The sequence below is a fragment of the Brachyhypopomus gauderio genome, chromosome 1 (genome assembly GCF_052324685.1).
Source record: "Brachyhypopomus gauderio isolate BG-103 chromosome 1, BGAUD_0.2, whole genome shotgun sequence".
NCBI classification, from domain to species: Eukaryota; Metazoa; Chordata; class Actinopteri; order Gymnotiformes; family Hypopomidae; genus Brachyhypopomus; species Brachyhypopomus gauderio.
This window is the reverse complement of record NC_135211.1, coordinates 8,941,990-9,063,885: the sequence shown is the minus strand read 5'-3', so window position 1 is coordinate 9,063,885 and position 121,896 is coordinate 8,941,990. Positions and strand designations below refer to the sequence as shown.

The 121,896-nt window shown below is 41.4% G+C and overlaps 3 protein-coding genes and 1 long non-coding RNA gene across 9 annotated transcripts in view; 2 read left to right on the top strand and 2 right to left on the bottom strand.

Moving 5' to 3' along the window:
• Positions 1-751: 751 nt before the first annotated feature.
• LOC143485148 (uncharacterized) lies at positions 752-55,930 on the bottom strand. The gene is made up of 4 exons (XR_013122800.1): positions 55,735-55,930; positions 3,356-3,633; positions 1,699-1,769; positions 752-872 (listed from the first exon to the last, which is right to left on the bottom strand). It is a non-coding gene; the product is annotated as an uncharacterized LOC143485148 (long non-coding RNA).
• On the top strand, positions 52,521-61,676 carry cdk4 (cyclin dependent kinase 4). 2 transcript variants are annotated; one of them, XM_076984322.1, is made up of 8 exons: positions 52,521-52,730; positions 54,200-54,420; positions 58,549-58,684; positions 58,997-59,164; positions 59,291-59,400; positions 60,000-60,050; positions 60,365-60,500; positions 60,738-61,676. In XM_076984322.1, exons 2-8 carry the CDS (start codon positions 54,203-54,205, stop codon positions 60,825-60,827), a joined length of 909 nt encoding a protein of 302 aa, XP_076840437.1. In that variant the 5' UTR covers positions 52,521-52,730; positions 54,200-54,202; the 3' UTR covers positions 60,828-61,676. The 2 variants fall into 2 exon arrangements, with proteins under 2 accessions (XP_076840437.1, XP_076840354.1); XM_076984239.1 differs by having other exon boundaries at positions 52,524-52,838.
• Positions 61,677-65,276: 3,600 nt separating this feature from the next.
• Positions 65,277-75,530, bottom strand: LOC143484929 (tetraspanin-31-like). Of its 2 annotated transcripts, XM_076984111.1 has the most exons (6): positions 75,319-75,530; positions 74,250-74,417; positions 72,539-72,619; positions 72,187-72,327; positions 71,214-71,324; positions 65,277-66,558 (listed from the first exon to the last, which is right to left on the bottom strand). In XM_076984111.1, exons 1-6 carry the CDS (start codon positions 75,379-75,381, stop codon positions 66,469-66,471), a joined length of 654 nt encoding a protein of 217 aa, XP_076840226.1. In that variant the 5' UTR covers positions 75,382-75,530; the 3' UTR covers positions 65,277-66,468. The 2 variants fall into 2 exon arrangements, with proteins under 2 accessions (XP_076840226.1, XP_076840152.1); XM_076984037.1 differs by lacking the exon at positions 65,277-66,558 and having other exon boundaries at positions 71,005-71,324.
• Positions 75,531-90,252: 14,722 nt separating this feature from the next.
• LOC143484732 (arf-GAP with GTPase, ANK repeat and PH domain-containing protein 1-like) overlaps positions 90,253-121,896 on the top strand; it is a 49,681-nt gene continuing 18,037 nt past the window's right edge. Inside the window, exons 1-12 of one of the 4 annotated variants that reach the window (XM_076983824.1) lie at positions 90,254-91,051; positions 91,303-92,509; positions 109,844-109,902; positions 115,607-115,694; positions 117,154-117,239; positions 117,385-117,526; positions 117,801-117,935; positions 118,067-118,188; positions 118,535-118,690; positions 118,964-119,044; positions 119,941-120,045; positions 120,269-120,428. In XM_076983824.1, the coding sequence (XP_076839939.1) occupies positions 91,321-92,509; positions 109,844-109,902; positions 115,607-115,694; positions 117,154-117,239; positions 117,385-117,526; positions 117,801-117,935; positions 118,067-118,188; positions 118,535-118,690; positions 118,964-119,044; positions 119,941-120,045; positions 120,269-120,428 (2,323 nt within the window). In that variant the 5' untranslated portion in view covers positions 90,254-91,051; positions 91,303-91,320. Of the gene's footprint in view, positions 92,510-109,843; positions 109,903-115,606; positions 115,695-117,153; positions 117,240-117,384; positions 117,527-117,800; positions 117,936-118,066; positions 118,189-118,534; positions 118,691-118,963; positions 119,045-119,940; positions 120,046-120,268; positions 120,429-121,896 lie in introns of all 4 variants that reach the window. The other 3 variants (XM_076983735.1, XM_076983912.1, XM_076983658.1) reach the window with 3 other exon arrangements.

The window sequence follows — 121,896 nt, the reverse complement described above, 5'->3', positions numbered from 1 at the left end:
GCTGAAAGATGACCACTCTTATCTACCTGGATATTCTCTGCTGCTAGACTGAAAGGCCACTGCCAGTGACTTCTGTCTCTGGGTCGAGGGTCTGGGTCTGTCGGGGCCAGGGAATGGGGGGGTGTCTCTCCTTTCCGTTTCTGCAGCTCTGCGTTTTCTGCTCCATGGCTTTTCATGTGCTTGTGGAGCTTTGTTGTGTTTCCACTGTATTTAACAGCCCTGTTGCAAACTATACAGCTAATTGTAGTTTCAGTTTCTGCAATAAAATAAAGCCAAATGGCGCTTCTCTTCCTCTCAGACATTTCAAAACTCATGTGGTGTCTCTCTCCGTACTGAGACATTTTGGCTTGAGGAGAGCGCTGAGTGGGCGGGCCAGGCTAAGTCTGCATGGCTGTTTGGCACTGCTGAGCCAAGTGACAGTGCAACAAAATGAATGAATGAATCAATGTTCGTTTTATATAGCGCCTATCCAAATGCCCAAGTGCCCAAGGCGCTTTACAATTTAACACAGGTACGAGTCACAGACAACCAATCACACACACACCGGCGAGAAGCGGCAGCCAATTGCACACAGCGTACTCTCTACCGGAAGCCACAGCCCCCTGGGGGACTGAATGGGGTGCAGGAAGGGGAGAGAGGACAGACCCTAGTGGCAGAGCACCATCCACCACTGGGCATACAAGCAAACACACACACACACACACTCAGACACTACTTTTTATTGAACATAGAGACACAGACACACACTCAGGGAGAATTTTGTCAGGGACTGCCAATTTACCTAACGTCCATGTTTTTGGACGAAAAAGATATTGACGAAAGATGAGATATTGGGGGGGGTCGCTGCTCCATGCTGTGACGTAGTGCTGCTCCTACAGACAGAGAAGAGACTTGGATGAATCCATGTGCACAGCAGTCAGTGCATGCGGGAGAGAAAAAAAAACATTGAGTAAAGCTTTTTACACAAGTATTGTTCCAATACCAATACCAGCGTTGGTATCGATATTATCAATATTTGGATCAATCCGCCCACCTCTACTAAGAAGACTTTTGGGAAACATTAGCAAAACTGGTGTTCTTAAAGTTGTTCGTAAATTTCTAAGATCGTTCATTATCAGGAAACAGACCCATGGACAGCATTGGCACCTGAACGCTATGTAAAATATCTCCTCGATATTTCTTATTACACAAAACAACTGTGATGGAAATTTGATGATTTCCATTTATGTCAGGCTTTCTTAGTATACATTAAACACATTAGATATAGGTGTTAGAGATCTATTTACATATACGTGTGTTTATCATGGCACTGAAGCCATCCTCGTGGCTTCAGTAGACCTCAGATGTGTTTGTGTTCTCTCTGGACGGCCTCGGCTCAGTCCTAATCTGATGTTCCTCTGCTGTTCCTAAACTGACCTCGTTGGAGACGCCTAATCTCCACTTGGAAGGGACTATGGCGACACCCAGTCTATCACGTGGATGCTGACCGTGGAGGGGGCATGCAGGGGGAGAGGCTAATATGCATCTGTCAAATCAGTGTTAATTATGTCATGTATTGTCCAATCACATTTAGTTGATCACCTCTTGTTCATCTCGTGGACACCGTGTGTATTGATGAGTAAAAGTATAAAAGATGTGAGTTCGGAGTGGGGAATTAGCTCCCTTACTTCTAATTCCTGGGGAATTAGAAGGCCTTACTTCAGTCAGCCAACGACAAATTCCGTTGAGCGGGACCCACAGGTGTCTGCCTCCTCGGCATCGGAGTTTTCCTGGAAACAGACGAACAGTTAAATTAACTAAACCCCGGTGATAAACTTATTGCAGAGGTTGTGACTTCTCTCCTGGTGCGTGTATACACGGTAGAGTCCTGCACGGGTCTGTTTTTTGAGACCCGCATCCACCCGTATCCGCAGAGTACAGCACCCACCCGCCCACGAACCCGTGGCTATTTCAAAGTTAAATCCGTACCCGCCCGAACCCGTTAATATTCTACCCGTTACCCACCCGTGCCCATGACAAATCACACAAATCTAAAGTATTGCTATAGAGCACTTTATTTTTCAATGCGTCTCTGAAAAAACGTCAGTACAACACAAAATAAAATATAAGGTTGCTGTGCAGTAACAGTATTTAGGGACTTGGACATTTTTTTCAAAATTATTTAATCACATTTAAAATAGTTGTATTATATGCAGCACAATATAACTAAAAAAAAGATGCCTCAATTGTCAAATTTAATCAAGCCAGTCCAAAGATATTCACATTTAAATCGGCCCTATTTTTTTAATGCAATTAACCTAAATCTTGTGATCAAGAAATGTGCGCTAGTTTTAGCATGTGGCCATAGTTGCCAGGTTCGCGGTTTTCACGCCAAATTGGGCTTGTTTGAAAATTCAGCCGCGGGTAAAAATTCTGGGGTGGCAGGGTGCGGTTTTTTGGGCTACTTTTGAGTTGGGCCACCGCGGGAGTTACAAGTCAACACAAAGAATCGATCGCGATATAATACTTAATGTGTCTCCATTTTAAACACTCGCCACCCCCCTCCCCCGTCAATAACTTTGGGCTTTGGGCTAGGCTGCTGAAGGGCGGGTTTTACACTGACTTTGTGCGGGATATTTTTGTAGGACCTGGCAACCCTGGCTAGTTTTAGCATGTGGCTAGTCCGTGCCCGCCGTTATCATGGTTCATCGGACCAACACGTTGCCTTGGGAGCCTTAAAACCTACCTTAAACTGTACAGACTGGGATAAAACTTAAGGAAACAATAAACAAGAATATAATGTAACGGTCCACGTATCTATTAATATCTTTTGAACAATCCCACAATGTTTTTGAACGGTCCAAACGCGAAGTTAAAATTCAACCAGGCTCAAAAAGAAACAGGAGCACGAAATGTGAATTCCTCTAACGGGATGAGAGAAAGCGAACATTCAGTTATGTCATATTACGAAAACTCTGGGAAGAAACCTCCTACAAACCGATGAAAACAGCGTTTTTTTTTACCGCGCGCTTGCGATGACTGATTTCGCTTAGACAGCGCGACCGGAGAAAAATGGCCGCGGCTCAACCATTGTCATGCGGAAATATCCAAGTCCCTGTATTCCTAACTAAAAGTAGCAACTGGTAAAACGCAAGAAAATTTATGTAGCCAACCGGTTCCATAACACAATGCAAAACGAGAGGGAACAAATATAACAGTATAACAACTAAATAAAATCACACATCATATAACAACTAAATAAAATCTATCCTAGGTTACTGTGCAGGAACAGTATGTCGTCCACAGTTCCAGGTTTGAGCTGCGTTCTGCGCTCTTGTATCACAAAACCAGCGGAGGAAAAATCTCTCTCACTCACAGCGCTGGATGCGGGGATTGAGAGGACACTTCGGGCAATTGTTGCCAGGTTGGGGAAATCGTCCTGGTGTTCTTTCCACCACAAAAGAACATCGAACGATTCGTCCTTAGGTGGCTTGAGTTCGATGTATGCTGAAACTTCATCGTTTGGCTCAGTGTCTTCACTGGAATCCTCAACATCGGACAAATGATCAGATGGGGCGAGACGAGGTCTCTTTGGTGCTTGGTTCAAAACCTCGGTGCTGGGGCCTGGTGAAGAGTCGCGTCTCTCGCGGAGTTCTGTTAAGAATAGAAATAAGAAATTAACGACATAAATAGATGCTAATAGAGCTGAAACGATTCTTCGAGTAACTCGAGTAATTCGATTACAAAAAATACTCGAGGCTTCGTTTAATTTATGTCACCATCTTTTTTATATGTTTAAAATCCTGCTTTGTACTACTGCACAGCTCCGGTATCATTGTTTTACACGGACTGACGCACAGGTTTAAGGCGGCGTGATTTGTTTTGATGGAAATGGCGCAAAATGAAGATAGCGGTGTCCGTAAAAGGGCAAAAATGTCAAAAGTGTGGGACCATTTTTTGCTGTGCAAGGTGGACAATGTAGTGCAGTGTATTCACTGTAAAACGGATTTGGCCTACCCAGGGCTTAATTTGAGCCGGATCCTGGCGGAACAAATAGTTATTGAACAAATAATTCTATAAAAGACATTTTTTAAACACAAGATCCACATTCAGACTTCCTAAATCACATAAGAGCTCTCCCTTTTAGCGATGCCTTTCTGCGTCTCCATTAAGCTAAAAGCTAGTTATACTTTCGCGAATGACCGTAGCGCGTAGCTCCGCGGAAGCGTTTAAACTTGACGCGTCACATTCTGTACAGCGTTGTGCGTAACGATATGTGGTATATAGCAGGGCTCTCAAGTCTCACGCATTGAGCGTGTGACACACGCATTTGACCGTCTTCACACGCTCACATGCCACACTTCCGATTTCACACGGCGAGAAAAAAAAATCTCGCCGCTCAACAACTTATGTTCGCACACCCCCACACGCCCCCCCCCCGCTAAACAACTCACGTCCGCCCCCCCCCCCCCCCCGCTCAACAATTAACGGTCGCCACCCCTCGTCAACAACTCTCACACTCTGACATGAATCCAAAACTTGAGAGCCCTGTATATAGAAACACCCCTCAAAAACAGGGGGATGAACATTTGACGAATGTCAAAACACTTAAAACACTTATAAAACACACGTAAATCATTTAAAAGTAATTTATGTAAACGGATTGGCTTGTTATTAACATTTGTGCGCCTAAGCGTTGCATTTTGTGTGCGATCCGGTGACATTGTTGGCCTCAGTGACCCCTTGTATCATGCCGCTGTTTGCGTTCCGGCATCGTTTGATTTACAAATTAAGCACTGGGCCTACCATAACAGTACTTCCTCAATGCTTCAGCACCTAAACCGAAAGCATCCACACGTGAACTGTGCTTCTCCAAGCGGAATAATAGCCAATTGCTTGCTCATTGTAAGAGAACTTTCATGTTGCATTACACACTATCAATATTATTGTGTTAAAAACACAAAAGTGTGATTTTATCAGATTACTCGATTAATCGATGAAAAAATCGACAGAATACTCGATTTCAAAAATATTCGATAGTTGCAGCCCTAGATGCTAATCAACAATTGCTAATCTCCAATTGCATTGGAAAGCAGCTTCAGGCTTTTCAATTTTGGGTGCAAAATCATTGCCAGCTTGTGCAGGAGGTGTAGCTGAAACTTCTCCTCCAGGACCTTGAGACATTTTTCCCTCAGGGATGACAATGTCATGCTGTCAGTCGAGCACGGCTGAAGGTGTCGTCTTAAGCGCTCCCTCCACACAGCTGTCAGGTGAATGGTGGGTGTTTTCGAAGCTTCCAAGACATTCCAGGGCAGTCATGGCCTAGTGGTTAGGGAACTGGTCTTGTGACCGGAGGGTCGCAGGTTCGATCCCCAGGCCATGACTGAGGTGCCCCTGAGCATGGCCCTTAACCCTCAATTGCTCACTTGTATAAAAAATGAGATGATAATGTAAGTCGCTCTGGATAAGGCCGTCTGCCAAATGCCATAAATGTAAATGTAAATGCATTGGTTGCGTCTTTGAATCGAGCCAAAAAAGCCACGATGTCCAGCAAAGTCTCCTTGCTTACAGCGGTCAAGCGGTCTTCCTCGCCTCACTCCTCTAGGAGAACATGGATGGCCTCGTATTGGCTGCTGATGGAGTCCAGCATTGTGTGAAGCGAGTTTCACCGCGTCTCCACCGACGCTTTCAGTGTTTTCTCCAGACGGCTCTGAAGGTGCGTTTGTTTAAAATAAGTCACTAGCGATTTTGGCAGTGGGATAAGCCCACTGATCTCTTCACCAAACACTTTTCCTTCTGTGTGTTTCCCCAGCGTGGTGTGCAGCACTGTGTTCAGGACATGAGCTGAGCAGTTCAATCTTGTTACTGTACAGAGAGCAGCGATGATGTTTGAGCCCTGGTCCGTAACATACACGAGTTTGGAGAAGAAGTCTTCCAGTCCGAACTTACGGAGTGCTTGTATCAAAGCTGGCTTTATATTGTCAGCTGTTTTCCGCAGTGAGCTGTCTCATTTGGCAGTGCAAAGCACTCTCTCCTTCAGCTTCCACTCCTGGTTGATGTAGTGCATGGTCACACAGAGATAGCCCACTTTTCGGAAGTCATCAGTCCAAAAATCGAGCGTGACAGCACCATTGCAGCCAGTCATCTGTGACCTTATCTCAGGAGCAATTTTCTGCCTAGTTTCCTCCGCGAACTTCTTAAGTCTGCGAGAGACAGTGGTAGGATCGGGCAAAAGTTGATGTGCATCTACTGCACCTGCCCGAGCTCCGACATTGATCAAGCCCTGGGCTAATTCCAAAAAACCAACACCACTAACGGTTTCAAAAGACCTGATGTCTCGACTGACAAAATTCACAGCCAGCTGTGCAATACTCTCCTTGTCCTCACGCCTTGGCGGTTTGAAGCTTTGGGGAAAAGGCATTGTTGACTATTTTATATAAACATTTGGCCAATCTTGCTTTGATCTGCTCCGAGTCCGACATGATGACTAATGCAGTGGCAGCTAACGTCAGTTTGCTAGGCCTATATGTAGGCCCTATGTACAGTAGCCTATTGTTGGGAAAGTAAGGGGTTAATTATGCAATAATACACGAGAGGCACTGCTGTGCTGCGGTCGTAGGCCGAGTGCCGTAGATCAGTGTATTGCGATTATACCACAGTTTCATTATCGCTGTTTATTGAAAGATTTTGAGTTAAAGAGGACGAGAAAATAAGACCTGTTTGGTTAAAAATACTCCAGTGTAACAGAGGTGAAATGAAACTTTTTAATGGTTTAAAATCCCACCAAATCCTGATTGGGTATATCAAGTACTTTTCAGCATTTTGTACATATTTGTGTTACTTGTGTGGGGGAGTTCTTTTATTTTGTTAAATGAGTTGTAATTATGTACCGTTTCTTTAAGAGACGCCATTTTGTGTGCGCGTTCTTGCGTCATTCTCAGTGTTTGAGAAGTGAGCTAAGAGAAGGTATGTAATTCATGGCTCCAAAGTTAACTTATTTTTTTCATTCATTAGAAATGTTATAAGTAAACAGTGTGTAGTAAAAAATATAATAAGTATGAGTGTAGACGTGTGTGTAAGCTGTAGTCTAGCTGTGAACTTTGTAAATGGTCATTTTTGTACATTTCACTCGATGTATGTTTCTCCGCTCTAAAGAGCTAGTTTCCCATGTGCTGAGGGAGAGCGCCACGCAGGCTACACATTCACTACAGTCGTCAGACTTTGTTTAATTTGTTTGCTCATACAGGTATGTGAATTCCCCAGTGTGTTTTTCATTTGTTATTCACTTTATTATTAAGTGGAGAACTGCATTCTGTATATTGAGTTAATTTTGGTGAATATTTATATTCTTTACTTTCGAAGGTAGCATGTTAATCTTGTGTGCGCGTTCTTGCGTCATTCTCAGTGTTTGAGAAGTGAGCTAAGAGAAGAGCTAGTTTCCCATGTGCTGAGGGAGAGCGCCACGCAGGCTACACATTCACTACAGTCGTCAGACTTTGTTTAATTTGTTTGCTCATACAGATCAGTCACCAACACAAATAAAAAGAACTGTTTGAATCGACCGGGATCCGAGTCTCCATTCAGCCAGAGTAACAACACAGAGACACAACGCAGGGTTACACCAGTCAAAATAGTAATTCATTTTGATAATGTTGCTGCTTGTTTGTAGTTGCGCTGTTTGGCTTGTAAACGCTGCTTCGTTGCTAGGTTACCTGTATGTGGCGGAGTAATACATGGAGAGCTTCGGTTACAGTGCTATAACGTGTAATATTGGCACTCCTAGATCGCCTCTCAGCCAATCACATTGTAGGGTCGGAACTAGCAACGCATTGTATTCTGGGAGTGACAGTGAGTGGTAGTACTTGCCAATCTGCTGTGGTGGGAGCAGCGCGCTAAGTTCTCTCTTGTCATTTTTCTTTGTTCTAGCACGGCCTCCCATTTAGCTTTGTAACCACCAAGCAAGCTACAAAAAATCATGCACAAGGTAACACTATGTTAATTACGTAGCAAATAAAAACCTACTAATGACCACTTATTTAACTTACCCGCCCGCATACCCACCCGTAAAATTGTGGTATGTGTAAAACCCACCCATTTCAGCATTTATTTACCCGTACCCGCGGGTACCCGACCCGGTGCAGGACTCTAATACACGGTGGTGGTTATTGGACGGGTTAACTGAGTGATTGAGTGTTTCACCCTCGGCTGGGAGTCGAGTACCAGAGTATCAGGGAGAGTGAGATTCAGGTTCTGTGTGAGTGTGTGTTGTGTGGGGAGTGTTATTTTTTTCTGCAGAAGCAGCAAAATGGGCGGATGTATTTGCCGACGTACTGACGGTGAAGTCAGTGAGGCACTGCGCGAACATCCTAGAATAAGGTACATGAAAGAACGGTATGGCGATACTGTAGATTACATCCACTTTGATCCTGTCCAGTGTTCGACTTTTAGATGTCTACTTTAAAATGTTACAAGACCTATGCTATGCGTTTTAGCTAGCTAGGGTAATGCTAGCTACACTAGCTAGGGTAATGCTAGCTACACAAATATTAGGGCTGCGAATCTTTGGGAATCCCACGATTCGATTCAGAATCGATTCTTGGGGTCACGATTCAATTTTTTCCAGATTCTAACAATTCAATTCAAAAACAATTATTTTCCGATTAAAAAGCTATTCTCAATTCAAAACGAGCTACTCCGGTCTGCTGGCATAAAAGCAGAGTACATTTATGGAACTGTGGAACCACCCTACAACCACGGACTTGTGTTAATGGGCCGCCCAATGGAGGATGGGTTCCCTTTTGAGTCTTGGTCCTCCCGAGGTTTCTTCCTAATCCCCACCCTATAGGGAGTTTTTCCTCGCCACTGTCGCCTTTGGCTTGCTCATTAGGGATCTGGACCCATACGATTGTAAAGCTGCTTTGTGACAACGTGTGTTGTGAAAAGCGCTATATAAATAAATTTGACTTTGACATTTATAAAGATATTATAATTGTAAAGGTTTTATCAACATATTGCAATAATGCAGTGGTTCTCAAACTTTTTCTATCATTCCCCACCTCAGAAGAAGCCCCACGAATGGATGGCGAACAGAATTTGTTGACCGGGGGGTGGCAAACATAATTTGTAGCCGGGGGGGTTGTGGTTATGGCAAACGTGATTTGTTGACGGGGGGGCGAACGTTTTAAACATCTGGGGCTTATGAGAACCGAACAGGCATTAAATCGACAGGCTTAAGCCTGGTTTAAGCCTGGTTTATACTTGATGGGTCGCGAGCGAAAATGATGTAAAAATCATAAATATAAATATATATACATAAGTATAAATATTTATACATATACTCAAAATGATTCGAAATAATTCGCTTTTTTATCACATTATTTAATGGTTGTTTATTTTCAAAATGCCTTAACGTCTTCACGTTCTCTCATGTTTCGTCCTGGAATTACAAGACGTAATACAAGAGAACTGTTCAGTCAGACAGATATTTGTTGTGAAACGAAGTAGTTACAATTTCAAGCATTTTCGAGTACTTTAGCCTAAATTTCAGCACTTTCAAACCTGAAACACAAAACAACATTAACATTCGTCATAAAGCTTCATTCCCCTGTTGTTGAGGGGTGTTTCTTTATACTACCACATATCGTTTCAGACAACACTGCACGCGGAAAGTATAAATGCTTCCACCGTTCACGCGAGGTGGGCGGAGTCACGTGCTACGGTCACTCGTGAAAGTATAAACCAGGCTTTAGAAAGGTTCATTTCTTCCAATTGCTTGCACCCCACCTGCAATACCCATGCGCGCCCCACACTTTGAGAAACGCTGCAATAATGTAAACACAAAATTACACGTTTTTCCTTAACAAATCACAAAAATTAAAAATATATGAAAGTGCTTGCAAAAATAAAAGTGTTGTTACATTAATAAAATGGGTAGGCTTACGTTAGCTGCTAGAATTTCCACTTCACAGATGAAAAAAAAAAATATATATACCGTATTTGATTAGAATATATGAGTTTCTTGAGTATTGTGGTTAAAATATACCTTAATATACCTTAGCATTCTTTTTCACATAAAAAGTTATTTTTATTTAACCTTTATTTTACCAGGAGTTATAATCACTGTAACTCCCAAATATCATCTGTAGTGTCTTTATGCGTGTGCAAACGATCAAGCCCATTCTTATCTGGACCGGGTTGACAGTCAAAAGTGTTTCCAAATGTTTGCTTTCAAAGACCTTGGAGCCGTGTGGTCTTCATACTTTAGCAGCGCAACAACAAATACCGTACACTACACAACCCGCTATAGCTTTACTAGCATGCTTGCACATAGTCAAAGCTGTTGCCTTGTTTTGCCTAGCACTACGGTGGCGGAGAAGGCACACATGCACCCAAAAAAAATTGATTTTTTGAAAATGGGAGAATTGATTCTGAATCGTTCAATGTTAGAAACACGATTCGAGCTCGAATCGATTTTTTCCTGCACCCCTAACAAATGTATCAACATAAGACATTGCTAAGCCCAACTATCAAGCTGATTATCAAGTGTAGCAAATACACTGGTTATTAATGAATTATGAACGGGGCATCATCCTCATTGCTCAGGAACCAATATTGTGATAACAGGAATAGGTGGAATATGGTCTAATCAGTCTCATTACCAAAGGGTTAAGTTCTGATTCCGTGCAGTGACCTAATACCATTGACCAAAATATGTATTTACCACTGTGACCAGATTAATGAATGTCCAAATTTATTGAATACTTGATATTACAATTGATGCATTATAAAGAATAGCATATGGAATAATTTGGCTCAAAATGAAACTAAACCTATATGTAAATCTACTAATCTAAATCAGAGATATAATAGTAAACAACAAAGAATAGAAAATTAAACAACAGCAAATAATAAGCAACTATCGACGGTCATGGGATTTAAATGGATTTAATCAGTGGTTCCCAAAGTGGGGGGCGCGCTCCCTAGGTGGGGCGCGGAGCTTGAAAGTAAAACGTGCACATGTGTCAATATTAGGGATGCACCGATTCCGATATTAATATCTGAAAAAATTCTAGATCGGGTATTGGGGACAATGTGACCGATCCATAAAAACAGATCTATTCAGTCTAATTCTATGCTTGTATTGCTTGCTTTTTGGAGTTAGTTCAACCTTAATACTCGCGCTGGTGGTATTCCACTTAGTCCGTTTATTTGCTGGTTGACCAAAATAAACCTGGGCTCCAGCAATACTTCACTGTTCATAGTTGAACTGGTGAGTTGTCCAAAGCTCATTTAATGCGTTACTTACAGAAATAATTTAAAGAGCAGTGGTCTGACTCGGTCTACGGCAGAAAGCTAAAAAAACAATATTCCATACGCGCGCTCAACTCGCTCCCTTAACGAGACAGTACACATATTTCTGGCCGTTACATGCTTTGTGCTCTGCGTGATGTCTGCGCTTGCAAACTAGCCGCATATGTATTGCTGTTTCTCTTATTTCATCTCCTTATTTATTTTAAATTATATTTAGAATTCTTGAACCATTTAAAAGGTTTCTTGCAGTTTATTTTTTTCATGTTTGACCAAAGTTGTGAACCTATTGTTTTTGTTTCAGGTTCTTTGGTACATTCAATGTTATATTCATAATTGCACTGACTGAACAAATGCAAGTTGTGTTGTTTTTACATGTTTTATGTGTGTTTAAGTGTGCTATACTGTGCAGAGTTTTCAATAAACTTGTAATTCAGTATGTCTGTGTTTTAAAAAAAATTGCTTTAAGTCGATTCAGCACAGTTTTACTCTATCAGATCGGTATCGGCAGAGGCGGTCTTTGCATAGAGGCGTGGCTAGGCAACTGCCTTGGGCCCCTCCCACTGCAGCCCTCTGTAGGGGCCCCCTGATTAGCTGACTTATTTCTCACATATTAATGTTGATGGGGCCCCTAGCTAATTTCGCCTTGAGCCTCCAAATTGCTAAGTCTGCCACTGGGTATCGGATCAGTATCGGCCGATACGAAGCCAGCTCTGTTGCACTGTCAAAGATCTGTTGAAATCTTTCCTCTGTTCTTTTCGCTTGCAGAGCTGTCTTGACATAATTTACTACAGCCTGCATGCCTGCAATTGTGATGGTTTGGCTTTGTAAGGATTTGTTGAGGCATTCCATTTCCTCAAGAACTTCCGATGCAAGATGGAGTCCCAGCACGGTGTTCCCTTTCTGGTATCTGTTAAGGAGACTGTTTCTGAGCCACCAGCTGAAGCCAACTCCTCCAAACTGAGTAACACTTCCTCATACTGTTTGAGGACTGAATGGACTGCTGTGACTTGCACAGTCCACCGTGTAGGACACAGTGGCTTAAGTGTGGTAAACAATCCATGTTTAGATGTGGCAATATTGCAGAAGATGGTCTTGAACTTCCCTGAAAGTCCAAACAGATGCCCCAATTCATGGACCCACTGTAGCACGTCACGCAGGATGGATGAGGCTACACAAGTTGCCTGTGTTATTAAATTAACACAGTGAGGACCACAGTGTACAAACAATGCCAGTGGTTGTGCTTGTGTAAGATAGGCCTGTGCACCAGCATATTTTACAGACATATTTGCTGCTCCATCATATGTTTGTCCCGTGAGCCATCTTTGGCTACATTTGCAAGGTTTTGTCCTGTTGTAAGTGGCACCTCATATAAACCAACAAATTCTAATAATAATACTTTATTTTTATATAGTGCTTTTCTGAAACCCAAAGACTCTTACAATACATAAGGAAACAGAAACATATAATACAAAACATACAAAACAGTACAAAGATTGTATGGAATTATGGAGCAGGGAGATCATAGACGAGAGAAAAGAGGTGAGTCTTAAGTTTAGATTTAAATGTGGAAAGAGAGGGAGACTGTTTGATCACAGTTGGAAGGGGGTTCCACAGTCGAGGAGTGAGTCTGGAAAAAGCCAGATCATCAAAGAGTTTAGATGATGGTACCTTTATAAGTCCAACAGTAGAAGATCTAAGAGATCTATAAGGTCTGTAGGGAAGTAGGAGGTCAGACAGATAAGGAGGAGCCATGTTGTTTAGAGCCTTATTGTCAGGGCAGGCCCCAGCACTGCCCCACCCATGACCACCAGAGGGCGCTTGCGATCTACGTCACGTAGACGTAATCAGCGAAGATGACATGCAGCTGCCTTGCTCCCAACTTAGGGAGGCTCGCTGCCGTGTCTCTTCGCTGAGTTGTTTGATTCTCTCGAGCAGTCAGCCGGTAACGTCTTGGTATACTCCTCGTTGTATTTTGCCTTCTCTTCTCTGTAGCTGTTTCTTCAAGTGTTTTCACTTCTGCGCCCTTTTGGGTCTCAAGTTTTCCTTCCGCTGTATTCTTCTCGTTTCTCTTCAGATCGTTTTGAGAAGTTTTTATTTTTCGCCGTCCAAATTGGTGAGCCAGTTCTTCCCCCCGAGGTTTTTGTTTCCCTTTTGTTATCCTAACTCGCGTTGATTTTATTCCGCGTTTCTTTTTGTTTCATGGTTTTGCATTTCTATTCTGTTCTTACGTACATCGCGTTGAGCACTTCTGCGTTTCTTTAGTTTTGCGCGCTGTGTTTTCATAGGCTTAACTCGCGTTGAGTTTATTTCTGCGTTATTATTTTGTTTCTCTTCTGTTTGGTGGTTTTCCTTCGTGCTTCCTTCACGAAGACGTTTTCCTTTGTATTTTTTCTTGTGAGTGTTTTGGCGGTGATCTCGGTTTTTCGTTTTATTTTGTGGTTTTGGCGTTTAGGGTTTACCCGGTGTATGTGCGGTCACGCACCGCTGCATAAGACCACGTGGTTTATGCGCATTCACGTGTCTATGCATAACACTTATAGGCCAGTAAGAGAATCTTGCATTGAATCCGGTATGTAACAGGGAGCCAGTGAAGATCCTGGAGAACAGGTGTAATGTGATCATGTATACGGGTGTAAGTGAAGAGACGAGTAGCAGAGTTTGGGACTATTTGAAGCCTATGAACAGAGGAAGAACTAATACCAGCCAACAGTGATTTGCAATAGTCTAGCCTGCTTGAACATGAAAGCATGAATGAGGCACTCAGCAGCAGACTGAGAGAGGCATCGCCGGATCTTTGCTATATTGCGCAGGTGGAAGAATGAAGTTTTTACAACAGAGTTTATGTGGGCAGTGAAACTAAGGGTAGGATCGAGAAGGACACCCAGATTCCGGACCAGGGTAACAGGTGAAATCTGTACACCGTCAATGTTGAGAGAATGGAGGAGTTTTACTCAGGACTGACTTGGTGCCAATCAGAAGAAGAAAAGGTCACAGTTATAGTTTTCAGGGGGGCTAGTGCATTTAACATTAATGCACGTGTTTCAGGAGATGGGGGAGCTGTAGCAAGTTTATCCTGTCAGAAGCAAGTTTGCAATCTTGCGTATTAACATGGATATTAAAGTCGCTGACCAGCAACAAGCGGTGAGAGACTGTGCAGGCCAAAGTAAGTAGTTCAGACAGTTCAAGAAGGAATGTTGGATTCAGTTTGGGTGGACGATACAGCAAGATCACAGTGACCGAGCCTGGTAGTTTAACAGTAACATGTTCAAAAGAAGTAGCAGATGTAATGCTCACTTCAGTAATATTAAAATTGCTATTAAAGATCACAGCTAGATCACCTCCTCTCCCAGAGGAATGAGGTTTACAAATGTATTTATAGTTTGGGGGGTGGCCTGATTCAAAGCATAAAAATCACCAGCTTGTTGCTAGGTTTCGGTTATAAAAAGCATGTCAATACAATTGTCCAGTATAAACTCGTGGAGTAGCATTCCCTTGTTAGACAGTGAGCGAACATTAAGTAGTGCCAAAACAGCTCCGGAGTTGGTAGAAGGGAAAGAGCGCAAGTTGCATAGATTGGCAGAACGAGACACAGTTTTTTGTACTGGGCGAAGGGTAGTCCAGAATGAGCAAATATTAGTTCCAGCAGAGTAATGGACAGTTCTGTTATGATGCCGTCTTGAGCCCCGATGGACATAGCAATGGTGAGATAGTAAGCCAGCTTTAAAAATTTAAATTATTTTAAAATCAGCTTTTAAAAATTATAATAATAACAACGCAATGATTTCCATGCATAAGGAACAGGACGAAAACAACTAATCATTCAGTAAGTAAGCAATAACTAATTCAAAATATTGGCTCAGCAACTGATCACGTGAACATGAAGTGTGCGTCATTTTGATACCAAAATGGCAGAGATTGTAGATGGGGGGTGGCGGCGAGTGTAAATTGTTAGTGGAGGGGAGGTATAAATGGTCACAAATTAAGTATTATATCGCGATCGATCGCAAAAAAGTATAAGAATAAACGCCTCTGCTCCTCTCCCCATTTTATGTGATCCCTCTGCTATACATAGGAGCTGCACGTACATTCCATAGTTCAACCTACAGCTGTCTCTTATTCTGGAAGCGAGGTCTTACTACCTGGCCTTACCACATAAGGTCACAGTGAGCCTTCTCTCACACATCCCATTTTTAGCCTAATGCAAATACATAAAGTATTGGAAAGAACATGCAAGCACTTTCCCAGTCATTGTTGATATTAAGCAATTTGATTAATAGTATAATGTAAACAAAACATATAGTGATTAATATTAGAAATTTGATTAATACTTTAAGGCTAGTCAAATTATATATAGATTATGATAAGCTGTTTGATCAATACTGTAAAGTAAACAATATATGAAGGGATTAAAATGTAAATCTCAAACAGTAGTAACTGCAAACTTATGAGGCTTGCTTTTTGTATGATCTGTAAATTTCTCCACAGCCTTTTTCCAATTTCTGAACCCAGCAGAGATAAATGCTGTATCACTGTTTTTCGCCAGTGAAGACTTGTCAGGTTGATATGCTTTTAGACCGTAAAAGCAGAGAACTCCATTTACACTACACTCTGACTGTAATGAATCCAATGGAATTCTTGAAATAATTTCTCCTGGAAATGTAGGGTTTTGTTTGCAAGTGTTTGAACTACTATTTCTTTTGGATTGGGCTGATATGGCTCAGTTATCTGATCTGGCTCTGCTCTTCCATCTTGTGCTCCTTTACTGCCTGAGAATTCACTGATCCCTGGCTGCTGTTGATACAGTTAAAATAAACAACAAAAGGTGTAATAAGGGCACAAGAGGGAAAAGGGGGTTTGGGAGAAACATAGGGACAGACAAACAAACAGGCACAGGCAGCCACGAAATCATCCTGGCTGCCTGCCAGAGCGCTAGCAGTGGCGCGACCCCTCCTGAGGTCGCAGGCGTGACAGGTGGCAGAGTTCCCCCGGTCTTCGGGACCGACTTCCGTGCGTGCGTTGTGCTGCTCGGGGCTCCCGCGGAATGAACGCCCGGTCTCTTTTCTCGCAGCGCCTCTGAGGGCACTCCAAACCTCCACGTTGGGCCACGGACTGTGCCACCGCCCACACGCGCTTCTGGGGATAGCGCCGCCTCACCCCCTGACGTCTCCATCTCTTCCTCTCCCTCGGAGTCACCCCAACCCAGCGACATCGGCTCCACTGAGGTCGGGTAGCAGGAATAACTCATGTTGCTCCCTTCCAAGGGGACACGAGGACCTTACACTCCTCTCGGGCACCCCTTCTCAGATCGCATGGTCACCTCCGAGTAAACAGAAGCGCTGTCTCGCTTTCGCTGTTGTGCTCGGAGGGGGATGAACAAACAGACGGAGGTGGGCTGACATTCTCTTCCTCCCATAATACACCGTAGATTCAGAGTAAATGGATGGAGGGGGACTAACCTCCTCCTCTTCCGCTCGTTGGGGTTTGAGTGGACTGACAGAGTGGGGCTGATTTCCACCTCACCTTCCCCATAATACACCGTTGGGGCAGAGTACAACGACGACGGGGGGCTGACCCTCTCCTCTTCCAACGTCCGGGGAGCTGCAGACACGGGGGGGATGCAGCTGGCCTCACCCTCACTCTCCTCGTCCGAGTACACGGAGGGGGGGGGGGGGGGGGGGGTTACAGAGCCAAGGCACCTACACCCACCACTATAGGCACACTGGACTCCTCGGGGTACACCAAGGGGATGTCCTCTGTCATAAGAGTGTGGTACGCCTCTCTCCACACCGCTTCAAAGAACGACTCTGCGTTCTTCTCCCTCACAAACACGAGGGCAGAGGAAGATGTGTGACGGCGCTTGGCCTTCTTCTTCCCCTTCTTACCACGAGTCGTGTATCCTGGCATTTTGCGGCTCGTCTTTCTATGACGTGTGGAAGAGGCAGGCACGATGACTGAAGGAACGGTGCAACATACAACTTTAATGACACAAAAACACGTGAAGCTCAGTGCAGAGCGCAAGCACATACATCCAACGCTTACACAGGCACGAAACTTTAGACAAAGACGAGCACTTGTAAGTTTTGCACCTTTTTGTGTGAAAGAAGAGGGCAGATACTTAGACATTATAGATTAAAACATGGTGGTTACACAAGATTATCACCAATACCATGTCTTCATCAAGAGTGCCTCTGCACATTTAAGTCATTTAATACTCTGAAGGTACATCTTTCCAAAGTGCATTCTCAGATCAATGACAGTACAAGTGATGCTTCAAAAAATGTGTTTCACTGTCAACTTTGTGACTTTGAAGAGCCATGCACAGAAAAATACTTTTTTTCACATATCCGTACGCATATTCGGATGCGGCAAAACGTACTGTGCCCATACAAAGATTGTCATTTTGAAACCAGTGTCTATACCACTTTTAATGCTCACAAAAGCAGGAGCCATGGTGGCATGGTGTCAGAGACATGCACTGCAAGTTGCAGTTTAAACCAGGAATCTTAACACGTACTGAAAATGTGGTGGAAGTTGTTCAGACTGAAAACGAAAGCGATCCAGAAGACACGGATAATTTAAAAGATGAAGATTTTAGTGATACCAATCTAAATTATTTGCAGTGCCAGCTTACACATAATTTGGCAGCACTTTTCTTTAGAATGCAGACAATACTCAACATATCTGAGGATGCATTGCAAGATGTAATACAGCAAATTAACCAGATAATGGATCTTTCAAAACCTATGTTTTTTTCTGCTGTTCAGAGAATACTCCTAAACCACTATCCTGATGCTGACATGTCTATAGCTACAGAAATAGTAAATGCAGCTTCAGAGAGCAACGTAATTTTGAAACACACTCAGAAAGGAGGCTCCCTCTCCACTTCATGCAAAAGAGCCTCTTACATGGTACATGAATTTAAAATTGTGCAACCTGTTGAGTTCATGACCGCTAAGACGCAGTCTGTTGTCAATGTACCTGTCCTTAAAATGCTTCAGGCTTTGTTAATTAAAGATGACATCTTGAACAAGGCTCTCAGTTTTTACAGTAGTGATTTGCAAGGATACAGAAGTTTCAGGGATGGTTCCCGTTTTAAGAACAATACCATACTTATGGAAGAAAGCTTCAGAATTGCCTTGTGTCTTTACATCGATGACTTTGAAGTTGCAAACCCACTGGGCACCTCAAAAAAGAAGCATAAAATTTGTCACTCTGAAACGCTACATTTTGTGCTGATTTCATTTTTTTATTTCCATTTTTACAGAACAATGGACCAGTCCTGGCCAGTGAGGGTGATAGTTGGTGAAAATGATATTCGAAAAGTCATTTTGCATGATAGACCTCATACAGTGGAAGAACTTATAAGTGAGCTGAAGAATAAACTGAATCTGCAGTTTGAATTCTTGCTTCACTACGAGGATCCAGATTTTAACAATGCTTTTTGCAACCTCACAGACATAAGTGACTTGCCTAATAGAGCGACTGTGAAGATAGTCTCTGTGGAAAATGTAGTTCTAACTTTGTCTACTAGTACATTGTCTTCAAGTACACTGTCTTCATCTGACACAGAAGTTCTGTCTTCCACTGAGTTGGACTTATGTGAACAGTGGCCTTCTACATTTGAGGTGCTAAATTTCTCAGTGGATATTGAATACAGACTGAGAGAAGGAAACCTAATTTATATGAGAGATGGAAAACGCATGTCAGTTTCACGAGACATGAAACATAACATCCTGCAGAAGCTTGCTGAGGAGATGTACAAGTACTCTGCTTATCCAGAAGATGATCATTTCACCAAAGTTTCTAAGGCACTCATTTCTAAGCACCCTTGCTTTACTGAGCCAGGGTCAAGCACAGGATGCGATGGGTGGAAGAATAGCTTGAAATTTAAAATGGGTAACCTTCGTTCTAAGCTTAGGAGATGTGGAATGGCGGATGTGTTAGTCAATAGTAACACGAGAAAAGGATGGAATCCAGATGGGGAAGCACCTGCAAAAACTCTGAAGAAACCGAGAAGAAGTGAGACAAACTTCCTGCCAGATTTTCCACAGGGTCAGGATGCATCAGCACTGGAAAGATCCAGACAGTTGCTTGAAAATGAAATGAAAAAAAGGTCACCAAATGCAACATTTGTGAGTGAGCTGATGAACCAGACTTTCTCACTGAGACGGAAAGAAATTGTGGAAGATCAGCCTCCAGTGAAGCTCTTGTTGGAACGCTGGCCAGCGCTTTTTATTAAACAGCAGGTATGGTAACAAATGTATTCATATAATATAAAACATACATATAAAAAACATTCACATTTTCTTTATAACAAAACATTTTACCTCAATGTGTTGCAAAGCAAATCATGAGTGTATTTAAGGTTTTTGCAGAATTTACAAGGGTGGCAAGTAAAGATCTTGAACAAGACTTTTTTGAATCCTTGGACCGTCACATGCCACGATTCATTGAGATCTTTAAATCCAAGAAAGGAATTGTTGGCAGTACACGTACAAACATCCTTGCCCAGGTTGAAACAAAGGTGAGTGGTTTTTGGACTTTTTAATAAAGTTGTGGCACTGCTCGTGAATGAAAAATGGTATAATCCTGGACATATTACAGTAAAGGAGCGTATCTGTACCCCAGATATCGAACTGTTAGCAGTAAGTTTTCGTCCTTGTTATCTGCCGGATCATCAGGAAATGGTCACAGCAATCAAGTGAAACACTTCAGGGGTGCTTTGAGTCTACTGACTGGGATGTACTATGCAATACACATGGTGATGACAGACTCCATGACAGGGTGTGTAACTGATTACATTAACTTCTGTGTGGACAACATTATCCCCTCCAAGTCAGTTCAATGCTTCCCCAACAACAAGCCGTGGATCACTAGTGACTTGGAGGAGATGCTGAACAAGAAGAAGAGAGCCTTCAGAGATGGAGACAGGGACATGTTGAAGAGTGTGCAGAAGGAGCTGAAAGTGAAGCTAAGAGAGAGCAAGGACGCTTATAGGAAGAAGCTGGAGAATAAACTGAAGCAGAATAACGTACGTGATGTGAGGGCAGGAATGAGAATGATCACAGGCTTCAAGGTGAAAGGGGAACATGCGGACGGAAGCTTAGACAGAGCCAATGAGCTAAATACTTTTTTCAACAGGTTTAGCACAGGACTGTCAAATGCTCATCCCACACCCATCCACACGGACCATACAGCCTACATGCCCCCGGAGCTACCTTCACCCATCACCTCCCAAGTGCTAACGATTGCGAATCAGGACTCCAGACAGCTTCCGACCTCCACAAAGGATCTTCACACACCTCAATCAACATCTTCCTCTTGGTAACATTATCCACTCCTTTGACATCAACTATCACTTTTATGCGTATGACACACAGCTGTATCTGGATCTCCACCCTTCTGACTCTTTCCCTCCTACCACACTGCTGTCCTGCATCCAGGAGATAACTCACTGGTTAAACAATAACTTCCTCAAACTAAATCCTACTAAAACTGAGTTCATGATCATCGGCACCAAGTCAGCCATCTCTGCCCTCTCCAACTGTAGTCTATCTGTTGATAATATCCCAGTTACTCAGTCTTCTGTTGTGCGAAACCTTGGCGTTTCATTTGACTCCTCTCTCACTTTCATCCCACACATAAATTCTGTCCGTAAATCTGCTTTTTTCCAGCTCCGCAAAATTGCAAGGCTCCGCCCCAAACTTTCACTAAAAGATGCTGAAACCCTGGTACATGCATTCATTACTTCCAAACTAGATTACTGTAACTCCCTGCTTTATGGTCTACCTGCTAAATCACTTTGCCCCCTAAAACAAATACAAAATTCTGCAGCCAGAGTTCTAATGTCCACAAAAAATCTGATCACATCACTCCTATCCTCCATCAGTTACACTGGCTTCCTATCTCTGAACGCATCCACTATAAAATCCTACTCCTAACATTTGTAACATGGCTTGCGCCACGGAGCGAGGAGACGGACACAATCGCTGAGAAGAGCGAGATTTATTGAAGGGAATACCATAATCGTCGTCGCTTAGCCAGGCAGGGTCAATCACAGGAGGGCAGTCCGTAAAACAGGCAAAGACAGGCATCACAAGACAGGGAGCACGGGAAACAGGAGAAACATGAAAACGGTCAGGCACAGAGAACAGCGATGGGACAGACACGATCACAAATAAATTCAAAATACCGGACGAAGGACAAGGGAGACTCAGGGGCTTATATGCACAGACTTTAAACAAGGGGCAGGTGATGACAATGACACAGGGGTGTGGTAACAAACGAGGAATCAAAACCAAGGAGCAGGGCGGGACAAACAGGCAGGGAACACGGACATGAGGGAACCCAGATTGACAGCTACGAGAGGGGGCGTTGCCCTACGTGACAACATTCAAATCTCTGCATGGTCTTGCACCCTCCTATCTCTCCAACTTTCTCCAACTTCATATCTCATCACGTCAGCTCAGGTCCTCTAACCTAGGTTTGCTCTCCGTCCCACGACACAAACTCTCTACTATGGGTGGCAGATCATTCAGTGTCGCTGACCCCACCCTCTGGAATTCGTTACCTCCCCCTATTCGCTCCTCTGACTCTCTCTCTACTTTCAAAACTCAACTCAAGACTTTCCTCTTTTCTCAATATTTCTGCTCTCTCTAAGCCAGTGGTTCCCAAACTTTTTCTGCCGTGCCCCCCTTTAGTAGATGAGAATATTTTTGCGCCCCCCCCCATATTGACTAGGGATGTGTTGAAAACTTACAAAAACAGTAGGTTCACAACTTTGGTCAAACATGAAAATAACAAACTGCAAGAAACCTTTTAAATGGTCCAAGAATTCTAAATATAATTTAAAATAAATTAGGAGATGAAATAAGAGAAACAGCAATACATATGCGGCTAGTTTGCAAGCGCAGACATCACGCAGAACACAAAGCATTTCAACAAGCCAGAAATATGTGTACTGTCTCTTTAAGGGAGTGAGTTGAGCGCGCGTATGGAATATTGTTGTTTTTTAGCTTTCTGCCGTAGACTGACTCAGACCACTGCTCTTTATTTTATTTCTGTAAGTAACGCATTCAATGAGCTTTGGACAACTCACCAGTTCATGTATGAACAGTCAAGTAATGCTGGAGCCCAGATTTATTTTGGTCAACCAGCAAATAAACGGACTAAGTGGAATACCACCAGCGTGAGTACGAGTCAGCGATCCACCTCTCCTCTGTGTGCTTTGTGTTTCACTCGCCTGTTAACTGTCCAAGTTCACTTCTATCCAGGACAGAGTGGATATTTAAGGTTGAACTAACTCCGAAAAGCTTTACAAGCATAGAATTAGTGTAACACAGCTTGCGCTGCGGAGCGAGAGGACGGACACAAGTGCTGAGAAGAGCGAGATTTATTCAAGGGCATACCATCTTCGTTGTCAGATAACCAGTCCGGGTTCATTACGGGAGGGCAGTCGGAATAACAGAGGTACACAGGCATACTAAAAACGACGGGGAAACACAACGATGAAACAGCGAACAGGAAGGCACAAATCAATAGCATGAACAAAGTACAAAGCACAAAACCACAGATAACCAGACTGGGGAATCACCGGGACTTATAACACTGAACTGAAACAAGGGACAGGTGAGAACAATGACACAGGGGCGTGGTAACAAATGAGGAATCACGGAGACAAACAAGCAGGGCGGGATAAACAGGCAAGGAACACAGACACGAGGGAACCCGGAGTGACAGCTAGGAGAGGGGGCGTTGCCATACGTGACAGTACCCCCCCTCAAAGCGTGCCACTCCGGGGCATGCAAGGGCAGACAGGACAGGGAAACGGACTAGAACAGGACAGGGAACCACGGTACACGGCAAGGGACAGGGACAGCAGACACAGGACGGACCAGAGGGATGGGACCTGGGGCATGGCAGGGACAAAGACAGGAGACGTGGAGACTGGCCTAGAGCTGGACTGGGACACGGCACGACACGGGACACAGGGAGACTGGACAGGGCCAGGGCAAGGTACAGGAGCAGGACAGGACAGGACTGGGAACAGACACAGGAGTGGGGCCAGGGGACAGGTAAACACGGAGGCAAAGACAGCATCGACAACATCGAGACAGGCATGGGCACGAGGTGGGTGACAATCTGGGGAACAGACACGGGGACAGACACGGGGACAGGGACAGAGAGGACACCACTGGACACAGACATAGGAACAGGAACACAGATCAGAACAGACACAACTACAGGGACAGGAACCAACACAAAACCAGGGACAGGACATGGGAGCAAAAGGAACATGGGCAACGAAACAGGACCACAGGGCAGAGAAGACAAAACATTGAGTCCAGGCCCACATGTGGGCAGCACAGTCTCTGGGGTAACAGGCGCGGATTGCCGACGGGTAGCGGGGACAGGAACCGGCGTGGACGACCCCTCCTGGGTCGCGGGGACAGGAACCGGCGTGGACGACCCCTCCTGGGTCACGGGGACAGGAACCAGCGTGGACTGCCGAAGGGCAGTGGGGACAGGAACCGGCGTGGACTGCCGACGGGCAGTGGGGACAGGAACCGGCATGGACGAGACGTCCTCGGGGGGCGGAACCACCGGGCCAACGTCCTTGGGGGTCGAAACTACCAGGCCGTTGTCCTCGGGGGGCAGAACCACTGGGCCGATGTCCTCGGGGGGCGGGACCACCATACTGACATCCTCGGGAGGCGGGACCTCCATACTGACATCACCGGGGGGCGGGACCGCCATACTGACATCACCGGGGGGCGGGACCGCCATACTGACGTGGCCACTACTCCCCCCAAAAAATTCTTGGGGAGCCTTCGGGGAGTGGCTTCCGTGGTCAGCGGAGGGAGGTCCTCTTCCTCGGGGTCCTGGGCGAGCCTGGAAGAACACACAGACACAGAAGCCTCTCGGTTGCTCTCTCTGCGACGGCTCCGCCTCCCTCGAGGCGTCGGCAGCTCGCAGTGGTCATAGAGACCAAACCAAGGGTTAAGCCAACGCTCGTCTGTGCGCTCATTCCGTCTGCCCGCGACTTGCACTACAGGTTGCTCCTGCCTGTAGTGTTCGCCAAGCCAGGCAGACACAGAGCACTCGATAGGAGTCTTGTCGTGAAAGCCAGTCGAAACCGAAAGTGATTGCGCTTTCCTCTGCTTGCGACGAGACGTCCTTGTTCCCACAGCGCCAGGGGTATTCCTGTCTCCGGTTCGTTCGCGCTGTAACACACGAGAGATAAACTGCACGGAAGCAGCCAACAACTCATTACAGCGACTAAACTCACCGGAGTCTCGCTCTCTCACTGTGTCCTCGTAAGATCTGTGGTTATGTAACGCAGCTCGCGCTGCGGAGCGAGAGGACGGACACAAGTGCTGAGAAGAGCGAGATTTATTCAAGGGCATACCATCTTCGTTGTCAGATAACCAGTCCGGGTTCATTACGGGAGGGCAGTCGGAATAACAGAGGTACACAGGCATACTAAACACGACGGGGAAACACAACGATGAAACAGCGAACAGGAAGGCACAAATCAATAGCATGAACAAAGTACAAAGCACAAAACCACAGATAACCAGACTGGGGAACCACTGGGACTTATAACACTGAACTGAAACAAGGGACAGGTGATAATGACACAGGGGCGTGGTAACAAATGAGGGATCACGGAGACAAACGAGCAGGGTGGGATAAACAGGCAAGGAACACAGACACGAGGGAACCCGGAGTGACAGCTAGGAGAGGGGGCGTTGCCATACGTGACAATTAGACTGAATAGATCTGTTTTTATGGATCGGTCACATTGTCACCGATACCCAATCTAGAATTTTTTCAGATATTAATATCGGAATTGGTGCATCCCTAATATTGACACATGTGCACATGTTTTACTTCCAAGCTCCACGCCCCCCCTGCAATAGCTCCGCGCCCCACACTTTGGGAACCACTGGGTTAAGCTTTAGGTGGTGAGCTTCCATCCAAGAGGCATTGTCTTTTAGACATGCAGAGATTCGAGCTGAAACCTGTGTGTCAGAAGGTGGGAAGGAGAAGAAGAGCTGGGTGTCATCTGCATAACAGTGATAAGAGAAGCCATGTGCAGAAATTGTCTCACCCAGTGAGCGGGTATAAAGGGAAAAAAGAAGTGGACCCAGCACTGAGCCTTGTGGAACACCGTGGAGAGTTTGCATGGCGTGGATGTTGTTCCTCCCCATGTTACTTGGTAGGAACGTCCCTCCAGGTAGGATGCAAACCACATCCATGCATTGCCAGTGATACCAAGGCCTGAAAGGATGGACAGGAGGATCTCGTGATTGACTGTGTCAAAGGCCGCCGAAAGGTCAAGCAGAATCAGAACTGGTGATAGTCCAGTTGCTCTAGCCGCATGGAGTTTCTCAGTTACTGCAATGAGTGCAGTTTCCGTAAAATGTGCCGGCTTGAAGCCAGATTGGTTGGGGTCCTGAAGCTGGTTCTGTGAGAGAAAGGAGGATAACTGGTTGTGTACAGCCCGTTCAAGGATCTTAGAAAGGAATGAGAGGAGAGATACCGGTCTGTAGTTGCTGATGTTGGTGGCGTCAAGGTTGGGTTTCTTTAGGATTGGCACCACCCTAGCCGCCTTGAATGATGATGGCACAATTCCTGAATATAAGGAGTTGTTAATGATGGTCGAGATGAAAGGGAGGAGTTCGTGGGAGATTGTCTGGAGCAGTGTGGATGGGATGGGGTCCAGAGGGCATGTGGTGGGACTGCTGGATGTCAGCAGCTGAAGCACCATCTCAGCTGAGAGAAGGAGGTTAGAGAAAAGAGAGGGGTAGGAGGGGACACAGTGGGCACAGGGACTAGGGAAAAGGTGCTACGAATCGTATTGACTTTCTCTTCAAAGAAGGTGACAAAATCATCTGCAGTAAGAGAAGTGGGAGTTGGAGGGGGGGAGGGTTTGAGGAGAGAAGAGAAGGTACTTATGCCAATCATTCTGGGAGACACAATATTGGCTGAGAAACCTCCCTATTTCTTGGTTATAGAGTTTCATTGGATTGGGGGTGGTAAGCAGAAATCAGGCCGTAATACCTAGCTAAGGTCAATGAGGAACGGGCAGTGGGAGGATTGCCTGCAGGGGAAGTGTGGGATTGGGCACACACAGCACACGCAAGTACATAATCCTGAATGTCATTTTCCCAGGAAAACTACCAGTATCATTGTGAAACGAGATGTTTTGTGTGTGTAATACCTGGGTGGCCAGTGCCTGCCTTTTTGTGGGCGAGATGAAGGATGCACCCTCTGATACACGGATACGTACTGCTTTCCTTTGGGGCAGTTATCAGGTCCTGGATCGGTTCGGAGCGCTTCATCCAACTCCTCTTGAACCTTCCATCTGGCAATCGCGAGGAAATAGGAGTCGCGCAGTATACGTTCCGGCACTCTCTCTCCCAGGTCCTTCTTGTAGATGCAAGAGAGAGCATCAGCCTTAGTGTTCTTCCAACCCAGCCTGTAAGATGCAGAGAAGCGAAACTGGGAGAAGAATAGAGCCCATCTGGCCTGTCGCGGGTTAAGGAGTCTGGCCGACTTCAAATACTAAGTTCTTGCGATCTGTGTAAACCACATAGGGGTGTTAAAGAGTGAGCTAAATGGCTAGGAGCTCCCGGTTCCCCACATAATAATTCCTTTCAGCGAGTTGTAGTTTCCTAGAAAAGTAAGCACAAGGGAACAATTTTGGTGGGTCTCCCTGTTGTTGTGCAAGGATTGCACCTACTCCCACCTCCGAGGCATCGACCTCTACAATGAATGTGAGTTGGGGATCAAGAAGATGCAATACGGGAGCGGATGTGAAAGCCTTTTTGAGAAGGGAGAATGCTCGCTTCTCCACAGCAGTCCATTTGAAGTCCTGCTTCTTTCCCCCTCTGAGGAGGTTAGTAAGAGGGGCTGCTAACTCACCAAAACCTCAGATGAAACACTGACAGAAGTTGGCAAAACCCAGGAAACATGGCAAGTCTTTCATAGATTGAGGGGTCGGGCAGTTCTTGACAGCCTCTACCTGGTCAGCATTCATGGACATCTATCCAGGAGAGAGCGTGCAGCCCAGAAACGTAACGGTGTAGCTGTTTAATTCGCATTTCTCGGCTTTAACATAGAGGTTGTGTTCGCGCAGGCGCTGTAAAACTGCAGAGATGTGTTCGACATGCTCAGTAACAGAGGGTGAATAAATCAGGATGTCATAAATATAGACAAATACAAACTTATCTATCATATCAAGAAAAATCTCATCCATAAAGGGCTGGAATATGGAGGAACTGTTAGCCAACCATCATAAGGTATTGGTAATGTCCTCTTGCAGTAACGAATACAGTCTTCCATTCATCGCCCTCCATTCCATTCAATGCAGACTGTTATACGCACTCCTCAGATCAAACCTAATGAAGATATTTGCCCCCATTAGGCATTACTGAGAGGCGGAAATGAAAGGAAGAGGGTAAGCATATTTTGACGTGACTGCGTTCAGTGTGCGGTAATCTATACAGGGATATAATCCTTTCTATCAGGGCTTTCTATCGAGGAGGACCTGAGAGGTAAGTCCATACAATTTCTTAGGCAACTGGATCTCCATTGTGTAAGCTTTCTCACTTTCCAGGAGATTTCAGGGTCATGAGCAGACAACCAGGGAAAACCGAGTATAACGGGATCTCTGGGAGTGGACATGAGGAAAAATTATCATCTTCCTCTGGAGTAAATGTAACCCGGGCAGACTGAAAATAAATATATTTCAAATCCAATTTGGTGGAGAAATTATTTTACTTTGTGGCTCTGGGTAACAATATATTACCCTAAGCTCAGAATTAGATTTCTGGGCAAGAACGTGCTCCACTACACATTATACAACCAACTGAGAGAATACACTTTGCAGCTTACATGTAACGTTGCTCGCGCTGTGGAGCGAGGAGGCGGACACAAATGCTGAGGAGAGCGAGATTTATTCAGGGGAATACCAAAACCGTGGTCAAATGGACAGGCGTGGGTCACACCAGGAGGGCAGCCAGAACATGTAAGGTACATGGGCATTATCAGACAGGGAACTTAAACATGACGGGGAAAACACAGAACAGGCAGGAAACACGGAAAACTGAAAACATCAAGCGTAAACTCATGACAGGACCAAATAGTGAACAGGGATGAACAATGCACAAACCGACTGATTAGACAAAACCACCGATACGGACATGGGTGAAACAAGGACTGATATACAAGGAACATAACAAGGCACAGGTGAAGACGATAATGACACGGGCGTGGCAGACAGACAGAAACCAGGCAGACAAACAAGCAGGGCGGGGCTAACGGGCAAGGAACAACAGACACGAGGGAACCCAGAGTGACAGCTAGGAGAGGGGGCGTAGCCATACGTGACATTACAAAAGAAATTGTCAGCATGTAAATGTCCATGCAGTCCTAATATTACCCTGCTAAAAAAACTGTTCCTCAATAATATTAAAAAAGGGGTACCCAAAAAAAAAATGTTATGCAAGACCTCTGTGAAGTAAAAGAAAATTGGTGGAGTAAGAGGTCCTACTCCACGTGCAGGATGGCAATCGACGAACTCAGATCTTGTGTAGAAACCCAGATGATGTCTCATCAGTCCGGTACAATCCTGTCATAAACATGGAAAGACTCACACTGGAGACACTCTTTGCTTATAGGGCGATAGTACGCAACCAGTACAATACTCAAGGCACAGAACGTGCTTTCCCGTGCTTCATCTGCGATAGTAGACAGTGAGGCAAGTACATACATACCATGCAGTCGTAATTAAGTATTAACTAACACTCATGAAATAGTCAAACAACATTTCTACATCACTTATAACAATATGCTTAATAAACCATTTAAACCATTAGCACATAATGTAGAATGCTCCCCTTTGTAACTTATGGCTAATCCCATACATTAACCACCACAACTAGCACGCTACACTATATCTAGTATCTACACTTCTAAATTAAACATTTCTACATGGTAATAAACAGTAATAAATGAAACAAAAAATGTACCTGTCATAAACATGGAAAGACTCACACTGGAGACACTCTTTGCTTATAGGGCGATAGTACACAACCAGTACAATACTCGAGGCACAGAACGTGCTTTCCCGTGCTTCATCTGCGATAGCAGACGGTGAGGCAAGTACATACATACCACGCAGTCGTAATTAAGTGCCAAAAAAAAAAACCCTTTTACGACCTGCCTCTCAACATACGGCTGCACTACACTTAAAGAGACAGGCTACCATCTTTGAATGTAGTAGAATTAAAATAAAAATAATTTAAAAAATAAACACCTGGTTACATAAACAGACTCAAAGTACAATGGGGTTAGTGTGAAGTGTAACTACGCCCTCTCCTATGGGCTGACTATTTAGTGAGTTTATTCTCATGGGAGGATCTACGGGCAAGGTAGGAATACGTAAGTGGTGGGCTAATTCAAGACCTAGGAAATCGCCAGCTGCTCCCGAGTCTACCAGAGCCGACAGGTTGGTATCGATACCCCCCCAAGAAATTTGAACCTGTAGGTTGAATTGATTTCTTCCCCCGATAGAATGTAATGGTTTGGTTACTGGGTCCTGCGAGCGTTCTTCTCCTCCAGAACATGACCGACACATAGGACATATATCACGGAAGTGGCCCTCCTCACCACAGTACATGAATAATCCATCACAGAACAATCTGGACTAGTGTTGTCACGATACTAAGAATTACAACTACGATACGATACTTTAAAAAGTATTGAAATTCGATACGATTTTCGATACAAAAGTCAGATACTGTGCTCATTTCCGTTTTAAAGGCTTTTTATTTATTTTTTATAAACAAACAAATGAATATTGTATTTTGTTTCACAAATGTCAAATAAATAAAAGGTGTAGTCCCTACCACATTAAAACAGAAAAATAAATAATTGCACATTAATATAAATTAATATAAATAATAGTAGTGCACTCTGGAATTCACATTTAGAAGTTAAAAAAGGCTAGTGCAAAAAGTGTATTTTAAGTATACTTTAAACAACTTTAACTCCTTAAGTAACTAAAACTTCAGTATTAGAGTTCAGTATTCATAGATGATTGATCCATTGTAGTACGATCACTCTTTTTTTCTCCCTGTATGCTGTCGCACTTACGGCTCTTAAACCAAGAATATGACATTTGCTAGGATACCATAATCGGACACATAATTTTGTATGCTATAATACTAGAAATGGGAATAATCACCAACCTCTTGGAATGTTTTGTACAAATATGCGTGCCTTCAGGTGTTTGGCCAGATTCGTTGTGTTAAGCTAGGTTTAAACTTTCGCGAGTGACCGTAGCGCGCGAGTCCGCACACCTTATTCGCGTGCTTGAAAATGCTTGAAACAAATAGCTGTCTGACTGAACCGTTCTCTTGTATTACGTTAACAAATACGAGCCTCTTGTAATTCCAAGACGAAACATGAGAGAACGTGAAGACGTTAAAATTGGGCGTTTTGAAAATAAACAACCATTAAATAATGTGATAAAAAAGCGAATAATTTCGAGTATATGTATAAATATTTAACTAAAGTTTAACGTGCTGGGAAATATTGAAATGGAACTTGAAAGTGACGTACAAGTGCTTTAATTCCACCTTGTTGGTGTATGAACCCTACAAACATGACTGTTCATTGCGCTGCGGCGCGCGCTAAGTTACAAAATTCTAGAGGTGCACGACCTCGCGAATTGACAGCGTGCGAGGCTACCGCGATTACACCATTTTCACCACGCGGACCCTCGCGCTGCTCGCGGCGCGTCAAGTATAAACCAGGCTTTAGCGCCCTTCGTTGAAATGTTCCGAAAGCACCGCCTGCAAACTGGCTTGTTCATGTCCTTCGGTTTTCCATCTGTATCTGCTTCGAATCCAAAGTATTTCCACACAGCACTTCTGCTGCTTTCCTTGTTTAATTAAGACGAGCTGCGAACACACTGCGTTTGTTTTAGCTGCCATTTCAGCATTACCAACTGTTCTGTGCATTACGGCACCTTGGGTGGGTCAAACAAAAGCGCATTTTATGTAAAAAGAATCGATTGGCTCCTTTGGTTGGTACAGCTTTAAAGCACCGTTTGCAGACCGGTTTTGATGTGTCCACGGGGTTGCCATGACTGTCTGAAATGTATGCAAATAATTCCATATTTCGCTTCGTACGTGTAGTTTTTCAACAAGCTGAGGACGGTCCGCAATATTGCTTGTATTATCAGCCATCGTACACGGTTTCTTCTTATTCTGCAGAGAGGAGGTAAGCGCTGCACTGCTGTACGCGCACACTGCCCCCGTGTGGCACTCTTTGGAAATACTGCTCTTAAAAAAAAAAACGCACTTAGTCCTATAGCACCGATACTAAGCAAACTGGGTATAGTACCGTTTTTAATGACGAAGTATCGCGATACTACTCTAGTATCGGTACTGTATACCGTGCAACACTAATCTGGACCTCTCCTGGGGAGTCAGCAGTGCTCTGCCCAACTGCATGGGTTCTGGTGCCTTGTGTAGATTCTCAAAGGGAGGACGGGGAAGCCATGTGCGAGTCATAATGACAGGATTCCTTCCGGAACTAGGACGGTGAGTCACTAACACTTAGTCAAAATTTACTGCAGCATGATGTCACGCTTGGCTCCACCCCCTCCCTGTCTGTCTAGCCCGGCTCCTCCTCCCCTGGTCTTCTGTTTAGTTCCACCTATCGTTTTGTCATTGGTTTCAGCTGTTGCTTGTTTGAGTGTTCGTTTGGGTTTGTATTTATTCCTTGTGTTCCGGGTATTCAGTGTGGGTCAATGTTTCATTTCATATTTTGATGTTGAAGTCCGAGTCCTGTACTTCAGTTCTGTATGTTTTAATCTGAGTCCTGCTTGTGCTTCTGTTTGAAAGTGTGTAGATTAGGTCTTGCGTGTGCTTCCGTGTTTATGTTGGAAGTTAAGTCTTACTTCAGTTCGTATGTTTATAGTTAGGTCTTTCTTGTGTTACGGTCTTTCTCTATGTTAGTTTGCTGTATGTTGCTTTGTTCAGCTTTCTGTGTCAATTTCTTAAGCTTTCTGTGTTGAGGTTAGTTTCTGGTTTGTCACGTTTCTCTTCGTTGTGTTATGTTATATATTGCCCAATGTTGTATATAGTTCGTGTCAGTTTTGTCTCGGTTACTTATGTCATATTCCAGCTGTACTATGTCCTGTGAATTTGAGTTTAGTTTGAATAGCCTATGTGTTCAGTGTTTCCTGTTTCAGAGTGTATTGTAGTATTCTTATGGTCTTCGTGTCTGTTTGTTCTGGTTATGTTTCGTGTTTGATTCCGGTGTCTTTGTAGTGCCTTGTGTCATATGTTTTGGTTCCTTGTGTATGTTCATTGTCTTGATGTGCCTCTTGTAAATATAGTTGTGTTGAGTTCACTCAGTTCTGTGTTATGGTCTTATGTGAGTAGTCTGGGTATCGGTGCTAGAGTTAAGAATGCCACGTAAGAATAGAGTGATCCATGTAGGCACTTTACGGCTAGCCAGTATGGCTACGTCTAGTAACCTTGAATCCCGCTCTCCAGCACCAGTGCGTCCGCCCCATGATCATGGTACCACCCAACCGTTACACCTGAATTAAATCAGTTAACGACAGAGTCTCACTCCGATAAGCAAGTTCAACCTGAGTTGCTCCAGCTGATTCCTGCAGCAAGCGTGTGGAATTCCCTGGCATAATCCGCAGCACTATGCAGGGTGACCCTTGCTGAATCTCACAGAGCTGGTTTCCCACATCACAATCAGTGGCGGGGTGATCAAAGACTGCTCGAAACAGCATTGAGAACTGACTCTTGGATTGGAGGACTGGATCTTTACAGCCCACAGCACTATGCCCCAAAACTGTTCTTTGAAATTTGTCCTCTGCTTTTTTTCCATCTGTGCAGTTAGAACACACACTCACACACACTAGTGATTACTAGGGGGCTGTGGTGCACATGTGCCCAGACCGGTGGGCAGCCCTAGCCCGGTGCCCGGGGAGCAGTTGGGGTTAGGTTCCTTGTTCAAGGGCACCTCAGTCATGGACTTAGTCCTGGAATCGAACCCACGACCCTCCAGGCACAAGACCAGTTCCCTACCACCAGACCATGACTGCCCCTGCAGTGATGTATGTGAAGTACATCAAGCACTGCATGAGGAAGTTTCTGCAGCGTTCAGGTGATCCGTCGTAGCACTCTGATACTGCTACTAGGACACTCACGAGTAGGGAAGCAGCAGCAGCTGCCACAGCAGCAGTGGCAGCAGCAGCATCCTGGTGCAAATAGTACTTGTAAGGGAATTTGTGGTTTACTGTCTGTGACCCTCAGACAGTACACTCTTGACATTTTATTCACTCCCTTATCTGTGTGTCTGCTCCTCAGTTAGAACCTCTCTCTCTCTCCCTCTCTCTCCCTACCCCTCACTCCTCCTGTACTTTTCCACTACCCCTAGATCCAGTTTATTGTGCCTCCTCTCCTGATAAGGAGAACATCAATCATACATATGATTTGTTATTCTTACCCAATTGTGTTAAGACACATCTTCTTTGTCCTGTATTTAACTACATGTATTATCTATTACTACAGGGGTGGCCAACCCGTCATAGACCAAGAGCCACTTTTCTTACTGTGTTATGGCAAAGAGCCACATCATACATGGGCGAGTATAGATTGACTAGCGGGGGGCGCGGCAAGTGTAATTTGTTGAGCGGGGGGGGGGGGGGGGGGGGTGGCGACTGTAAATTATTAGCTGTGAAGACAGTCAAATGCGTGTTTTCCACTACGCCGGTTTTAAAAGTATTAGTGGCTCGCTAGGCTTTGCAGGTGAGCCGGCCGGCGGACCGGCCGGGGAGCCGCATGAAACCAGGCAAAGAGCCGCATGCGGATGCAGGCAGGTTGGCCACTCCTGTATTACTATAACTTTGGAGCTCTTTCTTTCGTGAATCTGTTCTCCTCAGCCCAGCTACGGAACTCTGAGGGCTGTACAAATTTATAATCCAAATTATGAACACTGAAGTTTTGGTCTATGTCTGAAAGATTACTCCAAAAGAAAATAATAAGCTTTTCGTTTGTCTATGAAGGATCGTTTTGCACTTTTGACATTCTGGAATGGGCTGTTTCCCGCTCCTCTACCACTGAGAGTAAGTAATGGCGCATTTCCACTAGGGCCTACTTGGCGCGGTACGGTTCGATTCGCGACGGTTTGTGAGTGTTTCCATTAGTACCAGGTCCCAGTTAGCCGGCCCCTTCGGGTACTATTTTCGTACCGACTCGCTCGAGGTTCTAAACGTTCCGAAGCGGTACAGTTCTGTGACGTGGAGGAACAGCATGACACTGATTGGCCAGGGAGTGTCGTCACAGGTTGCGTCAGGAGAGCGACTCCTCCGCTATGGACTCCTCAGCCATTTTTAAAACCCAAGGAGCGAAGTCTGTTCCCTGGTCAAACGCCGAGGTACAAACCTTTCTGTTAATAATCAGCGATCAAAAAATCCAGGGCGAACTGGACGGGGCCACTAGAAATGTAAAGGTTTTTAGCGAGGTTTCCGCGCTAATGGCCACTCATGGCTACCAGCGGTCCGTTCAGCAGTGCCGGTCGGTCCAAGCTAAAAAAGCTTAACGCGATTACCGGGCGGTGAAGGACCATAATGGACGCAGCGGAGCAAACCGCAATGACTGGAAATGGTTCCAGCAAATGGATGTCATATACGGTCACCGGCCAGCCAGTAACGGAAGAGAAAACGTGCTGGATAGACATGGCAATGTCGGTGCTGGAGGCCACGGAAAATGGTGAGTGTATTGTGATTTCAGTTTTACTAGGCTCGTAAAAGACGTAATATGAATGTAATATGAACGCATCTATTGTAAACGCAGGAATTTAGAGCTGTGTTTGTAGTTAATGTTACCACCACAGTCACTACTGTACAATAGCTAGCTCTTAGCCTTGCTAGTTAGCTGTAGCCATAAACAAAGCATGAGCAGCGATGATGTGCTACACATTTTGTGCAGTTATGCTATATTGTTGTTGCTTTCACGGGAATGCTTGTGTTTAATATTTGTTATTTTTTACGTTCAAGATTCCCCTTCCCCTGACGAGGCGAGCGGAGTTGGCAAAAAATGTTTCCTTCAACCGGGCTTTCCTCGGGGTGCTTGGCGAACTTGTGAACACCATGCGAGACAGACGCCAGTAAAAGCACACAAAATGTTGCTTGTAGTACTATAAATATTTATTTCATATAAAGCTATACGTTATTTTTAGGTAATTTGCTTTTTGCACTTTTTTAAACTATAACTATATTATTTACATATGTTGTACTTTAAATATCTATATTTCATAATAAAGTTTGATTTCATTTGATTGTATGACTGATGCTTTTTATGCAGGGTGTGTTCAGCCTGTTTGAGTAATACCAAATTATTATCAATAATTAGAGCAACCACATACAATAATGAAGATAAAGATAAATAAGATACAATAATGCTATGTGTTAAGGGGCATCGACCGGTGTTGTGGTCGCATACAAATGATGTCATGACACTACAACCCGCGCGCCAACAGCGACTCCACCCACATTGTGGTGGTCCACCATTGTAATGGAAACACAACGCGACCGTTCCGTTGCGAATCGATCCGTATCGAACCGTACCGCGCCAAGCAGGCCCTAGTGGAAATGTGCCATATGTGGTGGAGAGAGTGATGTATCTGTTTCCGCTCCTCTACTGCCACGAGTAAGTTAAATCTTATAGTAGTGGCATGTGCGTGATTCATGTAACGAGTGAATACACCCTGCTTATTGATAGAGTGATGTTCCTGTTTCCGATGCTCTACCGCTGCGAGTAAGTTAAGTCTTATCATAGTGGCGTGTGGTGTTTCATGTAACGAGTGAATACACACTGCTGATCAAGAGAGTGATGTATCTTTGTGCGCACTATTTTGGTTCGATTTGCCCGGAATGTCGATAGTTGATAATCGAACGTCGATTAAAATAGGATATTTGAGTCCTCCGCATTCCATGCTTCTTTGTATTTGTTTGACTGTTTGTCTGTTTGTCTTTTTATTCTAGTATTGGGTGCGCCCTTAAGACATGGGGTCTAATTTTAGTTATTTTAGCTATGAAATTATGAGCTTGTTTATGATTATATGCACAAATTATTTGATGTTTTGAATCAAGCAAAGGTTAACTTTTGAACATTTTAAACCGTACAGCAGTAGCTGCAAAGGGGACTCTGAGGCCATCAAAGCCTCTTCTTCCTATTGTACGGGCAGATAAGGTAAATAGCCATGCCGAGCATGCTGACTCCTCTAGTCCTCCAGCGCTCCAGTAATGGAATGAAGTAGGAAGTTCAGAAGGGTACTGAAAAGGGAGGAGCTGTAGGAACAGGGCGATGGAACTTTACTCTCCATCGCCCTGTACCTGCTTTTACCCGCTACTGACACATCTCCTATCTGGAGCTGGTTAACTACTGTCACCATTGGATACTGGACTGTTCAGATTATGACAAAATGTGAGACAATGCTGCTCTAAAGATCATCTTGAGTAGATATCCTGCACTGATGCATGCCTTTCCGATCCCTCAAGGGGGCCCTGAGCTCACCTCTGGCCCTAGACCAAATTATGAACTGCCATTTCATCTGTATGTTTCTGATAAAGGGGTCACTGCTGTGGGGGTCCTGACCCAAGAGCATAGTGGTCAATATAGGTCTGTTACATATCTTTCAAAATCTCTTTATTGTGTTTTACAGGGCATGCCTGCCTGCTTGAGGACCATTGCTGCCTCTGCACTACTGCTGAGAAACTGGTTCTCTCTCATCCACTCATGCCACACACTGCATCAGGTTGTTAATAGCCACACCTGATTGATCACACTGGTCACCTGAGTCATGTACTGCAAATGACTATTCTGATCCGATTCCCAGACGGTAGGAAACACTTTCCAAGTCTTGTCTACCATTTTTTGTGTGATATGTTCATGGCATTACACATATCGCCCAAAGGGGGGGGGTCGTTAATATAATTAGTGATTCAATTTCTTTAAGAAATTGTTAAACAAACAACAACAAAAAACTATGCTCATGTGCTGAAACTATGCTCACTATGCTCAAAACTATGCTGAGCATGTTTTGGGCAAGTATTTACACCCCATGGGTTAAGAGCTCTCCTGGTGTTTCATTTGTCAGGTTAAGGTCACTCATGTTGTTTCTTTTTCAGGCAGTAGCGAACCGTAACCATTAAACCTGCCCCCAACCCCCCCCCCCCCCCCCCCCCCCCCCCCCCGAAAAAAATGGTTTCCTTTCCTGCAATTGTTTCCTATTAACTGCAATAAATAAAATTTTAAAAAACTGAGACGACAGTACAGCTTTAGAAATGCAATAAATAATAATATCTGTACTAGATAAGCAAAATATTACTGTCATTTGAAACTGGTATTGCGCTGAATTGTAACTGCCAGGCCCTCTGTAAATGAACAGCGGGAGGAGACACAGGCTCACAGGCTTCCACTTAACTTAACCCCTCACCTTCCAACACAGATTGTATAGACATGGTTGAATAATTTATTTGCTTTTATTTCTGTAATTGTTTAGATGCCGATTGTCAAACTGTAAGTAGATTTAAAAAATGGATAAATTATATATATATTTATATTTTAAGAATATTTTAGGCCCTCTGAGAGGGCGTAGAGGGCCCTGATGGTTCCCCACTGTTTTCAGGTGACCTGGATGTGTTAGTCGGAGAACACACATCGCTCCTCATATAAACAAAATGGTTTTCATATTAACATGTCTTGTTCTTAGCCTCTGCCTGTCTCAGGGATCCCTCATGCAGTGGCGGATCTAGGATTTTTCTGAGTAAGGAGCCATCAAGGGGCCACAATATTCATAGAGGGGCCAAGTATTTGTCCAACATCCTTGCACACAATAGCACACAGTCAATTGTTAATATCCCCCAACTTTTAACTTTCATGGCATTCAGCAACAGTAAGTGAATGAGTGCATAATTCACTGAAATTTAAAGACTATTTACAGAATGAAAAGCATACCATCAGGTCCTACTGGAGCATAACAATCATTTGACGTCTGCACAGAATTCTGTGCACCACACTGGAAGAAGTAGAATAGGGAGTTAAGTCAGCAACTTCACTCTGCTTGTCCTTATCAGAGAGAGTCCTGTCCCAGTTTGTGGCTAAAATCAAATATATGTCACAAACTATTCAGCAGAAACAATGTTGTCTACAAGACCACATTATTTATTTAAAACTGAAGGAAAGACTTGAAAGCTTAAAATATAAAGTGATGTGGTGATATATGAATCAACAAAAATGTAAGCCATTACATTAAAGTTATGGTAAATCATCACTATGAGGTGTACGAATTCAGTGAACTTATGTGCCATTTCACAAGTTACAATATCATACATTACAGCATTATCATACATTACAGCATCCTGACCAGGCTCTGGTCTATAGTCTTCTGCTGCTCTCTGCCCTCTCTCTGCTCTGTTTCAGCGTCTGGCTGGCTCAATCTTTTGGCCAAAAACTGCTGACACTGACCCTTTCTTTTAATACTCTCCATCATTGCCAAACGTTATATTTAATGTTAAAGTTACAATGAAGAACGTGAATTCGCATTACATTTATTAGTGAAATGCTAACGTTCATTAGTTAACACTACTGTTAACGTTTCCAGTATCGTTGGAGAACATTCAACAACGAACGGTTCCAAGTTAAATAGAGGCTACAAATTGTTTGTAGAATAATTTATTCACTTATACCAGGGTAAGCTAACACCAGCTAGCACTAGCTAGGTAACTAACTATTATTTAACGTATAGCTGGGTCCATTAGTCATCCTACGGAGTGGTAAAACAGTCTATATTATTATGATATACATTATAATATTACAAATGATATTGACAGCTTTAGTTAACAATATCTAGCTAGGTTAAGCTGGGCGTACACTGTGCGATTTTTGGCCCATTTTCAGCCGATTTTTCACTCGTGCTACTATTTTTGCGATCGGGCCGAGTTTCGGCTCAAGCGCGTGTCGTGCATCGTACAGGGTTGCCAACTCTCACGCATTGAGCGTGAGACACACGCATTTGACCGTTTTCACACGCTCTCACGCCACACTTCCGATATCTCACGCCGAAAAAAAATATCCAGTTTATTTACCTCAGATCCACATATATGATTCAATACGTTACTAGTTCGCTAGCTCTGGCGCCAATCTATGTCCATTTTACGTACACCCCCCCCCCCCCCCCCCCCCCCCGCCAACAACTTTTGTTTTCCTTGCCCCTGTTGCCCCTGTTGCCTTTGGCTTGCTCACTGGGTGCTGGGACTTGTACTTGGACATATGTAAAGCTGCTTTGTGACACCTGTTGTAGCGCTATACAAGTAACTTTAGAATGACTCTGAGGACATTCTCCACCTCTGTGAACTCTTTTGCTAGCTTAGTGATTATTGTTATCATATTTTTCTGTTATCAATATGATAAAATAGGGGACTATAAGAGAATTTGTGATTTACTGTCTGTGACCCTCAGACAGTACACTCTGACATTCAATTCACTCCCTTATCTGTGTGTCTGCTCCTCAGTTAGAGCCTCTCTCTCTCTCTCTCTCTCCTCTCTCTCTCTCTCTCTCTCTCTCTATCTATCTCTCTCTCTCTCCCTTCCTGTACTTTTCCACTACCCCGAGATCCAGTCTATTGTGCCTCCTCTCCTGATAAGGAGAACACCAATCATGCATATGTTTTGTTATTCTTACCCAATTGTGTTAAGGGGTGGGCATAGATTTTTTTAATCTAGATAAATCTCACTGAAATCTTGAAATTAATCTATATTAAAATGGCTCATTCAGAATATGCATGCTACCCAAGTAATGACTGAAAGTCAGTCTTTGAGATAGGGTTTTGAATCGTGCTTATGGGCCGGCAGCTAGTGCTAATCCACTGAGCGAAGAGATTGGTCAACTTGTCTGATAGAGCTGCGCTGACCTTTCCTCGGTTGCACTCAGAGTAGTTTGGCGGCGACTCTTGCCCTGGGCTGCATCAGTGATTGACCCAGCATCAGCAGCATTAGCAAACAGGTGTTTTGTGTTTAAATGGTACTTCAGACTGGTAGAACTCAGTCTATATTGTAGTCTACCACTACAATATACTAATTCCACATTGCATAAGGTGCAAACAACTTTAGTCTTGTCAATGTCTCCATTAGGAAGCTTCTTAAAAATGAATTTTCCATGAAGCAAACCTGGCGACTTCGTGGCTGCAGCCATGTAAGCACATGTGCGATTTGTTGTGGTAGTCTTTGTAATTCACAGGTTTGAAAACTCGTTCTCGCCCCCTACTGTGCAATTTGGTTAGGAATATACCCGAGCTAAACTATCAAGGTGAAAATCATCATAGATTGCTTATCTATTTTGACCCAGTTCTCAACCCAACTTTAAGAATAGATTAATGGCAATATTTTTTATATTGCCCGATAAGAGTATCACATTATCAAACGCCGTTAACACATAACGGTCCACCACTAGTTAAGACACATCTTCGTTCTGTATTTAACTATATGTTTTACTATTAAACTTTGGAACTCTTTCTTGACACCGTGTGTTGTGAATCTGTTCTCCTGGGCCCAGCTACGGAACTCTGAGGGCTGTACAAATTATGAACCCTGATGGTTTTGGTCTATGTCTGAAAGATGACTCCAAAAGAAAATTCTTAACAGTACTTTTTTCAAAATATGAAATTTTTGCTAAGGAGCATTCACTAATGCCTTATGGACAAAATAAAAAGACATGTTTGTTAAGAAAGAAATTAGTGATTAAGAACTCTAAGTGTGACAGTGAAATGTATTAATGTGGTTACTAAAATTTGAGGTATTTTAGTATTTAGTTACCCAATAGCCCTTATGCATCACCGCAGGAGTTATTTAGTTCTTGCATGTGTGTGTTTTTGCTTGCGTGTTAATGCAATACTGTGACGGGCAGGGTGAGCGAAATAAAATGGAAGCGATCATGCCAAGTCTCAGGGAAAAAGGATGGTTTAATAGAAAAGTGAGCAAACCAAAAACCCGTGACGTAGATCCAAATGAAGGATATAATGACCAGCGGTCAACTGGTACAAAGACAAGACATATATAGACAAACAAACGACCCACAGGTGAGATGGATCACGGGCACTGCCCACCTGAGGGACAAACACAACGCCCACAACAGGACAGCTGCTGCTGTATACGGGGGCGACCAGTAGGGGGCCCGCCATACCATGACAGATCCCCCCTCCAAGCCGCACTCCCCTCCACCGGCTGTGCGGCACACAGCGGCAGCACACAAAACAAAGGGGCAGGAAGGCAGGGACACACCCCCTGCAGTCCAGGAGCTGTAACACAGAACACAAAACATACATCAGCTCACCCCCCTGGACCGACTGGGCCGTTAACAACACAAAACCATGCCCCGGTCGGTCATAGGGCCCTCACGCCCTAACTGGCACTCAGCCGCTTAGCCACAAGGTGCGAGGACGAGGAGCTATGGCTCCTTATTCGTCCGAGGTGTGTGTGTGCGCAGGTTACCTCTTCGGGGCGTGGCTACATCACCCCCCGGACCCCGTGAAAGGATCTCCATCTTCAGCAGGAGCTCTTCAGACCGGAGCCCCATGGTCCCCAAACATCCGGGGGCCCCAGCCCTCTAGGGAGGGGCTCTTTAAGACTGGGCTCCAGTCACCCCACAACATAAGGGGGCTCCTGCCAGGTGGAGATCCCCACAAGGCCCAGGAACACTACGATCCACCGCCAGCGAGAAGCACCTGCACAGAAAACAAACGCACACACACCCACACAAAACACACACGCGCACTACCCTGATCCCCCCTCCATGGGGGAGGGGTCTCCATCCTAACTCAGGAGAACCCCCCACTTACCTGGTCAGGGCCTCCCTCGGGAGCTACGCCCTCTGTGCCACACCCCGTGGCACGTGACCACAGCCGGTCCCCCCCCAAAACACACATTTAAGGGGAGGAGCATACGTGGAATTACACTCAACAATTCACAAGCACGCTAGGACAAAAACAGGCAATGACAAGACAAACAAATAATTGTGTGCCAATACTGAATGGACGCAACCCATACGTGCGCGCTCGCTTACACCCAAGAGTGACGCGCCGCTCAAGTACACAGTCACTCCCCACATAAACACAAGACAAACGGGGAGCGAGGCAACCGTGACGAGCGGCACCCACGTCACACACAGAACATTTAACATAAACTCAAGTGAGCAACGCACACAGATCCACACGACCATTCACACCAACACCACAAACAACACTTAAACAAGAAGAGCCTTCCCAGGGAAGACGCCCTGGTCCTCGCCGTGCCACACACACAAAACACATAAGCACAGCGGAACTCTTCACAAAACACCACGCAGACAAAGACTTACCACGAGACATGACCACAAACAAAGGAGAAAGAAAAGGAGACTGGCGGCTTCCGAAAGCAGCTGGTCATTCTGTGACGGGCAGGGTGAGCGAAATAAAATGGAAGCGATCACGCCAAGTCTCAGGGAAAAAGGATGGTTTAATAGAAAAGGGCGCAAACCAAAAACCCGTGACGTAGATCCAAATGAAGGATATAATGACCAGCGGTCAACTGGTACAAAGATAAGACATATATAGACAAACAAACGACCCTCAGATGAGACGGATCACGGGCTCCGCCCACCTGAGGGACGAACACAACGCCCACAACAACAGGACAGCTGCCGCTGTATACGGGGGCGACCATAGGGGGCCCGCCGTACCGTGACAAATACCTATAGCTTTATACAGTAAAGCCAGCCAGCCTCCCATCAAACATTTTTCGAAATTCTTTGCACAGCAATGAAGACAACTATATCAAAAACAATGAATCAATGAGTTTTGTTATTTTAGGCTGAAATCTGCAAGTGCTGTAGTCCACATTTTAGCCTATTACCTGTTAAATACTTACTTCAGCATGATCCATGTCATCACTAATAAGCAGGGATCTTTTCCCAAGTCCAGCTTCAATTAACTTAAACTCATCATTTCTGTCACGCTACGGTCCCCGAACCCTCCCTTTGGGGCGTGTCTGCGTCTGCGTCAGTGTATCTCCGTGGGTGCGGGTGCGTATTGTGACCCGTCTCACCTGTGTCTCGTCTCGTAATCACGTGGGGTTTATGTGGTCTGTCTATTTAATGTGCGTTCGCGCAGTGTCTTGTGCTCGTCGTTGTCTGAGTCTTACACGTGTGTGTTTTGCTGTGTTCTGTGTGCGCTGTCTGCGCTATTTGTAAATTAAAACGTCACGTTTGTTGAACGTCAAGAAGGATTTCTGTCTCGTTCTTTGCTACGCCTCGACCGTGACAATTTCCCTTTGGTGTTTTTGTGGCATTTTTGGGCAAAAGGTAAAAAGACACAGCAGTTGTCCTAGCTATTTTCCCCTTCTAAGGAGCAAACTTTGCTTTGCCCCTTGTACCTTTTTTATACAAGCTTGGAAATGACCTGAACATATAAATGTAAATGTGAAAAACATTCTTGTTTACACAGTATTTGTAAAAACTTTTAGAAGTATCAAGACCCATTACAATGACCGAGCCATTGGTAGCCTGGTATAGCCTACAGAAGGCTGTTGAGTGGGTTGCTGTGATGTGGTAGCTTCCTGTCCCTGTCTCTGACCCTGATTACCCTGACTTACTCTTTCTGGAGTCACCAGAGTACTGTTTATTGCTATGAGTAAATATTGTTTATTGGGCTGTGTTTATTATATCACTCATATTAACCTAGCAAAATAACAAAAGCACTGTTAATAATAATAAATAATAATACATTTTATTTAACACTAGAAGTCCCTGAAATTTCAACCACCCCCCTGAAGTCCCAAAAGAGGGTCCAAAGAACCTTAGTCCAAACTGACACCTCTGGTGGCTCCAATTAACATCCATTCATTTGCAAAAGTGCCCACTGCCTGAGGAATCAGCAGGGGGGAGAAGAGCTGAACTTGCCTCCAGTGTTATGTAAATGAGGCGTGTGTCAGGTATGGGTGGTTCCTGCTGAAAGCTTGCACCTCCTTGGCTGCCATATGAGACTGTGCAAGATCTCTTGCAAGAAGTCTCCTCATCTACAGAACCATATGTTTGAGATTTGATTTGTGAAAGGTTGAAATAATGTGAAATTGACACAAACATAATATTTGAATTATAATGGCATATAGGTGGCATATTGATTAGTCAAAATGGCTCTGATATTTTTAACCTTATTTTAAGTAGTTTTGTCTTTTGAAAAACTGCTAATAGGTAAAAATGTTTTTACATAAATGTATACAAAAAACTCTCAGCTACTTGAAATAGAATAATATTATTGAGCAATTTTAACTTATCAAGATCAAGATTTTGCAGTGTGTCTCTTCCAAATACAGCCATAACCAGCAAACAAAAATAGGAAATTTAGGAAATCTTACCAAAAGAGATATCACTACTACAGATTTTCACTACTCTCTGAAAACTAACAATGTGTTGTGTGTGACGTTTGTGACCCTAGGCTTGAAAATTGCTTCATATGGGCTTTTCAAACTTTTTTTTTGGCCCACCTCCACCCTTTCACCTTGGGAGGACTACTTTGTTTTCATGTAAGGATCAAAAGAAAACAATTCTGTATAATACAGTACAATAGTGATAAAAACAATTGGAGTTAGGTGAACCATACAGGACAGGAGAGAAAAGAGGGGGAGAGAAAGTAAAAAGGGAAAAGACAGAAGAGCAGAAAAAACAGCTCAAATGATTCACCAACTGCTGCTACTAAATGAAGAGCAGAAAGTAAGACATACAGCACAAATGACTGATGTATGTGTGTGTGAGTGTGTGTGTTTATGTAAGTGCAACATAGGATAAATGTACAGAATGTACTTATTAGCAAGGCCCCAGAGGCCAGAGGCAGGCAGAGAAAGACCAGGGAACCCCACCCGCCCACGGCCCCTCCAGGATCATGTCCAAAGCCTGCTGTGTACTGGAAACCTTTGCTATCCTTGCTTCTCAGTCAACAGAGTAAGTGAAATGTGTGGTGACATGGATTTTCATCCACATGTAGGTGGCTACAGTCATCTTTCTCTTTATTATAAAACTGACACAGACATTATTTGAACTATAATTCCAAAACATCTCAAGTCTGCCTCCTTTGTACTAATTTTGGATTTTTTTCTCACTGCAAAAGGTGACATGATTATTGGTCAAAATAGCTAAAGTTCAGATTTCTCTGAAAGGGTATTTTCTTCTCCGTCTGAGTCAATGGATCAACATAGCTCACACTATCACCCATCCCCCCCGTCTACCTAGAAGTGGCTGCATGACAAAGGATGGCCTCATGGCCTCATGATCCAAAATACCTCAGCACTGGCTTTTGGCAGGCTCAGGTAGAAATGTAGTAATGTTAGTAATGTTTTTCTTCTAAAAAAGATAAGTGGGTTCAAAATAACAATTTTTGAAAAAAATTACCAAATTAATTGTGTTGATCCACCTCAAAAAAGGTCATGCAAAAGTCTGTAAGCTGGTCCTGAGTGTGTCTGCCCATCCCCCAGCTGCATTGTTGTGCAGGGGACATGCATAAGGTGAGAGAGGCAGTCAGAGGGCCTGGCTGTGAGCAGCAGCTACAGAGGACATGATGTAAGTTTAGAAATATATACAATAAAGTTGAAATGTTCTCAACAGAGCACTCACATACAATTATCCACTCAGTCTGCCACTCCCTCATTTGGGGAGAAAGCTACACTATTGTGGCTATGCCCCAGACAATTTTTTAATCATGGATGGGTCTGAAATTTTTGTCTTAGGTGCATGTCCTCACTGTATTGGAATATTTTATTGTCTGAGTGAAAGAGAAACAAAATGGGGTCACTAAAGTGGGAATAGCCACAGTACTGTAGCTTTCTCCCCAAATGAGGGACTGGCAGACTGGGTAGATAGTTGTATGTGAATGCTCTGATGAGAACACTCATGAACAATTGTGCAAATGTGAGATGTGTCGACTGCTACAGATACACGTGTGGCAAATGTACCAGGGAGATACCCTGGCAGTGCCAGGCATGTTCTGACAGACTGCTGAAGTGCTAGTCACACAAGAAGGACATACCACACACACACACACACACACACACAAACACACACACACACACACACAGCCCTGCACTGCAGCTATTGTAAATATGTGTGGAATTGTTTTATTCCTTGTATTTTTTGTATAATTTTATGGCAATAATAAAAAGCATGGAACATAAAAAAGCATGGAAACATAACAGTTGTTCTTTTGTATGTTTCTCATGCTGAAATTTCAGTCCTCCTGACTTAGACACAAATGCTTCTGGTCATTACTCACATGTACCTGGCTATAAAATTTCTAATTTTCTATTTAAAATATTAAAAAATAATTTATTGTTTGTGCTTTGTTGCTCAGATAAAACTAAACTATATACAATATATATAACCTTTATATTATAAAATACAATAAACTGAATAGAACTAACTAAATGGCTAAACTCAATGAAAAACAACAATTAGTTGTGAGCTGAAGCATGCCCCCTCCTGTGGTGCGCCAGTAATTGCCTTATTTACAGAACAAAAGTGCCTGCTCGCAGCTGATAATAGGGTGTTATCTAAAATCCTTCAGTTCTCTCGACCCTTCTCTGGGTTCCGATGGTAGAAGTGTTGAAAGACCCTTCTCTGGGACTTCTAGTGTTAAAGCACCTTTCATAAACACCCAAGGACACTGTACAGATAAAATGAGAGAAAGGTCAGGTACAGCAGTAAATAATATAAAACAATTAAGAAATGTTAAAAGCATTCCGAAACAGAAGTGTTTTCAGTTCAGATTTGAAGGTCTTGAGTGAAGTGCAGGAACGCAGGGAAATGGGGAGCGAGTTCCAAAGCTTTGGGCCAACAACGCTGAAGGCTCGTTCACCTAAACCCTGTAGCCGAACTGGAGGAACAACCAAGAGGTGAGCATCAGCGGAACGGAAAGAACGTGCAGGACAGTAGCGAGAAATTAGCGAGGACAGGTAAGGAGGGGCCAGGTTCTGTAGTGAACGAAAGACCAAGAGTAATGTCTTATACTGAATGCGGTATTGAATGGGTAGCCAATGAAGCGATATCAGTTTTGGGGTGATGTGCTCAGATGATTTAGACCGAGTCAGGACCCTGGCACATGCTGGAGCCTCTTGATTTTACTGGCCGGCAGTCCAGCCAACAGAGCATTGCAGTAGTCCAGACGACTCGTAACAAAGGCATGAACAAGAGTTTCAGCCGCAGAGTCAGTGAGTGAAAGGCGGAGTTTAGCAATGTTTCTTAGATGGAAGAAAGCAGTTTTAGTAATGTTATTGATATGGGCTTCCTTTTTTTTTTTTTTGGCCCACCTCCACCCCCCCATCTTTGGAGGACAACTTTGTTTTTATGTACAGATTTAAATGGCAATTATAACAATTCTGTATAATATATAGTATAGTGATAACAATATATAGTGATAACAATATGCAAAGTGATAATTATTGGGGTTAGGTGGACCAAGAAAAGAGGGGGAGAGAAATAATAAAAAGGGAAAAGACAAAGAGGTAGGAGAAGAAAGAAGAAGAAAAAGAAAAGAAGAAAAAATAATAATAAAATAATAATAATAATAATAATAAAATAAAACACGCAACCAGCTCAAATGACCACTGCAAAGAAGTACAGAAAGTAAACCAAATACATATAGTACAGATGAGTGCGATGTATGGGTGTGTGTTTATGTGCAACCTAGAAGTGCAACATAGGATAGATGTATGGAATGTACTTACCAGCAAGGGTGGGTAGCTGCGACAACATTCCCCCAGAGGCCAGAGATGGGCGGAGAGAGACCCGGGAATCCCACCCGCCCACGGCCCCCCACGGAGCGGTGGAGTACCAGAGCCGCACTTCCCAGAAACCTTCACCCGCCCGCCCCCGCAGGCGGGAGAGAGAGACCCCGGGCAGCGCCCCACCAGTCAAGGAGCGCAGGTCTAGGGGAACCAGAGGGAACAGAGCGCCTCCCCCCAGGATGCCCCCCCCCAGGGGCCAGCGGCAAAGCCACAGCGCCACGCGCCCGGAAAGCCACCCACCACCCGGCAGGGCCCACCTCCCGCCGAGGAGCACCCGGCCGCCCCATACCACCACCGCCCAGGGAAGCGGGCCAACCGCCCCTACGCCGGGGGGCCAAGCCGGACTCCGGAGCCCCAAGGCGCCCCCCCCCTCTGGAGTGGTGCAGTAGTCTCAGGGGAGCGTCCGGGAGTGAACCGGGCACGACCAGCCCCGACCCAGAACCAGCTGTCCTCACCCACACACCCAAACCCACACTACATTCGCCCCTATACACCCCCACCATGCACACACCCACCCCCACACACACACACATACACTCAAATTCACCCTCACACCTCCAAACCTGGCCATATGTCCCCTCCCTCCAACACACACTCATTCATCCACCCATTCAGAAACAAGAAGAAAACAAGGACAGAGACACACACTTATCCAGACTAGCACCCCCTCTGCGGCAGGGGCAAATGGCTGGACCAGCAAGGACCGGTAGCGGTCCTAGGAAGCCACCAGCCCAGTCCCGTGCCAGCGACCCTCCCCCCGCCCCGGCAGGGAGCAGGAAGCGGGTGAAGGAAGGCCTTCCCACCCCTCCACCCCCAGTGTTGTGTGTAGGTGTTGGTGTATATGCATGTGTAGTAGTGTGTGATACTATGGTGCAGTTAAAATTGAGGGGACAGGTGCTAGGCCAAACGTGAGTGCATGTCCACACCGTCCCCTCAAAGGCCCTCAATGTCCAAAGTGCAGTAAAAACTGAGGGACAGACAGTGGTGAGGAGACGGGTGAACCATGGCAGCAGGCCCACCTCGTCAATCCTAAATGAGCAAGGATGTTTGTGTGTGTGTGTGTGTGTGTGGGGGGGGGGGGGGGGGGGGGGGGGGAATGCTTAGGTCCAGAGGAAAGGGTCCTCTGGCTCATTGAGCACCGAACTTCACTGCCCCCCCAGCTCAAGGCAGGGAGCGGTCGACCCGGGGAGACCAGGGCGGCAACCCCCCCCACCACCACATCCAAGCCCGGATCCACACCACCCCCACCACAGAGAGCAGCCGGTCCGCACATCCACATACACCTAGACACACATTTCCTTCATACACGTATGCACTCACACACATTTAACCCATAAATATATACATATATACACATATACATACATACATCCATGCATATATATAAATATATACATACACATACATACATATACACCCACACACGCTTGTCCCATATACACCACACCCCTGTGTATGCACCCACAACCATACCAATCGCACAGTGAACAAACGATATGGGCTTCCAATGTGAGGGCTGAGTCCAAGATAACACCCAAAGTACGGACAGTAGGTGATGTGGATGTAACGAATCCAGGAATTGAGATGGATGGTTGAACAAGTTTCCGAAGAGTGGGTGAGGATTCTCTGTTAACTGACATGCTGAACATGAATCCAAATTCAGCTTATTTACCAACCAAGCTAACCATACATTTATCTTAGATTTAAAATTGGCATACATTATTTCTTTTTCACTGTGACAACAGTAACAGTTCAATCACAACTCACACATTTAAACTATTTACTATAAGGCAGTCAGAGGTGGCAATTTCAGGTTCAGAAAGTAAAAATCCTCAACAGGATTTTGCTCAAGCTTGCTAGATTTTCTAATTAGTGCAATCCAGGTAAAATTAGTGGAATGAACACAATCCAGGAAGCCTGAGCAAAATCCTGGTGAGGACTTTCTGAACCTGGAATTGACACCTCTGAAGGCAGTGACTGTTGGTGCAAAGTGGGTACTCCTAGTAAAGTGGCATGTGCTTTACGTTCCTTTTTTTGCAATAATACATAAAACAAACAACAATTAAACAGTGAAAAAGAGATGCCTTAATCATGGTCTTCAGAACGTGGTTGAACAGTTTGTCATGAGTAAGAAATTCACCAAGTGGAAACTCATTTCTACAGTTAACTACAGAATGTAAGTTATTATTCTATATTGCCCGATGCATTGACAGACACTCAAGTCTCCCCCCCCCCCCCCCCCCCCCCCCCATGACTCGTTTCAAGAGGCAAATCACAGTTGAATATAAACCTAGCAACAGCACGTCTCAACCAATCAAAGTATGATTTCCGCAAAAGGTGTCCTTTTGATCGCAAAACACTGCCCCTACGTGGAAGTCTTGATATGGCAGAAGGCGTATAATAGGCGTACTATACTTTGACTGGAAGAAATCTTACTGGTATATTAAAGGACAAATAACGACATTCACACCAATTACGTGATAAATCGCACTGGCTTTCGTTGGCCGCACGCTTAGTCAGAAAGGTTTCAGAAATTACAAACTGCAGAAAACAAGGCAAGACAAGACAGTAAATGGATAGTATGTTTTTAAACAGGAACCCAGGTATTCGGCGTAAATGCGTTCGCTATATGTAATAGGTTATTCGAAGAATGCCTTATTTCCCACATAGTCACTACATGTAACGAACACAAACTTTGTTCAAGCACCATTCAATGGCACGTTTTCAGCTAGTTTGTTTAAAGAAACAAACAAATAAAATGACAAAGAATGATACTTTGAGTTTTTCATACTTTTTTGCAACTGACGGTTACTGGTGCATTGTTATTTTAATGTTTACCATAGGCCTACTGATATAAATGCACTTATGTTTATTTTGTAAGCCATATATGAATACATAATCCCCATTTATGAATTATCAAGAGATGCTCTTCCGCTAAACGCAGAGGCAAACATGTCTTGGGTATTTTCACACTTTTTCTGAAAAGCTAAAGTGTAAGATAACCTTAATGTGCACCACAATACACTAATTCTTTAAACAGGCCCGTTAGACTTTACCACGCGAGAATAGCTCATTCAAGCTGCCAGGGGTGTGATAATGAGACTCAAAGAGGAGTTGTAAAGGATGGGGGTTGAAGAGATGTTTATCAGCTTGAAATGTGGTGAGACTTTGTGGTGAGACTTTTTTGCAACCCAAGAGAATGAAGAAATAAAGACTAATTTAAAATTCTTTAAACCTTACTGGTTATACATAGATGCTACACGTAGCTTCTGTTACATTCTGTAGTTTGATTGAACGTTTCTACATTATGTTTCACAGTGTTTGCATGTATTAATATATTCCAGGACAAGGATTAGTATGTATTAGTATAAGTCCAAGTCCAGTCAATTTAACCATGGGTCACACAATTACCCATGAGAACTGTACAAAAAAAAATTAACCAAAAATTTTAACAAACTTGTATGTGTTGATGATTAATTTCAGATTACAGTTACAGTGTTTTTACCATTCAGATGAATGAAAGTGCTGTATTGTTCTGTAGTTTACTGCAACAAGTCTAAACCTCATTCAGGAATTGCCAACACAACAGTCTGTGTGTGCCAAGGTTTGTCATAGTGTGCTAACAGCAGCTTTTTGTTAAAAATGTTTTTATGTTTAAAAAATGGCTAAGAAAAACAGCTGTGACTGAGGACAGAAAATCCTCTAACATTATTATGCTTTAACTGAGAGATAATCCACCAAATATTATATATTAACCAATGATAATTTTTTTTGACAGAAAAACATTTCATATAAACTTGAAGAAATATAGCAAAAATTATTTATGCTATACACATTATTCAGTAAAATGTAGGGCAAATGTTTTAACTTTTATAAAGTATTCAGATTCTGATTTTTGATGCATATTTTTCATAGACATATCAGACATATATTTCACTTTTAACAATAATATAAGTTATTAATAACTTTGCTCAAATAAAATATTTCTGAGACATGGATATGAGATGATATTCATAAAAGATATGGATTTGTGTTTTCCCAACTATGATATTTGAAAGAACATTTCTGACCACATTCAAGCGTCGGGTGTGATAAAAATGAATAGGTAAATGTAAATTATGTCTTAATGTAGACCAAATATTCCGGTCTCAGAAACATTAGTCCGACTTTCAGAAAATGCACAAGATTAAGACTTGATTGATTTTATTCACAAAAATAAAATGTTTAACTTTCGATCTAGAACGACCTTTTAAAATATGCGGTAACAAGGTTTGACTCAGCGTTATGGGCTGCGTCTAGGGGTTAGCCCGACCCATAGGTTAGTTCAGCTGTGTTCTGACTCTACCCCAGCGAGCAGGCTGTCGTTTTTTCTGACTCCGCCTTGATGACAAGACAGGAAGCATCTAATTTTCACAATGAGAGTTCAAAATAAAGGATAGGCATAAAGTTCGAGAAACGCTTGCCAGAAGACCAAGTCGCTATTGCTAGAAATAAACAGCAAAGAAAGAAAAGGAAAACTGCTCGACTTATTAGGTGCGGTCTGAGGGGGGCAATAACAGATGTGATATTGTGTTTGTGTGGCAGACAGCAGCTAGATACAACTATCTAGCTAGTTTGCTTCGAAAAACGAAAAGCAACATGGTAAGTGTTTCCAGTTAAAATACAGTCCAGATTGCACGACCCTCTTAATTACTCCTTCAACCGTGTGTGATTGCATGACTTTCATTTTCACGAACAAACAGCAGCTTTGAAATGTTCGAAATGAAATAAGTCCTTGTATATCTTAATACGCATGCATCAAGCAATTATACGCATTTTACATTGTTGGTTATTTGAGAACAGAGGATACAACGTTTTTAAAATGCATTTGTTTATTTATTTGTTTTAGTTTTCTTTTTTATGCCATTCTGAATAATTAACAAAGAGCCCTCCATTGGTCACCACGTGCTGAGGAAGAGGAGTTTTTGCTATGCACTGTGCACTGTTGAGGTTGCTTGTGGCTAGTAAGGCTAAGTTAAAGAAATTAAAATACGTAATTACACGCGAAGTTAAAGACATTAAGAAACGTAAATTGTATAATTGCGTTCCATATGGTATAAATAAAACGTCCAATTGTATATGAATGGGTTTGATATGTGTCTTTTCTCGATATGTGTGGCACAAACAAATTCTTAAGCTGGCCGGACGTTTCGGATGACGTGATACTGTGATTAAACTTCAAATATATTGTACGCAGCTATTATTTTCACGTTTAATTTAAGATGATCGTGTTTTGTAGACTTTGTTTACCCTAGATGAAAATCAGTACACAATGATCAACAAAGTGGCAGTAGCCTTTTTAAATTTTACATATTTCAGGGAAGTCATTCCATCTTTGCCTCCTAGAATTTTTAAATGGTTTGAATGTGAGAACCATCAACTGACAGTTAAAGAACTATACAAAAAGCTAAATAATTTACCGAAAGACGTTAGAAACTTTACTGTTGTTTTAAAATGAGAGATTTAAAGAGGCAGTGTTCAAGAATTATGATAGGACTACATGTGGATAGAACTGATGTGAATAGAATAACTGTGTGTGGTGGTTCGTCTCAGGAATGTTGGGTTGACTCTTACTCAACTCAGATTCCACCATCTTAATACAAAAATTCACATACACTTATTATTGAGGATGGGAATTCATGATCTTTAATGTACAAAATGATAATATAAAGTAGTAGCCTTTTAATTTTACATTTTTATGCAATTACTTTTTCTGTAATATCAGTATTAAAACATGTAAATGTTGAGTTAGGCATTATGAATATTACAATATGTGGAATACACTGAGATACACTCATTAGTGTCTTGACTCAACAATATGCTGTGGTGTTCTGTTTTGTGAAAACGTGTGTTTCCTCATACTTGTTCATGAGGCTATCCTTATACACATTCTTGTAATATTCCTTAATGTCTACCTTTAATTTATGATTCGCTGTAACGCACCTTCCTCCCTCATTTTGCAGGCCATGACCCAGGAAAGTGGGATCCAGTATGAGCCAGTGGCTGAGATAGGTGGAGGTGCATATGGCACAGTATACAAGGCCAGAGATAAAGAGAGTGGACAGTTTGTGGCTCTGAAGAGTGTGCGTGTGCAGACAGACCAAGAGGGCCTCCCCTTGTCTACCGTGCGAGAGGTGGCCCTGCTAAGAAGACTGGAACAGTTTGACCACCCAAATATTGTGAAGTAAGAAAATACATATAAATGTTCACTATTGTGTATTGTTAAATTCATATGCAATGGTGTTTGCAAACCTTGTATGATGCAAATTTTATTTTGTGATGGTCTGCGATTATTTATAGTTGTGTGTGTGTGTGTGTGTGTGTGTGTGTATGAGACTACCTTTCTCTTGACCACTTAGTGGTATACATTCATCACCTTCAAGAAGGACTAATCTAATATTCGACTAATTCATTTTTGTAATTTATTTAAATTGTGTAAGTAATGGTTTGAAGAGAAGTCAGAAGAATGCAATTTCTTTTAATCTTGGTAATTTAAATGTAATTTATGCCATACTATTGTTGGATTGCAGATTCTCTTTGTTGGTCGCCTAGGAAACTTCACAGTAAATACTGGTAGCGGATTAGTTGGGGGAAATAGTTTATTTTGCAGGTACAATTGACCAGTGGAGAGTTGAGGGCGCCACTGAAGTGAGGATTTGCTGTACTACTCTGTAATGACCTGTAGATTGACCATATGGATAGGTGAGAAATGGGGCTCCACACAGTGAATGGGAGCCTATGGTACTCTGTAGTATATTTGGGATTTATGGTACTCCGTATGTATTGGGGGTTTGTGGGCTTCAGTATGGGCATGAGCTGGAAATTAAGGACTAACGTAATGCTGAAGTACCTGGAGTCAACTGATCAACTTTCCCATCAGAAAAGACAAAATAGCCAGTGGTGCCACTGCTATAGTATATAGTATACCCACATCACTCACAAATGCTTCTCATTATCGAATACAGACAGAAGCTTAAAACCATTAAGATTGAGGTGAAAGTATTGAGAATATAGATTGCTGATGACGGAGCGCTTGAGAGAATTGCCTGTATTCAACCAGCAGAGATTCCTTAATTTCTGCAAACAACCTGGATGACACACGCAGTGACTTCTTTCATAAGATTCTGTGAGGAAATTTGCATGCATACAAAAACTATCCATGTACAACAAATAGCCTTTGTTCTCCAGCTCATGAATCTTTTAGCATCCAAAGTTGCCCACAGGAATGGAGACTACAATGCATACAAAAAGGGCCAGTGCTCTTAACAAGGCTGTTTTAACAGTCAAATACAAATACTATTTAATTTAAATGACCGCTCTTTCATTTGGTGAAGACAGCAATCACCATATACACTCCAAAACACCAATGGTCACAGCAGCCCCCCTGCTCCCAAACCAGCTTAACAACTTCTACTCAAGATATGAAACACAATGGTGTCTACCCTCCCCCTTTCCCCAAGTCTAACTATAGTCAGCTTGAAAACTTGTCACGCCTCACCTCTGCTCGTTCACATCTCCTTAGCACCTATGTCCGCTTCACCACCCATCATCCCTGAATTTTTGGAAAGCCAGGTTCCCAGGAAGCAGAACATTAGGCAGCGGAGTCTGAATTTCACCGTCTACACTCGGGGCCCTTCACCGAATGAAGTTTCCTTCATCCGAGCTGATATCGGCCATTAGGCCCTGGCATAGTGCTTGTTTCAAGACCACTGTTGTCATACAAGTTCACTAAATCAGACCACATCCTGCCTGAATGACTACACACCAGATGTCTTAACTTCTGTAGTAATGAAGTCCTTTGACAGACCTGCACTACACCAACCACCAATCATGGCTAGCAGGCTCCATGGCTGTGCAGTTTGAGCAATCTAGGCTCAACAGCTGTACCTATGTGCTGTTTGTAGATTTTAGCTCTGCCTTCAGTAATTACTGACGTACTCGTGGATTAACTGAGTCAGCTTTGTGTTTTCCTGTCTCTTTGCTACTGGATGCAGAACGTCTGTCCAACAGGAAAGAGTATGTCAAGTTTCACACACTGCCTCAGTAGTGGTGGTCCACAGGAAATTGAACTCTTTTTCATTGCTCTACTCTCTTTATACTAGTGACTACACTGGCTACACTTCTAATGAACAATGATGAAGCAACATACTGGAAGCAAGAATGGCATCTGATGTCTAGTTGCAAATGTCGAATTACATTCAGAAGTCTGTAACGGCACTCTATTGTCACGCTGTACATTTCCTGGCTATTTTTGGCCAGTGAAGTAAGATTACAGGTAGTGAAATACTTGCTCAGCAGGGTCAACCTGTCAACAACATTCCACCATAAAAATGGTGGATTTAGAAGTTGTAGTGTTTGGGTCCGTTGTTCTCTTGCAATGTGATCTGCCTTGCCTGAGGTGGTAGAGGTAGGAAACTGACATTTGGCTGAATCAGAGTAGTTAATGTTTCTGAATTATTTACATTATATTAATTCTGCTCTTTCTCATGAATTAAGACAAATGAGCCATTTTCCCTTGCAGCCATGTAGTCCAATGGCTCCTTGTTTCGTTGTTGAGGTGGTATACTTTGGGGTTCTTTTGTATATGCCCATCCCTTGTGTTTCAGTGTTACAGATTAGTCTTGGATTCAGACTTTGTCACAGAATTTGGCAGGTTTATAAAAGTGGTTTTCAAGAATGGTTTTCTATTTTGGGAGTTTCTTTATTGTAACCCTTAATTCTGTTTCTTCTGGTTTTGAACACGTGTGACTCCTATCTGCTGTGTTTAAACAGTGTTTACATCATGTTTGTATTCTTTGTATATTGCTAAGCTCATCGATGCATCCTTGCATTATAACAATGTATTGGCAGTAGTCTATTTAGCTGGTATTGGCCTTTCTTTTGCACACACCAGCAGACACCAGGTGCCAGTGATTTTAGGATAGGATAGGTACTTTATTAATCCCGAAGGAAATTAAGTATGAATTTAAATAAAATTCTTACTTCTCTTGTGCTTGAGTTAATGATGCAAAGGGACAAATGGCTGTCAAAAAGGTACAAAAGACCAGTCAACTGTCCAAGTACAAATGGTTTTCTGAAAATTGACATAATAAAATAAAAGCGCCATGATTTCCACATAGTACACCCAATTTACGTGTAAATACTAAAAACTTAAATTCAGTCTGCTGGAATACTCTGCTAAAATAGGAAATTGTTCTTTTATTTGACAATGTCTCATTGTTCTAATTAGGGATGTCCCGATCCAGCTTTTTGAACTTCCGATCCGATACCGATATTTATTTTCACTTCCGATCCGATACCGATATCGGCCGATACCGATACCGGCCTATCCGAGCATGTATTAAAGTTTAAAGTTATTTAGCCAACTTACTTTGTTGTCAAACTCATGTTGAAAAGCGTTTTACTCTTGATAACAAGTAGCCAGCTGAATTAGGTGTGTTTGAATAATACACAATGGTTGGTAAGGAGAAACTGACCTGTTTATTTAGCAATTAATAAACTCAAAATAGACAAAATATTAAATAACAAACAGAAATAGCATCAGTAAACCAAGGATTAAAAAGCCACAAGTGCAAATAATATTGTAAATTATATATAAAAAAAAACACACAACCTGAGTGGAAAATAGTCTATTATTAACATTAACATCCATCAGTGCTCTTGAACAAGTGTAAACCAAAGCTTAAAAAAAAATCCGTGCACATATCGTAAACTTTTTGTCTTCGGTTTTCATTAGAAACTCGTTATGTTGTTTATGGTGGTATTTCGCTAAATGCTTGATTAGATTGGTGGTATTAAAAGTTCTTACAGCTTTACCACAACGCTTGACTTTGCTGTGGCATATGTTGCACTCTACCTCTTCGTCTTTGTCATCCTTTAAGGTAAAATAATCCCATACAACTGACCGATAACTTCAAATTTACACGGCGGTCCGAGATGCCACGGAGCTAAATTGGGGCAGAAACTACGCTCGTGTGCTGAAGGTGTGCTGGAAAATGCGGACTGGATTTTACTCTCACTAGCAAAAACTGAAATGGATTATCTAAATGGGTGCGCAGGAAAACCGGGATCAGACTTAAAAAAAACTGGATCGGGAGTCTGGATCGGCATTTTCTCGTGTCTGCCGATCTGATACCGATATGCATTTTTTGCTAATATCGGCGGCCGATCCAAATATCGGATCGGGACAACCCTAGTTCTAATTACTTTCAGACTGCACTATAGCTGTGTGGTTAGCACTGAGCAAATTACAATCAAATGGAAAAATCTAACATTGGTAGTATCTGTAATATATCCTTTCCTCTTTGTTCAGACTCATGGATGTTTGTGCCACATTAAGGACAGACCAAGAGACTAAAGTTACTCTGGTATTTGAACATGTGGATCAGGACCTAAAGACGTATCTGGAGAAGGCGCCATCCCCAGGACTGCCTGTTGGCAGAATTAAGGTAAAATGCACATTAAGTAGTGGGTTTTGTTAGTCAGGTCACAGGACATATGCTGTTCCTTTTTTAGCATATTTTTCTAAATGTGTTTTTTATTACTTAAATTCATACATCATTTTAGGTCATGGATCACTTATTTGTGAGCCTTTGAGAAGGAGTATTTGAATTTCATATTTCCTTTAAACTTGCCTTCACCAAATATTTTAGTAAATAAGTGTCCCGAACTGCATTTTGGCAAAAATAATCAATTTAAATATTTGTTTGTGCAGCAGTTTGCTGTAATAACATGCATGTGTATGCTTATTCCTGTAATAGGACCTGATGCGGCAGTTGCTCTGTGGTCTGTCATTTCTGCACTCCCATCGAGTGCTCCACCGAGACCTGAAGCCAGAGAACATCCTGGTCACTAGTAGGGGCCAGGTGAAACTCGCTGACTTTGGCTTGGCTCGAATATACAGTTGCCACATGGCACTCACCCCAGTGGTAAGCTGAACACCAAACCTCTGATTTATATCAGTGCTACAGAACAATATATTTAAAAAAATTTAAAGCTCCCACCCCCCCTTTTTTTTAATATATATTTTATTTATTTATTTATTTTTTTACAAGGTCGTGACATTATGGTACCGTTCCCCTGAAGTCTTGCTCCAGTCAACCTATGCTACTCCTGTAGACATATGGAGCACAGGCTGTATCTTTGCAGAGATGTTCAGACGCAAGTGAGTCTGGGAAATTATTGTTTTTTGTATATCAAACATTTACTATTTACATGTACAGAACATGGGTGTATAATACACATGCATATCTAGGATAGATTAATTTATAAATTAGGGACATTAACAACAGTAGAACAGAACAATACTGTAAGAATGTGTTCTCTAAAATATATAATATTTATTGTACTGTGGCATATACAGCATTGAGAGACTGGGGTGGCAGAAGATTTTATCATGCTGCTCAGAACAGTGTGAAACTAATGGCTTTCTTTATTGTATTTCTGGAATGTTCTATTTAATGTTTTTGGACCATGGTCAGACGTGGTTTACTGAAACTGGTTAACATAAATGGATATAAGGGGACTATTGTATTGTGCCTAGGCACTACTTCTGGAAAAGTGCACTATTGTAATTATATTAAATAAAATATTCTTACAAATTGTTCAACATATTAAATACATGGTATTGCCATTTCATATCATACCTGTGAACAGCAGACCAAATTTACTCATGATTTGACTTAGTACTGACATCTGGTGGTCATATTTAAGTTTGTGGTTTTCCTTTTGCAGTACTCAGTTAATGGTTATCTTGTTTTTCAGGCCTCTATTCTGTGGAGAATCAGAAGTGGACCAGCTGACGAAGATTTTTTCGTATGTATCTGACTCTTTACTGTTTGGGTTTCAAACTTTCAAGCTTAAAAATGGTTAAATTGCTAAAAAATTGCACTGTCCATTATTTCTACAAGCCCAGTAAACATGTAGGTTAATGTAGCTCAGGTGTTGATATGTAAGCAATATAGGCATCACTGGGTACTGTACTGCACTGTTGTGTTTCATATTTCCTTTCTTTGGTATCTCTAAGTACCAAGTGGATTTCATTTAGCAAAAATAAACCTGTTACAGGATGATCCTGACTGCTGTGGTGATCCCCACATATTCTTATGTGTTGTCATTGTATTTACCAGTGTTATTGGACTGCCAAGTGAAGATGAGTGGCCAACAGATGTTACACTTTCCCGTCAAAATTTCTGCCCTCAAAGCCCCCAGCCAATCACAGATTGTGTTCCTGAAATTGACGAAGATGGAGCAGACCTTTTGTTGGTATGTTTAGTTTCCTTTGTATTGGTGCATTGTTACTTTATATCTGACAATTATTTATACAAAAATTAAAAGTTTAAAAATTAAATTAATCTTTGCAACTTTGTTAGTCATGTTTTGATGTACAATGTAATATGGAGGAACTAGCTTATACAAAAAAGATCCCACTAAACTTTTTAATTATACAGAATGTGTACATTTCATGGCAATTCTAACTGAAATCATTCATTCATTCAACAGAAAATGTTAACCTTTGACCCCTTAAGAAGAATATCTGCCCTAAATGCACAGGAACATCGTTTCTTTTCAGAACATCCTGATAACTCATAGAAAAGAGTGCCTAAAGCCTCTCTGCTTCTGTTAAAGAAAGTGACCTTATCCTTGCAGCATAATAAAGCATATTTGAGCTTACAGCTTGATGTGCTGCCATATACAGGAGACAAACGATTCATGGTGACCAAATGACTTAAGATGGATTGTTTTAAGTTTGCAAGATGTTGTTTCAGGAGGGTAAATTGCCGTTTCACATTATTTTTACATTTTAATTTTACTTTTAATATGCTGAAAACATTTGCTAATTTTCATTTTATTAAAAACTGGGAAATGCTAACATGATTGAACAGGATTTCCTCATTTGCAGTTGATTGAACTCTGTAAGAATTGCTTATATCCATAGTCAAGTTGTTTTCATGATTTCTTTTGATTCCTTTACATTTGTTTAATGCACAGGCCTGTCACTTTAAGAGTTCTGTAGAAGCAGGGGTTCAGAAAAGCTCCAAGAAAGTAGACGCGTATGATCCAGCACACGGATGAATCAAAAGTTTTCATCCCTGAAAAGGTTTCCAGAAATATTATGCAAATCTAAAACTGGGCTTAAAATGATCATCATTTTCATTATGTATTTTAGATTATTTCTATTTTTGTAAACACAGAACTGATCAATAGGTCTTAAAACAGATTTAAATTCCAGTGTCTTACACCTTGCAGTGGTAATCCGTATTAATGTGCATCAAGTGAAGAATAAGCTAAAGCACAAGTGCCATTACACATGATCACCTGATGCTTTTCACACTGTAATGTCTGGGACTATCACTACATTTCAGAGTTAACATTCAGTTGGTAGGTTGCAGAGTAGCATTGTACAGTGTCCATGTATTAAAGTTAAAATGGTTACGATGAGTAAGAGCGTTTTCAAGATGTTCATTGGTATACCCTGAATTACAAGTGCGCACCCTCATGAATGTTTTTGGCGATAAAGAGGTCTGTGTATGTTCAGTGTTTGCATTGTGGTTTGGTCAGTAAGTGATATGTGAGAGTACTGTTTCAGTGTATGCTCACATTTAGGTCAGTAAAAATCAGTGTATGTGGAACTAGTCCCAAGTGATTGTTCCTTGGTTTTACTCTGTCCTTCTAAACTGAATTTTGTGTCACTTTCATGGTGTGTTCACTTCATTTAATATTGTTAAACCCAATAAAATATGCCACGAAAACATGTTGCCTAGACCATAGATAGAAAGGCAAAATATTCAGCAAAAATATATTTCATGTGATGCATGTAAAAGTCATGCTTCAGTGGAATTTGCCACAGAATCACTGGTTCAATCAGAGTCATGGTGGTGGTAATTGTCTCCCTGATGGTATCTAGATTCATATCTTATTCTGTTTTGTACTATTCCTTAACATGACTAAATATGTCAAGATTATATTAGAAGAAGCAGTTTTATAGTGATCAAAATATTGGTTCAAACACTACTGCAACAAGCTTTAAATAAAATGATCAGTTAAAGTTCAATTGAATAACATTTGGCTATGAATTTACACATTGAAATAATATACAGACTATAGAGTTAGCTAATTTATGGTAAACGGCGAATGTATGGTTAACATAAATGGACAATTTAGAAAGACAGTCCTTAAAATAAACCTTTTTGGGTACTTAGCTAATTAGCATAGCTATGGATCCAAAATAGAAATCATAACCTTTGTCTACAATATGGTACAGCTGAAGGCTTTTTGTTCACAGACTTTATTGCATAACAATAAGCAAATGGTTTGCACTTTACTGGAGACCATATCAAAGGGTTTTGCCCCAGCTTACATTTTCAGCCTTTGACAGATGCTTATATCCAGAGTGACTTACATATCAGTATGACACCTCCAGTGCTTCCTGAAAATTGAGCCCATGACCTTGGTGGTGGTAGTAACTTGCTTCACCTGCTCCATAAGCTGAGTTAGACCATGATCTAAGAGTGATGTCTACCCATTACCCTTTGCACTCAGGTTGCCCTTGGTAACAAGTAACCCTCAATAAAATGAAAAAAGGTATCCATAATCTTCAAGCAAATGTACTCAATAGGAACACTTGCACAGTGCTGAAATGAAGAGTGATCTCTAATCTGTGATCTCTAATCCTCTCTTGTTTTTGCATTTTATATAGTACATTTGATCAAATGAACTTTGATAATGAAAATAATGTACACACGTGGACAAAATTGTTGGTACCCCTTGGTTAATGACAGAAAAACCCACAATGGTAACAGAAATAACTTTAATCTGATAAAAGTAATAATAAATAAAAATTCTATGAAAATGTACAAATGAAAGTCAGACATTGCTTTTCAACCATGCTTTAACAGAATTATTTAAAAAAATAAACTCATGAAACAGGCCTGGACAGAAATGATGGTACCCTTAACTTAATACTTTGTTGCACAATCTTTTGAGGCAATCACTGCAGTCAAACAATTCCTGTATCTGTCAGTGAGACTTCTGCACCTCTCAGCAGGTATTTTGGCCCACTCTTCATGTGCAAATTGCTCCAGCTGTCTCAGGTTTGAAGGGTGCCTTTTCCAGACGGCATGTTTCAGCTCCTTCCAAAGATGCTCAATAGGATTTAGGTCAGGGCTCATAGAAGGCCACTTCAGAATAGTCCAGTGTTTTCCTCTTAGCCATTCTTGAGTGTTTTTAGATGTGTGTTTTGGGTCATTATCCTGTTGTAAGACCCACGACCTACGACTGAGACCAAGCTTTCTGACACTGGGCAGCACATTTCTCTCTAGAATCCCTTGATAGTCTTGAGATTTCATTATACCTGCACAGATTCAAGACACCCTGTGCCAGATGCAGCAAAGCAGCCCCAGAACATAACAGAGCCTCCTCCATGTTTCACAGTAGGGACAGTGTTCTTTTCTTCATATGCTTCATTTTTCCGTCTGTGAACATAGAGCTAGTGTGCCTTGCCAAAAAGTTCCATTTTTGTCTCATCTGTCCATAGGACATTCTCCCAGAAGCTTTGTGGCTTGTCAACATGAAGTTTGGCAAATTCCAGTCGGGCTTTTTTATGTTTTGTTGTCAACAATGGTGTCCTCCTTGGTCGTCTCCCATGAAGGCCACTTTGGCTCAAACATCGACGGATAGTTCGATCTGAGACTGATGTTCCTTGAGCTTGAAGTTCACCTTGAATCTCTTTAGATGTTTTTCTGGACTCTTTTGTTACCATTCGTGTTATCCATCTCTTTGATTTGTCATCAATTTTCCTCCTGCGTCCACGTCCAGGGAGGTTGGCTACAGTCCCATGGATCTTAAATTTCTGAATCACATGTGCAACTGTAGTCACAGGAACATCAAGCTGCTTGGAGATGGTCTTATAACCTTTACCTTTAACATGCTTGTCTATTATTTTCTTTCTAATGTCCTGAGACAGCTCTTTTCTTTGCTTCCTCTTGTTCATGTTGAGTGTGGTACACACCTTGTCACCAAACAGCACAGTGACTACCTGTAGCCCTATATATAGGCCCACTGACTGATTACAATATTGTAGACACCTGTGATACTAATTAGTGAACACACCTTGATTTAACATGTCCATTTGGTCACATTATTTCAGGGGTACCATCATTTCTGTCCAGGCCTGTTTCATGAGTTTATTTTTTAAAATAATTCTGTTAAAGCATGGTTGAAAAGCAATGTCTGACTTTCATTTGTACATTTTCATAGAACTTTTATTTATTATTACTTTTATCAGATTAAAGTTATTTCTGTTACCATTGTGGGTTTTTCTGTCATTAACCAAGGGGTACCAACAATTTTGTCCACGTGTGTATCTGAAGAATGGTGCCAGTGTTCAAGCATGGTGATATTTTCTGAAACTTTTACTTCACCAGGCTTTCCCATTACCAGAAACATAAATTATGCTAAAAGCAGACAATTTACAGGTGAATACAAGACCATCTATCTGTCTGTTCAGTGAAGAATGGTCTGGACAAAGTCCACACCTGAACCCCACTAACATGCTTCTGCAAAATCTTGAACTAGAATAAGAAGTCAAATTCCTCTGAGGTAGACAGACACACTTGTAAATAATGACAGGATACCTGTGCTAGTATTCACAGCAGATAAATATTTCATTACCATTTCAATATGCCTAAGCAGTTTCTGTTTTTTATGTTTTACACATATAGGCCTATACACTAGGGGTGTATATATTTACATTTAGAGTATACACTGACAAAAGCAACCAGTAAGGTACACTGGTGTATTTGCAGGGAAATTTTGGAAATGCAAATGATCATACAAGTTTTAATGTCTACATGCAAAGTTATCCACAAATTTGAATAAATAATACAAATGAATACAGTAACAAATAATTCATAGATTGTACACTTACACTGGATTTTAATATAATGTACCAATAATATTTATCTCATAGAATTATACATGTTTGCATTAAAAAATAGATTATTCAATTCAATTGTATGGTGCAATAACAAATGACAAAAATATGGCACATAATCTCACTGAAGATTTTAGAAGACAACCAAACAACAAAAGCTGGCATACTTAGTTAAGATCCCATTCTTTTTCTCCTAAATATAGCAATCATTTTTATTCAGTTTTTTTCTCACCTCACAACCATATGTTAGTTTGTGATGTGTACAAATGCATCAGACACAAAAGTGTCAGATATGCCTTTGGGAGGTCATCAACAACCCTGAACCTCACAGCTACTCACAAACATTGCCCATGGGTTAAAAACATGAAGGACATTTGAAAGAAATGTTTTATGCCCAGAACTAAATGCACGAACAACACAAGAGTATCTGAAAAAAATGTGGGGAAAAGGATTCACTCAATGGTGTGACTTTTAGCAGAGATGCTACATTAGACAAACAGTTCTCGGCTGTAGGTTAGGTCGTGACACCATGCAAAGTTTTTTTGAAGAATCAAAGCCAAAGAAGATTCCTATTTTTTTAGCTACATATTTTGACCCTTTTCTGTCACTAGTGAATAATTTGCAAGAAACATAGCAAGAAGTATGAAAATTAGTATTGGGTTTCAACTAATCTGATCAGGTAATTTATGTTCCGTATTATATACATGAGTTACAAAGGCATGAGTCCATGTTCTTACTTCCTCTTCAGGCATATATTGTATGGTGCCCAAATAATGAAAGACTTAAGAGGTGCAAGAATGAGTGCAATAGCTAATATAAACAAATACATTATCGCCAAAAGTAAGTCAACTCTGAACATAATTAAAGCTCAGTTATATTACAGATAGTATAATATAGTAATTTAAAAGTTCTGCAAAATAGTACTACTGCAAAATCATAATCATTTAAACCAGATATTACAGGCTGCAGTTAAATTACCAGCATATCATCTGTGCTACCTAGTGGCAGTAATTTAAGAGCAGCTACAGTGGGCAAAATAAGTATTTAGTCAGTCACCAATTGTGCAAGTTCTCCCACTTAAAAAGATGAGAGAGGCCTGTAATTGACATCATAGGTAGACCTCAACTATGAGAGACAAAATGTGAAAAAAAAATGAAAAAATCATTTTGTCTGACTTTTAAAGAATTTATTTGCAAATAATGGTGGAAAATAAGTACTGGCTTCACATCATTCACATGGCATTGCTCTTGTGCTTTCTCCCATTGTGTCTACACATCTTTCTCTGTGTACCACACATGTCTAGAAAGGGGTTGGCTTAGGGTTGGGGTTTGGGTTGGCTTGAGGGTTTTTCAGGTTTCTATAATGCATGGCCAGCCACAAAGCAACAATCTAAAAAAAAGAAGAATATTTATATGAGTGCACACATTATAATTACTTCATAAATCCAGACACAAAATCCCAAAATGAGTATTATGTAGTCAGTTCACGCTATTTATAATAATGGGGTATATAAAAGATTTTATAAGTAATTAAAATTGTAAAGCACATTCAAAAATTGCTCAAATACAAGGAATATAGTGATATATGATTATATATGATTTAGAAAGTATTCAGTCTGCTCCACTTTGTACACTGTTTTGTTATAATTGAATTTTAAATGGATAAAATCTGTATTTTCCCCATTCAGTTTACACTTGAGAATCCATAAGGTCAAAGCAAAAATGTTTTGATAAGTTTTTTTGCAAATGTATTAAAAAATGATTAATTTACATAAATATTTACACCCATAATTCTGTATGTTTTTAGAAGCACATTTTGCAGCAGACGTTTGTGTATGTTTCTACAACCACACCTGCATTTGGAAGGTTTATTTCATTCATCCCGATAGATCCCCTAAAGCGCCTTCAGATTTGATGTAAAATATCTATGAACTACCATCTTTACGTCTCTCCACAAATACGCATGTGCTTTGACTGATCCACTCAAGCAGAGTCTGAGACTTGTCCTGAAGCCACTCCAGTGTTGTCTTGGCTGTATGCTTCGTATCATTACAGTGTTGAAAGACTATCCATCTCCCTATTCTAAGGTCATGTGTACTCTGGAGAAGGTTTTCTTCAAGGACTTATGTGCATTTGGCTGCATTAATCCTTCTCTCATTTTGGACCTGTGCCTGTCACTGAGAAACCATTACCATGATATTGCCCCACCATACTTCACTGTACCAGAGGTATTAAGATATGTTCACACAGCAGAATGGAATGTAAATCAGCCTATAATAAGTTTTGCCAAACAAAGAAGGAACAAAACATTTTGGGTGATGTTTGGGTGGGAAGTAGTTGCTATTTACTCTCACCCTTATTTACTGTTGTTCACTGTTAGTCTTATTAAGGTGGTTAGTTCTAGCATTTCAAGGTATCGATTCTGGCTATGCACTGAAGTATTTAGCTACCTAGCTACCTGTCTGGGTTGAACATCACTAGGAAACAAATTGCTACATATTTGTAAATTAAATTAAAACATTCACCTGAAAGCCCATGAGACATGGACAGAGCATTTTTTCTCTTTAATTGTGGTATAGAGGCAAACTTGCTTCATGCAGCTTTTCGGTGTGCTCATTTCAATTTGCACACTCTCTTCTTCTAATTGGTTCCTCATCTCATGTAGAGCTTTACCACTTAAGTTGAAAAATTTTCAACTTGATCCATAAGGATCCACTGTGGAAAAACAGCAGTGGCAGAAAGAGTGGAGCCTGCAAACTCCGTGTCCTGCTGTAGGATGTAATGGCATTTTGAGTAGAATCCTCTCTGACGTGTGAACATATCAGCCAAGTGATGAGCAGTGGCCTTGTGTTTGCCAGACATATTGCTTGGAGTTCTGCCCAAAGAGTATAATGTCTGATCAGACCAAATAATCTTATTTATTATGCTTAGGAAGTCCTTTCAATACTGTTTGGCAAACTCCAAACTGTCATATAACTTTTACTCAAAAGTGACTTCCATTTTAACATGAAGGCCTGACCAATATATTTCTTATGTCCTGTACAGCCACTTCAAGGAAGAACACCATCCATCCATTATCTGAACCGCTTAATCCCACTAGTCGAGGTCACGGGGGGGCTGGTGCCAATCCCAGCATCTCCGGGCAAAGGCAGGGTACACCATGGGCAGGTCGCCAGTCCACCGCATGGCCAACACACACGGGCAATTTAGAGTGATCAATCAACCTAACATGCATGTCTTTGGACTGTGGGAGGAAACCGGAGTACCCGGAGGAAACCCACACAGGCACAGGGAGAACATGCAAACTCCACACAGAGCAGCCCAGACCGAGAATCGAACCCAGACCGCCTTGCTGTGAGGCGACAGTGCTACCCACCACACCACCATGCCGCCCGGAAGAACACCAATGATCAAGGCCACTCTGCATTTTTAAACTATGTCAAGTTAATTAAATTTGCTGCTTGATTCTAATCAAATTCTAGAGACATCTCAAGGATAATAAAAGCAAACAGGAGAACCTCAGGGCTGAATAGTATCATACATTTAATCCTTTTGTCTTTTGGTGAAATTTGCCATTTACATTACTGAATTGTAATTAAAAAATAGGTCATCCATGTGAACTGTGTATATTCAAGAGTTTTGGGTTGTTTTGTTGTTAATTATACCACAGTTAGTTCCGACCCTACAATGTGATTGGTTGAGACGCAATCTAGGAGTGCCAATATTATGTTCAGAGGTGGAAAGAGTACTGAAAAATTGTAATTGAGTAAAAGTATCATTACTTTGCCTAAAATATACTCAGAGTAAAAGTAAAATTACCCATCTCAAAATTTACTTGAGTAAAAGTACAAAATTACTTCATTTAAAATGTAATTTGAGTAAAAGTTACTTGGTTACTTTCAGTTATTTAATGCATGGATGAATCATGAACCAAATTCAGCACAAGTTGTTTTAATGGATTTCAAAGTGTATTTAAGTCCACATCCACACTTGCAAAAAGATCAGCTGGGCTCAGGAACATACTTCCTCACAGCACAAGGACAGTCACAACCTGTACCATAAAGTGCAAACAATTTTCAGTCCTATTGTCCAACGGACAACACTATGATAAGAATAAAGAAATTTAAATTACAAATTATTCAAAAAACAAAATGCACACAAAATTAAGTGCCCACAAGATGCCACAAATCAAACTAAAATGCAAAGGATTCCACTACTCACAATAGAATGCCCACAGGATCCCACATCAAAATTAAAAAATGCTCATAGGATCCCACAATTTAAAAGTAAGTGCTCACAGTGCTCACTCCAACTATTCAAAATAGAGTGCCCACCGGATCCCACTATTCACAATAAAATGCCCACAGGTTGCCACAACTCAAAATAAAATATAAAATGACCACAGGATCCCACATCTCAAAATAAAACAAAATGGGCACAGGATTCCACTATTTAAAACGCTCACAGGATCCAACTATTCGAAATACAGTGCCCACAGGATTTCACTTTTCACAATAAAATGTCCACAGGATCCCACAGAACCTGATAGATAGAAGATTTAAAGATAGACCAATCTCATCCTTTTGGAAAAAAAGTGCACCAGATTACGACCTGATTATGAGACAATGGAAAGGGCACGCGCAAGGCAAGGCCATGCAATTGGCCTTCAGTTCTGGGACTCAGAAGTTTAAATTTCTGCCCGCATTTAATTTTTCACCATCAATATTTTTTTACTCAGTAATGTGAGGGCGTTCAAATGTAGTGAAGTAAAACTACTTGGGTCAAAATGTACTCAAGTAAAAGTAAAAATTACATATTTCAAAAACTACTCAGAAAATTACAAATTACTCATAAAAAGTACTCAATTACAGTAATGTGAGTAAATGTAATTAGTTACTTTCCACCCCTGATTATGTTATAGCACTGTAACCGAAGCTCTCCATGTATTACTCCGCCACATACAGGTAACCTAGCAACGAAGCAGCGTTTACAAGCCAAACAGCGCAACTACAAACAAGCAGCAACATTATCAAAATGAATTACAGGGAGTTCGTTAAATCTATTGGCTTCGAAAGCATTTGTTTCGATCTGAAACTGGAGGATGAAGCTATAAATGACAAGCCTCATGCCTCCAATGAGCCAAGGTTTGTCACGCTTACAAACAATGATTTGGATGAGCTGGAAATGCAGAGAAACGAAGTTAATACCGTAAAACAAACGTCCTGGGCTCTTAATGTATTTACATCCTGGTTAAAGAGCAACGACATTGCAGTCGATTTTAGTATTTTAATAAATACAATTTTATCAACAGTTGTTTTTGTGTATATTTACCTCTATAATATTTATTGGGTAAGGCTGTTCCAGTGTTGTGTAAGTTTAGCAGCGAGCCATTGAATGCAACTATTTTAACTGGCGGAGTGTTTTTAACCAAACAGGTCGTATTTTCTCGTCCTCTTTAACTCAAAATCTTTCAGTAAACAGCGATAATTGAACTGTGGTATAATCGCAATAATACACTTGAGGTTCGTGCTATAACGTGTAATATTGGCACTGCTGTGCTGCGGTCGTAGGCACGAGGCCGCAGGCCGAGTGCTGTAGATCAGTGCCAATATTACATGTTATAGCACTCCCTCTCGTGTATTATTGCGTAAGTGTAATTCTACAGGATAGAATATTGTCTACAATAAAGCTCCATATGCTTCTGTAGGTGAGAGAGAGAGCTGCTGTAGTTAGGCCAAGCATTCAATGACACAGACACCAGTAGCAGCACAATTTAGCTAAACAGCTACAACAGCTTATCAGAAAACATAGCTTATTCATTCCTCTCATGGTTTTGCTTATGTAAATGGTACATGTTTGTTTTTGATTTTATATAAAATTGTAAACATAAAAAAACATGTTTTTACTCTATCTTTATGTGTGTGTATGGGGGGTCTGAATACAGGCTGAATCCACTGAATGTCCATTATGTATTTTATATGTACATTTCATATTACTCTTCCAAACTAAATAAATTAATGGATAAGCAAGCAAGAAAGTACAAACCTCTGAGAAGCTGAATAATAGACCAACACTGCCCAGGAACCTGAGGGTTTCACTAGCATGTTGTAACATTAAGTCCCCACATGTGAAACAGTGCCCTGTTTGCTTACAAGCCTGAAAGAAAGGTATGAAAGAGGCCAGTGGATAATATAAGTAAAACAAATACTTGTATGCAACTCAAATCGAAAAGTTCAAACAAAAATACCATCCGATAAAGTTACTTTTAGTTTTTTTTTACTCACAGTAATTCCTCACTGTATTCTTTTTTCCAATGCTTTTCAGGGTTATTTATATGTAATGTGATTTGGACATAGATGGAAATTCATGGAAACAAAAGAAGTCATGGCAGTAACCTAAGAGCTTACTGTATATAAACATTTGGTCTCTTTCCAAAGTAAAGATATCTGTGGTTTCCCATATACATCTCTTTATACTCATCTTGTTGTATCAGGGTTATTGTTGTGTCACTTTGTGTCAAATTAGTCTTAACTCTGTTTTTATTATTAGATGCATCAGTGTAATATAGGAACTGACGTTGAGTCAAGCCAAAACTTGGGCTATATTTTCTATTCCAATAGTAAACCATTAGAAATTCTTTCTAGTCTAGGTATGAAAAACTGGCCCATACAATTCTGCCCATTCCTTAACTATGTTTGCTTGCATCCTAGCTTAGCTTTGTACCTATTGTTTTCTGTAAGTTAGTTATTAAGTCATGTCTGCTTGCCCCTCTGTCCGTTAAAAAATGGACACAGCCTTAGTCTGTAGTCATGTTAAAGACTTAATTGTAGCATTTTTGGCTAATTCAGTTATGTACACTCGAACATTATAATTTAACATAATGGATTTTTACTGCCGTGTGATAGGTTATGTCCTAGAGAAGTAAAATCATGGTTTTGTTATGTTTGGCAGTCTGTGCCTGTTATTGTGTTAGTGTTATTGTGTTTGTGTGTATTTGTAGAGGCAGCAGGGTATGTACAGCAATACAGAGTTTGGTATCCATTCTGAACATCGCTCTGTTGTGTTCACTATTGAATAGACCACAACAGTCCAAGAGCTGCTCCAGAGACCGCCTTGTGTCATTGCTCATCAAGCCCCAATATGTGCCAACCAATTGATCCTGTGTTGACACAAACATGTAAATAACACACACACACACACACTCATATACACATTCTATACATATTGCAGTATTGTATATATAAAGTATATTTGGACTGAAAATGTTTTAAAAATAAAATAAGTAGAAACATGGGTGTGTTTCATAACAAATGTTTTAATCTATCCAAGAATGCATGTAATGTGTATGATCAAACATTGACAACTCTTACCTGTTGTTTTCTACTAAAAGCAAGACAGGAACATGATATGCCAAACTGGAAGAGGAAGACGAACAGCAGGATGACCGTGTACTAACAGACAGCAGTGAAGGAAAATACATTCCTGTATGAATCTTCCACATGGAGTCTTAACAATGTTAGAATATCATGATTACATTTAAAAGGGAATTAAACTTATTTTTCAAAGAAATATGACCAATTCAAGAGAAATTTACTTTTGTCTTTATAATGTATTTTGTAGGAACCAGTGGTTAGGAAATGTTAGGAAACTCTTTGCTTATTATCTAAACTACCAGTAAGGCGCTATTTTCTGTTTACACTGCCCTGCATGTATTACTATAACCAAAATATATTGTAAGCCTAAACATTATCAAAACCTGCAAGTGATCAAGCAACATATCTGTAATCGTTTAACATACCATCTTTCCTTTCTTTACTTTCCTCATTTCTATCATTGTCAATATGAATGATCAACCTTGATTTGATAATTCCCCTAGATTGGATAGAACTGAAACAAACAAAAACAATTATTTTTAAAAGGTCAACATTCTACTGATAAACAACTCCCTAAATTAAATGAAGTTTCAGAATATTTCCAAACATGGGCTCTGTTCAAAATAGACTACTACATACTGTATATGGCATACTGCACTCAGTATATATACTGTATACTGCATACTGGTCTCCATAGTAGTATGCATTATAATATCTAGTATGCAACAAACGCAAACCATACTACGAGGTCACATGAGCATGTGAAGTTTCCACCCACTTTTGCATGACAGGACGCAGAACACCACAAAGATAGCTCTGGTCACATAATGGGATATTTGACAGGAGTAGTACATTATCCAGGTATCTTTCGCATTAGATGTTGAGCTACTGTGGAATCCTACTGACAAATGGGAATAGTGAAGAGCCCACAAAGAAGCAGCTACAGCCAAATACCTACAGAGAGCGAGTCAAGTCCTTTGAAGTCAGCTGAATGGGAAGGACAAGATCCAGGCTTTCAACACCTACACTGTGCCAACCATCAGATACCCCACTGGTATAATACGCTGGACAAAGGAGGAGATAGAAGCCACAAACACAGTTGAGGCAGGGATCTCCCACATCAGGCATGACTCCAGATTCAGGCTGCACAATGAAGCCCCTGAGACCATCCAGCACAACAGCTGCATGCAAGCAGGCAAAACATACATGGAATACGTGGAATACATGGATTAACAAATCCCAAGTGATGGCAACATCATGACATCATGATGGCAACAGTGGTGCCCATAGAAATCAGAGCAATAGGAGCTAAGATTCCCGAGCTGGGAGATGACTCCAGCAGATCCAGCAAATCAGGAACAACATTGGAGATCTCCATCAAGAAAAGTGCAGTCCTGGGAACAGCCAAGATGCTGTACAGAACCATCAAGCTCCCAAGCCTCTGGTAAAGCACCTGGGCTTGAATGATAAAGAGATCACCTGGAGGAGGCTGAGTGGGGAAAATAATACTTAAACAACAGCTCGGTCATTTTGATTCAGATGTTATGGTTGAACTCCATATTAACAATTAGCTGTCTTCAATGGTATTACAGAATATAAACATAAGTAATAAGAGCTAGCTCAGCACCATCAATGAAAAAACAGTTACATTTTTTGTCAGAATGCACACAATGTCTTAATGCCATCATGAATTTTATAAAAAGGATACAAAAAAGAGGATAATTTGGTGGTGTTTGATAGCCCCAACCAGCCCTATAAAGGAGATGAGGAGCAGGAAGATTCCAACAGCTTTCACCGCACCAATGATGTGTATATTTGCTACTACTCCAAAGCCTTTCCCCCAGGAAGCTGCTCCAATTAGAGAAAAGCCTACCATCTGAGGAAAATAACAATGCACCACTTGAGTATGCATAATATTTAAGTGTGAGCAAGCTTATGGACCAGTCATCTCTGATGTCATCTTGGATGACTGAACACCTGATGAATGGTTACCACTAGAGAAGAGTATGAACAAATTACCAGTGTTTTCCTGAGTAACCTGGACAACACTTCCATATGGTCATGCATATTGAATCTGGGCTAGTTCTCAGGTTTTATCTGTTATATTATGCCTAGACCAGAGATAACTTTCCCATCAGCAAGTTTTGAAACCTGCAGGGTAAAAATAAAACTAGCCAGTATATGTAAGTAACATATCTTTGTCCTGGAATATCAGGAATGTGTTTCTTAGTTTACAGAACCACCAATAGCAAGAGTACTTACAATGTTTTAGGTCTACAGTGACCATCTTTGAAAGTTTTAAGTTTGCAGTAGCCTACAGTAGCTATTCTGAGATTTGATCTCGTCAGAAGTTACAGCTGTCGTATTTTTTGCATTAGTTATACGACTCATTTTTATCTCATTGAAAAGGGGGAAAAGTCCATTTCCTTGTTTTTCATGTGCATTTCCTTGTTTTTCGCCATAGATTCAGAAATTGTTGGTCAAAGGATTCGTGCCGTATCAAAAAATACTGATAGTTTAAAAACACCAAAAGAAAGATTACAAGTGCACAGATCTTTTGGTTAAGCCTTTGAGAATTCTAAACCATTATCAATTACGTAACGCCTTCCAACATACGTCACATTCAGTTGTTCATATTAATAGCATTAGAATATATAAGATAATTACAATTTCTTTTTCTGAAACAATCACATCAAGTTTGAACTCTCAAAACGAAAATTAAGGCAGAATTAATCTAGCAAGGTAATTACATTTTAACTTGTGGCGATATAACTCACCATATATATCACGTTTACAGAACAGAGTGTGTTTTTTGCACACGTAAATCCAATGGTAACCATTGTATAATCTCTAGACCTATTTGTCTTAAAATGAACGAACTTAAGAAATATATTTAACTTTGTTTTCTCCCGACAGGACGTCTATTCTCGCAGGCGTCCAGGCACTTGGCTGTCTTTTCCTTATGGTCTCACGTCAATAAAGTCGCTCTGAAAAAAGACGTTAATATTGATCTACGTCATTTCCCAAGTTTTGTCATTCACCATTCTGGAAGCCATTTGAACGTGTCAACAAAAGCCAATTGGGCTATTCCGTCATGAATTTAATCAGGTATGTCAGTGCAACTTTGGGGCTTAAACATTTAATGTAATAAATTCATCTATCGAGGGTACCACAACAGTAGCCTACATTTAACACAGCGTTAACAAATAAACTCTATGCCAGGTATGAACGAATAGCCAAAGTGAGGAGTTTGCTCAAAGCATTTCTATGGGCCTAAAATACAAATCACGAGAGATTTAGTGATGTTGCTGGAATGGCGATAAATCAGCAGAATGAACTTTTCTGTTAAAACACAAATTACTTTGTGTGGCAATTTATTTGACTTTTTATATAATGAGTGTAGTCCTATGTTGTTCATGGTCTCATTTATAGAACTAAAGTCACCAGACAGAATCACAAGAGAAATTTCTCTGTTTTTGGATGTTTGAAAAACTGTCTGACCTAGACACGACTGAAACAGAATCTTAAAAAATGTAACCAAAGCATCCTACATGAAGTGACGCATACAACAAAGATTTAAGATAATCAGTGAATTATGTAATGAATCACGTGTTTATGTATTGTATTGCAGCATATAACATGAATAATTTTATCAACAACAAGAGTTCATATTCTTTTATATGGTAGAAATATGGAGTTCTAGATGTCAGTTGTAAATGATAATCATGAATATGTATAAACATGTGATCCTTTACAAGACTTACATTTTCCCTTTATATTCTTTTAATAATTATTTGTAAAGATCTTCTATAGTATAGCCTTTCAGTTTATTTTTTGAGCCATTAGCCAATTTACTAAACAACATTGCAGGTTCACTGGAATACACTACATGAGCAATTAGGGGAAAGGTTTCACAAACTGGAGAGGTGACCTAACAAGCCCTTGACAGGAGGTGTTAATTACAAGAAGGCCAATCATATAACACCACTGGATTCCAAATGTGAAGACTTTATCTTGAGATACAAACAAGGAAACATATTGGATTTTTAAACATATTATATTTCTGTTTTGAAAAAGCACTGTAGTAGCAATACCTTAAATACATTGAGTTCCAACATGTAGCAGTGTTAAGAAGTATGTCTCAAATTTGATACTTGACGATAGTTGTATCAAATAATAATTATTTTTTGGTCACATCTGATCTTTTCCGTTTTAATATTTATATTCTTGTTTGCGCTTTAATTATGAATCCCTGTGATCAGTATGAGCAAGATTCTGAAAGGCCCTGAAGATGTGCAAAAAATAAAGTCACATTTATTAACTCAAATAATTCATGACACAAATGCTTATTTGAACAACAACAAAATATGTTCTTCCATGAAAAATGGGGGGCGGTCATGGCCTGGTGGTTAGGGAACTGGTCTTGTGACCGGAGGGTCGTGGGTTTGATTCCCAGACCTGAGGCCATGACTGAGGTGCCCCTGAGCAAGGCCCTTAACCCTCAATTGCTCACTTGTATAAAAAAAATGAGATAAAAATGTAAGTCGCTCTGGATAAGGGCGTCTGCCAAATGCCATAAAATGTAAATGGAAATGAATTAATTAAAGCAGTTTTGCTGGCTGGAGGCTGTCTGTCAAGGATCCTATCATCCTCTTCTGACCTTGTTACTACATCAACATTGTAATGTATTTAAGGCCATTTTGTGTGTATTAATTGAGAAACCTTCCAAAAAGCAAAAGGTCAAAGGCACTGCTTGTGCTGTTTTAGCAGCCATTAATTTCACTTTTGCATGTGGATATGTACAGGGAGAGGGACAGAAGTTATCAGAAGAGAAGCACACAGCATGAATAGTGATGCAGAAAAAAAACATTTTGATCTAACAGCTGTCATGAGTATGGCCATTGACACTTGAAGGTGGCTCAAATCTCAATTGAGAAAAATAGGTTTCTGTGTTTACAAAGAACAGGTCTGTGTTGCATGTATGCATACAAATCATTTTTGTGCATGTATGCATACAAAACCATTTTTACATATCTCTTTGACTTATGTATAACCATGTGAGGTGTGTTGTACCTTTGACATCTTTGACATGTCTAACAGTGTGTTTCTGTAAAACTGTTAATTTCTGTCATTTTGGTTATCTGTATTTTTCTAAACATTGGTGTTTTCTAAACATATAGCTATAGTTTAGGATGTTGGTATATTGTTTGTTGTTTGATTCTCGGTAATATAATCCACAACTCAGTAGGTGGAAGATCTTTTGTTTTATATTTCCTTAATTGAAATTTCATTATAGAGAACACTGTTGCAGGGAATATTAGGAAAGCAACGTTCTCCCAAGCTTTAGTTTTGTAGCAGACAAGCCGATTGTCTTGCAGCATCTCCCTTTATTTTGCATCATCCTTCCATTCTTTATTTCAAACAAGATGTCGAGTTGAAGCTGAGGAAAAGCAAATCCATAAAATCATACCATAACCTCCATCCTTCACTGTGGGATGGTGTTTGTTGAGAAATTGGTGTTAGGTTTGTCCCACACGTACCGTTTAGAATTTTGGCTACATTTTGGTGTCATCAGACTACAGAAATGTATGCAGTATTTTAACTGGGTCACTGATGTTTTCTGGCAGACTCCAGATGTGCTTTGATGTGCTTTTGTGAGTAGTAGCTTCGTTCCATCTCGTTACAGGCTTCTTATATGCACTTTGATATCAGTGGTGCGCCTCCACATCACTTTGAGCTTTTGAACTCTGAACCTCCTTAAAAGTGTTTGTTGGCCTCTGTGACTTCCTTCACAAGTCCACTTTTTTCTCCTTTCCTCCTTCTCATTCTTGTAATACTCACTGGGATACCCAAACAGTTTTTCTGTCTTTTCGGATACCTAATAATTGGACATCTTGAGATATCCTGACAGGCATATTTTGGCTACTATTCAGTGTTGATAGGGTGTGGACAGGTCAGGTCATTTTTGAATTCTGGTTATGCATGATAATAAATCTCTATTTGTCACACTCAGCCAGTCCCAGCACTCAGGGGAGACGCCCACTCACTCACACACACACACACACACACACACAAACACACACACCCACCCTCAACCACACACCTTTACAAGCAGCTTTACAAGTTCATGGGTCCAGATCCAAGCCAGTAGCAACAGTGGCAAGGAAGAACTCCCTAGGCAGGGATTAGGAAGAAACCTTGGGAGGACAAAGACTCAAAAGGAAACCCATCCTCCATTGGGTGGCCCAGCTACTAGAAGTCCATATTTATTTTTCTAGGCTGAGCATTCACAATCCATCCAATGTGGATGTTGAGCCTCAGGTAGGAGTCGGGCATCAGCGCATCTGCTGTTGGCATTGACACATGCATCCACAGCCTTGGCATCAACTTCTAGGTGCTTTTATGGAATGTCTTTGTAGAAGCATGTAAACAGGATACAAAATACAGGTTAAGTATGTAAACATCAATTTAAACATCCATATACAGTAGAACCCCGTACTTGAACTTGACTGCCTCAGTATTCGACATATTCGGAGTTCAACGCAAAATTTTGAGAAAATTTTGAGAAAATTTTGTCTCGGAGCTTGAGCAAAACTTCAGAATCCGACCAGACTCGTGACTTTTGTAAACAAAATACAGTTCGTGCTTTGGTCACATGCCGCTAGTTGGCGTTTAAGATAGGTTTATACTTGACGTGTCGTGACCTGCACGAGGGTCCGTGTGGCAAAAATGACGCAATTGCACCTCTCAAATTTTGTAACTTCGCATGTGCTGTGCTTCAGCGCAAAGAATAAAGTCATGTTTGCAGGGTTCATACACCTTTACAAGGTGGAATTCAAGCACTTGAACCTTTAGTTGCCATTGTTGTTCAATGGGTTTTAAGAAAGACATAGCAGGAAAGCAGAAGAGGAAAATGGTAAGAACAACAATAGAGTTGAAAAAGACGATCATAGAGAAGCATCAAAAAAGGATTTGTGTGATGGACTTAGCATTGGAATTCAACTTGATGTTTGAAAACGGATTAATCTGTTTTCAATTATTTCTTACAGGGAAAATTGACTCAAACTCGACTGCATCTCTTCTCAACACACCTTCCGGAATGAAATAGCGTCGAGGTCCAGGGTTCTACTGTATATAGCACACATGCCAATGATTAGCACAGTGGTTCCCAAAGTGGGGGGCGCGCCCCCTTGGTGGGGCGCGGAGCTATTGCAGGGGGGGCGCAGAGCTTGGAAGTGTCGCCCTTGGCTTGCTCACTGGGGGCTTGGACTCGGCACTTGTAAAGCTGCTTTGTGACAACAACTGTTGTAAAAAGCGCTATATAAATAAAATTTGATTGATTGATTGATTGAAGTAAAACGTGCACGTGTCAATATTAAGAGGAGAGGTGAATCACTGACTCGTACTCGCGCTGGTGGTATTCCACTTAGTCCGTTTATTTGCTGGTTGACCAAAATAAACCTGGGCTCTAGCACTACTTGACTGTTCATACATGAACTGGTGAGTTGTCCAAAGTTCATTGAATGCGTTACTTACAGAAATAAAATAAAGATAAAATAAAGAGCAGTGGTCTGAGTCGGTCTACGGCAGAAAGCTAAAAAAAAACAATAGGGATGCACCGAAATGAAAATTCTTAGCCGAAACCGAAAACCGAAAATGAGGAAACCAAGGCCGAAAGCCGAAAACCGAAACACCGAAATACATAAAGCACTTTGAGTTACATGTATGTATGAAAGGTGCTATACAAATAAAGATTATTATTATTATTATTATTATGCCAATTATTAGTAACATTGGATTTATGGCTAACCTCACTAAAATCAAGGCATTGCTATTCAAAGAATAAATCAACTACAAAATTTGATTTGTATATATTTATTTAGCACTGACATTACAGTAATGCATATTATAAAATAAAATTAGTGGTGGGCCGTTAACGGCGATACCGCTGACAACGGCCGACCACTAATTAAATTAAACTCGCTTGCAGACCGTTTTTATCTTAGAGGATAAATATATGTATTTTATACGAGTTAAATTTAGTTATAACTGACTGGCCTGAAAGATAAATATAAATTCTCTCATAAAAACTTGACGTGAGTTGCAACAACATTAAACAGCTCGGGTAAACACACTTCTGAGAAATGTCGTCTGCTCGGCAAAACATAACGGGGCTCAATGTGCTCTATTAGCCTACGAAATCCCTACGACAGACAAAACGGCTGATCGTCTAAGGCAACGAGTTCCATAATTTTTGGTGTAATGTCTTTTGCCTCGGCGCCATCACTGGAAAACTTTTTTGCTAGTTTTATCCAAATAAGCGCGTGCAGGTGGCGATTTTTGCTCGCGTCATCACAGCACATTGTTTCGGCCGTGTTGTTTCGGTGATGAAAGTATTTCGGTGATGAAAGAAAATTTTCGGTGGCCGAATTTTCGGTGCATCCCTAAAAACCAAATATTCCATACGCGCGCTCAACTCGCTCCCTTAAAGAGACAGTACACATATTTCTGGCCGTTACATGCTTTGTGCTCTGCGTGATGTCTGCGCTTGCAAATTAGCCACATATGTATTGCTGTTTCTCTTATTTCATCTCCTTATTTATTTTAAATTATATTTAGAATTCTTGAACCATTTAAAAGGTTTCTTGCAGTTTATTTTTTTCATGTTTGACCAAAGTTATGAACCTATTGTTTTTGTTTCAGGTTCTTTGGTATTATTTATTTTACATTCAATGTTATATTCATAATTACACTGACTGAACAAATGCAAGTTGTGTTGTTTTTACATATTTATATGTGTGTTTACATGTGCTATACTGGGGCAGAGTTTTCAATAAACTTGTAATTCAGTATGTCTGTGTTTAAAAAAAAATGTTTTAAGTCGATTCAGCACAGTTTTACTCTATCAGATCGGTATCGGATCAGTATCGGCTGATACTAAGCCTCAGATATCTGAATCGGTATCGGAAGTGAAAAATGTGAATCGGTGCATCCCTAGTCAATATGGGGGGGGGGGGGGGGGGGGGTATTCTCATCTACTAAAGGGGGGCACGGCAGAAAAAGTTTGGGAACCACTGGATTAGCATATGGCTCAGGCAGGCTTATCTATAGCAGCATTACTAAAGGGAGGGGCCTGGAGGTGACCTAATTGTAGCATATATAATGAGAATAATATGGGGCACAGTACATATCCTTGTGGGACACCATATTTTACTTTTGTGTGTTCTGAGTATTCATTATTTACAAGGACAAATTGTCCGGTAGAATTTGAAACAGGATAGTGCTTGACCTCTTAGGCCAGTGAGTGTCTCCAGCTTATTCACTAGATGTTGTGATCAATGGTGTCAAAAGCTGCACTGGTCTATGAGTATAAGAAAAGAAATGTGTCCTTTATCAGAGGATATTAAGAGAGTGAGCATGTAGTCAGTACTTGTGAAGAAACGACTTTCTCTAGAACTTTGAAAAAAAGGACAGATTAGAGATTAGCCTATAGTTGGAGAGTCCATGGGGATCAAGGCCAAGTGTTTTTTAATTAGTAGCTTAATGACTGCAAGTTTAAATGATTTGAGGATGTAGCCTATGCTCACAGAAGAGTTACTTATAGGGACCAAAGATTTTATATTAATGTGCAGTAATTGTTTGAGAAGACGAGTTGGTGCAGCATGCAGTATACATGTGGAGGGTTTGGAAGAATTTACCAAGGAAATAAGCCCCTCACAACCGACTGGGGAAAAGAACTCTAAAAGAGAATCAGAGCTTATAAGACAGATGCTAATAAATAGGAATCTTGAATTGTTTTTTTATGTTTTTCTATTATAGATGAAAAGTATGAGAAGTAAGATTTTGCCAGTCATGCTTATATTCAATAAGTTTTTCCATCACACTCTATACAGCGGGTAAAATAAGTATTGAACACGTCACCATTTTAAATAATACTTTATTTTTATATAGCGCTTTTCTGAGACCCAAAGACGCTTACAATACATAAGGAAGCAGAAACATATAATACAAAACATACAAAACAGTACAAAGAAAATTATGGAGCAGGGAGATCATAGGCGAGAGAGAAGAGGTGAGTTTTAAGTTTTGATTTAAATGTGGAAAGAGAGGGAGACTGTTTGATCACAGTTGGAAGGGGGTTCCACAGTCGAGGAGCGAGTCTAGAAAAGGCCCGATCACCAAAGCTACAGAGTTTAGATGATGGTACCTTTAGTAGTCCAACAGTAGAAGATCTAAGAGATCTAGAAGGTCTGTAGGGAAGTAGGAGGTCAGACAGATAAGGAGGAGCCATGTTGTTTAGAGCTTTGTAGGTCAGTAAGAGTATCTTAAATTGAATCCGGTATGTAACGGGGAGCCAGTGAAGATCCTGGAGAACAGGTGTAATGTGATCATGCATACGGGTGAAAGTGAGGAGACGAGCAGCAGAGTTTTGGACCATTTGAAGCCTATGCACAGAGGAAGAACTAATACCAGCCAACAGTGAATTACAATAGTCTATCCTGCTTGAAATGAAAGCATGAATGAGGCGCTCAGCAGCAGACTGAGAGAGGCATTGCCGGATCTTTGCTATATTGCGCAGGTGGAAGAATGAAGTTTTTACAACAGAGTTAATGTGGGCAGTGAAACTAAGGGTAGGATCGAGGAGGACACCCAGATTCCAGACCAGGTTAACAGGTGAAATCTGTACACCGTCAATGTTGAGAGAGAATGGAGGAGTTTTACTCAGGACTGACTTGGTGCCAATCAGGATAAGCTCAGTCTTCATGCTGTTTAACATAAGGAAGTTTTGCTTCAACCAGTTTTTGATTTCTAATACACAGTTTTCAATATGAGCAGTGGGTGGATTGTTTACAGAACTGGTAGTGAGATAAATCTGGGTGTCATCTGCGTAACAATGAAAATTTATGTTGAAATGATGAAATATATGACCAAGAGGAAGGATATAAATGATAAAAAGAAGAGGACCCAGGACTGATCCTTGTGGGACCCCTTGTTTAATCATGGAAGTGGAGGAGCTATAGCCGCAGAGTGTGACATACTGTTTTCTGTCTGTCAGGTATGAGGTGAACCAGTCCAAGGCAGAGCCAGTAATGCCAAGGTCATGTAGACGAGATAAGAGAATGGAGTGGTTGACTGTGTCAAATGCAGAAGACAAGTCCAATAGCAAGAGAATGCTGAGGAAACCAGTATCAGCAGCTACCAACAGATCGTTTACAACCCTAACCAGGGCTGTTTCAGTGCTGTGGAATGGTCGGAACCCAGACTGAAAAGGTTCGAAGAGATTATTGGTTTCTAGATACTCTTGCAATTGGCAGGCCACAGTTCTTTCAAGAGCCTTAGACAGGAAGGGTAGATTAGAGATAGGGCGATAATTGTTGAGGTCTGAAGGGTCAAGACCAGGTTTCTTAAGTATTGGTGTGACAGCAGCTATTTTATAGATAGAGGGGACCTCTCCAAGTAGGAGTGATTGATTAATGAGAATGGTGAGATGGGGAAGCAGTGTGGGTAGACAGGTTTTAGTTAAGTTAGTAGGAAGAGGATCCAGGGGAGAAGTTGTAGTCTTGGAGGACATGATAATATTAGAAATGAAAGAAGAGTCAACACAGTTAAAGGTAGTGAAGGATGGAAAAGGTAGGCTGGAATGAGAAACATGTGCAACAAAGGGAAGATGGGAAGGGGGTTCAGAGGAAACAGAGCTCAGAGATGTGTAGATACTTGTAATTTTGGTTTCAAATGAGCTTAAGAAAGCACTGCAAAGAGTGGGAGAGGGTACAAGGGTGTTGTCCGGGGTTTTAAAGAGCTTTGTAACTGTTGAAAAGAGATGCCGTTGATTTAGACTATGCTGATTATTGATGAGATCAGAGAAGTAGGTTGTTTTAGCAATATGAAGAGCATCTCTATACACCAACAAATGCTGCTTGTAGGCATCAGCATGTACAGTAAGCTTTGATTTTTTGTAGCGTCGTTCTAGTTGACGACCAGCCTGCTTCATGGCACGCAGATCTGCAGTGAACCAGGGAGAGGAAGTAGAAAAGGTCACAGTTTTAGTTTTCTGGGGGGCTAGTGTATTAAGAGTTTCAGAAAGAGCAGCATTTAACATTAATGCATGTGTTTCAGGAGATGGGGGAGCTGTAGCAACAGGAAAGATGGAAGAAACAGATTGGTTAAGAAGAAGATGATCAATAGACTGAGTTTTACGGAAGGAGATACGTTTTTTGATGGAGCGATGGGGAAAGGCCAGTGGAGCAGTAAACAGGATAAGTTTATGGTCTGAAAGTGGAAATAATAGTGAGTGAAGATTGAGGACAGGCAGGGAGTTGGAACAAACTAAGTCAAGGGTGTGACCTTTGTCATGAGTAGGAAAGTTAACATGTTGTTTAAACTGGAAGCCCTCAAGAACAGACAGAAAATCAGAAGCAGTTTTGCAATCTTGCGTATTAACATGGATGTTAAAGTCGCCGACCAGCAACAAGCGGTGAGAGACTGTGCAGGCCAAAGTGAGTAGTTCAGACAGTTCAAGAAGGAATGTAGGATTCAGTTTGGGTGGACGATACAGCAAGATCACAGTGACCGAGCCTGGTAACTTAACAGCAACATGTTCAAAAGAAGTAGCAGATGCAATGCTCACTTCAGTAATATTAAAATTGCTATTAAAGATTACAGCTAGACCACCTCCTCTCCCAGAGGAACGAGGTTTACAAATGTATTTAAAGTTTGGGGGGGTGGCCTGATTCAAAGCATAAAAATCACCAGCTTGTTGCCAGGTTTCGGTTATAAAAAGCATGTCAATACAATTGTCCAGTATAAACTCGTGGAGTAGCATTCCCTTGTTAGACAGTGAGCGAACATTTAGTAGTGCCAACACAGCACCGGAGTTAGTAGAAGGTAAAGAGCGCAAGTTGCATAGATTGGCAGAACGAGACACAGTTTGTTGTACTGGGCGAAGGGTAGTCCAGAATGAGCAAATATTACTCCCAGCGGAGTAGTGGACAGTTCTGTTATGATGCCGTCTTGAGCCCCGATGGACATAGCGACGGTGAGATAGTATGCCAGCTTTACTGGCAGACACAGCGGCAGCTTTAGACAAGCGGTAGAAGTTACTGAATCTGCGAAGTTCAGTAGTTGTGCAGGAGAATGACTGTGGATTATAATAAGTCTCTCCCCAATACGGAGTATTAACTGGAAAAGGGGAAACTGGGGCACTTACCAGCAGTGCCAATGTAATTAAAGCCAGCATTATTGAGTATAGTGGCTCACTCAGACGGGGTAGAGCAAAACAATCGCGCAGCAGAACTGTGATGGAGCAGCCACGCTAGGTCACTCGCTGGGCCGAAGGGCGCAGCGGAAAAGCCGTGGTGGAGTAGCCACGCTAGATCACTCGCTGGGCCGATGCGCGTATCGTAGCAGCCGTGGTGGAGTAGCCGCGCTAGATCACTCGCTGGGCCGATGCGTGTACCGTAGCAGCCGTGGTGGAGTAGCCGCGCTAGATCACTCGCTGGGCCGATGCGTGTACCGTAGCAGTCGTGGTGGAGTAGCCGCGCTAGATCACTCGCTGGGTCGATGCGCGTATCGTAGCAGCCGTGGTGGAGTAGCCGCGCTAGATCACTCGCTGGGCCGATGCGTGTACCGTAGCAGTCGTGGTGGAGTAGCCGCGCTAGATCACTCGCTGGGTCGATGCGCGTATCGTAGCAGCCGTGGTGGAGTAGCCGCGCTGGGTCACTCGCTGGGCCGATGCGCGTATCGTAGCAGCCGTGGTGGAGTAGCCGCGCTAGATCACTCGCTGGGCCGATGCGTGTACCGTAGCAGTCGTGGTGGAGTAGCCGCGCGAGATCACTCGCTGGGTCGATGCGCGTATCGTAGCAGCCGTGGTGGAGTAGCCACGCTGGGTCACTCGCTGGGCCGATGCGCGTACCGTAGCAGCCATGGTGGAGTAGCCGCGCTGGGTCACTCGCTGGGCCGATGCGCGCAGAGGAGAAGCCGTAGTGAAGCAGCCACGCTAAATCTCTGGGTCGGTGCAGGTACTGTAGATGCCGTGATGGAACTTGGACACTTACTGGCCCAGTGCGCACAGCTGAGAAGTCGTGGCGATGACACAGAAACATATGAAGAAACAGGACGCGGGGAGAAGCGGCAGTCCAACAGACGGACGCCAGCGTGCTCTCACCCGTCAACGCGACAGTGACAGTCCATGTGTTTGGTTTTCATTTTTCTCAGTAAATATATTACTAGAGGTGCTAATGAAATGAAATTTTCACCAGATGTCGGTAACAACCCAAGTGATCCATACATACAAAGAAATCAAACCATAAATGTCCAGAAATGACGTTATTTGTAATAATGTGAAATGACACAGGGAAAAAGTATTGAACACGCTTACTGAAATGTATCTAATACTTTGTACAAAAGCCTTTGTTGGCAATGACAGCTTCAAGACGCCTCCTGTATGGAGAAACTAGTCGCATGCATTGCTCAGGTGTGATTTTGGCCCATTCTTCCACACAAACAGTCTTCAAATCTTGAAGGTTTTGTGGGCCTCTTCTATGAACTCTGATCTTTAGTTCTTTCCATAGATTTTCTATTGGGTTCAAGTCAGGCGATTGGCTGGGCCATTCCAGCAGCTTTATTTTCTTTCTCTGAAACCAATTGAGAGTTTCCTTGGCTGTGTGTTTGGGGTCATTGTCTTGCTGAAATTTCCAGCCACGTTTCATCTTCATCATCCTGGTAGACGGAAGCAGATTTTTCTCAAGAATGTCTCTGTACATTTTTCCATTCATCCTTCCTTCAATTATTTGAAGTTTGCCAGTACCATATGCTGAAAAACAGCCCCATGCCATGATGTTCCCACCTCCAAACTTCACTGTTGGTATGGTGTTCTTGGGGTGATGTGCAGTGCCATTTAACCTCCAAACATGATGTGTATTATGGCATCCAAACAGTTCTATTTTGGTTTCATCTGACCAGACTATATTCTCCCAGTACTTCACAGGCTTGTCTAAATGTTGTGCAGCAAACTTTAAACGAGCTTCAACATGCCTTTTCTTCAGCAATGGAGTCTTGCGTGGTGAGCGTGCATATAGGCCATGGCGGTTGAGTGCATTACTTATTGTTTTCTTTGAAACACTCGTACCTGCTAATTCCAGGTCTTTCTGAAGCTCTCCACAAGTGGTCCTTGGCTCTTGAACAACTCTTCTGATAATTCTTTTCACTCCTCTGTCAGAAATCTTGCGAGGAGCACCTGGTCGTGGTCGGTTTATGGTGAAATGATGTTCTTTCCACTTCCGAATTATGGCCCCAACAGTGCTCACTGGAACATTCAGAAGTTTAGAAATTCTTCTGTAACCGATGCCATCATTATGCTTTGCAACAATAAGGTTGCGAAGGTCTTGAGAGAGCTCTTTACTTTTACCCATCATCAGATGTTTCTTGTGTGATAGCTGGCCATCATTTGGGACTGAACCAGCTGATATTAATTTGCACTGACAAGGGGCAGGCTTGCTTTCTAATTACTGAGAGAGTTCAGCTGGTGTCTTGGCTTTCCATGCCTCTTTACACCTCCCTTTCTTCATGTGTTCAATACTTTTTCCCTGTGTCATTTCACATTATTACAAATAACATCATTTCTGGACATTTATGGTTTGATTTCTTTGTATGTATTGATCACTTGGGTTGTTACCGACATCTGGTGAAAATTTCATTTCATTAGCACCTCTAGTAATATATTTACTGAGAAAAATGGTGACGTGTTCAATACTTATTTTACCCGCTGTATACTTCTAAATTAGAATTTCACCGTTTATGCTCCAGGATTTGTGCAGCTCGTTTGAGACTACACGCGTGGTCGTTGTACCAAGGAGCCAGTCTTTTCTCACGTACTCTCTTAGATAGCAATGGCACAACCTTGTCTAAGGCTGTACGGAGAGAATTCTTGATGTGCTCAGCAATACACTCTAGTCCTTCCGGAGCTACAGATGGATTGTTGTTTGTCAGATCTGGTAAAGTATCGATGACCGCAGCTATGGTAGCAGATGTTATATTTTGTTTGTTTCAATAACAGGACAGCCACTGAATACCATCGTTCCAATGCAACTCTTACATTATGAGGGAGTGGTCAGAAACAGCCTCACTGTGAGGAAGTACTACTAAACTCTACTACTACTAAACTAAGACAATATCACTGTCTAAAGTATATACCAATTGAATCAAGAATTGCTTGAAAGTCAATTCTAAGAGTCATGTACATTTACCATTTACATTTAAGTGGATATTTAAATCGCCAACTTTAATTACCTTACATTCATTCAGTACATCCTATGTATGATTAAGTAAAGATCTGAACTAATAAGGAAACTATAGCTTCAGTTATTTCTGTTAGGTTGGAATGGTGGGAAGATTTATAGATCTAAAGAGTGTTTGTGTCTAATTCTAAGGGATTTTGTGAGTCCGTGATATTTCACCTGCTTTGGTGGATGACCTCTGATGGATGAAAGGTTCAAATGTATTTATAGAAATATCAATTGTTTTGCAGCGAAAGGAGGCAAAAGATTTACTGTATGTATTTTGTGTTTGAGGTGAACATTTGTTCCTCAAGTCACATAAGTGGAATATTTAGAGGGCCACACCATTTCTACATGATATATGAAACTGTTTAAAGCTAAATTAGCTTGTTTTTGTTTGTCTTAGTTGTTGTGCCTGTGTAATTCAAGCAAACAGTTATGAATGTTAGTGTGTACGGGGATCTGTGCCAACATTGTTAACATCATCCATTCCTGAATCATTCACCAGTGTTATTTCCAAGTTATACTCATACTTATTCATCTCTCACACAGACTGTGGAGAACCATATTAATTGTGGAGAAAATGGGCAAATCATATGTTTCACGTGTCCTATATATATATAATAACCAGCAAAATAGTGAGAGACAATAGAGAAAGTGAATTATTTACAGGAGGTTGATGTATCCAAGGTTCTCTGCCACACTCCATCACACCCTCTCCCTGCTACCTCTACTTATGTTGCTCTACTTGTGTGGTCTAAAGCTGTGCTCGCTCTCTCCCTCTTATATATTCTTTCATTCTGTTGTGAGCAGCTACCCATGTAGCTTTGGGATTCATAACCACATCCCAATTTATAGAGACATGTACAAGGGGGACTGCATTAGAATAGAAGAAGGTAAACGATCAAAAACAATGGTGCGATAGAAATAGTGCAGCCAGAGTCTGAAAAAAACAGCACTGAATCATTGCAGTGACTACTGAATGAAAGAGTGAACAAGCGCAGGAGAGAGAATGTCATACAGCCAGCTGCTTTACGGAAGATAAGACAGCCTTTTATTTTTATGTTCCTGGGATCACTTTGAAATAACTGAGCATTTTAAAAATATTTTTTAGTTTTTGCTGATTTTATTTTACGCTGTACATCCATGCTTCATTTGCTGCCTCTTTTTTCTATGTCCTGCATTTGATGTATCAAGTGTGCACATCTGGGGTGTTCTCCCAATCACGCTGGCTGTGTGACTCGCCCAGAGTGAGCAGGGGCACGAAGGGAAGGGTGGCTTTGAGGGGGTGGAGAGATAGAGGAGGGGCTCAGAAGGGTTGAATGCATTTTATCTCTCTCTCTCCCCCCTCCCTTCTGAGCAAAATTTGACTTGCTAATTGCATGAGACATTGTGGAGCGAGGGAGAGAGAGAGAGAGAGAGAGAGAGAGAGAGAGAGAGAAAGAGAGAGCGTGAATATAGGGAGAGAGCGCATGCAGGGAGTGAGCGAGGGATGGAGAATGCAGTGGTAAAAGACGATTGGTTTTCTACGGTTTCAAGAAAGGCTTCTGCCACTCTTTTCTTTTCTTGTGCTGCCTCTCTGTGTTGCAGAATGAAGGCATATTAACACATTTTCTTCTGTCATTGCAGTGCTGTTAACTGTGAATGTCTAGCATCTGATGCCTTTGCTTGCAGTTAGAAACCGTTTTTCTCTCCGTACCATTTTTTTCCCAGGCAAATGGTCTGCCTGTTCTGAATCAGGTTCGCTTTCATTGTCTTCTGTTTGCAGCTTGCTTTTGGGCACAGAAGACCAATCACATAATGCGGATTACACGACACTATCACTTGCCAGTTTTTCAATGGAGCAAACATTTGCTATACAACAAAACACTGATCTGGAGGAATTAAAGAGCTCAACGGGGGAAATAAACAGGTGGAACAGAGACACATGGCAAGGACTCTTTCAAGACTAACAGAGTTTTCCTTTGAATGTGGATGGACAGCAAGGGATTTTTTTCAATTTTGCTCATACCTCAGAATGCATAATGCCGGGGTCTAGACCATACTGTAACCTCCTGTCTGAAAATCCCAGACAGTGAATTGCACTTCCACAAATCAAAAAGGGAGCGAGGGATGTGATGCGCACCATCTGAGGAAGAGGGAGAAGCATCTGTGCATGAATGGAAACAGAAAACTAACAGAGATATGTACATTATGTTCCTTGCATTGATCTGAAGGACTGAGCCTCCTGTTTTAGGTTTGGTAACACTAAATTTGATATCTATTTTTTTAATTTGATCTGTTTTTTCAGGTAGTCATTCATGATGTGTCGTAAAAAGTTAAAAGACTGTAAGATATGCATGTAAAATGCCTTTTTTGCCTCGGTTTCTCTGTCTCCTACATATCGGATGGCTTGTACTTGCTTTACCTATTGTGTACATCTGGTAGATCTTTGTTTTGTTTACCTTACTCTCTCTCAGTTCACCGTACGACTGTATCTGCTTAAAGGGCTCCACTACTATCCCCATGAGCCACTCGGGCACTTTGCAGCGACGAACCACCTACCTCATCTCCCTCACTCTGGTCAAGGTCGAGGCTGTTGGGTCTGATGATGAGACCGAGCCAACAAAACCATTGGCTCCGACCACAGCCCCAGCCCTTCCTGAGGGCCTGGAGCATGGAGCAAAAACAAGGGAGGAAGAAAAGGTGGAAGACATACGCACCCCTCCAGAGTTTGAGAAGGACCCTGGGAGTTCTGAACCAGAGGAGCAGAAGGTTGAGTTTAGGGGATGGAAGCCAAATAATGAGATGAAACCTGAGAGCATAACTGGATGTGGCACCAGAGCTCCACCAATAAAAGCCAAGGGTGCAAGCTGCTCTCTTGTCCTAAGCAATCACAAGGACAGAGAACTTCACAGAGAGATTAGGGGAGAGTCCTCTGCTAGAATTTCCCCTGATGATGAAGAGAAGAGAGTGGACATATCCAGAACAGAAACATCCAAGTCTGACATCTACAAGACAGAATTTTACACCCCGACACCAGAAAAGGTCACAGATGTTGTTGTGTCGAACGGGGCTTCGGTCCGTTCCAGCCTTCCAGTCCATCTCAGCCAGCGACCTGAAGCCCTGCTGAGAGCTGCAGTAACTATGAATCGCCGTGAGCTCAAAGAGGCCAGCAAGAGCATCTCCTCATCAGCCAAGAGCTTAGACTTCCAGGCTAGAGAGAACTCACCCCCAGTGACAATCACTATGACAATGGGACCATATCGGGCCTCTTGGTCTGAAAGTGAGGGGAGAGGCATGTACCAACGAATTGGCATAGAGCCTTTAATGGTTGGAAAAGAAGGGTATGCAGGATCTGGACTTGTAGCTCTGGATAGTCCTCAAGTTGAAAAGCTTAGAACAATATCAACCTCACTTCCAGCCCCTGCCACACGGCCACCAATGAAACCACAGCGTAAAGGCAAGAGCCGTACGCTGGACAACAGTGACCTGCACTTGCTTTCAGAGGACCTGAAAAAGGGAAAGGAGGCCCAGGTTGGAGCCTCAGCTGGGCAGCGTGCATCTACCCATGCCTCAGGGAAAGACCGAAAAATGCTGAAGTTTATCAGTGGAATTTTCACCAAGAGTACCCAGTCCCCTGCAATGCCAGCAGTCCCAGCCACTCCAATCCCTCTTCACAGGCACATGCAGAGAGGGTCCAGTGAGGAAGAAGGTTAGTATTCATTAAAAATGTCAATAATTTATTCGTCACAAACTTGGTTGCCAAGGTGCATATGTATGTCATCCTTAGATACTAAAATTACAGGTTCCTCCTTGGTATTTCAAATTGATCTTCCTTCTTGTACCCACATGTTCATCAATAAAAAAATCCTCATTATCCTTTAAGTGCTCCTTTGGGGAAATATAATTCTGGCATACATGTGTGTGTAATCATGGTGGTACAGAGGAGGTACCACATGTTTGCAATGGAACTGTGGAGTGAATAGGCTAGAACAAATAAATTCCATCAGTCCTTGTAATATAATACTATATATAATATAATAATACTCTGAGTTCTGCAAAAAGTATGCATAATTTTTACCTTATCAACCTTAATGCAATGATCAATGCCAAGTTCATAATTAATAACCCTATTAACCCATAGTTTCATATCGAGTTTCAAATCAAATGTTAATGCGACATTTTAAGTAAATGCAATAGATGTCTATGTCTAAATATAACATAACTTTTTAAAATATAGATGAACATTGCAATATAATAGATATGTGCATATATATGATAAAGAATAAAATAGAAATGTGACTTGTAAAAATGATAGAATACTGTTAACTTTTAAGTGACAAAACACATCTGAAATGTTATATTAATGTATTAGTCTCCCTCAGAGACCAAAATGCTGAAGACATACAAAGGGAGCTAAGAGGGGAGTGGCGGCTGTGGGCTGCTCTGGTACTCCTGTAGCTGTCATGTAGCCTGTAACTGTAAGCACTGACATATTTGCAGAAACCTTATTTCATTGAAGTTTACTGCAGCATAATTTGTTATCATTTCATAAATGTATATTTTGTAACAATAATGCATAATAGTAATAAGAGATAGTAGGGAATTGATGAGACATACACAATCTGTGGAATTGCACTGCAATGAGATATTATTAATTGAAATATGATGAGGAGTGATCACAAAATACTTGTACTTGAATATATGTTTGCATACATGGCTTGCTCTATATATGTTTGTCTGTGTACACAGCTGTTTCTATGAACATGTTTAATATGCAGGAGAGAGGTAGTTTCTGGAGGATAGGTTGCCATGGCAACAGCAAGCAGGGAGAAATGCTAGATGGTGGTATGTGGATGGGAAAGAGAAGGAATAAGAGAAATATGGGCTACAAGGGTATGGTTCTGGTTCTGGTTCTGGAATAATCCCCAAAGCTATTGCCCCAAAAAGGAATGAAGCTGCTTTATTACTGAGAAAGTGAATTCTTGAGCACAAAAGCCTAGATATGCTTGTCTATGTGGTGTTCATGTGATTGCATTCAAAAAGCATTTCTCTCCATCTCTCTCTGTCTCTTTCCCTCTCTCTTTTGCTCTCATATTTTCTCTCTTTTGTGTTAGTGTACATGTCAAGAAATGCTACTAGGTAGATGCCAAAAATGATAAATTATTAAATAGGAGGGCACTTGTCCTCTAAACTGATCTGTGGACAGCTGTGCTTGAAACTGAATATTTGGAATTCACCTACATGGCAACAAGTACATCCTTATCAAAATATTACAGATACATATTTTCATATGCTAGATATAATGCATAACGGCTCTCAGGAATGTTGCCTGTGGAATAGAGTCCTCAGAAGGGCCCAATGACTCATGTGGGTGAAGTCTGGCCTTGAAGTTTCCTGTTCGCTGTACAGTCATAATTATAATTTAACTCTCTGGTGGACTGAGATTGAAAGAGCATGGGAGAATGAGGTGGAGGGAGTAGGGGGGAGAAAAGATTGAGACAAAGAATATGAAGGAGAGTTGAGAGCAGAATGAATGGGCAATATAGAAACTCCGCATACACTGAAAGGCATGTCGGTAATTTAAATAGTGCATTTATGACAAACGTAAGTCAAATATTACCAACACATGTGTAACATGACTAACATGAGTTTATCAATGCACATGAGTGTAACATGACAAATTTAAATGTAACAATCAACATGAGTCTAACATGAGCAACATGAGTGTAACAACGCACAAGTCTAACATAACCAACATGGGTCTAACAGCTCAGAAAATCATGAGGTTTTTTTAACATTTGAAACAATCTTGAAGTGAGAGGCTCAGCAATTTCATAGAAATTGAAAAACTACAAAAGTTGTTCTGCCATAAACTGCTGCTTGCTAATATTATTAGATAGACAAGAGCTCACATTTGTTAGTATTCAAGCCAGAGTCACAGTAACTGAGAGTTACAATCAGTAAGACTCCAACTACTAACATGGCTAAGACTCAAAGAGCTGTCGAAAGACACCAGAGACAAAATTGTAGACCTCCACAAGACTGGAAAGGGCTATGGGGCAATTGCTGGCAGTTGTTGTAGCAATTATTAGAAAATGGAGGAAGCTAAACATGACTGTCAGTCTCCCTCGGACTGGGGCTCCATGTAAGATCTCCCCTCGTGGCGTAGCAATGATCCTAAGAAAGGTGAGGAATCAGCCCAGAAATACATGGGAGGAGCTGGTCAATGACCTGAAGAGAGCTGGCACCACTGTTTCCAAGGTTACTGTGGGTAAGTCATGCATGGCACGGAAGGTTCCCCTGCTTAAATCAGCACATGTCCAGACCCGTCTTAAGTTTGACCATGACCATTTGGATGATCCAGAGGAGTCATGGGAGAAAGTTCTGTGGTCAGATGAGACCAAAATAGAACTTTTTGGTCTTAATTCCACTTGACATGTTTGGAGGACAAAGAATGATGAGTACCATCCCAAAAACACCGTCCCTACTGTGAAGCATGGGGTGGAAGTCTCCAGACCTAAACCCTATAGAAAACCCTTTGGAGGGAGCTCAAACTCTGTGTTTCTCAGCAACAGGCCAGAAACCTGGCTGATCTGGAAAAGATCTGTATGGAGGCCAAAATCCCTGCTGCAGTGTGTGCAAACCTGGTGAAAATCTACAGAAAACATTTGACCTCTGTAATTGCAAACAAAGGCTACTGTACCAAATACTGTGTTCAAATACTTATTTGCAGCAGTAACAAAAATAAATTATTAAAAAATCATACATTGTGATTTCGGCCATGTGGTGGACTGGCTACATGCCCATGGTGTACCCTGCCTTCGCCTGATGATGCTGGGATTGAGCCCCCCTGTGACCCTGACTAGCGGGATTAAGTGGTAAATACAATGGATGGATGGATGGATGGATGGATGGATGGATGGATGGACAGATGGATGGACATTGTGATTTCCGAATTTTTTGTTTTTTGATTATGTCCCTCACAGTGTACATCAGTGTTGGGAACGTTACTTTAAAAAAGTAATAAGTTATAGTTTCTCACTACTTTTTCAAAAAAGTAACTGAGTTAGTAACTGAATTACTCTATAATAAAAGTAACTCGGTACCAGGGAAAGTAACTATTTGCATTACAGTAAAAAAAAAGTTATATGCCAATGAATAAGGATTTTTTGAAAAAGCAGTTTTCAGTCAGTTGAAATAAGTAGGTCAGAAAGGTGTTTAACTTTTGATATTTATTGCACATCAACAGACCAGTGCAGGATAAAATGCTTTAAAATCCCAAATCTTTGTGTTTAAAAAAATAAAATAAAGCAAAAGTAAACAGTTACACTATATAAAGTGCATTTACATCTATCAAATTAAATTAAATTCTCTCGACCTGAGACAACTGGTTTGTTCACAACAGAAGTAAACTTAACAATAAAACCTCTATTCTTAATTAAATAAATCAAATACACAGTCTGGTAGACATTCAGGAACTTCAAGTATTTTCTTAAATAATGTTTATATCGCCACCTTGAAAATGCAAATTTTTCTTCGGCTTGCTCCTGACTCGCCATTTCTGCCTCTTCTCCGTTTGTGTCACGTGTCACTGGTGTGCTTCGGCATGCGTGTAAAAACACTGGCTCTGATTGGCTACCATAACGCTGCCTTAGCCAATCGCTTACTGACTTGTTAAGTTAAACAGGTGTTACACACCGAGAACTGTGACCTATCGAGATCTGTTACTCCTCACTAGCCTGGGCAGGGGTCCGCTCGCATTACTGTTAGTATATCAATATATAGTAATGCACCGCTTTTAATGACCAGTAACATCAACGGCGTTGTAATGACAGGAAAAGTAATTCATTATATTATCCCGTTACTGACAAAATGATGCCGTTACCTAATGCCGTTATTTTTAACAGCGTTATTCGCAACACTGGTGTACATGCACCTAAGATGAAAATTTCAGACCCCTCCATGATTACTAAGTGGGAGAACTTGTGATGTCACAGGGTGTTCAAAACTTATTTTCCTCACTGTAATCTTAATATACTGGTTATTTATAGAGGAACTATTAGACTATTCAAAAATATCAGAGTAGACTTTTTATTTCTATAAGAGACTCAGCGTTATTGTTTATTCACTGGCCAATGATAATTTTGCTTTCTGCACAAAAAGCATATTTATGTATTTTTGCATGCTAAATCCAAATATGCTTTCCAAATTGCTCTTCTTCGTCACCCATAGTTATTTGCTATATATTTGTGTGTGTGTGTGTGTGTGTGTGTGTGTGTGTGTGTGTGTGGAAAGAGTCCTACTGCTGCACTGTGTGTGTGTGTGTGTGTGTGTGTGTGTGTGTGTGTGTGTGTGTGTGTGTGTGTGTGGAACGAATCCTACCAATGGACTGTGTGTGTGTGTGTGTGTAAAGAGTCCTAATCCTGGACAGTGTGTGTGTATGTGGAAAGAGTCTTAATGCTAGAATGTGTGGAAAGAGTCCTACTGCTGGACAGTGAAGAGTGATGTGTTTCTGAGGCCAAATACATGCAAAATCTACACTGAACATTTCAGATGTACATGCTTACATATTCTAAGTGTAATAACAGCATTAATTATGAATAGCTAATATAATATTAATGTAAAATGTAATTGTCCTGTCACATAAGAACTATATTGTGGTCTAATTATAATTCAATTTGAGCATAACGTTCTATAACGTCCACCTATTTTAGTTTGGCAAGCTTATTGTATGCAGACACGTCTTAAAACATATCTTCATAAAAATGTATATTTTAGATATTAATAATAGTCAATAATAAATTATCAATGAGTAGGTGTTAGTTGGTCGATGGGCAAATCTTGGTGTTAACCTTCCACATTACTGTGTCCACTCTACAGTATCTTCTCCATTTCCGGAATTTAATATTTCTTCCTCTGTGTGGTTACATCTGATGATCTTTCCACATTGATTAAGACTGCTGCACCTTCTCAACTATCACTATGTATGGTTCGTTCTTGGCTCACTTCTCTGTGTGGATCTGAATTTCCCACTAAATCTTGCTTTATTTTTTAACACAGCTCTAGATGTGAATCTATGGTGTGTCTACATTGGCGTAGGAACCGGGGGGGGTTGGGGGGGGGGGACCCAATATCACAAACAGGTTGATTTGTCCCACCCAAAAATTGAACCACAGAAAAAGCGGTTTGGCAGCGTTCGCAATTCACGCACTGTGTTTGTTGTTAGCAACTTGTCAGGTGCTCTCTGGATCTTTCGCTTTCTTAAGGCTTGTGTTGAGATGCCTGTTCAGAAATATCTCGCACTCATAGCGTCAGAGCTAGGTTTATACTTTCGCAAGTGAGCGTAGAGCGCTCGATTCTGCCCACCTCGCGCGAACTGTGTAGCGTTCATACTTTCCGCGTCACATTCTTTGCAGTGTTGTCCGACACAATATGTGGTAGTATAAAGAAACACCCCTCAAAACAGGGAAGGAACATTTACCTGACCAATTTTAATGTTGCTTTGTGTTTCAGGTTTGAAAAGTGCTGGAATTGGGCTAAAGTACTTGAAAATGCTTGAAATTGTAACTACTTCATTTCACAACAATAGCGATCTGAATGATCAGTTCTCTTGTATTACGTTAACAAATAGGACGAAACATGAGAGAACGTGAAGACGTTAAGATTGGGCGTTTTGAAAATAAACAACCATTAGATAATGTGATAAAAAAGCGAATTATTTCGAATCATTTTGAATATATGTATAAATATTTAACTTAATTAGGTTTAACGTGCTGGGAAATATTGAAATGGACCATTAAAGTGATGTACAAGTGCTTGAATTCAACCTTGTAAACAGGGCTCTCAAGTCTCACGCATTGAGCGTGTGACACACGCATTTGACCGTCTTCACACGCTCACACGCCACACCTCCGATTTCACACGGCGAGGAAAATTTTATTTTATTTACCTCCGATCGCCCTCCACTGGTGATCGATCGCGATATACAACGTATACACCCCCCCCCCCCCCCCCCCGCACAACAATCAATTAACGTCCGCTCCCCCCCCGTCAACAACTCTCACACTCTGGCATGAATCCAAAACTTGAGAGCCCTGCATGTAAAGGTGTATGAATCCTGCAAACATGACTTTGTTCATTGCGCTGAGGCGTGGCGTTTGCGAAGTTACAAAATTCGAGAGGTGCACGACCTCGCAAATCAACATCGCGCGAGGCCCACTGCGATTATGTCATTTTCGCTGCTCGCAACGGGTCAAGTATAAACCAGGCAAAGTTAATTTATTTATTTGCAATTTACCGTAATTCCACAAATGTTCTATGTCACTATACATACAGTGATTAACTACCTTACCTACAGTGGAATCAGTTTATATTAATATTTTAGTGGATAGGGTGGGCTTTGATTTGATAGCAAATGTGTCCCCCCCCCAATGTCAAACTCGCTCCTACGCCCTTGTGTGTCTAGCTCAGGGGTCTCCAACCTTTTTGGAACTGGGAGCTACTTCTTGGATACCAGTTATTGCAGTGGGCTACCGGGGGGGGTTGGGGGTGGCAAACGATCAATTGCTAAGCGGGAAGACCGCTAGCAACCGCGGACAATCTATAATAGCAGCAAAAACATAAACGATGCAGCGCTTTGGTGCATGGCACTATAGTGAGCTATTTTTAAAACAAGCCCGCGGGCGACTCATGACGTAGGTGACCCCTGGTTTATTCAATATTGACGGCAGCCTAACTTTTTGATTGACAGTTAATTGAGCAATAGAACATGAGAGGGAGTGTGTTATCGTGAATATATGTACATGCCGTTACTTGACAACGCGTCCGCGGAGTGATACAGAGAATGAGAATACCGTGCTGTTACACACATATCTGCAGGGTTAGAACACTTCTCAACCAGTCGGATTGTGAACTAACTGTTGTATAATTGGCGAATAATCATTTAGTGTTAGAAGGGAAGGGACAACTGTGAATTTTGATTGGACATAAATTTAAGTAGATTTCTCGATGGGACCAATTAGGTTTACAAATTTATATGTAATTCATTGGCCCTTTGGCGAGCTACTCGGAAAGGGGTGGCGAGCTACTGGTAGCTCGCGAGCGACATGTTGGAGACCCCTGGTCTAGCTCATAGGTCTTGTATAATTTCTGCATACGATGCCTACCTATCGGTTGTGTACATCAGATATGCTTGGGTGGCTCTTTCATCTGTATACAACATGCATCATTGTCTCATATGCTCCTTTGCTCAAACTGCATATTGGGTTGTGGTTGATGTAATGCACCTCTGCTATGATCTAGTGCCTAGTGATTGTTATTGTGCTCCCATGATTAGTGCTTGTGTGCTGATCACCAGTCCTGCCTACTTCAGCCATGGGTAGGACTGTCTTACATTGGTCACCTCTGCTAATGTCAGTGCTTCCATGGAACACTATTCTGCTGTGACACCTCTTCTGTTTCCAAGGTATCCATGTCCCCTATCTGTTTGAGTCACATCATCAGTCTCATCAGCTCACCCTTGTGGCAATTGGATGTTTTGTGTCTCATCTTAAATATTAGTGGGTTTTATGTTGTTTACATACATATAAATCACATGTTCATATGTTAATTTAATTTCATATGTTGTTTTGTTGAGTTGGCTAGGGCCATACAAATGAACTATATACTATTTTATAAATAAACAATATATAATGTAATGTAACATTCATGCTAAATAGATAGTTGCATATTTATTATATGAATTTGCTTTTGGTTTGTTTGCAGTTTACTACATTTTGTGATTTGCACATTTGATTTTATGAGACGTAATATAAATCTGGCTGTAACAACTAGGAGAGAGGGCTGAACGCAAGTGCGGACTGAACAATGAATTTAATGACAAAACTGATACAAATACACAAAGCACACAAAACATACACCAAGAATAATCAAACATCTAACATATGAACCAAACAACACTAACAGAAATAACTGGGTGGACAAGGCTAAATAAAAGCAAAGACATCAACAAGCAAAATCACTAGAGAAACCAAAGTCACACAAAGTACATCTAATAGGGAATACAAAATACAAGGAGTACATACAGACTAGTATTACAGACACAAAAGACCAAGATACCAAATCGCATACAAACAAGAGACTAAACACAAGACTTAAATACACTAACCAACCAAGGGACTCAACAAGACACAGCAGAAAGCAATAACGAGGGGGCAGGGGAGTGAAGACAGACACAACTAGGAAATTTCAAAATAAAAGACAAACGGAAGACATGACCGACAGGAGGGAGGCAGGCCTGACACTGGCCATAAATGAGGCTTCCCTTCTGCATTACAATGTGAAACTTCTCTTATATTTCAAATCTGCTGAGATTAAATTACTTGAACTAAATAATATGTGGCTTGACAGAGTGGTTTTGACCAAATATGAAACTGTAATAGCTTTCAGTTATAAGATTTTAGGATTTTATCTCGTTGCTAAACTAAAACAAATTAAAATTTTCACCTGTATTTAGAGGTAACCCAAATGTGTAAGGGCCTAAGCAACATAAACTGGACTCATAAAATGAATAATTATGTTGATTTGAACTAAACAGAATGTGTAGCTATCTGAAAAAATTGATTATTAGAGGTCAATTAGAGGTTACAGATTATTATAGGATGTTTTGGTCATATGTTATTTTATAGGATATTTGGTCACATGTGATTTGATGACACACTAGCTAACTTTTTGCTTTGATTCTTTGTACTCACACTCATTCTCTCCCATACACACTGAGACAGTACACATTGACAATGCACATGCACACTATCTCTGCTAATGAACTTGAGTCTCTTTGATGCTTTCCCACTGAGCCTGTTACAATTCATTTGCACTCCTCTCATCCATCCACTCCATTCTTTTCAGTCCCCCAATCTGATTTTGTGCCATCTGGACTGATGACTGAGCACGTTTGGAGGTACTACCAGCCCACCAATGGCCAGCCTTCTCTGCTGAAAGTGTCATCAAATGCAGCAGAGAAACCAGGTGGCTTTGAAAGTTTTCTTCTAGGCCCCTCGGAGTCAACACTAATTAATTTCAGTGTCATTTCAAGGTCTCCAATTTGTTGCTTGTAATCTTCAGTTTAGTCAGTTAAAAATATCAAATCTCAGAAATACAAGCATAAAATGCATACAAAAAATGTGCTTACCAAATTAGCAATGTGCTACCACTACAGCATTTTACCGCTTGTTATTCCATATCATGCTTCATGAAAATAAAAGTCCACCGTCTTTGTCTTCCTAATACCTAATGGTGCCAGAAGTGGGACAGAAGACCTCAGGTATGATTCCGCTCAGACGTAGACAGATAGTGGGAGTTCATCCCACCATCTGTGTGCTAGTATAAAAGTCTTCCCTGTCTCTAGAGGAATGATGGGTCATGTCTTGATGTACTCAAGAGACGAAGACTGTGAGATATTGTGCAGGCTTATGCTGGGTTGAGACAACACAAATTTAGCTCAATTTTGACACAATTCTGTTGTAGTGGATACATTTCCAGTGGCGAGCCCTATTTTGAGTGTGGGAAATGAGCAATGGGTCTTGTAGTGTGACAAAGAACAGTCAAGTGGTATCCCATGACACCCCAACAAAGAGTCTAGCACAGGGGTGGCCAACCCGTCAGAGACCAAGAGCCACTTTTTTTTTTACTGTATTACGGCAAAGAGCCATATCATACATGGGCATGTAAATTGTTGACGGGGGGGGAGTGTAGATTGTTGATCTGGGGGTAATGGACAAAAAAATAAGTATTATATCGCGATCAATCGATCGCCAGTAGTTGGCGAATTAGTAACTCGTGTGAGCGTGTGAAGACAGTCAAATGCGTGTTTTCCACTATGCCGGTTTAAAAAGTGTTTGTTTAAGCCTGGTTTATACTTGACGCGGCGCGAGGGTCCGCGCGGCGAAAATGACGTAATCGCTGTGGCTCCGCCTGTGCGCGAGGGCCTCGTGCGCTGTCGATTCGCGAGGTCGTGCACCTCTCAAATTTTGTAACTTCGCGCCTCAGCGCAATGAACAAAGTCATGTTTGAAGGGTTCATACTAGGGATGGGGAGATTCACCGATTCACATCGGTGAATCGGCACACATGTCTGCGATTCGACTGCACCGGTAGATTCAACGTGCATCGGGTTTAATTTGCGGGCGAATTTATGGTGCATCGACTCTAGCCTTTTTGCATCGGCAAATACCATGGTTAAATCGGGTGTTTTTATTTACAGAGCCCACTCCTGGTCTAGCATGTCAGAAGTTTTTGTATTTTCTTGCAGTCTGACAAAAGCTTCAACTTGTTCCTTGACACTGACCAATATGATGACAGAGTCTCTGGTGCATATATGTAAACACGGCAAAGAGAAAGAGGGATACTGCTGTTGTTATTGCTTTCAGTTGTAGCGATTGTGAAATCTGATATTAGAAATATCTTTATATCTTGTATTAATCAGAGTATACAATTTCCAAACTCTTTCCTCGACGAGACTCCACAAGACATCCATGCAATGTTCTTAATACGGTAACACAATTGATACTTCAAATGCTTTTTGATGAACAGATGACTTTAGAGTTTAGTAATACATTGTCAATACATTTTTTCTTTCTATTGTCTTATCTGTACACAAAACAGCTAGCATCACACCGAGTGCTTCTATAGCCACCGGTGACTGTTTTCACCCTCTTCCCCAATGACCTACAAACTCATACAAGGACAAGGACAAGAACAGTGCTAGGTCGGCATCAAACATGCTGTGTTACCAGTGTCCTGAGCATGACATGGCACAAATTTATGCCACTATGATATATTATCCGACACAGTAACCATCATTAAAGATAAATATAAATATACAAACAAACATAAATATCATGGAGTCATGACAATAGCTTTCAAGTAGGAAGGAGATGGTCCATTCGAAATAATCTAATATATTTTACTTGACTGATTTAATTGCATATATTCTCTTTCGGGATTCATAAACCATTGATGCCATGCATGTCCTACCCATCTCATGACTGACACAAATACCTGAACAAGCTAAAAAAAATGTTAAATCAAAATGTCAACCTAAAAAAAGCTAAACAAATTTTAAGCATTCATGCACCTTCCTCTACCACCCATTACATATTTCTCATGTCATGTCTTACTAAGGTGACAGTAAATTCCTGTTGCTAAGATTATACACAGTAAAATTTGGCTTGCTCATTAGGGATTTGGACCCATAGTATTGTTAACCTTGTAAATCCTGTAAAGCGCTTTGTGACAACATATGTTGTGAAAAGTGCTATACAAATATATTTGATTTGATTTGATTTTAAAAAAGCATACAGGCTCAAATACCGAATTCAGTACATTTCTACATATCCTAAATACACAAATTACTTGTACAAAAAATGTGTGAAATATAGTGTGCCTTTGCTGGCCTCGTGGGAACCATTCCCATTCTCCAGTTAAACACCCCCACACAAAGGTCACGGACGCCAGGATGGGTTCAGACCCGTTTTTTATATGGCAGGTGTGAAACTGTAAATGTAAATACAATTTACATGCTTTAATATGCACATATACAAGTAATTACTATTTATCTAACACATATAATGCAGTTTTACCTGGAATACTTACAAGGAATGCCTTCATGAACTTAACAGCCATGAAACAATACCCTGCTCTCTCGACATCTAAAACGTGCAGCCTAGCCTGAACAATTACTTCCTGGTTTCAACTTAAAGGGCCAGGCTACAAATTAATCTAATGGTGGAGACAGAACACTCCCCGTCTGGTATCTTACTGATGCCACAAGTAACAACTTAAACTTCACCTGTTGAATACCCATGTACACTTGTGATCCTGCAAATATTGTTGCTTTTTGTCTTGGGCTGATGTGGTAATCTCTTTGTGAGCACCAATGAAGTTTGTGCCACAGTCAGAACGTAGCTGCTTCGCTGGACCCCTCAGAGCGAAGAAACGCCTCAATGCATTGATGAAACTTGATGAGCTCATCTCCTCCACAACTTCAATGTGGACAGCTCTTGTGCATAAACAAGTGAAGAGTACTGCCCATCGTTTGCTGTTAGCCTGGCCCCCTCTTGTGCGCCTTGTGGCTACCTCCCATGGGCCAAAAATGTCCATGCCTACATAAGAAAATGGTGGTTCTACCTGAAGTCGGTCTACTGGCAGGTCGCTCATTAATTGCTCTTCAAACTTTCCTCTCAGTTTTCTGCATGTGACGCATTTATTTATTATCCTACAAATGCTCCTTTTTGCACCTACAATCCACAGGCCACTTTCTCTGATCGCCCCTTCTGTAAAGTGTCTTCCTTGATGGTTAACACTTTCGTGATGATGTCGTACAAGGAGAGTGGTTATGTAGTTGATGCCTGGTAAGATTATAGGATTTGTTGTCTTTGTCTCTAAGCCTGATCGGGTAATACGACCACCAATCCTCAGTAGGCCGTTTTTCCCGATGGTGGGGTTGAGCTTTATGAGTGGGCTGCGTTTGAAAAGATTTTGTTTTGCTAAAATGCATTTGATCTCATCTGCATAAGTTTCTTGCTGAACATTTTTCATTATTGTGTGTTCCGCTTGCTCTAACAGTTCACATGTGATGGCTGTTTTACAGACATGCCATCCTGTGCAGTCTTTCTCTGTTTTGGAAAGGGAAAATCATTGTGCAATGTGAATTAACTTTGCTACAGTCCTGCTCAGAGTTTTCCATGAGGAAAAACGTTCCCAGCGTTTTGAGTCTAACTCTGTTTTTGCAACTTTTGTGCAGAGTGATTTTACCTCTGGACGCACTTATGCGTTGTTGTCTGGATCCAGTAGCTCATACTCGTGTTGCTCTGGCTGAATTTCTGGAGAGTGCTGCAGGAAGGCTGGCCCTGTGAACCATGACGTATTCAGCAACTCTGTAGCTGGGACAGAGCATGAACCATGATCAGCAGGGTTCTGATCTGTTGTAACGAAGTGCCATTGATCCGGTGTTGTTGACTCTCTGATACACCTTACACGGTACAGTACATTTAATGTAAGCGACTGCACATATTGCTTTCATAGACGCATCTGAAAAAATACATAGTTCCACACGTTTGGCTTCAGAGAGTGGGATTTTGGAGTATGTATGTGGGATTTGTAGATTGGTGAGGTACTGTAAGGACTGTTGCCATTCTGTCCACTTCTGTCTCATGTCTTCCGGCAGTGCTGCATCCCACTCTGCAGTGTGCAGTGAAAGCTCTCTCAAGAGAAGCCGTCCTTGAATAATGACTGGGGACAGAAACCCGAGTGGGTCAAATACACTGTTCACTGTTGAGAGGACCCCTCTGCGTGTGTAGGGTTTGTCTGTTTGGGGAATATGAAAGGTGAAACAGTCTGACATTATGTTCCATTTTATGCCGAGACTCCGCTGATCAGGCAAGTCATCCTTGAACAGGTCCAGATCCTGGAGATCTTTGGCACGGTCTTCCATTGGAAATGCATGCATCACTTCCACTTTGTTGGATGCTATTTTGAGGAGCCTGCGATTTGATTCTGCCAGCATTTCTTGGGTTCTTTTGACTAAACTGATGGTGTTTTGCTCACACATCACACACACATCTGCCCCATATTTCTCCTTACCCTGTTCTGCAACCCTTCTTAACCCATACGTAGCTACTGCGGGGGAAGGGCTGTTGCCAAAGACATGGACACACATTCTGTAATCCACCATGTCATTTTTAGGGTTGTTGTCTTTGTGCCACACAAATCTCAAAACGTCCCTACAGTCGTCTCGCACTAGGAAGCAGTAGAACATCTGCTGAATGTCCGCTGTTATAGCAACTTCATGTTTTCTAAACCTCAGCAACACACCCAGTAGGCTATTGTTTAGGTTAGGCCCTGAGAGCAACACATCATTAAGTGACATGCCCTTAAACTGTGCACTGGAGTCAAATACTACCCTTATCTGTGATTGTTTCTGAGGATGGTAGACTCCAAAAAAGGGGAGCTACCAGTACTCTCTGTCTTCCTGTACTGGGGGAGCAAGTTCAGCATGCCCATTGTTCAACATCCCTTGCATAAAGTCTATAAGGTGGGACTTCATTCCAGGATTTTTGTTGAGCATACGTTGCAGTGACTTGAGGCGACTGACCGCATACTGACGGTTGTTTGGTAGTATTTTTCTTGGTTCACGAAAAGGTAGTGGGGCCACCCAGCTCTTTGAATCATCTTGTGTGAACTCGCTGTCCATAATTTGGAGGAATGACAGATCCTCCATCGAAGGTGTGAGCTTGTTGTCATCTTTGGTCTGACAAAAGACATCCTTTCCAAAGCCTGTATCATTCATCCTTTGTTTTATGTTTGTGCTATTGAGAGTTTCTGTTCGATCTGGGAGACTGATTTCTGGCTTCACAGTGAAGTGATTTTCACAAGGAGGGAAATGGGTTGGTCTCCCATTTGTTAGAATGTGAGTCTTTAGGCTGGTGACTTCTGAGGGTTTGTGAGTGTTACCCAAGCACACATCTCCAACTATCACCCAGCCTAAATCGAGTCTCTGTGCGTATGGTGCATTGTGCGGGCCGTTAATTTGACTGCGCACCTTATGAACTCTTAAAATGTCCCTACCGAGTAATAACAGGATTTCAGCATTGTCGTCTAGTGGTGGTATCTTGTGTGCAATGCGTTCAAGGTGAGTATGACCTCGTGCCGCAGCTAGAGTGGGAATTTCATCCCTCTTGTCTGGTATCATGTTGCACTCAATAAGCGTTGGTAGTGGTATTGCATGGGCATCATCTACAGACTCTATGAAAAAACCAGAGGCTCTACGACCAGCTGTAAGACCTACACCAGCACAGGTCTGCAGTGTGTACGGCGTAGCGAAGCTGTTAACCTTGAACATGACAAGTTACTCTGGTCATCCAGCATGGCATACATCTTTACGCTCTTGCTGCGATCATTAGCTGGATAAACATTAACCAGGCATATTTTAGAACATGACTTTGCCGAAAAACCCTCCTCACAAACCTCAGTGCAACTTGTAACAACAATTTCCTTCGGCTCACCTTTCTCCCCGCCATGATCTGCTGGAAATTGGGAGGACTTGGGAGGAGGGGAGAGTGCATCTGGATGTAAGGCAGTAGGGTGTTTATCAGATTTACATTCAGAGCATTTAACTGCTGCTTCACAGTAGCGCGCCACATGTGTGTTTTATGCACAGCACCTGTAACAAACATTGTATTGTTTTAATAATCTTTTCCTTTCCGGAAGAGGTTTTTCCTTAAACCCCCTGCACTCTTGCAGAGCATGTGGTCTGTTATGCACAGGACACCATTCGTCTGGTCTATTATGGGGAGTGGCTGTTACGTTTGTTTTATGCACTGAGATTATTCTTGGGTTATGACTGTAATTCTCTCCAGACCTGCACTTTTTTACTCCACTGATGGATGGTGGCTGGATATAGAAGCTTGGGTCATTGCGTGCCTTTGCCTGAGTTTGAATGAACTGTAGAAAGACAGTAAATGGGGGAAAGGATACCTTAAATTCTTGCTTATAGCGTGAGCCTTCCATCAACCATCTCTCTTGTAGTCCATAAGGCAACTTCTCCACTATTGGACCGATGCCCCTTGCTGTATCGAGGTAGGACAGTCCATGTAGGTATCCCTCTTCTTTCGCTGAACTTATTTCTAAAAGTAAATCACTCAGCTCTCTTAATTTTTTGTGATCTCTTGGCCCTATCTTGGGGAATTGGTCAAGTTTAGCAAAGAGAGCGCCCTCTACAGCCTCTGGTGATCCATAGATCTCCTCAAGCCTTTCCCAGATAAGCCATAATGCAGCAGATGGCTTGCTTATGTTGACTGCCTTAATGCGACGTGCGTGTGTGACTGACTCTTGTCCCAGTGACTTAATCAGGAGGTCGAGTATGATGGACCCTGTATTGTTGAGTATGGGGTCTAGAGTCAATGTTTTTTGGAGTTAGTTGGGGTGGGTGGTCCTTTGAGACTGTGGACATGTTTTCCTGTTGAGCATCTGATTCCTCAATTTGTACTGTTTGCATGCACCTATCTAGTTCCATGTTGTTTGTGTTTGTTTTACCTGGTTTGATGTTGCTGGACTCACTGTGTTGCTTTACATATTCTGCCGTCCGTTCATAGGCACCTTGATTTGGGGCCAGATCACTCGGTTCAGCCACTGATGCTTCCAAACCTGCTGCAGTCGCCTCCATTACTGCTGCCTCCGCCGCTGCAGCTTGGGCTTCACCTTCTTTCTCTAGTGCATGCAGTGTTGCTTCTAGTCTGGCCTTCTCAAATTTGATCTCTATTTCTTTCTTTGCAAATGCAGCTCTGGCCTGGGCGGCTTCTGCCTTACCACATGCTGCAGCCACTGCTAATGCTACACTCGTGGCAGAAGATCTGCTTCTCCAAATAGCATTCATTGCGAGGTCTCCCTTTTCACTTTGCTGGCCTCGTGGGAACCATTCCCATTCTCCAGTTAGTTAAACACCCCCACACAAAGGTCACGGACGCCAGGATGGGTTCAGACCCGTTTTTTATATGGCAGGTGTGAAACTGTAAATGTAAATACAATTTACATGCTTTAATATGCACATATACAAGTAATTACTATTTATCTAACACATATAATGTAGTTTTAACTGGAATACTTACAGGGAATGCCTTCATGAACTTAACAGCCACGAAACAATACCCTGCTCTCTCGACATCTAAAACGTGCAGCCTAGCCGTCTCTGCATCGCATGGTCTGAACAATTACTTCCTGGTTTCAACTTAAAGGGCCAGGATACAAATTAATCTAATGGTGGAGACAGAACAGTGCCCATTTAAGATTGTATTCATATTTGTGCGTTTAAAACGTTTTTACCTACCTATCATTTTACCTTTTAGTACCAAAACGAATCTTTTTTGGGGTAGAAGGTTTAGCATTGTTTGGAACCGTAAAATTCTGCATGGGAAAACCATATCAGCTCTTAACTCTAACTACAATAATCTTAACTCTTACCTCTCTTCCCTTCTCTTTCTCCATGAAAGCGGCCTGTGCTGCAAACCAAGAATGGATGTTGAGTCACACCATTCAGGAGCTGCATCTGGTAGGAATTACTTTTAACCAAGCATACAAATGCAAGAGAATACACATTTTTAAATGTTCATTTCATGCATTAAGTTAATTATGTGTAGACAATTATATAAAGGTGTACAGATAAAACAGGTCAACATTTATAAAAAAGGTATTTCATGGATTGTGACATTGCCTTATGGATTATTGATCAGTTTAGTACATTTACAATCCAAATTGTTTTACCAGGTTGACCTACCCAATCGTATCATAGTTTTGCACATTGTAAAATTATTGTGACAGGAAGTGAGGTGAAACATGACTAAATTGCATAAATAAGCAAAGTTTTTTAAAGGCAAATCCATGACTGGAGCAGTCTATGATTAAGAAACCAGAGATCAGCGAAAGCAAAATGTGAGCAAAAATATGAAACATACATAACAAACAATCATAATACATACATGGAAAACAAGTCAAAAACAGAGGCAGTTACAGAACACCACAAAATGTTGGTGCAATAACCAACTTCACAAAAAGGGGAGTATAAGCACACAAAACATACAAACACTATACCAAAAAAAACAGAAACAAATGAAAGCATTAAGGGGTGGAGCATGACAAAAAAAAGCAGAAATAGATATCAAAACCAAAACAATGGGGCACAAGGAGCAAGTTGTCATGAGAAGAATGATGGCAGAGAAGGGAAACTGACAGAATCTCTATTCTTACACGTAGTTCTCAAAATGCCAAACAAAAAACTGAAGTCCAAAAACAGAATGACTAGGAACTAAACAGAAGCCATGACAAGAATGAACAAAGTGGGAGCTGGTATGAAGACAGGATTAGGAGCAAAGGCGGAATGACTGGATGGGAATGGGACCTGATGGGGGAACCCGAAGAGGACAAAACAGAAACAGAAGACAGGACCAGAGACTGGACAGGATATGAAACATGAAAGACTATGGACTGATGAACAACAGAGAAAGGAACAGGGACAAAGATGGGAACAGGCACAGTCATGAGTATGGTGATATACAGAAGCCACAGGGACAGGACAGGAAAGAACAATGGGCATAGGGATAGATATAGAGCCTGGGAATTGGAAGAACTAGGACTGATGAGAAGCCCATGGAATTGGGCACAAGAGACAGGAATGCCATCAAAGCAGGCAGAGGAGACTTGAAGGCTGGCCAATCTGGCAAGTCCAGAGTTGCCTTCCCAGGATTGTGGCATGGTAGAAGCAGTGCCTCCTGGGTGCAGGGAACGGCAATGGCAGCACCCTCTGAAGAGCTGGAGACAAGACACAAGGTGGTATCTTCAACGAGACAGGACTTGGAGTAGGCCTATCCATGCCATAGACAGGACATGACTGGGGAAACAAATACAGAGGCCCTTAGGCACTCTCTCAAGCCTACATTTCCTCCACATGGGGAATAAGAGTGGCCTGGTGGGCTGTGAGAGAGCCAACCCCCCGAGGCACATAACCCTCCTCCCAAAAAACATGAGGTTCTTCTCTGGAGAGCCAAGATTGCTGGCAGCTAAACCCTGCCCTTGGTATCGGAGCAAAGTATCAAGAACAGTAATCCCAGCCAGGACTTCTCTGACTCTCCTGGACAAAACTCAGTAACTTCTCTGACTCCTCTTTCAAACTCAGTAATTGACATTGCCTTGCCCTGTGCATGTTGACCAGTGTTCATCCTCAGAATGTATACAAGTTGGCTGTGCCCTGTGGTAACTACACTTCATAAATCAATTTACATGCTACACTTTAGGTACTTCAGTGTGCATGTGCATGAAATTTTACACACACAAGCAACCGGAATCTGGGATCGGTGAGACAGTGAGTAGCAAGTGCAGATTTGGACTGTCTATTTTCCATAAATATAAATAAAAGGCACAGCAGCAAGACAGCTTAAGAGCAAACTAACAGTGCTGGCAGTAACACTCAAAGTGCTGAGTCACAGCAGAGCTGCAGTATACACTCAGATGTCTAACAGCAGCAAGGCAAAGTGGACAGTTCTGGATGAGCATTCATGTGGGTTTAATAAGAGGAAAAAAAGGCAAACAAGGGACAGGTGAAGGCAATCAATAATCAGGGAGTTGGGAATGGGGAAGGTGCAGTGTGGAGCACCTGTTAGCTACATTGCAAGATGGCCACAATGTCAAGATTTTACCAGTTTGATTAGCTAATACACACATTCCTGAGTATATGCACGTCCATGTATTGTTTTGAATCAGCCTGGCATGAAAAAGGTTTTCTTGCTCCAGCTAAATTCAAGTCAACCAGAAGATACTGTTGGACACAGGTAGGGGAAAATGAGACTTTTACAGTAGTCGCATCACGATCATGAAATTGCAGCCAACAATTAAACATGTTAAATGGTTGCAAAATACCCAGAATAAAACAGTAACAATGGAGGACAAAAATTAAACAGAACAGAGCCATCAAACACAACCCCCATACAGCCAACAGTCCCACAAGAAAATGTAATCTCGCATCAAAATAGCCCTGAACCAAAACTTCCCTGACAGATGAATATTCATAAACCTCACCTACCCCAGAGCTCATTATGTTAATGTTGTTCACTACATACAGCTGTTGCTGCTAAAGATCATACAGCAAGTTATTTACTTTAAAAGGGGGCACATGTTTGGGGTCTTTCTTGTGTTAGATATATTTGAAACAGTCTTTGAAAAGACATTTTAAAAATGTGTTGTGAAAAGATTAAAAAATGGTTAAGAGACAGAACATTTAAGAATATTTTCTGTAACCTGCAGTAAAAGAAAAATCAATAACCAAATGCTAAGGCACTGTGCAGTTACTGACGGTACAATTTAGTCCACCAAGGGCCAATCTATGAATCTGACTCAAAAAGTGCGAGCAAGAATCAGAAGATACAAGCTTGTAATAAAGTAGTTGAATGTGTACTGTTGCAGAATGGATAGCCATAATAATGAATGCATTAATTCCATTAGTTGGCATAGTTTGTTAACTTCCACAATAATTAAGATATTTGTGGATGGTCAATGAACCAACCATTCATCAAGTACCGGAGGTTATACAACAGCCGTTGGTATCAGATCAATTAGATCATAGCAAAGCAATGACTATGAAATTCATGTGAACAAATGCTGCAAAAGAAAGTTGTACATATTCTGTCATTGACGAAGTCCAGCAGTGCAGATGTGGCACTCTTCATAATGGGTGACTGCATAGGCATAGATTTGGGGGAATGCCCCACCCTAATCATTTCTGCTCACACTACTCCTGCATGATGTGTTTAAGTGGCATGAGCATCAGCCCCACCTAAAGTTTAAATGAAACCTACACCACTGGTAGCAGAAAGGTTTGGACCCAAGCGGAACTACCAAAACCCAGCTGCTTGTCATCATTTTCACAGAATAAATACGGGCCATCTGGGGAAATAGACTTAAAATACAGAATGCAATGTCTGTGAGGCATAAATCCTGAACAGATCTGCAGATTCCCTGTGTATAACCAGTAACAGAAAGAAAGAACTCAAGTGCTAAACCGATTACTTCTGGATCTCGCGGGGAAAAAAAAACGTACAATGAATTGCCATTACGTGGTACTCACACCAACCATATCCTTGAAGTCTTTTTGGGCATGGCAGAAATGATCCACCAAGAGCTGATCTAGTGGATTGAGGAGCTGGTTAAAAAATGTATGACTTCACAATGTAGATGTAATCTATACTGAAACTTGAAAACTAAAACGAGTCTCGAAGAATGATGTTTTCCTGGCCTTACCAAAGTCTTCTACAACAAAATGGTCGACCAAAACAAAAATATAACTTACCTAATAATTTTTCATCATTAATTCCACAGGTATGGACAGTCAAATATGTGAAGAAAACCTACCTACAGTATTACAGCAAGATATATTCAAGTTATATGGAAATAACTGATGCAAGACCAAAATATGACCACAGCAGAGAGAAAATCATGGAGACAATGCCCACCCACAGGAGACAAAACAAAACCCAAACCACAGCACCACATAAACATTGGGTAGAAAACAATGTACAGGTGAAACAGGGAACAGGTTAACAAGCTAACAAAGGGGGTGTGGCAGAAAGTAAACTGTAACGGGTGCGTGGGAGTCGAGTATGCGAAGACGAGGTGCGTTCACAAAGGCTACGTTTATTATGCTTGATGCAGAACACGCTCACAACGTATTGAAACAACGTTTAACAAATATTAACACTCAACAGATTTCACATTAAAGACAAGCACCAAACAATACAAACACACACACTATATACACATAGCCTAACAAGCACCGCTTGAATCACATTAGACTAACGAGACAAGTGAACACACACACACCCAGCCACTCCCACGGAAGTACATAAAAAGACATGGACTACATTAATACACGCCCAAAGGGAGGGGACCGGGGCTGTAGCGTGACATAAACAATATGCACAACCAACAAAACCAAAACAATGTGGCTATTTAAACAAAATTTTAAAAACTTTTCTTTTCCTAAATTATAAAATGCTCTTGTCAAAATTATGACATTTCTGCTGTTAGTGTCCGTTTTGACCAAGGGATAAAATAATCAAATAAAACAATAATAATTGCCAAAATTTTAATCATAAACACTCTATATACAAACATCCCACAGCCAGCTCTTTTTCCAACCATTAGATATTCACTTAGGGGCTTCTATTTTTGCTTTTTTCACAAAACAAGGAAAGGCAGACATTTCCAGACATGTAAGGCCAAATGAGTTTAAAGTTGTGTATACTGTTGTGTCTACTGTCAATAGAAAGGCCCAGGGGGCCACAACAAGCACATCAAAACCAATTCTTTCATGGATAAGGAAACCTAAAAATGTAACCAAGAGGTAAAAAACAAAATAAATAATAAATAATTTCTTTATAGGTTATCTAATGGTTGATTTGAGTCACAGGTCAAAACCAACCCCGTAACATAAGAAACAGTAACAGAGCACTAACAGAAGGGGAAGGTTAAATGATGCAGATTCATAAGGTTACCCTGGAAATTAAGTGCCTTCTGCCTTTCTGGAAATCCATGATGACTTTAATGCAGGGCTTTGCTTGCTACCCATACCATGACAGGGACCTAGGCTAGCTCTCAACACCAATTGTCAACACCAGTTTGTGACCATAAAGACTTTCATGAAGGTCTTCGTTTCAGTCCCAGCACTGATTTATTTTCCACAAATGTCCATGCCCAAGGGCTTGATTAAAGGGAACAGAAATTTGAGGAGCAACTCTCAGTTTGCATCCTTGCCCCCAAGTGTTCAAAACAAAGATATACCCATGAGTGTCTTATTGAGAGTCTCTATTGTGTATGGGCCCACCCGTAGTTTTAGGAGCAAGTCTCCCAGCACATCTTCATAGTTCCTATGTGTCCTCTTTGTAGACAATGTTCACGTTCCCAGTCAGGTATATAAGTGAACTGCAAAAGAAAACAAATATAACTATCAGCTACTATATATTTAACTTACATGGAATTTAAAAGTGTTTTTCCTTTTTAAATGCCTTCACATTTCCTAATAATAATAATTTGTCATATAAAATGATTACTTGTACCTGACCAAAATGTCATCGAGGATACATTTATCGAGGATTCATTTATCATTAGTATACATTTTGCTTTGTTCTCACTGGCAGAATGTCAGGTCCATTCAAACTTGATGTCATTATGTTACATTACTTTGTTGTTACATTGTTTGTTTCATATAGGGCATTCTAGGCAGTCTGCGCAGTGGGAAATCATCACTGGTGCATCGATACATGACTGGCAGCTACCTTCCATTTGAGAGTCCTGAAGGTAAATTCATTATTTCTTTCATAGTGGCATTAATAAATGAAATTATGTTTATATTGTGCCTTTCAAGGAACCCAAGGTCACTTTCCCATTAGCATACACAACTTTTACATCCTGTCACATTTGTAGTGTCATGTCATTAAAAGCATGGCATTCAGTGGAGATAAAATTCTTACTTTTGATGTATACAGTACCCCTATACGGAAGGTCATTTAAATATTATTTTTTATTTAGTTATTGTTCTAACCCAGAGACAGATGAAAGACGGAGGTACTAAATGTGATATATTAACCCCTTTTTACACCAACATTATGATTGCAAATTACATACTCAAAAATTTTGCATATGAACTGAGAAAAAAACATTAATTTAGGTCCAACACAATTAAAACAGAGCAATCACTCTGAAGAACTGCTGTTAAAAGGTGTTTATTGGTTTTACCCCTTGGGGTTTTTATTTTCTTTCTGAATAAGTCTGAATATTAAGGTTTGAAAGAATTTGAAACTCATTAATGGGCCAGTAGCCAATAGTTTGCTAAGTAGATACTGTATTAACTTAGAATCTAGTTTTTTCTCCTTTCATTTAAGTCTGAAAAATAAAGATTCCTGTAAGGAGAGCCCAGCATGAAAGGTTCTTCCCATACTATTTGTTTTTGTATCATCTCACCTTAGTTGAGGTGTTATTGTTCATAGTAACCTAGGGACAAATTTTCTAAGAATAATTTTTATTCAAGATGGTGTTACAGTATCCAAAGTACACCCAAGGTAGACCTAGGTTGTGTTATAGAAAATGGCACACTGCTATATCTTCATTTACTTTAGCTGTAAATGGTGGTGATGCACACTGTGTTTAGGGGAAGAATGCAGAGAGTGAGCTGTAGTTCAGATGAACAAAAATGACGTTTCTTTTTTAGCACATTAGTCCATGTACTTAAATAATACAAGTCTTCTCAACAAAACAAAAACTTACTTTAAAAATGGCTATCACCAGTACAATATGGTTGTAAGTATTTTGTGCTTATTAGGTTAAATATAAAAAAATTACTTCTGAGTAAAAAAAATGACCTGTGTTCGTAAACTCAGTAGATTGAAATTTGACATGCAAGAAGCCACTGTACTGATGTTGCTGTTTGCATAGACAATCAGATCCAATAATTGGCTGTGAAAACATTGACGCTGGTAGTTGCATTCATTTTAAAAGTAGACAAAACTATTTTTGTTTAAAAAGAGTCATTACTCCTAATGTTTGCCTAGTCCTATAGTGGGAGAATAAACATGAAAAACATGAAAATACAATCTCATGTATCAATTTCCACAACCCTTACTTTCTAGGATTGTTTGCAGCTCAGTTGTAGAAAATCTTTCTTATATGGTGAACTGTTAAACTCAGTAATAGTGCCCCACAGAACAGTATTTGTGTTTTATTTTTACTGTATAGTGTTGACTTAACTGTGTTGTTTTAGGGGGCATGTTTAAAAAGGATGTGCTCATTGATGGACAGAGCCACATCTTATTTATCAGAGAGGAGCCCAGCCTTCCAGATGCACAGGTGGGTATTTCTCTTCATGTACACTCCTATTTTATTTATTATAACACTCCTTTAATATACATTATTAATAACTCCAAATGTGATATATTCAATGGTATATCTCTTAATTTGTCTGCACTTCTACTGTTATCTTGCTGGGTATTAGTTCTGTAGTTGGGTAGATGGTGTGATCCTGGTCTTCAGCCTGGAAAATGAGAGCAGTTTTCTGGAAGTATACAACATCTACAGGCAGCTGGGAATTCATTGCAACATTGCAGAACTTCCCTTCATTGTGGTTGGCACTCAGGGTAAAAAAATTACAATTTTTTACAGAAATCAACCTTACAGTTTTTAATTACATTCATTAGGCATTGATAATATGTAGGCATTGTCTCATTAAACTGAGGAGAAATTAAAGCTAGAGTTACTAGATTCATGTCAGACTTATTTCTTATTAGATAAATAGGTGTCTGTTGAAATATGCTGTCATTATAAAACATTAAAGTCTTGTAGGCAAAATGTGTAAAGAAGACTGCGGTTTCCATCCTTCATGAATCTTGAAGCCATTATTTTCTCATCCAGATAAAATAACCAGCAGCAATCCACGTGTGATCGATGATGCTCGAGCCAGGCAGCTGTGTTCAGATGTGCATCGCTGCTCCTACTATGAGACCTGTGCCACCTATGGCCTAAATGTTAATCGGGTGTTTACAGAAGGTGAGACTATAAAATGAAAACCAAACCACACAATATGCACACTCTTGACCTTGAGCAAAATTCACTGTTGCCCCATATCAGTGACTCAAATAATAAACATTCATAATTGGTTGTAATTGCTTCACATACAGCTGCACAAAAAATAGTTACTATGAAGAGGCAGCTGGCTCTCTATGCTTCCTGCAAATCTCTACCAAATTCTCCTAATCACTCTGGTGGGTCCACCCCAGTCTCAGGAGCGTTTCCAGGACAAGTAAGTTGCACTACGACCTTCATCGTTGTACACATAAAGTATTTACAAAGCCACACCATTGAAACATGCTTTAATGGTTGCTTAATCTCTAGAAACTTATCAACTAATGGAATCACTTAAGTTAATTTTTTTTCTTCCTACATTGCATTTTTTCAGAGAGAATTTGTTTAATCTGAGGATTTTCTCTCAAATTGAATTATCCTCGGTGACAGCAAAATAACCAGAGAAAAAACACTTGGAATTTCACAGAAATGTCTTATTTCTACTTATTATAACACCACTATATCATTGCTGGCTCACTTTGTCTGTCTTTTGTCTGTTGACTTCATCTTCTCTTTTGTCCTAGGCAAGTAATGGTGGTCAGAGCAGTGACTACTCCTCCCTGCCCTCCACCCCTGTGATCAGTCATAAGGACATCAGTGGGATATCAAGAGAAGATAATCTTTGCAGTGCCAACCCCATGTGTCTACAGAGTGGGCACGGTCGAACTTCACGATTCACAGTGTGTTACAATTTCTTAAGTTCTAAAACATTCCTTTCTCTTTTAAATATATGTGACATTTATAGTTTGAAAGAGAAGTAAAATATTTCATTAAATGCATTTTTATGAATGAAAAGATATTTTTATTGTCTGACAGGTAAGTTTAAATATTCTTACCTTTTTTGTGCTCTTCTCATTTCAGTGAAAACACTCCATACTCCTGTGTGCCTGCAGCCAGAAGATTTTGCACCTGTGTGCATTACTTTAATTTCACATCTCTTTTTATCCTTCCAGGTTCGTCGGGGTAGTGACTCAGACAGGAGAAGTGTTGACAGCAAAGATTTTGGTGTTGGCCAAGTAATCCCTATCAAACAGGTGTGTGTGAGTACATACACGGTGGTGGAGTGGCATGTGGTGTTTTGTCTTATCTCTGTTTTATCTTGTGTTACACGTATTTGTTATGGTTCATGCCCACGCCCCCCTCAGGTGTTGTGTATTCTGCCCTATTTGCCACACCACCTGAGCATTGTTAAGTCATTATCCTTTATGTTTTCATGACCATTTGTCTGACATTGTATGTGGTTCATTGGATTAATGTTTTATAACTCTTTATTTAATAAAAGTTAAAGATGGAAAGAGTCTAGAAAGACTTTGCCAAAAAATCTTGTATCTTGTAGTCTGTGTAACCATTATGAAGCTTGATTACATGAAGCTTGATAAAACAGTTGCCATTTTGTTATGAATTCAGTCACAGACTGAGACTGACAGCATGAAGTTTTCTTCTATAAAAAGTTTCCAATGATTTAGATTCTGTTAGCATAACTACAAAAAGAGCTGTTATGTATTATGCTTTATCAATGTGTTCATGTATGATGCTTTATGTTCTAAACAATACAAAACTTTGATATAGCACAATGTGCTCCTGTAGCCCACGTGGTAGCTACTGTAAAGTAAGTTGCCAGGAACACCAAGATCATAGGTCCAATGACAGTCCAGTACTGTCATACTGATAAGTATTTAAATCACTCTCGTTAAGAGGGTCTAGAAAATGCTGAAATAGTAATGTAAACTCACAAATTATGATCAGAACTCAGAAACTGACCAGTGACAGTGGCACCGAAGCTATGGAAAACTAAGCAGCATACCCCTTTCAGATATGTGTACCTATAAACCAGTCAGCAGAAAAGTATGTGCTTCTAATTAAGATGGTGATGAGTGGAGACAGAAAAAAAGAAAATCACTTGATTCTTTTCTCCCTTTCTAACATACAGAGCATCCTGCTAAAACGCAGTGGGAACTCCCTTAAACAGGAATGGAAGAAGAAATATGTAACCCTGTCAAACAATGGAATGTTGTCCTATCATTCCAGTGTCAGTGTGAGTGATGCAAATAATAGTATAGCTCAATACAGAAAATGTGAAAGAGAGAATGTGAAAGAGCTATGCTGTTGTGAAGCTTTAGGTGAAAATCTTGCAATAGATGATTTTTGCAATAGATGATTTTGCAATAGATGATTTATAGATTAATTGTTTGTGTTTTTTGCTTGTGTTATATTTTTCTTCAATATCAGAATTCAATTTTATTATCATTTTATGGCAGGACTACATGCAGAATGTTCATGGAAAAGAGATAGACCTCCTGCATGTGACAGTCAAGGTTCCAGGAAAGCGTCCCCCGAGGGCAGCCTCATCAGCTGGCCCTCTACCTGGACTGAATGGACTAGGCCAAGACAGACCAGGACCAGAGGGAGCCAGTCCAAGTGAGAGTGCAGCTATTGTGGTCCAAATGCTGGTCTGGAGGTTTTTGTTCTTGTTCTGATGAGTTGACTCACATTTTCATGTATTCTGGTAGCCTCTCACAAAGAGAGCACATCATAATGGTCACTTTGTACATGCACTACTGCAGTCATGCAGTCATGGGGCAGTCATGGCCTGGTGGTAGGGAACTGGTCTTGTGACCGGAGGGTCGTGGGTTCGATTCCCAGACCTGAGGCCATGACTGAGGTGCTCTTGAGCAAGGCACCTAAATTCAACTGCTCCCCAGGTGCTGGGCTAGGTCTGCCCACCGCTCTGGGCACATGTGATCCACAGCCAGAGGTGGAAAGAGTACTAAAAAATTGTAATTGAGTAAAAGTATCTTTACTTTGCCTAAACTCTACTCAGAGTAAAAGTAAAATTACCCATCTCAAAATTTACTCGAGTAAAATTACAAAATTACTTCATTTAAAATGTAATTTGAGTAAAAGTTACTTAGTTACTTTCAGTCATTTAATGCATGGATGAATCATGAACCAAATTCAGCACAAGTTGTTTTAATCGATTTCAAAGTGTATTTAAGTGCACATCCACACTTGCAAAAAGATCAGCTGGGCTCAGGAACATACTTCCTCACAGCACAAGGACAGTCACAACCTGTACCATAAAGTGCAAACAATTTTCAGTCCAATTGTCCGACGGACAACACTATGATAAGAATAAAGAAATTTAAATTACAAATTATTCAAAAAACAAAATGCACACAAAATTAAGTGTCCACAAGATGCCACAAATCAATCTAAAATGCAACAGGATTCCACTACTCACAATAAAATGCTCACAGGATCCCACATCAAAAATTTAAAAATGCTCATAGGATCCCACAATATAAAAGTAAGTGTTCACAGGATCCAACTATTCAAAATACAGTGCCCACCGAATCCCACTATTCACAATAAAATGCCCACAGGTTGCTACAACTCAAAATAAAATATAAAATGACCACAGGATGCCACATCTCAAAATAAAACAAAATGCGCACAGGATTCCACTATATAAAATGCTCACAGGATCCAAATATTCAAAATACAGTGCCCACAGGATTCCACTTTTCACAATAAAATGTCCACAGGATCCCACAAAACCTGATAGATAGAAGATTTAAAGATAGAACAATCTCATCCTTTTGGAAAAAAGTGCACCGTAATACGACTTGATTATGAAACAATGGACAGGGCGTGTGCAAGGCAATGCCACGCAATTGACTTTCAGTTCCGGGACTCAGAAGTTTAAATTTCTGCCCGCATTAAATTTTTCACCATCAATATATTTGACTCAGTAATGTGAGGGCGTTCAAATGTAGTGAAGTAAAACTACTTGGGTCAAAATTTACTCAAGTAAAAGTAAAAATTACATATTTCAAAAACTACTCAGAAAATTACAAATTACTCAATTACAGTAATGTGAGTAAAT

Coding starts and splice junctions, on each gene's coding strand:
- LOC143484929 (XM_076984037.1), bottom strand. CDS start 75,381: ATGGTTACCATTGGATTTACGTGTGCAAAAAACACACTCTGTTCTGTA. Junction 72,620..74,249: donor ACCAAATTATCCTCTTTTTT/GTATCCTTTTTA, acceptor GCTGTCTGTTAG/TACACGGTCATCCTGCTGTT. Junction 72,328..72,538: donor CTTTTAGTAGAAAACAACAG/GTAAGAGTTGTC, acceptor GTGTCAACACAG/GATCAATTGGTTGGCACATA.
- cdk4 (XM_076984239.1), top strand. Junction 58,685..58,996: donor TGCCTGTTGGCAGAATTAAG/GTAAAATGCACA, acceptor TTCCTGTAATAG/GACCTGATGCGGCAGTTGCT. Junction 59,401..59,999: donor GCAGAGATGTTCAGACGCAA/GTGAGTCTGGGA, acceptor CTTGTTTTTCAG/GCCTCTATTCTGTGGAGAAT.